We start from the raw sequence: 126039 nt of genomic DNA on the forward strand, positions 1-126039 counted from the left end.
CCAGGGAAGCCCCAGAATCTGGATATTTTTAACGAAGCATCTTGCTACTCAAAATGTGATCTCACGGCTACGTTAGAAATACAGACCCCAGGTCCCAGCCTCACCTACTGAATCTACATTTTAATAAAATCTCCAGCTGATTTGTATGTACATCTAAATGTGAAAAGCACCGGTTGAGCATGTCTTAAGATTTTCTTATTAAAAATTACATTGTCAAGATGTAAAGGGACACATTTCCATTAAACATTTTTTGGACATTTTTTCCTAACATTTTATTATGAAACATTTCAAACATACAGCAAAATGGAAAGAGTTCTGCAGTGAGCTCCCTAGACTGTCCACCTAGATTCTACCATTAACTGATTTTTTTTCTTTCCTTTTCTTCCCAATTAATTTCTATCAAGAATTTTATATAGAGGGACTTCGCTGGTGGTCCAGTGTTTAAGACTCCGAGCTCCCACTGCAAGGGGCCTGTGTTCAAATCCTGGTACAGGTACTAAGATCCCTCATGCCACACGGTGTGGCAAAAAAGCAAAAACAAAAACAGACTGCTCCTTTATTGACGAATTCCCTGGCGGTCCAGTGGTTAGGACTCAGCACTCTCACTGCCGAGGGCCCAGGTTCAATCCCTGGCCAGGGAACTAAGGTGCGGCCAAAAAGAAAGAAAAAGAATTTTATATAGAAATGCTAGTTTACAGCATGACTGTTAGAAAGAATCATGTCTTGGTAGTAAGGTAATAAGGGTCTCACCCTTTCTTCTAGGATCCCTGTGGGTTTTGACAAGGTCGCGCTTAGTTTGGGAATTTCTTGTGGATCAGAGAAGCACCGTGAGGCAGGAGGTGGGGTGCGCTGGGATTTCACAGAGTGCTGCGGTGCCGGTCCCTTTGCCCCTCCACCCGGAACACGGGGCCTCGGTATATGCTCCCTCTATACGGTGAGCGGGTTATGAGAGATCATCTCTACTGTTGCTTCCAACCCTGTAATTGTAGGTCTATTGCAAATATTAGCATCACTCTTTCTCCGGTGGAGAAAGCGATGAACCCGTTCAGTAGTCGAATAAGAAGGAGAACATCTGTCGGCATGGAAAAGTGATTATTTCCTAAGCTACTGAGTAAAACACAGCTGCACCGGCAGTTTCAACTCTGTTTTCTCGTCAATTTCTGTTCTTTCAGGAAACCTTACAGACACATGAAGCCTTCAACCATCTGGAACTCAGAAACTCGACTGGGACTGACTGTGGCTTCTAGACCGTCCAGGTGTTCTGCAGATGTGAAAACTTATCCCGCACTCGTCAGCTGGAGCCCCGAGTAGATGCAAGGCTTGAGCTCCGGCTCTCACACTCTGAGCACAGAGGGGTCACCTCCTAAGTGGCCAGGGAGCAGTCGTTGACACTGAGGTCTGATTGCTGCACACGACCCGTCACCTTACGGGGCTGCGCTGGAGAAAGTCAAGTTCAGGGTTGTGAGTTTCCCGACTCTCGTGAATTAGGATTCCAGACGCGGGCCTCATTTCTGTAGCGCCCACCATCCCTGTAGGCATCACCACCACCACCATCACCACCAGCATCTTCTTGGAAACTCCACCACTGCATCACTGCACACAGTTGGAAACCTCCCCTGATCGCCATGGCCTGCCCTTTCCTAAAGGTTTTGTTGGTGGGGGTGAGTTTCCTGGGATGTCTTTATCCTCTCGTGGATTTTAGCTTCAGTGGGGAAACAAGAGAACAGAAACCGAATTTCGTGATCATTTTGGCAGATGACATGGGGTGGGGTGACCTGGGAGCAAACTGGGCAGAAACGAAGGACACTGCCAACCTTGATAAGATGGCTGCAGAAGGAATGAGGTGAGTCTGAGACGTCAAGCCGGCATCTCTTTGGATATTTCATCCTGACTCTTTTGGGGGGAGGGGGCCGCATAGAGCACTTAAAGAGCAATTGATGGGTCCATGTTGATTTAATTAATTGATTGATGAATTTGGTTTGAAGCCAGTACAGCATCGTGCAGGAGTCCATCCATCCATGCATCCATCCATCCATCTGTCCATACGATAACTGTTCTTTTTTTGGCCATGCTGCACGGCTTGTTGGGATCTTAGTTCCCTGGTCAGGGATCGAACCTGGGACCCCGGCAGTGAGAGCGCTGAGTCCTAACTGCTGGACTGCCAGGGAATTCTGATAACGCTTGCTTATTGTGTGAGTGTCTCTGTGTGTGTGTGTGTGTGTGTGTGTGTGTGTGTGTATTAGGAGCTGGGAACACAAAGGTGAACAAATAACAATCCTTGCCCTCAAGCTCTCGTAGTGGAGACAGGTTGAAAGGAAAGTACAGATTACAATCGAGTCCGAGAGGCTGCATCAGGAATTTTTGGAGTCTGTGGGGAGGGCGTGGACCCCAGCCTGGGGGTTTAAGGGAGAAGGTGCCCTTGAAGAGTGACTGAAAGTCAGTGGGACACATGAAGGCCAAAGGACTTACTTATCTGTGAGCGGACAGGACTTACTGGTGCACTTAACACTAAGGGACCACAAAAGGGGAGGAGGTGTATATCTGAACTGGCCAAAATTTTATGAATATTTTAGATCGGTTTTCTTCTTGGGCTGACGTTGATCTGACTGGCCCGCTCAGATCCCACCTGCCTGGGTTAAACCCCTCCTGTTGGCTCCGTGGGAATCATCCCAACCGGCTGTTAGGACAACACATGGGGTGTCTCTGGAGTTTCAGCCACTTGCATCCTTAAGCCGGGAGCTTTCCCCTGAGATAGTGACCCTTGGTGTCCCTGCGTCCGGTCTCACCCTCTCCAATCCATCCTCCTCACCTCAGCCAAGGTGAACTTTCTAGAAGCACTTCTCTGCTTCCAATCCTTCAGAGGCATTTGGTGACCCTAAGAACAAAATCCAAACTCCGAAGAGCAGTGTTCAAGCCTGGCCCATCCTCTGCACCGGTCCTCTGCACGGCCCCTCCCGTCTGAACGCTTCTTCAGCGGTTGCCTCCCTCTGTTTGGGCCTCACCTATGTGATTAGTTCTTCTTCTTCTTCTTTTTTAAGTTTAGTTTTTATTTTATATTGGAGTAGAGTTGATTTACAATGTGGTGTTAGTTTCAGGTGTACAGCAAAGTGGTTCAGTTATACGTACAGCCATTCTTTTTCAGACTCTTTTCCTGCACAGGTTCTTACAGAATGTGAGCAGAGTTCCCTGTGCTGTACACTAGGTCCTTGTTGGTTAGCTATCGCCTTGATACGTATAGTGATTAGTTCTTCTTGATGCACTTTCCACTACTCCTGTTTTAGTTTCTACTCACCATCCGGTTCCTAATTCCACATGAGGTCCTCAGGAACCCTTTCTTGGATGCCTCAGGTCTACCTTTGCTGCTCTCCATGGTGACTGCTTAACCACCTGTGTTGGGTTCAGTAGCGTCACCCCCAAATTCATGTCTACGCAGAGCCTCAGAACATGACCTTATTTGGAAATAGGGTCCTTGCAAATGTCATTAGTTAAAGACCTCTGTGATATACTACCTGATTTAGAGTGGTCCTAAATCCAGCGACCGGTGTCCTTGTAAAAAGAGGAGGGGACATAGAGGGCCATGCAGCAGAGAAGGTGACGTGAAGATGGGGGCAGAGGATGGGGTGGTGTGCCTGCAAGCCAAAGACACCACCGGGAGCTGGAGGGAGGCCTGGAACGGACTCTTCCTCTGAGCCTCCGGAGGGAACCAACCCTGCTGCCATCTTGGTTTCAGACTTCTCGCCTCCTGAATTGTGAGAGAATACATTTCTATCATTGTTAAGCCACCAGCTTCTGGTAGTTTGTTATGGCAGCCACAGGAAATTATACACTGCCCTTCTAGCTCTGGGCTTCAGGAAGAAAAATGCCTTGTCTCTTCTTCCACCCTTGTATTCCTAACACGGTGCCCGGCACCTAGTGGGCCATTCAGAAGTATTTGTTCATCAGTAAATGGGCTTCAGGAGTTCAGGGTGCTTTGAAATGTCACCCCAAATTTTGCATGTCAGATTTTTTTTTTTCTCCCTCGGGTTGAGAGTTAATGCAGAGCATTTAACAGGTCCTCAAAAGGAACTGGGTTGCCAAGTGCTTAAGAACTTCTGCTTTTCGTGTCGAGGGTTTGTGGGGAAATATCTGGCCCATTATTTAAACCGAGATTTGTGAGCCTCGGGGTTCTTCTTATGAGCTGTCCCCGCCAGCACGCTGTCAGCCTGAGTGGAAGGGGCATCTCGGGGACCAGAGGCAAATACAGTTGGGTGGGCTCTGCTACTTTTTCCTCCCTTGGATGAAAATATTCTCTCCTTCGGAGCCTTGTGACAGTGGCCAGGCAGACAGCCCTCTGGCCCAAGGTTGACGGCTTTTCACTCTGTGCTTTGTTGACAGGAAAGCAAGCTTCCTGTGAGGCCAGGGGTTGATTCATCACGGGCTTTTCGCTGCCTACTCACCGCCAGTGGGGAACCATGACTTTCAGAAAGAACGCTTATTGCCAAACAGGGGCTAAGGGTGACTTGAGAAACTATCTTTTCTATTGTCTCCCTTTTATTAGTGTGCTTGGCTGCCGCAGCAAATTACTACAGATCAGGTGGCCTGCGTGAAAAAGAATGAAATATTGGGACTTCCCTAGCGGTCCAGTGGTTAAGATTCCGTGCTCCCACTGCAGGGGGTGCGGGTTCGATCCCTTGTCGGGGAACTAAGATCCCACATGCTGCACATGTGGGATCTTAGTTCCCACGTGTGGGGAAAAAAAAAAAAAAAAAGAATGAAATAGTGCCATTTGCAGCAACATGGATGGACCTAGAGATGATCATACTAAGCTAAGTAAGCCAGACAGAGAAAGACAAATACCATATGCTGTCACTTATACGTGGGATCGAAAATATGACACAAATGAACTTATGAACAGACTCACAGACGTAGAGAACAGACTTGTGGTTGCCAAGGGGGAGGGGAGGTGGGGGAGGGATGGATTTGGAGTTGGGATGAGCAGATGCGAACTATTATATATAGGATGGATAGACAGCAAGGTCCTACTGTAGAGCACAGGGAACTGTATTCAATATCCTGGGATAAACCATGATGGAAAAGAATATGAAAAAGAATATATATATGTATAACTGAATCATTCTGCATTACACCTGAAACTAGCACAACATAGTCAATCAACTAGACTTATAAGAAAAATGAGTGGCCTCAAATAGGCCCCTAGTCATATTTATCCTCTCAGAGTTGAGAGGCGGGAAGTGCTAAATCGAGGCACGGGCGGGGCTGGTCCTGCTGGAGGCTCCGGAGGGGAGTCGTCCCAGGCGTCTCTCCTGTTTCTGGTGACTCTGCCAGCAGCCCTTGGTTTGCAGCCTCAGCCCTGCACCGTCCACCTCCACAGTTCACATACCTCCCTGCGTGTGTGTCTAAACCTCCCTCTTCTTGTAAGGACACCAGTCATTGGCGTTAAGGCCCATCTTAATCCAGTATGACCTCATCTCAACTTGATTACGTCTGAAAAGACCCTATTTCCAAATAAAGTCACGTTCACGGGTTCTGGAATGACATGAAATCTGGGGGGACACGATTCAACCCAGAGACATTACTGCTACACATATAATTTGTACTATACCCATAATACTATAATTAGCCATTCTACTACACATATCTGTGCCTCTGCTCCTAGCGTAGTCTGAAACGCAGCACCTACTCGTGAGATGCTTGTTGCCTTGAAGATTAAGCATCCTGCCTAAGAGGGCAGGCTCTGGTGCCGCATGGCTTGGGTTCAAGTCCCAGCTCTACTATTTCCACCTGTATGGCCCGGGACGGGCCACCTCATTCCTCGGAGCTTTGCTGTCATCTTCTGCAGGGGGGCAATGGCAGCACCCACCTCATAGGATGTTGTGAGGGTTAAATGAAGAATTAGCTATGTAAGCATTAGCACAGAGCCTGGCACACCACAGACGCAGATAAATGTTAGCTCTGGTTATTTTTGTTACTGTTATGAGAAAGCACTATCCATCTGAATTGTCAGTGTGAATTTGCTACTCTGCCTACGGAAAGGTCTAAGTGATATAACTCACGGAATGAGGAACAGGGTCCAGGGACAAACCCCAGTAAACCTCTACGTGGCCGGTGCACGCCGGGCCAACAGCTGTATGTGAACCAACCCCACAGCTGTGACAGTAACTAAGCCTTACCAGTGCTTGCAAGGCACCAGGCTCTGGGCATCGCCCCGTTCACCTCGTGCCGCCACCTGACGCTTCTCTTCTTTCACAGGTGAGGAAATCAAGGTGTGACTCGCCCAGAGTTAGCGAGTGGCTGAATCAACGTGCTCTCACTCTAGAGCCTTATCGTTAAGGGCTGGGAAGTAGAGGTGAATTTGCCAAGAGTGTCCTTCAAGGCCTGGGCTGGCTTTGCCACGAAGAGGGAAGGAGGCGGTCGAAGGAGGTGCAGATTAGAGTCTCGATAGTTCTCGTCCCTCTGGAGCTGACAAAGGACCTCTGTGCCGTGAAGGTGGAAGAGGCAACCGAGAGATGTGGTCGAGGTGTCAGTCATCGATGCAGCTGTTGGACAGGAGGCTCCACCGGCCGAGAATGTGTGGTTGCCAAGGCTGCAGACGCCTGCGATCTCCCCCGTGCTGGCTCTGACTGCATCTCCAAGCCCCTCCCCACGTTCCGTCTGCCTCATGGCCTTTGCACTGGCTGTTCCTTCCCTCTTCCTGGCAAGCTCTCCCCTCAGGCTCTGAGTGGCCGGTCAGTCTCGGCTCCAATGTCACATCCTGGAGGAGGCCTCTCTGACCTCCCTAACCCTTCACCAAGCGGGTCTCTCACTTTTTCTCCTGATTTGTTTCCATGACCCGTATCTCCGCCGACATGATCGTTGTTTACTTCTTTATTGCCTGTCTCTCATCCTGGAATGTCAGCTCCCTAGAGGAGCTGTCTAATCTATCTTGTTCATGGCTCCAGTGCTTAAAACAATGCCTGGAGCATGGTAGCTGCTCAACAAAATCTGTGTGTCTGGGTTCGGACTTCTGGACAGGCAGAGGCAAGTTAACCGCAGCGGGACTTGGAACCAGGCTGCCGGACTCTGTCACTTACTAGCTCTGGGACACCAGGCTCGTGAGTAAACTTTGCCGGGCCTCAGTCTGACCATCTCCAAGATGGGACAGTAGTGGCATCATCGTGGGTCATTTTGAGGAGGAAATGGGTTAAGTCATGTAAGACAGCAGCAGGTCCCTGGTAGGCGTGAGCTCTTGTGTTTCCCCTGAACCTCTGGCTCTGCTGCCCTGCTCTCCTCCCATCCCCCTCCCTCGGCTGGAGGGTCAAGCATGTTGGCTCAGCTTTTGTTCCGGAAGCTCCTCCCTCTGTCTGTGCTGGACCCTCATCCTTCCCCAGGCTGGGCCGCGAGACTCGACTGTCCTCCCGGAATCTGCTCGATTCTACTCATTCCTCCACCAAGTCCCCAAGTCACTTCCCTTCCTTCCTCCCTGCCACGTGGCATGTGGGATCTTAGTTCCCGGACCAGGGATCGAACCCGGGGTCCCAGCAGTGAGAGCGCCGAGTCCTAACCACTGGACCACCAGGGAAGTCCCCATTCGTGTTTTTTTCCATCTGACTATGGTCGATGCAATTTGCCAATTTTGTGGTCAGAAGAGGCACCATTCACAACATAATTATGATGTCATCATGGTTTCAAGAAAAAGGAATCCTTGGGGAAAGAAAAGCAAAATTTGGGACTTCCTGGGCGGTCCTGTGGTTAGGACTCTGAGCTCTCACTGCTGGGGCCCCGGGTTCAATCCCTGATCCGGGAACTAAGATCCCACAAGGTGCCTGGTGCGGCCGGGGGAAAAAGAAGCAGCAACATTTTCAGAGCCTTGATTTTGGTGTCCCTTTTCAGACTTCCTAAACTCCAGTTCCATGGAGATAAAATAGGGATCGCGGCCTAAGACCCCATGGCCTTGAACTCATTTCCAGCAGCTCAGATCAAAGAGCGTCCACATCACATATTACGTGGGGGAAACTGGGGCCCAGAGAGACATGAAGTGTTTCTACTAGTACAGTCACAGCTCTCTGACATGCGGGTGCGGGTTATCCAGCTTGCAATTTATGATGATGATAAACAACTTTTTCTTGACCAGCATTTTTCGGGATCCACTTTAATGAGGTCTAGTTTACATATGATCAAATGCCCCCATTTTATTTTCTTTTAGAAAAAATTTTTTTTATTCTTGGCTGCGTTGGGTCTTAGTTGTGGCACATGGGATCTTTGTTGCGACGTGCGGGATCTTTCATTGTGGTGCTCGGGCTCTTCAGTGCGGCGTTCGGGCTTCTCTGTAGTCGAAGCGGGTGGGCTCGGTAGTTGTGGCACGGGCTTCATTGCCCTGCAGCATGTGGGATCTTAGTTCCCCGACCAGGGATCGAACCCGCGTCCCCTGCATTGCAAGGCGGATTCTTAACCACCGGACCACTGGGGAAGTCCCAAATGGCCCCATTTTAGAAGTACATTTTGGTGAGGTTTTTTTTTTTCTTTTTAATTTATTTTTTATTGAAGTATAGTTGATTTACAATGTCGTGCTAATTTCTGCTGTACAGCAAAGTGATTCACTTATACATATACAGACATTCTTTTTCATGTTCTTTTCCATTATGGCTTATCACAGGATACTGAATATAGTTCCCTGTGCTCTACAGTAGGACCTTTTTGTTTATCCATCCTGTATATAATAGTTTGCACCAGCTAATCCCAAACTCCCAATCCATCCCTCCCCCATCACCCCCCAGCCCCCCCGCCTTGGCAACCACCAGCCTATTCTCTATGTCCCTGATTCTGTTTCTGTTCCATAGATATGTTCATTTGTGTCATATTTTAGGTTCCATGTATAAGTGATATCATATGGTATTTGTCTTTCTCTTTCTGACTTCACTTAGTATGATAATCTCCAGTTGCATCCATGTTGCTGCAAATGGCATTATGTCGTTCTGTTTTTTGGCTGAGCGGTATTCCACTGTATACGTGTACCGCATCTTCTTTATCCATTCATCTTTCGATGGACATTTAGGTTGTTTCCGTGTCTTGGCTATTGTAAATAGTGCTGCAGTGAACACTGGGGTACATGTGTCTTTTTGAATTATGGTTTTCTCTGGATATATGCCCAGGAGTGGGATTGCTGGATCATATGGTAGTTCTATTTTTAGTTTTCTGAGGAACCTTCATACTGTTTTCCATAGTGGCTGCACCAACTTACATTCCCACCAAGAGAACGGTAAACAATTTATTTGTGAAAAACATGAAAGCTGCCGCATCTCTTTCTCAGGGGGCATCGCTGTTTGGGGCTCCCTATGTCCAGAGATGGCCCACATGTGCACTGCGGGGCAGCAAGCCCTCCTGCCCTTGTCAGTAGGTTCAACAGCCAGCATGTCTTGCCTTTGACATTGTGGGCTCCCGTTTTGCCAGTGTCCTGTGCAGATCTGAGCTGGGCAGTGCTGTTGAACATTTGCAAGTTTAAAAATGATATGAGGGCTTCCCTGGTGGCGCAGTAGTTGAGAGTCCGCCTGCCGATGCAGGGGACACGGGTTCGTGCCCTGGTGCGGGAAGGTCCCACATGCCGCAGAGCGGCTAGGCCCGTGAGCCGTGGCCGCTGGGCCTGCGCGTCCGGAGCCTGTGCTCCGCAACGGGAGAGGCCACAACAGTGAGAGGCCCACGTACCGCAAAAAAAAAAAAAAAAAAGATATGATAACCAGAAGAAAATCGAAATGTTGGAATTTCGGTGAAAATGCCAGGGACTTCGTAATCCACTAAAACCTAAACTTTTCAAGCACTTAGAAAACTTGCATCACAATAGGGGTTAGAGGAGTGAATTGCTCATACTTTTAAAAAGAGAAAAGGACAAATACCTTTCACGGGCATCTCAGCCAGCATTTCAAGTGGTCTGAACAATGTTTAAATCTCTACGAGAACCCAGTGGATGAGCTTGATAATGCAGCACTAGTTTGGGTCTTGCCCACAGAGCATCCAGGGAAAGGCTGGTGCTAGTTTTGAAATAGGAGGGAAGTGGGTAGGGCAAAACCTTTGAAAGAACGACATAGTCCGAGGACAGGACATAAACTGATTAGAACCAAATGGGTCCAAGATGGCAGACAAGTCGACTTCCACTAGACCTTGAGCCTCAGTATACACTCACTGTAACACATCAGCACGCTAAATGACACACCCCCAGGTGCCAGGACAGTTCCAAGGCTGACCATAAAGGTCAAAAAGTGGGCAGTGGCCCAATTCCTGGAAATCCCCACCCCTTCCCCAAAATAGCTGGAATTCTCCTCCCTCTCATTAGCCTATGAAATTACCCAGCCCTATAAAACCTGACAACCCCATACCCTGGGGCCGCTCTTGCCTTCTGAGATGGCCCACACTCTGTCTTTGGAGTGTGTTTCTCTCTGAATAAACCCACTTCTTACTTCTTACCTTGTCTCTCACTGAACTCGTTCTGCGATGAGACATCCAGAGCCTGAGCTTCATTAAGTCCTGAGACCAGGTGTGTGATCTCAGTTGAAAGAACGTGGGTCCAAGCCCCAATGTAGGTTGCCTGGTTTCAGTTTCACCTGTGATGAGCAAGCAACGTATTTCTTGAAAATTCTTGGGTTGAGAAGCAACTTGAATAAGTCTCCTGGCTGGGTGACTGGATTCAAGCAATGACTTAGGCTGTCCAGACTGGGGTTTGAGGACCTGAGGGGTTATGAGCCATAGGTGTCTTGGAGGGAAGAGGATGACCAGTGACAGTGAGACAGCAGTGACCCCACCAGCTAAGCCCAGATACTGTCCACTCACTTAAATTGTCTGCCAGCCTGGCTCAGAAATGAAGTTGGCAGTGTATCGTTTCTTTTTTAATTTTCTTTTTCTTTTTCCTTCCGGTATTATTGAGATACAGCACTGCACACGTTTAAGGCATACAGCATAACGATTTCACTTACACATCGTGAAATGACCACAGTAAGTTTAGTGAGCATCCAGCATCTCGCAGAGATACAACATGAAAAAAAATAGAAAAACATTTGTTTCTTTGTGACGAGAACTCAGGATTTTACTCTCTCAAAATACATGACGTATGTGACGCACAGCAGTGCTGATTATATTGATCACGTCGTACGTTATATTCCTGGCACTTATTTATCTTGTAGCTGGAATTTTGTGCCTTTTGACCCCCTCATTCAATCTTTGGCACACACTCCCTCCACCCTGTAACCACAAATCTGATCTCTTTCCTCTGAGTTTGTTTTCGAAGTACAATTGTTACCGAATGCAAGTTTGTGTGCCCGATGCCCGGTGAGGCCAAACCAACCAAAAAGTTCATATGCCTGAAACACAGGCCAAATCAACGGAAGAGTCAGAGTTTGGAGCGGAAAAAGGTTTGTTGCAGGGCCAAGCAAGGAGAACGGGTGGCTCGTGCTCAAAGAACCCGAATTCCCTGATGGTTCTGGGGGAGAAGTTTTCATAGGCAAAATTCGGGATGAGGGCTGCAGGTGTGTGGCTTTCTTCTGATTGGTTGGTGTTGAGGTAACAGGGCAGGGCTCCAGGGATCTGGTGCTCAGCCTGAAGTTGGCTGGGTGGGGGAGTTCCTACAGAAGAGCTCAAAGATACATTGTTATGTGTATCCTTTGAGGGGGAACCAGGACCTGCCCCAAGGCTGCACTACACTTTCTTGACTGCCCCTCCCTTGCTTCTGCATCCCCTCCCTTCCCTGATTAACAACTATTTGAATCTGACCTTTGGAACTCAGGGAAGGTCAGGGAGGCTGGATGAAGCCTATTTCCTACAAACAAGATATGGGGGACACGGAAAGGCTTTTGTGCCCAGGAGTGCCCCACAGGTTCCTGCTTGTTTTCGTAATTCACCTACAAGGCTATGTTATTTCCTGGTGCACAGCACAGCGATTTGCTCTTTCTGTATCAGAATGATCATCGTGATAAAGTCTATTTGTCATCTGTCAGCACACAAAGGTGTCACATAGCTAGTGATCATTCCTCACCCTGTACTTTCATACCTGTGACTCATTTATTTTGTAACTGGAAGTTTGTCCCTCTTCATTTTCCTCACCCATTTCACTCATCCCCTCTCCCCTTGGGCAACAGCCTGTTTGTTCTCTGTATCTATGACTCCATTTCCATTTTGTTACGCTTGTTCATTTGTTTTCCTTTTTACATTCCACATATAAGTAAAATCACACAGTAATTGTCTTTTTCTGTCTAACTTACTTCACTGAGTATAATATTGTCTAGGTCCATCCGTGTTGCTGCAAACGGCATTATTTCATTCTTTTTTATGGCTGAGTAATATTCCACGGCGTGTATGTACCGCATCTTCTTTATCCATTCATCTGTCGATGGACACTCAGATTGCTTCCATATCTTGGCTATCGTAAATAGTGCTGCGATGAACGTGGGGTGAAGGTGACAGTATATTGTACATACGTTTCCTTCTGTAAATTGATGTGTGATCTGTTAACTGTGTACCTTGATTTCTCTTCCTCCCTGCTTCACGCCTTCTCTGCCCTCATTTTAATTTTGAGTCAAGTCCCTGCAGCACTGAGAGTTCTAGGCAGTGGCTGAGCTTGGAATCAGAGATCAGTGTCCACCCCGGTAGGTCAGAGGCTCCAGGCGCTCAAGGCGGTTTCTGTAAAAGACCCCGGTGAGGAAGGAAGCGAGCTGTCAGTGCACTCAAAAGCCGGGTGTGACTTCTTTTTTCAGAATTGACTTTTTGCAGAAATTCACGTACTATGTTACCTCTCAGGACTTTCTCAGCCGTTCTGACGCCTTTGGGATTTTGCAGGAGCCGGGCTGGCGCTGGAAACTGCAGGGGAGTGAGGTCTGGTAGAGGCCCCGAGGGCGAGGGCAGAAAGAACTTTCTGAGAGGCCCTCCCCCCACCATGTCATCCCCTTACAGCTTTGTCCGCCCCACCCCCTGACCCCGTACAGTAATTCAGGTCTGGGGTGCAGGACCCTCACTGGGGAGAAATCCTCTTGTCTGTGATCCTCACCTCTGAGGAGCTGTTTGCTCTGGGACGTCCCGTCCTGTCTTCCCCTTGTAAACGCTCAGCATCACGGGACGGGCGGTTTTGCCTCTTGGTTCTTGGGTGAGTAGGTCAGATAGACATAAAAGTCACATGATGCCCACCTATCCACTGGGGCAAGGTGAGGACCGTGGGCTTTATCCTCGTGTAGCAGACGGGGACGTGCAGGAATGTGACGATCTAGGTCACAGCCGATCTCAGAGAAGAGGAGCTGAGATATTCGCCAGTGACACCTTGGCGCCAGCCTGCTTCGCAAGTGTCGGTGCAGAATGGCCTGTCCAGTGGCTGCCATTTGTTCTGTCTTTAAGCCTCCTAACTACAGTCATTCAACAACAGATCTCTACTAAGGGCAGGTCATGAGTCACACTGGGAGACCTCAGCCAGCTCTGCCCTTAAGAGGGTTACACCCTGGTGGCAGATAAAAAGACAGGAAAGCCATCCTTTAGAAGGCAGAGCAGGAACTCCTGACTGTCTCTCCCACCCCTGGGGCTTTTATAAGCTGAGTTGGACGTAATTGAATTGACATCCGGGGGGACAGAATTAGCACATTACGAACACATCGGTCACAGGCGCAAACGAGAAAGGTCCGTGCTGGGCTTCTCACGTTTTGGGCGATAAAGCTCGCAGCAAGAAGCATGTGAAAGATAGTGCTGTGGGACCATAGGAAAGAAAGGCCGCTTCTCCAGAGGGAAGCCGGGAGGGACTTCATAAAGCTTATTGGTTAGGACCTGAACGCTGAGCCCTTAAGGATGAGTAGGAATTAGCCAGAAGGGGGACGAGAGAGTCTTGTAGGCAGAGGGAAAAGAAGGGGCAAAGACCCAGCATTGAAAGGTGGCCATTCACTCCACAAATATTCCTAGAGGGACTCCACCCCGCAGGCACTGTCCTAGGCGCTGTGGATGCATCCAAACAGTAAACAACCCTCGCTCTGTGGGGTCTGGCTGGCATTCCAGTGGGAGAGGACGGCTGGGATGGGGCATTTTAAGGCTGGACCCGTGCACTGAGCAGCTGGCGAAGGGCATCCTGTGTGTCCTCAGACATCCGGGGGCCCTGAGCGCTGAATTCATCGACTGCATTTGGGATGGACTGCGCCACTCGCTAGGTGAGGCCCGTGCTGGTGGCTGGAAGGGCTCAGCTCAGGGTTGTGGCAGTGGGCAGAAGTGTCCCATCTAGGAGGCCCCGAGATGCCTGTGCGTCCATCTCGTTGTCACATCTCTTGTTGGTGTCCTTCCTTGAGAGTGAATGCACCCATGTCCACCGCAAGAGTGTGGAAAGGAAAGGGGAGACTTGCCAAGGATTATACCAAGCTCAGCTGGCAGGAACCCTTTTATTGAAAAGAACAAGAGTAGGAGTGGATGGATGGATGGATGGATGGATGGATGGATGGATGAATGAGTGAATGAGTCAGCAAATCACACCAAGTTGGCTATTTGCTGCCACATTTTCTTTCAGTTTTTTTTGTTTGTGTGTGTTTTTTTTTTTTTTGCGGTATGCGGGCCTCTCACTGCCGTGGCCTCTCCCGTAGCGGAGCACAGGCTCCGGACGCGCAGGCTCGGCGGCCATGGCTCACGGGCCCAGCCGCTCCACGGCATGTGGGCTCTTCCCGGACCGGGGCACGAACCCGCGTCCCCTGCATCGGCAGGCGGACTCTCAACCACTGCGCCACCAGGGAAGCCTGTTTGTGGGGTTCTTTTTTGTTTTTTTTGGACGTGCAGCTTGTGGGATCCTAGTTCCCCAACCAGGAATTGAACCCGGGCCCCCTGCAGTGGAAGCGTGGAGTTCCAACCACTGGACCACCAGGGAGGTCCCTGCTTGCAGTTTCAAAGGGCCTTCCTATTGGTTGTCTCAATGGTCTCACTTAACATCCTTCCCATTTAACAGAAGGCAACGTGGAGGCTGAGCTGAGCTGGTCCATCTAAGTCCTACTCCAGCCTTTGCCAGGTCTCACTACCCACCTGTGTCCCTCTGCATGCAAAGGCCTCAGCAGATGATTTTAAAAACCCATTTCCACCTCCAAGCCTTTAAATTATGAATGGAGCACAGACAGCTTTTATTCCAGTCACATAGCAATTTAGAGAGTGGCCACAGCAGGCCTCATCCTTTGTTTTAAATTCCTTATAAATGAAGGCTGGACACGCTTCACTCCGCGACGTTGTATCTCTCTGGGGCTTTCGGGGCGGCGTTTCCTGCACTTACGTTCCCGGATTCTAATATGCGTAATTGATGCAATGGCCAGTTGCTTTGGTTTCTGTCTGGCTGTGTCTTAATTTGCGTTGATTTTCCTGTTCACGGGCTGCTGTAATGTCTGGCTCTGTATTTCTAGCTTCGCTTTACAACGTCGTTTCAGACTTTAATTAGGACCCCTGTTGGTGAACTGGTCTGAGCCTACCCAGATAGATTTGGGGAAAAACAAAGGAAGCTTTCCAAAGAGCAAGACCATTTTATTGCTTATGAATTAGTCCCTGCCCAATGCAGGGAGGGGCTGGGAAGGGGGGAGGGTGACACGGAGGTCAGTGCATCGAGCTGCGTGGGGTGTCGGTCGGTGTTCTGGAGAAGGAGGTACAGCCAGGGCTCTCTAAAGACTTGGAAACAAAGGACATAGGATTGTTCCTGAGAGTTAAGCTATAAACTTTAACACACAGTGGGGAAGGAACTGAGCCCTAAAAGCATCAGCTTAAGCGATTATGTGGAAAATGGACTAATGTGTTTTTTCCAACCAAATGACGGGGGCCTCTCTCTTCACGTTTTGTTGGTTCATTCACCAGATTTTGCTGGGGTGGCCCTGTCCCACCAAAGCATTCTGTTTGGGGCCTGAGTTGCCCCTCGAAGCCCCATCCTCGTAGAACCTACAGTCTAGGGAGGAACTCAGAGTTACATCTTGCCATAGAAATATGCTATAGCTGTTCCAAAAGGATGGCATTAACATGTTCAAGGAGAGACCATGCTTAGCACAGGTGGTAAAAACAGGCAAGCGTGACGGTACCCAAGAAAGGTATTTTTGGCACTGCCCAGGTGTATCAGTCAGCTCGGGCTGCTGTAACAAATACAGCAGTCTGGGTGACTTAAACAACAGACATTTATTTCTCACAGTTCCGGAAGCCGGGAAGTCCAAGATCAGGGTGCCAGCTGGATCAGGTTCTGCTGAAGGCCCTCTTGCTGGCTGGCAGAGGGCCATCTTCTCCCTCCATCCTCACGTGGCAGATAGAAATCTCTGGTCTCTCTTCCTTTTCTTATAAGGACACTAATCTCATCATGGGGGCTCCAACCCTCAGGACTTCATATAAAGGGAATCACCTCCCCAAGGCCCCACCTCCAGATACCATGATACTGGGCAGAAGGGCTTCCACATATGTATGTTTTGGAGGACACAAGTGTTCAGTCAGTAGCACCAGGCAAGAAGAAGTGGTGGTCACAGCCTTTGAGCATCCCAGACCCACTGGCAAAGGTCAAGCTGCAGTGAACAGAAGTCCCCTAAGCTTAGCAAACAAAACCTTTTTCTATGACCCATTTGAACTCCCTTTGTGTTCATTAACTCCACACTCCCCAAGGCAGACTTTGGATTCTGATTTTGTCTGCAGGAAGAAGACACATTGACCTTGCTGACGCTCTGGTTCCTCTGTCTGCCCTTGGACGTCATCTGGGAAGCAGGCATTCCGGTGTCCCGCACGAGCTCACGTGGCTTGCGTGGATGTGAGTCAGGCTCTCAGGGTTGGCACCAGCAAGGATGAGTCTCAGAACTGTCCCAGCCCGAGACCAGTGACTAGTTTTAAGGTAGTTCCTTCTGTGGACCAGCCCGGCTGCAGCCAGCCTTCTCCCAGATGGAAAGGGACCTGGGAGGAACGTGGTATGTGGGGCGGGCTGGCCTGGGTTCAAGTTCTGGCGCTGTCATTTCCTACGCGTAGGGGTCCACGGTCTTTGATACTGAACAGGGGTCAGACAGAGTAAGATGCGTGCTCACGTCGGCTGCGTGGTCTCGGGAAAGCTACTTACGTCCTCTGCTTTACCTTCCTGATCTGTAAAACGGAATGCTGATGGTTTCAGATGATACCTGTAATATGATTAGGGTGGTAGCCACTTGGTAAGCGGTAGCTATTTTTAGTATCCTAAGACAAACACACATAAAGTTAAGGGATAGTTATACTGTATTTATTTATTTTTTTATTGAAGTATAGATGACTTACAATCACTTATACGTGGAATCTAAAATATGGCATAAATGAACCTATCTACAAAACAGAAACAGACTCACAGACGTAGAGAACAGACTGGATATTTATACTTCGTATATATCTATAGGTGTCAGCTGACACGTGACTTGTTTGAGGAGCACTTATTCCTAGAGGCCTCTCACATGCTGGGGACACCCACCTCTGACTCTGAACCATGTGCAGCTTGAGGGCAGAGACTGACCTTGTTCTGTTACCTGTTGCGTTCCAGGCCCCTATCCTGTTTCAGCTACAGTGAGATATAGCCAGGAGGCTGGTTGTAAACAACAGAAGCGCAGCTCTACCAGCCTAAGCGCAAAAGGGGCACAGCTTTGGCTCATGGACTAAACTCTGGAGAGACTCGGTCTTCTGTCTGGCCTTCTGAGCCCGTTGACCCATTCTTTCAGGCTCCTGGTTAGGGTGAGAGGTGAGGCCCTTGCCCTCCTGGGATTATATCATTTTAGCTTGAGATTCGAGGGGGGGAGAAAAAGCTATTCCTCTCTGCCTGGTTCAGAAAATGCCAGTTTTGGATTATTCTGAATAGCCCTGCTCAGGTCGTGGGCCCGATCATTGAGGAGAGGGCTGTGCTTTTGTGATGGGCCCACGTCGGGGTGCGTGGATGTGAGGGCAGGGGCTGCGTCAGCAGCCCCACGGAAACCCCTTTAGTCGGCGCCCGGATACTGTCAGATGAGTGTCTGCATTCAGGCTGCCAGGAGGGTTCAGGAGCTCCAGAGGTCAGAGTCAAGAGCCATCCTTCTGGGGAATAAGGGAAGACTTTGTGACAATGGGAGGCTTTGAAGGTTAGGTAGGGATTGGGAGGGGCGGGAAGAGAGGCCGGGCCTGCAGGCTGAGATACAGCCAAGTCGGGACATCGGGCTGGCGCACTGCACGTGGGGTGCGGGACGGCAGGGAGGGGATGGGAAGCGTTCCAGGAAGAAGAGTCCTGTCGGGTTGAACTTCGGGGATTTGTAGGCTGGTGTGTTCGTTTCCAGGAGCTGCCGTGACCGAGCACAAACGGAGGGCCTGAAACAGCAGAAATGTTCTGTCACACGGTTCTGGAGGCTGGCAGTTAGGGTCAAGGTGCTGGCTGAGTCACGCTCCCTCTGAGGCTCTAGAAGAAGCTCCTTCCCTCTCCGCCGCCTGGTAGCCCCAGGCATTCCGTCGCCTGTGGATCCAATGCTAGTCTTTGTCTCCTCAGTCACTTGGCCATCTGCCCTCCGAGAGACCTGCAGGTCTCCTGGCTGTGTCTCTCTCCTCTTTTCTTTTCTTTTTTTTTAAATTTTATTGACGTATAGTATAGTGATTCAGTTATACATATATATATAATATTCTTTTTCATATTCTTTTCCATTATGTTTTTTAAAATTATTTTATTTTATTTATTTATTTTTTAAATTTATTTTTGGCCGTGTTGGGTCTTCGTTGCCGCGCGTGGGCTTTCTCTAGTTGCGGCGAGCGGGGGCTTCTCTTCGTTGCGGTGCGCGGGCTTCTCATTGCGGTGGCTTCTCTTCTTGCAGAGCACGGGCTCTAGGCGTGTGAGCTTCAGTAGTTGTGGCTCGCGGGCTCAGTAGTTGTGGCTCGCGGGCTCTAGAGCGCAGGCTCAGTAGTTGTGGTGCACGGGCTTAGTTGCTCCGCGGCATGTGAGATCTTCCTGGACCAGGGATCGAACCTGTGTCCCCTGCACTGGCAGGCGGATTCTTAACCACTGCGCCACCAGGGAAGTCCCTCCATTACGGTTTGTCGCAGGATACTGAACATAGTTCCCTGTGCTCTACAGTAGGACCTTGTTTCTCTCCTCTTGTTTTAAGGACACCAGTTACATTGGGTTAAGGACTCACCCCACTCCAGTATAACCTTATCTTAGCTAATTACATCAGCAATGACCCTGTTTCTAAATAGGTCGCCTTCTGAGGTATGGGGGTTAGGATTTGAGCTTATCTTTTGGGGAGGACACAGTTCAACCCATAGCAGGCAGGCAGGCAGCAGTGGCTCAGGGGCTGGAGAGGGAGGTTGGACCTGTGCGTGGTGAGTTACCGTGGCCAAGCAGAAGGAATCACTGAAGGCCGGAAGTCACTGAAGACCGGGAGCCGGGGGCCGGCATGACCCACCCGCGGGCAAACCCGGGCTGGAGAGAGCGTACCTGGCTTCTTGGAAGGTCGCTGAAGTGATTCAGGTGCGGGGACAGCAGAGGGACTCAGAGGTGATGCCAGGTTGACTGGAGCGGGTGGACGCGGGCTCTCGCGGGGAGGATGCACGTTGGGGCCGGAGTGACCTGTGATGTACGGATTTGCGGAGCACATAGGATGCCCGAGTGGTCCCGACAGGAGCCAAGTGCCACCACCCCTAGGATCCCATCCGTTTATGCCTTGCTCCCCTCTCACACCTGAAATGCGCTCTTTCTCCCCATTTAGCTATGATAACAATCACGCAGACTACGATGAATTAAAGTCTCCTCTGACCCCGGCGCGCCGCTAAAGGGCTTGATGCGTATCGCGCCGTCAGGTCCCTCCGACGACCCGGTGAAGCCGCGGTTGTGCCCACTTTGCAGATGAGGGTACTGAGACCTGGCTGGAGTTACCGTCTTGTCTCACACTCGAGGGAGCCGGGGCCGGAGATGAACCCACGCCGGTTTGCCCGCACTTCTATCCCTCCTGCCGCTCCACCACCCATACCTCACTCACTGTGTCTCTCTGGCCGGGCTCATCTTATTTTGTCTGGTTACCCACATAGGTCTTGACCCTCTGCTGAAGTGTAAGCCTCTGATGGAGAGGGCTGTGGTCCCCTCCCTGCCGTCCTTCCGCCAGGTATGGCTGGTGGAACTAAGACCAGCAGCTCAGAGTGAAGGGTTTGGGCTGAGCGGTGATGCGCGTGCGTATCTGTCGAGAGGCACAGATGGGTGAGGGCAGGAATGAATGTCCACTGGGAGCGTCTCCAAGTCTGGATCCCACAGGGAACCCGGCCGAGGAAGCCCCAAGATGGGAAGAGCCATCTCACTGGTGGAGTGCAGGACTCCAGCTGCCCAAATCAGAGAACCCGGGGCGGGGGCGGCGGTGGGAGCGGGCAGACACACCCAGGCTCTCGGGGACTCCGTTCTAGAGGGGCAGCCGGGCAGCAAGCAAGGAGACCAGTCCATGAGCAAGGTGAGGTCCGAGTGGATAAAGGCTCAAGACAGAATAGAACAGTGATGCAGTGGGGAGGGGTCAGGTCAGGAAAGCCCTCCCTGAGTAGGTGAAATGAGAGCTGAGACCCGGATGAAGAGAAGGGGCCCGTCATGCGGAGACCAGAACACAGCCTCCCAGACGGAGGGGACATGAAAAGGGCCTGGGGCAGGGACAAGCTCGGGGTGATCTAGGTAGAGCCGCTCTGGGTGGTGTGGCTGCTGGGGGGCACCGGGGTGGGAATAGGGATGATGATGCCTGGGTCCAGATCCCCTGGGCGTGGAGTTGCCACCTTTCCGCACACTGTCAGGATCCTTGCACCCCGTTCCAAGGAGCTCCACCCAGGCTGCTGGTGGTTGGAGGTGGCCAGCGTGGGACTCTAACAAGGATGCCTGGCGCCACACCTGCAGGGCTCTCTCCGTTCTCTGCTCTAATGGGATTACTTCCCTGGGACTGTGCAGGGCACGGATGCCCAGGAACCTCCCGTTTCCCGGGGTCCCGCCTGGCTGCCCCTGGGGCTGGGAGGAGCTGGATCTCAGAAAACCTACTAGCTACCAATATTTGGCTGTATCTGTGTGCTCCAGCTCCCTGCTTGAGAAGCTCTGCTGGAGAGCCTGTAGACCACGACCGTGACTTTGGGTTTACCTAAATTGCAGTGAGGACTTATGTGTGGGTTTCCAGCCAGGAATAATGTTAGCTGGTAAACAGTTTTCAAGATGACTTTGGCCGCCCCGTGGAACACTGGGAGAGGAGGAACTGGGGGCGGCAAATGTAAATGGGGAGCAGGGCTGCCGCGTGCAGCTGGGCGGGTAGAGCGCTCTTCAGCTCCGCACCGCGGTGTGGATGGTGGCTTAATGCTCTGCTGTGGCCATCCTGAAGTGCTTGGTAGGTTCTGAATCAGGGCCTTTGCGTTTGCATTTTCCTCCGGGCCTGCAAACTGTGCAGCTGCTCCCACTGTTGTGGATAAAGAGGTTGTGGATAAGCCCGCACAGAACTACACCTGCAAGCCAGAGTGAGTCCAGGGACGGTGGGTGCTCATGACTTAGAGAAGTGCCTGGATTCTAGAAGCTTGAGCGTTAGCTGTGAGAGTAATAAAAGCTGCCGGGTGTGTAGTAACGTAGCAGTAATCTAGTCATAGTAATAGTCATTGTTATTATCTTAATTTATTTTTGGCTGCGTTGGGTCTTTGTTGCTGCCCGCTGGCCTTCTCTAGTTGCGGCGAGCGGGGACCACTCTTCATTGCAGTGCACAGGCTTCTCATTGAGGTGGCTTCTGTTGCTGTGGAGCACGGGCTCTATGGCACGTGGGCTTTAGTAGTTGTGGCGCACGGGCTTAGTTGCTCCGTGGCATGTAGGATCTTCCCGGACTAGGGCTCGAAGCCGTGTCCCCTGCATTAGCAGGCGGATTCTTAACCACTGCGCCACCAGGGAAGTCCCAGTAGTCATTATTATAAGGAACATTTAGGAGTGTGATCTAGGAGGATGTTTGTGCTTTAATCTTGGGAGGAAAAGAACAGAAGAGGCTGGGTACAAATGAACGTTTTCTTGGGAGAAAAGTATGAACATTGAAGTGGAGCTCAGTTTGGGATTCCAAGGGTAGCGGTTGCCAGCTACATGCAACATCCAGAATCCTGGATTTTGCCCCAGGAATTGAACTCCCTGAGGCCCCAGTATGTGGGCAGCTGGGGATGCTGTGAGAGAAGCCGGTGCCTGGGAAATTACCCAGGGGACCAGCAGCCGATGGACAGAAGGGAGGCTGCACGTGCTACTTCCAGCCCCAGGGGACGGAGGGACAGGAAGGAAGTGCTGGCAGGGGTGTGAAGCCAGAGTTGGGGGCCCTGGAGCTCCCCGAGGCTGGAGGGAGGCCTCGCCCAGCACCTGCAGACCCAGCATGAGCGTTGGAGCACCTCGCTCCCCTGCCCTCATTCTGTCAGATGGAGGCATCGCACGTCTGCTTGAAGAGCACAGCTTCAGGGCTGGGCCAGCGCTTTCAGACGGGCATTGCTGGGACCTCTCGGTGCGTGTCACCGCTCTGTGAATTCACCCATCCTCTGGGACTGAGGCCCAGGTCTCTTTAGCAGAGACTCACCATGTTGTACAAAAGCAGAGTACGGCGGCATCACCCTCTCCACATGCGCTGGGCGGTGCCCACCTCGTGCTGGGCTGAGGACTGAATGGTCAGGAGAGGATGGTCCAGTGGGAGACAGATGCTGCTCTGGTGGTGAACTGCTGAGTAACAAGCCGTCCCCAAAGTCAGCAGCTCAAAACAACAACCATTTTATCACGTCTCACGACGCCGAGGGTCAGGAATTCAGGCATCTCTCGGTTGGGTGATTCTTTACCTTGTTGTGTTGACCAAGGCGGCTCTGGTGAAATTCAGCAGGCAGATGGCTGCGCTGGGAGGTCCAGGGTGGCCTCACGCACACGTGTGACGTTTAGACGCAGTGGCCTCAGCTGGGGTCATTGGCCGGAGCACCTACAGATGGCCTGTCCAGCTGGGCCGTGCTGGGGGAGTCGATTTCTCACCCAGCGGCTCACAGAGTGTTTTCAGGGAGGAGGTGGAAGCTACCAGTCTCGTGAGGGCTGAGCCCAGAAACTGGTGCAGTGTCACCTTCACATCCTCTGGGGCTCAAAGCACTCACAGCGTCAAGGGCGGGGGGACCTCAGGCCCCGCCTGTCACTGGGAGGCCTATCCACGGATTCGTGGCCATCTGGAAGCTGCCCCAAACAGGAAAACAAAGAATTAGAGTTCAGTGTTGTAAAGGAGATGCCAAAGGCTATATAATCACGTAGAGAAGAGGGGGCCTTGATTCCACGTGGGGTGGGGAGGTGCAGATTGGGGGGTTGGGGGAGAGGCAGGGAGGGTGACCTGGGGGGGTAACATCTGAGTCTTTGAGCGGCGTCTTGAAGACGACTGGGACTGGTCAGTCAAGATAAGGTGGGACTCTAGGGGAAGGGTTTGGGGAGTGGGGGAAGAGCATGGGCAAAGGGACAGCGGACAGGAGTAAGTGGGGGCTTGGGAGGATGTGAGGAAGCAGCTCAGGGCAGGAGGGGGGCAGCGGCTGAGCTCCGGGAAGCAGGCAGAGAGAGATTGTGTTTTCCAGTAAGAGACTGGTGTGATCCGACTCCCACTGTGGAAGGACATTTGCATCAGTATGGAGGATGGTTTCGGAGGTGGGGAAGAATGGGTGAAGGTGGTGACGACTTCTGGGTGTAAGTCATGAGACGTAATGCACAGCATGGGGACGAGCGTCGACAATGCTGTCTTGTGTATTTGAAAGTCGCTAAGAGAGGAGATCTTAAAAGTTCTCATCACGGGGAAAAAAGTTTGTGACTGTGGGAGGTGACAGATGTTAACTAAACTTTACTGTGGTGATCATTTCATAATATGCACTTATATCAAATTATGATGTTGTACCCCTGAAACTAGTACAAGGTTATGTGTCAATTATATCTCACTAAAACCAGAAGGAAAAGAATAGAAACATTCTCCCACATGGCCATAATCCTGAAAATGAGCGATAATCCCCTAATATCATTTTATATCCAGTTCATATTAAATTTCCCTCCCTAATTGGCCCTCAGGTGTGTTGCCAGCTCTTTTGAACTGGGATCCAGTAAGACTCATGTATTGCACTTGGTTCTCTCTCTTTAGTCTTCCCTTTTGCACAGTATCGCCCCGTCCATCCCATTGTTCCCTCAGATGTTGACTGTTTGAAGAGATGGGACTGGTTGTCTTATCGAACGTCTAGAGAATGGTTTGGTAAAGTCTCTTCTTGTGGGGTCATTTAATTTGGTCTTGCATTAGCTTTTTTTCCCCTGTAACGTGGAGATTAGGTCTGACTAGATTCAGGTTAAACGTTTTCGGTAAGAATCCTTGGTGTTATGAATTCATGTTGCATCCCATCAGGAGACACATGAAGTCAGGTTGCCCCTTCATTAGTGACATTCAATTTACTCACGTTCCTTGAGGGTAAGAAAATGGCTAGACTTCTCTGTTTCTCCATAGTGTCTGAAAAAGGGCTGGGCTTACAGTAAGGAGGAATAGATAGTCAGCTCTTGTGTCGGCAGTGGTGATGTTCTATAACGTCCCTGTGGACACTGAATCTGTGAGAGCCCAAACAAGAAGGTCACCTTGTCCAACCTCAGCTGGAAATGTGCAAATTTTCACAGGTCTGCGTATATCCGTGAACTATCCCTTCAGAGCCACGAGTGTTGATTTCTGGGGTTACAGATGCATTAAGTGAGTAGGTGAATATAAAATGTGGAATCTGCAAATAAAGGGGATCCGTTCCATATGTTGGATTAAATCCCTTCGAATCAGCTGTGTGACCTTGGGTTAGTCACATAACGCGTCTCTGGGCTTCATTTTCTTTACCTGTCCCACGACTGGCTGATCCTGGAGCTTTTTCCCAGCGCTGGAACCCCAGCAATTGAACCTCTCTTGGCTCGGCTTTCTGTGGCCAGGCCGACCCCCATCGCTCTCCTCTCCGCGCAGGTTTGTGGACTTCCACGCGGCGGCGTCCACCTGCTCGCCCTCCCGGGCCGCCCTGCTCACCGGCCGGCTTGGCCTCCGCAATGGAGTCCCTCACAACTTTGCGGTCACCTCTGTGGGGGGCCTTCCACTCAACGAGACCACCTTGGCCGAAGTGCTACAGCGGGCTGGCTACGTCACCGGGTTGATTGGTAACGTGGACCCCGTCCCCCCTGCATTTTCTGTGCTGGCTGCTTTGTGTCTGCAGAGCCACCGCCTCTCCTGCCCGTGTCCGCTTTTCTGCTCACTTCTTGCTGTAGAAGTTGGGAATGCTTTCAGCTCTAAGCAACTGAAACGACCTGCCAGGGGACTAAACTATGTGTGGAACTCGTTTCCCCCGGTGCCCCCTACAGAGGCCAAGACAACCCAGCCTCCCGACGGCATCTTCAGGCTGCCTGTGCTTAGGGTCCTGGCTCTCCAAGAGCTGGGTCCAGCAGGGTTCCCTCCTCCCTCCACCACGTGAAGTGGCAACGAGGGTCCCTGTGGGGCTGTCCTCGGGGCCCCGGGCTCCCCGTTAACCTGCAGGAAGCTGGCATTTCTGGTGTGTCGTCCTGGCTCCTCCTCTGGGTCAAGGAGCCTGACATAACTTTGCAGAAGATCAGACTCTGCAGTGTGGCCTTCATTGTCCTGGGAGGACGAGACCATTAAGGTCCCAAGCGGCTCTCCTTTTCACCCCTTCCTCTCCATACTCGGAGGTGCTCTCACTATGGGCTGAGCATCCTCACCCGCCCTGTCCCCGCATCCGTGTCAGACTCCCAGCCCGGGGGGCGGGAGGGCTCTGGTCCCTGGGCTCTCTGACCCTAACACTTCATGCAGCATCAGGGGCACTGGATGCTTCTCGAGCTGGGTTCGATCTCACGTGCCCCTCCTTCTTCAGGCCTTTAAATCCCAGGAAGGCAACTGATCACAGGTCGACTGTTCACCTCTCACGACGCCTTTTGCTTTTCTGGGAGAGGGCACTAAAGCGTAGCTCCTTGTTGAGATCGTGAACCTCCTAGCAGCGCGCTTACAGGGCAGATGAGAAGCCCGCTGAGGGAACACCGAGTCCACTGACACCACTCACTGTTTGCTCCTCATCTTGCTCTGTGTTTGTCATCACTCGGCCCTACTTTTCTCCCCCTCCTATTATTTTCTATGTCCTGGTGATATAATTTTACACGCTTATTATAATTTTAGAAGCAATTTAAAAATTGTACTGTAATTTTATATTTCCACGTCATGCTGAATCTAAGCATTCCACTTAGCTTAATCCACTTCCCTCAACTTTTTATGACATTTGGTTTCAAACCTACAGACCAGTTGCAAGAAGGGACTCCTAGACCCCCATATACCCTTCACCTCGATTCACCGTTGCTCGTTTTGGCCACAGGCGTGTGTCTTGAAAAGATGGTTTGGAAGTATTGTACTGAGGCCACGTGAGACAACTTACTGAGTCAGACTCCTGTGGTTGCCTGTTTCTTTCCGTCCTTGGCGTTGTTTCACGCTGCCGCCGTCCTGGTCTTTGCCCCGCGTTTTTGATTCTTCCCCTTGCCTCGTGGGTGACTTCCCTGTGGGATCTTTACCCGGAGAGCAGAGAATGAGCCGGTCAGAGGGTCCCAGCCTCGCCTCGTGCCCCGCAGTGAACGCGTTTACAGCGCCAGGAGCAGCCCTGCGGCAGAGCTTCCTCGTTGCGGGCCTGGCTCGGGCGGCGCAGGGAGGCGGCGCCCCGCTCAGCTTCTGCAGAGCGCCATGATGAAAGCAGGCGGGAGCGGCATCTCTGGGACTGTCTGGGCCGTGCACTTGCTCCTTGGGTCCTTTGCAGGGCCCCAGGCAGGAGGGCCGAGCGGAAGGTGTGGTGAGCCCTGGCGGGGGGTGGGGTGGGTGGGGTGGGGGCGTTGCCGTGGGCGCTGCACCCTCTTTGGGGGGCAGGGGCTCAGCCTGCTAACTTCTCTGGGCTCCCGGTAATGGCTCGTCTTCCCGCCCTCTACCCCCCGCACGCTTTCCTGCCTGGGTCATGAGTCATCCTTGCTTGCTTTCTGTCTCCCTGGGGACTCCCTCTGGGTCCCAGAGAACGAGGCTTGGCTGTCACACAGCACGTGAGCCTCTCTTTGCTTGTGCTCAGGAAAGGGCAAAGCTGGTGGAGACCTGAGTGTGTGATCAGCTCCACCAAGGGGCTGGGAGCCCCCGTGGGGATTCCTCTCAAAGTCTCTCTCTGTCTCTCTCGTTTTCCTCCAGGCAAGTGGCATCTTGGACACCATGGCTCTTATCACCCCAACTTCCGTGGTAAGAATTCTTCGGAGGATTGGTTACCTGGGAAACAGAAAATAAAGGTCTCTGTGTAAAAGGACTCTATAAATGTTTAAGCCATCCTGCCCCTGAGGGACCTCTCTCCTGAGTCAGGACACCTTCGTTCACAGGCTCACTTGGGTGGGTTTGAGGTGCCAGGGTTGCCTCTGTTTGCACATCCCTCTTGCCCGGCACCTTTCCCGGCCCCCCTCTTTGGTGCCTGTCTACCCTTCGGGCTCCCCCGTCGTGAGGCTGTCAGTGTTCTCCTCGACCCAGTCCTTCACGTGTCTGGGAACACTTGGCCCCCGTGAGGCCCCGCGTGGTAAGAAGCAAAAATCGTTTGATGGGTTCACTGAAGCAGGGGCTCGGCGGGGAGTAGGGAATTCTGTGGGAAACTTCACATGGAAGCTTGTGCTGGAGAAGAGATGGGATATGAGAGGGTCTCAGAAAAAAGTCAACACAGGGTTTTCAGGTCTCAGTTTGACCCTCACATCCTCCCTCCAATACCCCTCCACCCTCTCAAGTCCAATCCTGCCAGCCCTCTGCGTCCAGCTGAAATGCCAACTCTTCTGAGAAGCATTTTGAGATTCCTGCCTCAACCACATCCCACCCCCAGCATCCAGGGGTAACTTCATCCTCTGATCCCTCTTGTGGGCTTAGAGCTAAATCTCTACTTCTTATCCTCCCCCTCTTGAGGGCAGAGTATATTCTTTTATCCCCCAGAGTGTCATGCAGGTAGTAGATTTTCACCAGGTATTTCCCAGCGGTGTCCATCATCGCACTGGGAACAGGAGGTGTTCAAGACATTCTCCCCACTTCCTTCCACGCAGGGTTAATGCTAATCACAAGATGTTTTGCAAATCTAGTCTTGCAGCCAGAACCCAGCAAAGTGTTTTCCTTGCACACTACAAAGGGCTATTAATCAAATCCTCTTTTAATTACATACACCATAACACTGCAGAATTAAATCATGGAAAATTAAATTTCTGTCCTGGGTGTAAGAATGCAGGCTCATAGCCTAACCCGTTCCTTCTCTTCCAGGGTTTGATTACTACTTTGGAATCCCGTACAGCCATGACATGGGCTGCACTGATACCCCCGGCTACAACCACCCCCCTTGCCCGGCATGTCCACGGGGCGGTAGACCGTCAAGGTAATCCTAGCCAAGGCGTCGGCTCTGGGCTCCAGAGCCAGGTGAAGTCCTGGGGGTGTGGTCCATCAGAAGGAAATGAGAGAGGCCCACGGGGAACAGTTAGGATAGCAAAAAGGGATCAAGTACCTGGGACTTCTCTGGCGGCGCAGTGGTTAAGAATCCGCCTGCCAATGCAGGGGACACGGGTTCGAGCCCTGGTCCGGGAAGATCCCACATGCCGCGGAGCAACTAAGCCCATGGGCCACAACTACTGAAGCCCCTGTGCTCTAGGGCCCTCGTGTCGCATCTGCTGAGCCCGCATGCCGCAACTACTGAAGCCTGCGCACCTGGAGCCCGTGCTCCACAACAAGAGAAGCCACCGCAATGAGAAGCCCACGCACCACAGCAAAGACTAGCCCCCGCTCGCCGCAACTAGAGAAAGCCCGTGTGCAGCAACGAAGACCCAAATGCAGCCAAAAAAAAAAAAAAAAAAAAAAGATCGAGTACCTTTAGTGCAAAAAATTTAAGTGCATTATTTGCATGGAGTGCAAGAACACTTTTCATGAAGATGAGGTGAACATTTTTTTAATTGGCATTTTCCAGGTTCCTTGGACTGTTTAGCTCAGCTGGGGAGAGGCTGGTGCGACCCAGGGTCTCACGCAGGTGGCCTCCCTCCTCTGCCTGCTGGCTTTGCTCCTGGGCCACTCACCTGGCCCTGACCCTGGACATAAGGAGGGAGCTAGACTGAGAAGAAGTCCACCGGGCTCTCTATAAGCCCTACCCCCGCCCTGAAATAAGCCAGCGTTTGGACATTGGAATGCCGTGCAGGCACTCAACAGGATGTTTTAAAAACGTATTCAGTGAAATGGGAAAATGCTCACAATAGAATAGTAAGTGAAAAAAGCAGGAAACAAATCATCAGCACTGTGACCTGAACTACCTCTGTATTTATGCCTCTAAGAGCCCTAAAGGAAATACACCAGAATGGTAACCATGGTTCATTCGCTCTGGTTGTGGCACTGAGGAGTTTTCAGTTTTTTCCTCTCTCGTATTTTCCAAATATTCTCTAATGAGCATGCAGTACGTTTATTATCAGGAAAAGGTAATCAACCTTATTCAGGTAGTAAAGCAGCCCAGACCAGGTGCCCTGCTGTTCAGACGGTGTACTGGGATTGTTTATAACGTTGCAGGTGTCTGAGCCGCCCGGGGAGAGCGTGTCTCGGGGGCTTATTAATAATAGTTAGTATCATAATGGCCATTTGTTGAGAAATTGTTACATCCTAAGCGCGCTCTGCATGCTTCTCCATGACCCACCAGACCTCTGAGTGAGGCAAGCATTTCTCCTGACTGTCCTGGGAAGGAAGCTTACCTGGTGGCCCAGGTCACAGTGGAGTCATGAGAGGGAAGGATGGAGAGTCCCGTCTGGGTCTCTGAGTCTAGAGCCCAGGTCCCCTCTCTCCTGACTACCCAGAGGGTGGTCGCTGGGCCAGAAGCGCAGGCATCATCTGGACGCTTGCTAGAAATGCAGGTGTTCAGACCCCTCCCAGAGGCCTGCCTTTTCACGAGATGCCCAGGAGATGCAAGAGCCTGTTGGCAGCGGGAGGAGTGACGTCACCACGTGAGAACCGGCCACTGCTCTCTCATCACCGCCGGGCGCCTGGGGCTCACACCTGTGGCACCCCTGCCATCTCGTGCGATGACCACAGCCTGGCCCCTTTTCCGTCTGTGTTAAATCAGACAGAAGAAAAGTGTTGGCTGAAGGAGGAAAAGGGGGAGAAGGTTAGGGATGATAGAGCCGCCACAAGACCATCCAAAGCTGGAAGATTGGACACGAATGATGAGGTTAGCGTTGTGACACCCGCGACAGCGCTCTCTTTCTCTTTGTAAAACTCTGTGGTCCTTGGCGATTACCCCAGTCTGACCGTGTCTCTCAAGCCTCCGGCACAAGTCTGTGTGCACATAGATGTGTGACGGGGGCTTTCCTTTCTTCCCAAATTCTTCCTTGCAGCAGGAGGACAGTTTCCCTGCCCAAGAGGCCCCCCGTGACCACCCTTTTCTCTCCATTGTCCTCAGCTCCTCTTCCAGTTCTCTGTGTCCCCCAGGACAGAGGGCTTGAGTTTTTATTGCATTCCTAGTGTGCCAAGCAGTGTGAATGCTAACCGTTCCTTATCCCTGTAAGGGGCCCGGGCAACCCCGCACTTCCCATAAGGAAAGTCAAGCTCTGAGAGCTTAGGTAACTCACCCGAGATCACAGCCGGGGTCAGGATTCTGGGTCATTCGTATGTCAGATTCATTTCCATCTGTAAGACCAAGGGCTGAGTTTGTTTTTTTCCAGGAGATACAATAGGTTTGACCCCCACTTTTTCCAATTGCTGAAGTTTCCCCAAATTCTCCAAACATGGTTTGAAATTCCAAAGTTGTTCCTAGCCATCTGTCCTCTCGTCAGACATCTTGTCACACAAAGTCCTGATTGTCGACTTGGGAAAATACCAAGCGTTGTACCCCACGGACGGAAGTCATGACTTAAGGGGACCGGTGGAAAAAACCAGGGCTACTGATTGCCTCTGGGACTCTGCTGTGTAATGTACTTTGTTTAACCTCAGTTTCTCTGCCAGCAAAATGGGTATAATCGTATCCATAGCTCAGAAAAGTCATGAGCTTTACAGAATGGCCAGGCTTGTCCAAGGAGCATACACATCTATTCAAAGGGCATAGAAGAAGGTGTTACATTGGTCTTGCACTTGGAGGAGATGGCAGACTGGAAAAATCACTTGAGGCCAGGCTATTAAGTGTTCTGTATTTATGGGCATCACTGCATCAAAGCGTTTTGTTTGACTCCGTGACTACTTAGGTCGTGGGAATGAACGCTCCACCGTCTGTGATTTCCACCCAGGAACCCTGAGAAGGACTGTCACTCTGACGTGGCCCTTCCTCTCTATGAGAACCTCAGCATCGTGGAGCAGCCCGTGAACCTGAGCGGCCTCACACAGAAGTATGCCGAGAAGGCCACCCAGTTCATCCAGCGGGCGAGGTGAGCGCCCCCCCCCCCCGTGTCCCCTGGCCCCAGCACGGCTCAGACCGCAGCGGAGCTCCATTACCTGACAAAGATGCGCGCGTGCATGTCTCCTGGAAATAAAGCTAGAAAGCTGTCTGTCCTGGGGTCTCCAGGCCTGGGTTACAAGTGCCTCAGGTACATTCCCAGGGACCCTGCTCAGACCACACTCCCGTCATTGTCAGGTGTCCTCTCCTGCTAGCGTATCACCTCCCTGAGGGCAGGGTCCATCCACTGTCTTCTGGGCATTCAAGGTGTTTGTCGAGTTCATTAGTTGACAGGCTATGTTCGTTTCTTATTGCTGCTGCTGTTACCAACTGACCACCAACTTATTGGCTAAAACAATAGCAATTTATTCTCCTACAGATCTGGAGGCTGGACGTCTGAAATGTGTCTGATGGGGCTAAAATCAAGGTTATCAGAAGGGCTGTTTCCTTCTTGAGGCTCCAGGGAGGATTGTTTCTTGCCTCTTCCAGCTTCTGGTGGCTGTTGGAATTCCTTGGCTATGGCTACATCATTCCTTTTTTTTTTTTTTTTTGGCGGCACCACTGGGCTTGCGGGATCTTAGTTCCCTGACCAGGGATGGAACGCGGACTCTGGGCAGTGGAAGCATGGAGTCCCAACCACTGGACCGCCAGGGAACTCCTGGCCACGTCGTTTGAATCTCCACTTCTGTGGTTCACTTGCCTTGTCCTCTTCTGTAGTCACATCTCCCCCGCCTCCTTTTTATAAGGACATTTGTGATTACGTTTAGGGTCTACTGGGAACGATCCAAGATAATCCCCCATCTCAAGATCCTCAACTTAATTGCATCTACAACGTCCGCTTTGGGGACACTCAGAGATTCCAGGGATTAGACCCTGAGTATCCTTGGGGGCCAGTATTCAGTATAACACACAGGGGTCCAGCATCTACAGGGCCCAGGTAACCTGAAGCGGGGAGCAGGCTGACTGTGAGGCAGTAGGGAGTGGTGGGGCCTGCGGTGAATTTTGAGCACCTGTCCCATCTAAGGCTGCCTGCTGCTGCTTTGTGGGAGCGGGGGCCTGGCTTGTCAGGCCTTTCCATTTCTCAAGAAAGACAGGCCACCTGGCCCTTGGTGGATCTCCTGATCTCTAACTGTTAGCAACCACTAATTGAAAATAACAAAAAGCAGAAACCCCAGAGCCATACCACAGTGGGTCTCTAGCAAGCTGTCTCTGTGTGAGAGCTGCTTGCTTCCAGCCTCTGTCAGATCAGAGATCAGCACAGAGAGTAGATTGTGCGAGACCACAGTCAGCTACTACTGCTGACCTTGGGGTGTATGTACGTAGGTGGCGGGGTGCAAGCTCAGACACACACGTGTGCACACACACGGTCACCCCACCCGCTGCCTCTCTCATGTGCACTGGTGCACCTTTCTCCTAAGATTGCAAACTCTCTCTCTCTCTCCTATTTTTAGGCCGCGCCATGCGGCATGCGGGGATCTTAGTTCCCCAACCAGGGATTGAACCTGTGTGTTGGGAGCGTGGAGTCTTAACCACTGGACCGCCAGGGAAGTCCCAAGACTGCAAACTCTTCAAGGGCCGGGGAAGGATTTCCAACAGGTCCTTTGGTATTTTCCACAGCCTTTGCCTAAGTGGGCAGGAGAACGTGTACGGCACACCCGTCTACTTGCACAGAATTAAAAATAGCCCCCACCTTGGGATAACGGATCTCATCATTTCCTTGAAAGTGCAAGAATTCCCCCAGCCCCTCGCTCCACCATGCTGGACTTTTCTAGACAGAAGGGCAGCTGGGAGGGTGGAGGTATAGCCATGTAGTAGATCCATTTCTGCTTGATCGCACGGCCTGCTAAAGGCCCACATTCTGAGAGCAGCCCCTTAGGGCTTAGAGACTGCATCTGACCAGTTTCTCAGGGCTTTCTGAGAAACACTGTTGGGTTGGTTTGTTCATTTTCGTTTTTTCAGATGGTTGATATGAAAAGCACAGAGCCCCTTCTCCCACCTGGGGGTTTGAGCACGTATATGCTCCCTGGATGGCTTCGGGCCCCGGTGCCCTACGACAGGTGGACGGTCTGTGGCTGGTGAGGAAGGTCTACCCCTGCTTTTGCAATGAGAGCACAGTGTTCTCAGGGGACGGTAGCGGGTGGCAGCCGGCTGGGCACTGATTAACTTTGAAGACGACATGGTGCTGTTCATCTACCACTTAATTAACCACTTGAAAGATTAACAAATCAGCGAACAAACTCTTTATCATAGTTAAGAGGGGAAGAGTTTGCTAATTTATTAATTAGTTATTAAGTGAAAAGTCACATGAATCCTGTTGGCTTTTTGCTTGACAGAGAATAATCCTCAGGCATGCTGATTTCCTTAGGACTGGCCTTGCCAGTTCATCCATGATTTTAGAAGTGTCAGCAGAAAAGCCCCCAGATCTGTGCTGTTTTCTCCGTCATGAGCCCTTACGCCACCTTGACTTGTTTGTCAAAACTACCGGGAGTCCCTGGAGCGTGGTTTCCTGCCCTGCTCGGCAAGAGGGTCTTCTTTGAATGTTTTTCCTTGGGGCTTCACTTGATTTTAGACCCCTGACCTAGCAGTGATGCTGAAGGCTAATACTTAAAAATTTTTTTTAATTGAAGTCGAGTTGATTTACAATGTTGTCTTAATTCTGCTGTACAGCACAGTGATTCCGTTATACATATATATACATTCTTTTTCATGCTCTTTTCCATTATGGCTTGTCCCAGGATATTGAATCTAGTTCCCTGTGCTCTGCAGTGGGACCTTGCTGTCTATCCATCCTGTATATACTAGTTTGCATCTGCGAATCCCAAACTCCCAGTCCCTCCCTCCCCCACCTCCCCTCCCCCTTGGCAACCACCAGTCTGTTCTCTGTGTCTGTTTCTGTTTCATAGACAGGTTCACTTGTGCCATATTTTAGATTCCACATACAAGTGGTATCAGGTGTTATTTGTCTTTCTCCTGAAAGCTCGTTCCTGATTCGAGTTTTTTAAACAGGAGGCAAAGCTCCGAATTGGCAAAAAAAAAAAAAAAAAAAAAGAAAAAGAAAGGAGGTAGCGGACGGCCTGGGCGTCTGGGCTTCTAGGTCATGGAGCTGGCTGGTCCTCTGCTCCCTACAGGGTCTAGGACGGCACATTGAACCTGAGTTGGGAATACAGGGCTTGATGGGCTGAGCGTATTGGGGTAGGTGTGAGGATGTTTGAAATCAGAGTGTATGGTCCACATTCCAGGGAATTGTGCACTTAGAACTAGGTCCTAGAGAGGCACAGAGGACAAAGAAGCCCCAGCCTTCCTGGGCTGGAGCCTGGGACCCACGTCAAGGGCTTGATTCCTTCTTCTCCTTGACTCAACCCCTCCGCCTGCATCGTTCTCCCCCTGCTGGTCTAAGCCTCCTTCCCCTTCTCATCTCCGTCCTCACCCGTCTCCCACCTAAAGCACACCACCTGCCACCCACATCAGGGCTCCGGGTTCAGCCTGAAGATCATTCTGTCCTCCTGACCCCTCCTCTCTTCTTTCTCCTGTTTGGGTGTTCTGACGAATAACGGGTGAGGACATGAGTGATTGCACGCACCGCTGGGCAGTGGGACGGCCGTCCTCCTCCTGCAGCCTCTCCCTCTGCTGTTCTGTCTGCCTTGAAGGGCGACCATGCACTGTGTCCCTGGACCCCCCCCGTCCTTCGGGCCACACTGTCTCAGAGATGTCTCCCCTCTCCCCCTCCCCCCCGCCCAGCTTGGGTCCCCTGTTATGCTCTTCCACAGCACCCTGTATTTCTCCTCCATCATCCCTACTACTATATATTTGTAATAATGATCTGATTCATTTCTTTTTTCTTTTTTTGCGGTACGCGGGCCTCTCACTGCTGTGGCCTCTCCCGTTGCGGAGCGCAGGATCAGCGGCCATGGCTCACGGGCCCAGCCACTCTGCGGCATGTGGGATCTTCCCAGACCGGGGCACGAACCCGTGTCCCCTGCATCGGCAGGCGGACTCTCAACCACTGTGCCACCAGGGAAGCCCTGATTCATTTCTTAGTTGCATCTTTCCCTCTGCTGTTTCCAATTGGATGTGAAGCTCCAAGAAGGTGGAAATCCTGCTTCTGTCTCTGCAGTGTCTGGGGCTTGGTTAGCCCTTAATAAGTATTCATTGAATGAGTGAATAAAGAGTGAGTTGCTTGATCTGGCCCCAAACGTGTGCCAGTGTCGTGTTGGGAATACACACGTGGATTAGATCTGTTTCGGTTTTCGAGCATCTCCCAGGCTAGTGGGGAAACAGATAGTGTTCAAAAGCTGGCTTTCGCATAGGCTGCATTGTCAATACTGATCGATTCTCTAAGGGAGGGGCAAAAGGGGCCAGGGAAGAGGAAGCCACCTATGAGCTGGGAGCAGAGAGGGATCTTGATGGCTTTGGAGTGGGATCTTAATGGATTAAGTGTTTGCAGGCAAGATACCAGGCAGGGTCCTGCCGGGAGAGGAGTGAACAGGCGCAGGAGGACGTGAGGTGGCCCCGGCGTCGGAAGGACGGCAAGGCTGGGAAGGCCACGGATGCCGGGCTAGGGCTTTGCACTGCCCGCAGGCTCATGGAGCCCCGGTAGGCTTCTGAACTGAGAACTGTCAGGTCCAGTCTGGATTCCAGAAGGTTCTCTGTAACGCTGAGGCCCAGAGGGTGACTGTGAGATTTGGGACGGGGCGGGGGCAAGTGGCTATTGCAGCGATGCCTCCTGGACCGGTCAGCCCCGGGGGCCGCTGCAGGGGCAGCCGAGGGAGCCCGGCTCGAGGGCAGCCCTGCCGCCACCTTCAGGCCTGGCTCTCCTGCCAGGAGCCCACTGGGGACATTTCCTGAGAGATGGGCATCCCTCACTTGCCATTCTCTATTTCAGATCAGGAGATTTTCTCCAGACTTGGCTTCCCCAGGTCTCAATCTTTGTGCATCTCCACACCACGCCCCACCCTCCCTCTGCTGGAATGTCCCCTCCAGCGTCTTAATTCCTCTGATATCTTAACCCCTTTTGTTAAATCTGAACATGTTCTTCTAGCCTCCTTCTGTGCTGGTGAATAAACACACACACACACACGCACACACACATGCATGTATCTATATTTAAATAAAGATGAAATCATACTGCCTTATAACTGGCCTTTTTTTTTTTTTTTTTTTTTTTCGGGTTCTCGGGCCTCTCACTGCTGTGGCCTCTCCCGTTGCGGAGCACAGGCTCCGGACGCGCAGGCTCAGCGGCCATGGCTCACGGGCCCAGCCGCTCCTTGGCATGTGGGATCTTCCCGGACCGGGGCACGAACCCGCGTTCCCTGCATCGGCAGGCGTACTCTCAACCACTGTGCCACCAGGGAAGCCTTTTTTTTTTTAAAGCACCAAGTCTCCTCCACTTTTTTTTTTTTTTTTTCTGGCTGGACCGCGTGACTTGTGGGATCTCAGTTCCCCAACCAGGGATTGAACCCGGGCCACGGAAGTGAAAGCCCAGAACCCTAACCACCAGGCCACCAGAGAACTGCCCATCCTCCACTCTGTATTTGCCATTCAGCACAGGGGTGGTTCAGGGGATAGATGCCCCCAGGGAGCTAGTTTGTGCGGTTCCTGCAACATGCCATCTTTACGAGTTCTAGCATGGTGTCAGGATGCAGGGAGAGAGGTGCTCCTCTGGGTACCATGGATGCTTACTACTGCAGGCTTGTATTATTCATACTTATTAATAAAAGGGTACCACTTATGAAAACCTTACTATGGCATTAAATACTCACAGCTGTATCAGGGAGGCACAGCTGTCCCCATTGTGGAGACGACAGAGGTTAAGTGAATTGCCCAGGGTCACACGACCACGAAATAAAATTCCAGGGATTCGGATGCGGGTCTCCAATGCCCGTCTTCCCTCATCTTCACAGCCCAGGGTGCTAACAGGATTTTGATAATGGGTGGGAGTTTGCAGGATAATGATGGGGGTGGGATGAGGGTGGGTGATGGGACCACGCCCCCAGCCCATAGGTAGCTATGAGCTGATAAATGTTTAACAACCAGCACTCAGAGAAAAAGCTCTGATTTGCCCATTTCTGTGGCGTAAATACTCTCACCGTGGCTGAATTCAAGATACCAATGAGATGTCGCTGACCGTAGGGTTGGAGAGATGTACAGTGTAGCACCTCATCATACGGTGTTCCCACCGCACAGATTCAGCGGCCGCAAAACAAAGTGCAGGGCACAGGTAATAGTAAAATGTGGTAGAATAATTAGGATGTGATAAATCGGGCAAGTTTATTACCTTTGGGTTTTTTTCCAGTTGATTTACAATGTTGTGTTAGTTTCTGTTGTACAGTAAAGTGAGTCAGTTATACACATACATATATCCACTCTTTTTTAGATTCTTTTCCCACATAGATTCTTTTACAGAGTATTGGGCAGAGTTCCCTGTGCTGTACAGTAGGTCCTTATTAGTTATCTATTTTATATATAGTAGTGTGTATATGTCAACCCCGGTCTCCCAATTTATTCCCCCCCCACCTTTGTTTTTAATATCATTTATTTAACGGTAAGTTGATTTCATTCAATTTTTAATGGCAGCCATGTTTAACAACTGGCTTGCAAAATTCCTGAAATCTGAGCCAGCTCCATCCAGCATGCTGCTGCCACGTGGTATCCACCTGCAGATTACGACAAGGCGTCCCCGCTGAGTGTATGCTGACCGGTGCCAGAGCGCCCAGCTCGGCCAGTGGATCGTGGGCTGGCATTAAACTCCCATTCGCTCTCTCAGCAGGATGTCCGCATGCCGGAATTGTGCACAACGTACACAACTGTACATGATCATCTTTGTCAGATCAGGCAACAGACGCCCTACATCAGCACCATGCAATAGCGCTCTCTGCAAGGAAGAACATGTTCTCTCTGTGCTGTCCGGGATGGTAGCCACTGGCCTGAGCATTGGAGACGTGGCTCAGGCAGCTGAGACACCAGATGGACGGATAGAGAAAGAGATAGACATAGAGAGAGAGAGAGAGAGAGATAGACAGATAGATAATAGATAGATGATAGATAGATGTAAACTATACATAGCATAAAATTTTCCTTTTCAATATATATATGTATAACTGAATCATTTTTCTGTACACCTGAAACTAACACAGCTTTGTAAATCAACTCTACTTCAATTAAAAAAACACTTTTTTTTAAACATCTTTACTGGAGTATAATTGCTTTACAATGGTGTGTTAGTTTCTGCTGTATAACAAAGTGAATCAGCTGTACACGTACCTATGTCCCCATATCTCTTCCCTCTTGCGTCTCCCTCCCTTCCCACCCTCCCTATTTTTTAAATTTACCTTTGTAAGTGTACAGTTCTGTGGTTTTAAGTACATTCATACTGTTCCGCAACCATCCCCACTATCCATCTCTAGAACTTTTTCATCTTCCCAAATGAAAGCTCTGTACCTGTTAAACACCAGTTCCCCGTTTTCCCTTCCCTGCAGCCCCGGGCCTCCACAGCGCTGCTTTCTGTCTGTATGAAGCAGACACTCCAAGTACGTCCTATAAGGGGAATCGCGCCATATTTGTCCTTTGGTGACTGGCTTATTTCACTGAGCATCGTGTCTTCAAGCCTCATCCATGGTATAGCATGTGAGACGCTGAATTCTTAGCTTTATTTCATGTTCGTGAATTGAAATCAGAATAGCCACCCATGACTTGTGGACATGGACGATACAGCTCGTGAAATGTTGCAGAGAAGTTGTGGACTAGAATGGGGAAGGAGAAGCTCCCGTCTGGGACGTGCATCTTCTGTCCTTCAAAGAGAGCTGAGGGCAGTAGAGTCCCAATCAGGGGACTTTGGGAGTTGGGATGCAGGGGCGTCTCCAGGGCGAGGTTTGGTGCAGAGCTGAGGCTGGGGGACTCAGAGAGCTTGATGTGGGGTGGTGTGAATCGGGGGCAGCCAAGAACGCTCAGGCCATTTTGAAAGTCAAGTGTCCAGGTGGCCTGGTGTGAAAGAGCCGCACTTCTGTCGCCAGCCTATGGACTTGCCTGAAGTTCCCCCCCGTGCCCTCCCTGTGTCCTCTGAAAGACCCCCCCACAGGGGTGGGCTGTGGGAAGGGGCTCCCCGAGGGTCCCTGCCGCTGCCCTTGACCCTGCCCCTGGCCTGGGGATGCAGGTGGGGGGCATGCAGGAAGCAGAGGCCTCCCAGGGGAACCTGCAGGATCAGAGTAGGGGCAGCCGGGAGCCTGGCCTCTACCAGGACCTTGATCTAGACGTTCCCAGCTATGGCCTTGGAATTCCCCGTGGTCCGTTTCAGTCATCCGTTCATCTCCTAGAAAGAGCCAAGGCTGGGAATGGAAACGATGGCCTGGATGCTGTGAGAGAGCAGCTGGAACTTAAAAATACGTTTGCACTGGACGTTAGAATGAAGCTGCTAAGAGCCAGGGCTCTGCTCTCAGCCAGACCTTAGTTCAAACCCAGACTTGGTCGCTTCCTAGCCTTGGGTGAGTCTCAGTCTCCCTGAGCCTCTGACGCTTCATCCGGAAAAGGGAACTTGGGGGTTTCACGAGGTTGAATTCAGGCAACGTGAGCCTCGTTCGATAAGCTCCCGGTAAATGTTAAAAGGGCAGAGGCGAGTATTACAGCTACTCTCAGTCTTTAACCAGCTTTATCCCCCCATTGCCTTTGCAGGCTGTAGACGGATGTGTACTTCCTGAGCACACCGGGTGGAAGGGGTTCTGGGCTCTTCTCTGAGGCCACGGGACCCTTCTGGAGCGTCACCTCGGCCTCTCTCGTTTCAGTGCCAGCGGAAGACCCTTCCTGCTCTACGTGGGCCTGGCCCACATGCACGTGCCCCTGTCCAGGACCCTGCCATCAGCAGAACCCGGGGGTCGAAGGCCGTACAGCGCGGCTCTCCGGGAGATGGACAGCCTCGTGGGCCAGATCAAGGACAAAGTTGACCTCACAGCTAAAAACAACACATTCCTTTGGTTTACAGGTGAAGTAGTAAAACCCAGCCAGCCTCACTGGGCTCTAATGGATAACCCCGCACACGCCCCACACAAGAGCAGAGTCTGGGCGAGTGACCCTCTTCAGCTGGGCAGGGGGCTCGCCTTGAACTGGGGGCCCTGCTCGCGTCCGTCGGCCTGCGTGCCGAGCACCTGTCCGTTGGGACCTCCAGGACTGTGCCCCTGGAAAGGCTTTGCACAGAGAGAGCGGGTACCCTGCCGGCCCCTTGGGTGTTGATCAGGGCCATCTGGGTATTGCTGTTAATTGTTAATGAGTGACTTTGACATTGTGGACCTCTGTAATCCTCGGGCAATTCCAAGAGTGCTTCTTTACCGTCTTCCCCCATCCCAAAGGTTGCCACCGGTCAGCAGGTCACATCTTCCGGCTGAGTGGCGCTGGACTAGTGAGCTGTTTAAAGGGCCCACACAGGCATCACTGGTCTCGGGGCCCTGTCTGGAGCGAGAGTGGTGGACACTTGGGTTTGAATCTCTACTCTTGGGAAAGTTACTTTATTTATTTTTTATAAATTTATTTATTTATTTTTGGCTGCGTTGGGTCTTCGTTGCTACCCGCAGACTTTCTCTAGTTGCGGCGAGCGGGGGCTACTCTTCGTTGCATGGGCTTCTCATCGCGGTGGCTTCTTTTGTTGCAGAGCACGGGCTCTAGGCACATGGGCTTCAGTAGTTGTGGCTCGTGGGCTCGGTAGTTGTGGCTCGCGGGCTTTAGAGCGCAGGCTCAGGAGTTGTGGCGCACGGGCTTAGTTGCTCCGCGGCATGTGGGATCTTCCCGGATCAAGGCTCGAACCCGTGTCCCCTGCATTGGCAGGCGGATTTTTAACCACTGTGCCACCTGGGGAGTGCCGGGAAAGTTCCTTTAACCTCTGTAAGCCTCTCCTTCCTCATCGGCAGAATCAAGCTAACAGTGAAATCTATTCCATGGCCCACTGGGGGATCAGGAGATAACGTATGTGTGCATCATAGGGGCTCAAGAGAGAGTTGCTGGGCACTTCCCTGGTGCTGCAGAGGTTAGGTCTCCGTGCTTCCACTGCAGGGGGCACGGGTTCTATGCCTGGTTGGGGAACTAAGATTCCACATGCCGTGAGGCCAAAAGAAACCCACAAAAAACAAAAGGAAAGAAAGGAAAAAGTTGCTGGGCTGAAGATAGTGGCAATGGAATTGCTGAGCCCAGATCCAAAGGCAGAAGCCTCAGCGTGGGGCGCGCTCGGGGCAGGAGAGCCCACCTCTCCGGAAAGCCCATCGGAGGCAGCCCCCTCTAAAAGGTCCTTCAAGGGTAGGGTTGCATTTGTTTTCACGGGTCCTTTTTCTTTCCAGTCCCCTGCTGTGCACAGGGATGTGGGACCTGAGAGAGAGAGAACCGGGCAGAAGCATCCTCCAGCCTGTTGACTGCTGCGTGTTGCTTTTTTTGGTTTCTAGGAGACAATGGCCCGTGGGCTCAGAAGTGTGAGCTGGCAGGGAGCGTGGGGCCCTTCACTGGATCGTGGCAAACTCGTCAAGGTAGAGGCTCACAGCTGGGGTTGGGGCATCTCCCCGCGGGTGCTGAGTCTGGGCTGGGGCATGAGATCCGGCCTCTGGGAGGACCAGTTTATAGCTGGGTCTTGGGACATCATTGTGAAATAGGGACAGATTACTCACAGCCACTAGCTCCCGGAAGAGAAACAATTTGGAGTGGAGCAAGTGCGTGTTCACCCCGGGGGGTTCCCTTTCCTTCCCTCCCAGGGCGTCGGCCCGCTGACAGGCAGCCCAGCAAGTATGCTTTGCCTCTACCCTCACCCTCATGTCCTCAATCTTCCTCCTTGCTTTCTTTTCTTTCTTTTTTTAAAAGTCATCCCTCCACCCATCCAAACACTAATTCATTTCATTCATTCAAGAGATATTTCGTGCACAACTGTGCAAGGTTTCTATATGCATTAGCTCTAAACCTTAGTGAAAGGCAGGTAGTAATCACTGCACTTACAGCTGAAGAGTGAGAGAGGCTAAGTAACTTGCCTAGAGTCACACAGTTTGGGAGGACGGGGCCAGGCGTGCTACCAAGTTAAAGCTGGGGATCTTCCCACTACACCGTACTGCCTCTCTTTATGTAAACGCCCTTCAGCCCCCAGCTCAGCGCCCATCTGCCGGGAAGGTTTCCCCAAAAGGACCTCACTCTCTGAAAGAGCAGTCCTGCTGGGGACAATTCGGCAGTATGGACCAAAGTCTTGAAAAATGTGCATGCTGGGCGATGCATTAATTCCTCTTTTAAAGAATTTGTCTTCAGGAAATAATAAGCCAAGTGCACCATGTTGTGTGTAAAAGAATGCTCGTTGCAGTGGGTTTTTCTTGAGAAAAATAGTTAGACGTAACCCAAGTGTCCGGCAAGAGAGGAGTGCGCAAAGAAATTATGATACGTGCATTTAAAGAAACACTAAGGAACCACTGAAAATGGCGCATATGATTGACCTGGAAACACTTACATTAAATACTTTTCAGTGAGTAAAGCAGGTCACAAAACCACATGTAAAGTATGGTTTTATTGTATAAAACTAAGTGCATGTATTCTCGGAAAAATCTTGAGAGAGGCAACAAAAGGTATTGATAACAAAAGATTAGCAGTGATTACCTCTGGGTAGGGGAGGAAGGGTTTAAGTGTAGTTATTCCCACTTTTTTTTTTTTTTTTTACCAATTAGAAAACTTGTTTTAATTAATTTTTTTAATGAAAAAATTAAAATAAAAATTTCAGAAGGTGCTTGTATCCGAGGGGTGCAGAGGTGGACTTGGCAAGATTACGCCCTGGGGCTGGCTTCTGACCTGCGGCCCCAGCTGTGTCCAAGTCGGAGAGACACGAATTCCCTTTCAGATGAGTCTGGCAGGGTAGTCGTAGTTACCTAGAAGCTAGAATTTTCGTGTGTCCCACGGCTAGCTGTGAGAAGGAAGTGCTTTACCCTGGCGTCCCTTGGATCAGATCCCTGAGAACTTTCCAGGTGAGCGGCTGCTCAGCTGTGACCACATCTCGTGCGTGGACATGTGTGGTGGAAGTCAGGGAAACTGGGTGCTGCCCAGTGACCAGACCACTTCATCCCTCTGGGCGGTGGCGTTCCTCTGTGCGTGGATCTCTTTGGCCCATCCAGTTCGTTCAAGAGCTCTGTGATTTAGTTCTGGTTCCTGGAGAGCTGGACCAGGAAAAGATGCTAGGACCACAAGTGGTGGAAATGTGTCTGGTAGCTGCAGCCACAGCCTAGAGAAATATGGTGCCAACTGGGGGTGGTTCTTCTGCATTCGCTGATGATAATTCCTCCTCTCTGTACCTGGGGCACCCTCGGGCCAGGCTGCCGTCTTCAATGCTCAGTTAGAAGAGCCTGGGGCACCCTCGGGCCAGGCTGCCGTCTTCAGTGCTCAGTTAGAAGAGCCTGGGGCACCCTCGGGCCAGGCTGCCGTCTTCAGTGCTCAGTTAGAAGAGCCTGGGGCACCCTCGGGCCAGGCTGCCGTCTTCAATGCTCAGTGAGAAGAGCCTGGGGCACCCTCGGGCCAGGCTGCCGTCTTCAGCGCTCAGTGAGAAGAGCCTGGGGCACCCTCGGGCCAGGCTGCCGTCTTCAATGCTCAGTTAGAAGAGCCTGGAATCATTTTTACTCTCAAGAGTAAAAGCCCTAAAGGCACAGAGACCAAGGTTGAGGGGATAAAAATCTGTCCGTAAGTGGCCCTTCTGTGGGGATCTTTCTGTTTCCTAAGAAGACGACCCCTGATCTCCTATCTGAGGACCTGCCTTATCTTTTTTTCTCTTCTCCCCCTTAGGAGGCAGTTTTAAAATAGTGAACCAGTTTACGGGTATGGACTGTAGCCCATTCTTTGAGGGAAGAACTTTATGAGAAACACATGTATCAGCAGGGCGTATCCTCCTTTCCTTCTACTTGTTGAGCACCTACTATGTGCCAGGAACTGTGCTCAGTGCTGGGGACACAAAGATCAACAAAGCCCCGGCTTTAAAGAATGACGGTCTAGAGCAGCGTTTCTCAGACTTTAACGTGTAGATGGTCCCCTGGGGATCCTGCACCCAGTCGGTCTGGGTTGGTGATGGAGATGTTGCATTTCTAACCAGCTCCTAGGTGATGCTGATGCAGCTGGTCCAGGGACCACTCTGAGAGCCAGCGATTTGGGATATCCACATCTAGCGCCCTTCGAGTCTAGAACTGTCAGATCTAGACCAGTGGGTTATCAGGTGAGGTCCCAGGACCAGCGGCATCAGTACCACCTGAGAACTTGTTAGCAATGCAGATTCTAGGGCCTCACCCCAGACCTACTGAATCCGAAGCAAAGTTGGGGAAGGTGTGGACAAAAAGGAGTGCAAGTTGGTGCAGCCACTGTGGGAAACGGTATGCGCGGTCCTCCAAAAATTAAAAGTAGCGCTACCACGCAATCCCACTGTTTATCTGAAGAAAATGAAAACAGGAATTCCAAAAGATCCACGCACCCCTATGCTCATTGCAGCATTATTCACAATAGCCAAGATATGGAGGTGACCTAAGTGTCCATGTATAGATGAATGGATAAAGAACACGTGGCGCATGTCTATATAGACGTCTCTGCTGAGTCAAAGATGATAAATAAAGGGGAGCGAGTGACAGGAACCCCCACGTTCAAACAGCCAGGGAGGCCCCAGCGAGCCCTACTCCAACTATCTTGTTGGCCAAAGAGGGATCTGAGGCTGAGCGCGGCAGAGGGCTTCCCTGGGGCCGGCCATCGACTGAGGGGCCACACGCTCTGACCACCACCCGGCTCATTCCTCAACCCACGTTTTCACTATCCTCACGCCCTGTTATACCCGACTGACTGCCCAGCTGTCTGCAACGTCCTGTCTTACTTCTCTGCCCCCTCCATGGTTGTCAGAGAGAACCTCACTAGCCCCTGTGACAGTCTGAGTCTTTCTAAATCTATGGGAGGCAGAGTGGAGAGATGGAGAGAGGGCTTTGGAAGCGTGATTCTCGACTCAGCTCAGGACCTGGTGCCCGGCGGCCCCTTCCAGCCCTGCGTCCTCCTCAGTAAGGGCAGTGGAGACCCGCCTCGCGGGACGGTGCAGGGCCAACTGGGACGCTGGCCGGGAGGTGCCTGGCCTTTACTACCCCCATACAACTCCATCTCTTCACTCCCAGCCGAAACAAACTCGGGGTGGGGGGAGGGTTCCCACAAAGAGAATAATTGGAAGAAATAACCCGAGAAGGATTTTCCTGCTGAAGCCCACGGGCACCTTAAGCGACACGAGGAGCACTTCCCAGGAGTTCTGGGCCTGTGGTTTGGAAAACTGCTCTGAGGCTGGACTTCCTTCATGTCGAGACGACACCCTCTGTGGGGGGCAGGGCCTTGCACAAACGCTGGTCTGGATGTGATATCTGTGGGACACAGCACCTGAATCCGTGGTGGGACTGGACCTGGTTACCTTGTTCTTTTCCCAGGAGATCCTGAAGACGCACTTTGCGGGGGGTAAACACTTCCCCTTCCTCAGTCTCCAAACTGGCTTCCCGTCAACCTCTCCTCACTGCCCAGGCCACTGCGGGGGGCTCTGGGAAGGCGGGCAGAGCCCTGGGTGGAAGGGCCATGGCCAGGGGACTCGGGTCACGGGGGAGGGGCTGGGGGTCCCTCTGGACCGCCTGCTCTTCTTCGAGCAGGTTCCTTGTCAGCGGGAGGCCTGTGTATCCTGCTGTAAACGGGGCCAGCCTCGGGAGCTGGTGAAAGAGAGAAGACAGTCAGTGTTTTCGCGATGGAGCAGGACAAACAGTGCCCAGAGCCCTGCTGCTTTCTCCCCGCAGCTGGCCCAGCGCATCAGACCACACGCTGCCTCCCCTGTTCCCAGGGCCCCCGGGCCGCCCCCCACCCCCCCTCCTGGCTGAGCCGCTCTGCTCAGCTGATGGGTGAGGCAGCGTCTCCTGCAGTCATCCCTTCATCCCGTGCTGGAGTGAGGGTGCTCCACCGGGCTTGGCCTGCGTCCTGTAGGGGTGAGGAGAGACCGAACCAGGGGCCAGGGGGCACAGCAGGGCCGCTGCCGACCCCTAGCCCGCGGCCCCCCTGGTTCCCAGCCGCCGGCCTCCCTTCCCTGCTCCAGACCTATTTCCTCTCCGGGACAGAACCAACACCTTGTTTGTGCCCTAACTGACGGCTCCTCTGTCTGGAAAATCTTTTCTTGTTTTATTTGAAGAGCAGAACTGTTCCTTCCTCCCCCCCTGGTGATGAGGAAACATGCTGTTGAACTTGGCATCCTTGGCTTCTAGGAGACCTTGGTTGTAACTTGATGCTATCAGGTGGTTACATAACCTTTCCCACTGGGAAGCGTGCTCTACATCCTGGGCCTTCTGTCCATTTGGGGCAGGGGGTGGGACAGAGAGGGGTCGGGGTTGGGGGGGACTGGGTGAGGGAGTGAGGGTCAAGGGAGGGGCTCTTGGCCCCGGCTGAGGGCAGGGCCAGCTACTGGGGACCCAGTGGAAGTCAAATGATGTCCCCTGCCGGGCTTGGAAGTCCCCATGCCCACACTCACGGCCGTCCCAGGGCAGCCAGGGTCCCTCGCCCCAACAGAGGCCTGGCTGCCCTGTGTTTCTAGAAAACTAGTGTGTGCGCTCCGGGCAGCCTTGGCAGAGGCATGTGTTTATATTTAGAAACGAAGCCTGCTTCTTTAGAAGGTTATAGAACGTGTGCTTCTCAGAACACGCGTGTTCCATCCGAGTCACAAATGTAAATGCCTTGAGGGGCCAGGCAGGTAGTATAAACGAACAACTGTTTGTTTGTGTCCGTTGTGGCCAGCATTAGGGACTCGGTAAATCAGATCGAGGGCTCTAACGACATTCAAATTTAGTTTAAAAAGAAATACGATTTGTGCCAAACCAAACTGTCAGGGGGCTGAATTCAGTGTGTGCTTTGCCGGGTTGCAGCTTCTGCTGTCTTCTATCTGTAGGTGATTTTGTTTTGTTTCTGTTTTGCTAGGGGTTTCTTTGGATGGCATTTAGTGGGCGCTTCCGTGGCAGGCACTACGCCAGAGGACCTGGCTTGGAACTTTATATACATTATCTTGCGTAACTTTTCCACCATCCCGTGAGATCAGTACAGTCATTTCCCCCTTCACGGCTGAGGAGATGGACGTGCAGTGACACTGAGAATTGGGAAGGCGTCCTCCCATTTACCTTACTAACACTTCTCAACTTCTGGTCCTCAGAGACTGGTGTCAGGATGACTTGGAATCAGACCCCACCCCAGACTTCCTAAATCAGCATCTCTGGGTGTCCTTCTGGCGGCTCCATGTACTGAGAAGTTTGCCAACCTCTGTATTAGCCACACTGCCTTTCTGACTCAGGCAGGCATCGCATTTGGGTCCTTTCTGGGAAGGACCCTGTTCCAAGCGTAGGTCGTGGTGAGCCTTCCTCGGCTGCCCTTTTCTCCCTGCATCGTGCAGTGGCGTTTTCTTCCGTAGCCAGGGGAGAGCGAGCAAAAGCAGTTCCATGAATCATCGTTCTGTTTATATTTTGGTTGCTGAGGCTAAATATTTATTGCTTTAAGTAAGAGGTTCTGCCTTAATTAGAGTCATAACTAACCGCAAGTGCGCTGAAATGCGTTTTCATGACCATCAGACTTGCGTTTCTCAACAGAAAGCCAAACGCAATGGACCCTTTTGATGTGCCAGGGCCTCTGATCAAAGTATGAAGGTTGCTCTCAACTAACGAGTAGCTTTTGAAATTAAAAAGTGCCTGTTTGACTTTGTGGACTTAGCTATTGTTCTCACTCACTATAACACGTAGGGTCACATTCACGCTCCGGTGGTGTAAAGTTATAAAGCTGTGGGCCGCATAAAGCCTGTCATTAAAAAGCACATAAGCTACAATTAGTTTCAAGATGCATCGTGTCCACTTTCTGACTCTGTTCCTTGCTCTCTTCACCCTCGGCCTGGAACGGGCGCGCTCTACATTAACTCACCAGGAGAACTTTACAAGATACTGGTATCCAGGCCCCACCCCCGGCCAATTTAAATCACAATTCTCTGGGAAAGGGACTTTGGCGTGGGTATTTCTTAAAAGCTAGTGATTCGAATATGCATTCGGGGATGGGAACCACTGTCCTAAAAAGTCCTAGAAGGTTTAATGGCTGAGGGTACTGGCTGTGTGGTTAGACTTGGATTCAAATCCTGACTCTAGTGTTTCTTTGCTGTGTGACCTTGGGCAAATTACTTAACCTCTCTGAGCCTCAACCTCCTCATCTGAAGAATGAGGATTACAGGGCTTAGCTCACAAAGTTGTCCTGAGGATTAAGGGAGATGATGCCGGGAAGCACTTAGCATTATAGGTAGGTGCACTTAGCTTGGTGCTTAGGAAGGGCTCAACCAATAGGAGAAATTATTGTTACTGTTACTACTGTGGTTAACGGAGGATGAGTTTCCATCGGTAGGAGCAGGTATCACTGGAGAACATCAGGGGACCAGGGCCAGCTGCTGTGGGCTTCAGTGTGTGCTGGCAGATAAGCCACAGCACACACTGTTAGACGTTTCTGATAATAGAGGCTTGGTTATCAGGCATCAACCCTGGGGACCCACAGGGAATGCTGGGCGGATCTTTTAAAGTTGGCCCACCCCTAGCAGTGCCCGTGAGATCCTGGAATTTGGAGTGAGAAGGAGTGAGAAGGTCCACGCTCTGGGGGATATATTTTTTATAATTGCTTACCCACACTCTGGACTCTTTTGAGTACAAGCCTTGTGGGCATGGCTGGAATATATAATTGTGTCTTTCTGGTAAAGCCAGAGCCCAAGGTACAGCCAGGTGCCAGCTGGCCAGTGTTGACAACACAGAGGAGGGGTTGCTCTCCGCACCCCAAGTGTCCACACCGAGCCGCTTCTCTCAGCCAGCATTTTCCTCTCTTTGTCCCAGTTCCTGATTCTCTGCAGGGCACTGTCCACTCTGTTGACGTATACATGTTTTATAACCAGCCGAATTCCTTCTAACCTCTCCAGCTTTCAACTCTCTGCTGAAATAAGGCAAACGCATTGACATATTTTTCTCTGAAAACGAATTAGGAAAGTTAATCGTCTGAAAAAAGAACGGTACAAAAAGATTATGGCAAATGAGCAGAACCCCTAGTGGTGAAGACCAATTAGCAGATTTATTAATCAGGGGCCAGTGTACCCTTCTGGAAACACCCTGGAGGCGGAAACGCAATCCTGGTGCCGACTCTGCACTCTGCCACCTGTAGCCCTAGCACAGTGCCAGCCCCCAGCTTGGGCCTTCTGGTCGACCCTCAGAACCATTGGCTTGTTTCTTCGAATTGAACCCTTCGCTTTTCCTTAGCATCTGGCCTCAAAGGCTAAGCAAGTTCGTCTGAATTTTGTGCTCCGTGGACTTGCAAATAAATGGGCTCCATATTTTCACCCACCTATTCCCCAAGCTTCCATAGAAACGCCCCTCGTGGGTGGTGGTGGGGATTATCTGCAGAGCTCCCGCACATGCAGTGTTAGATGCTCCCTCCCCGCTTTCAGCTGAAGCGTAAGTCATGCATTCCAAGGCCACGGGGGAGTGCGATTTATGCTCGCTGTAGCTCTGGAGTCTCTGTTCCATATGCGTGAATAATTGGGAGTGGGCTCTAGGTATTTACGGCCGGCGTGGCTCTGGACCGGAAGAAGGTATGTGAGACATCTTGGGCCAAGTCAGAGAGTTTCCCGTTCGGCACCCCCCACAACTCCACTTGGTTCCGAGAGCCCCACCCCTAAACATAAACGGTCCATAGACACGAGTTGTTTTGTGTATCGTTTCTGACTTCAACCCTTGGGGGGACTCCAAAGCTGGTTATGAGAAAATTCCAAGAATGCCGAGCATTTCTGGTGTCACGTGCTGGGCCAGGGACATCAAAGTTTCCGTTTGCTGCGGCAGCCTTGGTCTTCTCGCCCCCTCCCTCCCCATCGTTGTTTCCGCCAGCCAAACATAAGGATGTTGCATGACCATGGTATGTGTGAGACACACACAGCGTTTGCCTTGGAAAGGCTCTCTACACGCTAACCGTGCGGAATTCCTGGCTCAGCTGGGATGAGGTCGGGGTGTGTGTGGGAGGGATGGGCATGGTCATGGTTAATTCAACGCAACACGTACTCAGGATGTTTCCATAAAGCATGACCTCATCCCTTCCAGCCTGCTGGTCATCGTTACACTGGTGGTCACTTCTGACTTGGTGGTTACAAAAATAATTCCTTTAATTACCCAGTGGAAATTCGTAGATTGTTCTTACCGCCCCCTGAGAGGCAGGAGGTCGGAGCTACCACAACATCGGAAGAGCTCATTCATTCAAAAAAAAAAAAAAAAGGAAAACAAAAAAGGAAAGCAGAGTGATCGGTTGTTGGGCGGATCAAATAACTGTGGGAATTTCCGCCTTTATCTCATTTCAAATAGTTTTATGTTTGCATCCTAAACGCGATCTGCAGGAGACACATTCACTCATTTATTCCACAGATAGTTGTTGAGTGCCTACTATGTCTCGGGTGCACAGGACTGATGCCGGTCTGTAAACAAGCCAGACGGTCTGAAGTGGCCAAAGTGGCATGAAGAAATTAAGTGACGTGATTCCCTAGAGAGGGACGGACACAGCTAGTTACGCGTGTTGAATCCGGTAAAATAAAAGAACGTATTGAAAGAGATTCGCTACATGAATCAGAATAGCTCGTTGCTAAAGGAAGTCATTCCTCTGTTGGAATTATCAGAAGCTCTTAGAGAGTCCCCGTGGAGAAGGACTGTTTTCCCAGAGAACCAACTGTCTCCCCTCTTCTCACAGGGGGAAGTCCAGCCAAGCAGACCACCTGGGAAGGAGGACACCGTGTCCCAGCTCTGGCTTACTGGCCCAGCAGGGTCCCCGTCAACGTCACCAGCACTGCTTTGCTAAGGTACGAGACCCAAATTACCTTGAGATGTAGGAAAAAGTCATGGATGCTTGCGTGACTAGAGACCTCACACATCACCTGCCCTGGCCAGGTGTCCCCAGATACTTCCCGAGCTCAGACTGTAGCAGCGAGGAGCTGCCTGGAGCAACAGTGCAGTGGGACACTTTTCAAGCCGTCCTCTGGGGGGCTGTCTCTGGGAAGAGGGCACTGGGTGGCCGTCAGTGCTGGGTCGTGCTGCTGTGCACTGAGGAGACAGTGGCTGCAAAAAGGCCAGGGGCGTCCTCACCACTTGTGGCCTGGGCCAAGCTGATGGGGGTGCGGGAGCGGGTCTATTGGGCCCGAAGGATCCCTTCTCTGGGGGTAGGGCAGGTGTCCTGAGGATGGCTCTGTCAAGCATGTCACTGGTCATCAGATGGCGCAAGAAAGGGGTCTAGATGTTGACGTGCCCCTGAGGGGAGGGAGAAGGAAGCTGGATCCACCGGGCTGGGAAGGAAAGGATGAATCCTTGGGTGAGAATCTTCTTCCTACCTCTGGCAAAGAAGCTTCTACAAGGAAGGACGATTGTAAACGTGAGCACATCTCACGATTACTCTGATCTCCTTATGAAGGCAGGCCCAGGAGGCCATCTCCTCGGCACAGAACTTGGCTGTGGTGTGCCATCCCGAAAGCAACACCACGCAGCTCTGCAGCCGTGACTTATGACGAGGGCTTCTCACTCACCCGGAGGGCCCGTCCTCTGCGTGCTTCTGCCCTGAATCCATGGACGAGGGGCCCTCCGTAGATACAGGTGCTTGCTCACAGGCTCAGAGGCCTTATTCTGGTTAAAGACTAATTTCCTGTTTCCAAAGGTCCTTCACCGTTAACCAAGTGGGTTCTGGCCTAGGGAACACAGCCCAGTAGAGGAAAGCAGGCTTCACTGGTTTCCTCTAGCATCCCAGAGGGGAGGTGATGGAGAGGAGGCGGGGAGACTGAACCCCGGGGGGAAAGGAAGGGTGAACATAGGTGACAGCCGAAGTCGGGGGTGAGTAGGCACTGTCCCTGGCAGCCTCTGGGCCCCCGAGAACTCCCGGTCAGCCCCGTACAGTCGGGGGTGGGGATGGGGGCGGGGTGCTGCCGGCAGGCGTGACAACAACAGCTCCGGCTGGAGCCTGTGATGTCAGGCTGGCCGGGAAGAGGGCCAGGCGGGCTGCTTTTTATGGGCCCAACTTGCTGCAGTCAGGCCAAGGGTTCACGGGCTGGGCTGGACGTGCCGTCTCTCAAGTGACGTCACCGGAAACCAAGCTCGTGCTTCTCAGTTGAGAATGGCGTTCTCACCTTCAGTCAGCTACGGCTCCGTGATAAAATTGCGTCATTTTGCTGACAATTCCGGGCTTCAGAGGTGCCAGCTGACTCAGGGGATACTTTGGTGAGTGTCCAAAGGAAGCCAGCCTTGGTACGAGGTAACATTTGCTGGGAATTTTCCCGGGACACTCTACCGATGCAGCGGGTCAGCCCCTCTTAGGATGTTTTTGGTGTTAAATTAGTCCTGATTGCAGCAGGACGGTCTGTCTCCGTACGGTTCATCCTCTTGCCATTTTCTCACGTGAATCCATGGAGAGCAAACTTGGGTGGAGTGCCCTGACTGCCAGGACTCCCTCCGGGTTGGCCCTCGGGGGAAGGGTGGTACGACGCGTATTCAAGAAACTGAGGCTCTTATGCTTCATGTTCTTGGAAGCCCAGCCAGACACTCCCACGTATTAGGTACTTAATCACCTCTTCTATCACTTAGTCTCCTACTTTCTTCCCCAGAGGATATACATCTCCTTCCAGATCAGAGATAACTCCCTTCAGCCACTCTGAGCTGAGGCCAGGATCCCTTAAACCAAGGCCCAGTGCCTAAGGAATCACGGACACCAGAGAGTAGACAAGTTGATACACTCACGTGAATACGGAAAAAGTAGAAAAAGGTGTGTTAGGGGCTCGGGGAGAAGGGTCCACGCTAAGCCTATTGGTTACCTTTAGACGTAACTGGTGTGTTAATCATCAGGTGTGCACCGAGCTGACGTGATAAGATCAAAAGAAAGGGCTTACCGATGCCCTGACCCCAAAGCCCAGTGACACAACTGCAGAATGGGGGAAATTCATTTATTCAACGGAGATGAATTGTTGGGTCCAGTTATGGGTCAAGCATGGCTCCAGGGACTGTAAGAACGGGCACATCGGACAGAAGGCTTCTGTTGTTGAGGAGCTGACCTCCCTTCGGGAGGGCAGCACGTCTGAAAAGGGCCTGGTGATTTGATCCTAAAACTCTAAAGCGGGGTATCTCAACCTTGGCACTGCTGACATTTTGGGCTGGACCGTTCTTTGGGGTGGAGGGTGTCCTGGGCGTTTAAGGATGTTTGCTAGCACCCCTGGCCTCCACCCACTGGATGCCCATGGCTTCCCCAGCCCCAGTTGTGACAACCAGAATGTCCCCGGGCGGCTCCAAGTGTCCCCTGGGGAGGACAGACGCATGTTGGTTGAGAATCACAGCTCTCAAGTGATTTCTCTTGGTCATGTACAAAAAGCGGCGGTGGGGGGGAGTGTCTGCTCTGCATCTGAGCTGGGAGGCCCCCATATCTGTTCAGAACAGAGGAACGCTCTCTTGGAGATTCTTGGGGCAAGCCTACAGCGACTAGAAGGGGAGGGGAGGACTTGCAATAATCTCATCTGAAAAACAGCTAAAGGTCTGTTTCGCCCGGAGAGCGGATGACCCGCTGGGGGACCCCGAGGCTGTCTTCCCATATCCCAAAGGCAGGCAGTTATGTGCAGGGGGATTCGGCTGGTTCTGGGCTGTCTTGAGGCACAGAACTGAGTCCCGGAAGTAGGATCTGCAAAGAGGTGATGCTCACGTCGGTGTCCTGTGGGTTGGGTGTCACCGCCCCCCGGGCAAGGCCCAGCCACGCATCTGCTTTCAAGGCCCGCCCCCCACTGCTTCCCGTATCTGGCAGTGGGTTATGGGGGGGGATGGGCAGCGGACCCTCCCTCACCCGCACTGCTGCGGCGCTCTGCTGTGTAACGGACGTGCGCGCTGCGGTGTCGGGTCTTCTGGTGCTGTGGGCCCCCCATGCTCCCTGCAGAGTTGCTGCCGGCCCCTGCTGGTCTCCAAGGGGGACCTGCAGCCTCTCCAGTCTCCACCGAGGGACTTAGGCCAGGAAGGAGTGGGCACCTAGCTTTCCCCAGAGGTAATGCGAGTGAGTTTCCCGCAGGAAGGAACTTAACAGCCAGAGGCCAGAGAGCTCGCTCGCCACATCCAGGAGCGTTCCCACTCTTCCACGCTCTGGAGGGGTTCTGCTCTCCTCTCGCTTGCTCTAGGCCCGGAGTCCAGGCCCACGCACCCCAGCCTACACTCCAGCAGCCCTGGCCCTTCTCACTTCCCGTCTTCAGATCACACCAGCCACTTCCCAGATGTAATGTCCGCGCTTCTAGGAAACAGCCTCCCTTCCACCCCCGGCACCCCAGCAAGCGCCCCAGTGCCATCGACACGTGCCCTGAGATCCAGGCCAGCCCCCCGCAGCCCTGCAGCTCCCCGTATCCTCCTCGCAATTGCCCAGTCGCTGTCACACGCAGGTTCTGTTGGCAATTCCTCGGATAAAAACACAAATATGCACACTTTCTCTGAACAGTCTTCAGCGCCTTGGGCTGGCTGAAGCCGCATGAAGAAGATCTTCTCACATGGGCAACAGAACCTGCAGTGTGTGCCCCCTGGAGCCGACCCACTCAGGTGGCTCTCTTCTGGGTTGCCGTGCCTGTCCGTCCGCGAGCAGGCTCTCGACAGCCCGTCTCCTAACCCAGGCCTCCAGAACCCAAGGCCGATTTGCCCATCGGGGCTGGAGGCGCAGTGCTGGGGGCACACGACCTTTTCATTTTCTTTGAAACCAGAAGAAAAAACAAAAACTTTTAGGTTGAAGAAAAATGGCTTAGTATCTCCTCTTTATATATTTATATAATCTTTATGTCAACAGAATTGTAAAATATAATTTTGAGTATTTTATATGGAATAAGGAACCACAAAGGCAAACGGACTGAGGTTCCATGAAAGTCGGAATGCGCCTTCCCAGGTATTAGAATGAACTGTGGAAATTTGAAAATTAGGTTTGGGGTTTTTTGGTCTCTTTCCCCAAGGTTTCCAAGACTCCCGGGACCAATTTCTTAAGGAGGCGTTGGAGTAGCGGGGTCCCTTTGGTAGCCTTTGCAGGACTGATGCTTTCTCCAAGTTCACGCAGGGGCCCAGGGTCTGGGGCTCTGTGTCCCGGGAGGATCTCCCTCCTCCAGGGCTCCCCTCGGGGGCTTGTTTTCCTCCTTTACGTAAGGAAGGACTCTTTGGTAGCCTGAGCTTGGACTGGCAAGTCCTGGAGATGCAGAAGCTTTTGTCGCGGACCCGAGCTTTCCTCTGTGCTCTGGAGGTTCCTGCCCGATTCTGAGACACTAGGACTCCATGAACATTAGACTCTGTGCCGTATAATGAGGATGCTAAGCCTCACGACGACGGAGGGGGGAATAAGACGGGAAAAGAAAATGTACCGCACACCCCCAATCTAAGGCAGAGCCTGTTCTTCTGCCACTGACCTGACTCCTCTGGGAGGCACGCCTCTCTTACGGGTGCAACGGAGAGAAAACTCCAAACAGCAGCGCCGGCCACCCCGGCCTCTTCAGCCTGCACTGCAGTCCTCCGGGCTGCCTGATTTCTGGCAGGGACCTTGGACTCTGGACAGGTTTCTGGACCGTTCTGTACTCCGCAAGGGCTTACTGTGCACTTCTTGCACTTGCATGCACGTGGGGTGCCAGCTCCTGGAGCGTGCATTGCGAGAGATAAGCCACCGGCTCTGTGAACTGTGGAAGCCAGAGGCAGACCAGAGACGCTCTGTACCATAGTCGAGGGAGAGATCCTGCTTGGGGCTGTGGACGGAGCCCTGGAGCAGAGGGGAAGGGGAGGCGGGCACGCGGCAGTTCCCTTCCGCGGCCCATCTTGGGGGGAGAGCCTCCGCTCCGGGACTCTGGGCTGGGGAAGCAGCAGGTGGGGCCTGGAGGCCTCCCCATGAGCCCAGCCTCAGGTGGACCCCCTTTCCCGAGATGTCCAGCCTCATGCGGGCCTGGCCCTCCGGTTCTGTCGAGTCCCACCAACTCTCCGTTAGCCTGGCCCTCAGATAAACAGCTCTGTTCTTGCCGAAGAGTTTTTGTCTGACCTGAGCACAGCAGGCTGGAGGGAGATGTGCCCTAGAGCAGAGGGAAGTGGTACCACGTGACTTCAAAGAAAATCAAGTTCACAAAATCCACCAGCGTGTTCACAGTGGCTGCCTTCGGGCGGGGGGCTGTGTGTGTGCTGCTTCTTCGTATTTCTGGATGTCATCCTATTTTCCCACCCTGAACACTGACTATTTTGTAACAGGAATAACAGAGCTAAATGAAAGCGGATGGAACGTGTCACACATGACGGCATTCTAGACAAAGACTAGCTATTTGCGACACGGAGACCCAGGGTGGGAAAAATGAAGTAAATGTTCTCTTGCAGACACCTGTCACACACTGTTCCCTCTCAGCGGGTGGCGGTGGCCTAGGTGGTGACAGGTAGAGCCCCTTGGTTCTTCTTTTTTTTTAACTTTTATTTTTAAATGAATTTTATATTGGAGTAGAGTTGATTTACAATGTGTCAGTTTCAGGTGTACAGCAAAGTGAATCAATTATACATATACATATATCCACTCCTTTTTAGATTTTTTTCGCATTCAGGTCACCACAGAGCACTGAGTAGAGTCCCCTGTGCTCTACGGCAGGTTCTCGTTAGTCACCTGTTTTATACGTAGTAGCGTGTATATGTCAGTCTCACTCTCCCATTTCGTCCCACCCCCCCCTTTCCCCCCTCGGTAACCATAAGTTTGTTCTCTACATCTGTGACTTTATTTCTGCTTTGCCGATAAGTTCATCTGTACCATTTTTCTAGATTCCACATGTAAGCAGTATTGTACGACATTTGTTTTTCTCTTTCTGACTTACTTCATTCTGTATGACAGTCTCTAGGTCCATCCATGTCTCTGCAAATGGCACTATTTCATTCCTTTTTATTAGCGCCCCCTAGTCCTTCGGTAGGTCTGCAGGGGTATCCCTGTGAGTGACTATAACAGACATCCGGCGAGCACTCTGAGTGCCAGGCCCTCTACGTGCACCACCTGCGTCTTTCATCCACACTGCCACCCAGTGAGGCAGGTACTGTTATTATCATGCCCATTTTATTTTCAGTTTTTTGGCCACACTGCGAGGCTTGCTGGATCTTAGCTCCCTGACCAGGGATTGAACCCGTGCCCCCTGCAGTGGAAGTGCGGAGTCCTAACCACTGGACCGCCAGGGAAGTCCCCTATCATGCCCATTTTAGAGAACAGAAAACTGAGGGCTAGACAGGTAGATGGCCGAGCTGAGATTTGAGCCCAGGCAACACCTGGCTGCAGAGCCTGGGTGCTGCTCCTGTAGGAAATCCGGGTGGGGCTTGAAGGCAGGACAGGAGGCAGAGGGGGCGGGCTGTATGGGAGGCTGCCGGGGCTCGGTCTGGGCTGGGCTGGGCGGCTCTTGACCCCAGCACGGCCAGGGAGAGAGCCTGGGGACAGCTGGGGCCAACACTGTCTTGATCTTCCCGCAGCGTGCTGGACATCTTCCCCACCGTGGTGGCCCTGGCTGGGGCCAGCCTGCCGCAAGGCCGACACTTTGACGGTCTGGATGCCTCGGAGGTGCTGTTCGGCAGGGCGCAGGCTGGGCACAGGGTAAGTGGAGGTGGTACGTGTCCCACCTGGGCTTCTCCGGAGGTGGGACCCCTGCCCCTCATCGGGGCCTGGCTGCCTCTGCGCGAACAGACCCATCGTCAGAAGGCGCCTGCAAGTGGCCCCTGGAGATCCAGTCTGTCAGCCGCCGAGGCGTGATTCCTCTGAGATGAACCTGTCCTTCCTCTCCCCCTCTTCCTCCTGAGTCAGTCCAGTTCCTCAGTCCGGACTTCTGTGCAGCAGTTTTGGTGTAGGGTGGGCGTGCACTGGGGCCGATTCCCTGTACCGAATGACTTTTCCCCTCACCATCATTTCATTTTCTGACATGCCCTAGGCACGCGGCACACTTTGGGGGGATGGGGTGCATGACCTGTGTCTGTGAGTTGTGTATCGTGGGGTTCCCCGGCCAGAACGGAAGCTTCCCAAGGTCAGGGAGCTCACCATGGAATTCTCCGAACACCTAACACAGGGTCTGGCGTCCGGCCAGCCTGCAGTAAACGAGGACTGGATGAATAAACAAATGAAGGAAAGATGCCCTGGGTGGCAGGGCCGGTCCTCGAGGGCTCAGCACACACACGGCTCTCCAGCCCCCAGGGTCCCCTCTTCGGGGTGCTCTGAAGCACTCGGTGGCAGCGACAGCCAGGAAATGTCAGGCCGGATGGCCTTTCCCTGCCTTTCTGTGTGTTTTACTTTTGCCAAAAGGAAGAGGAAGGGGGAGGAGGAAGGAGGCCGGCGGAACCCGGAGCTCTTTCTGGAAGGCCCCGTGAGCCCGGCTCCTCAGTTAGGGACCCACACATCAAAAGGGTTTATTTCTGGCTTTACCGCGGGTCACATGGAAGTGAGTCAAATGTCCTGGGGCAGTTCCTGAAGCTGCCCTTCCCCACGGCCGGCACACTGGCCCTGAGCGGGCACCAGGGCTTCTTGACGATGCTCGGAGTGGCCTCTAGAGCAGGACGGCTGCTCCCGGCCTATCCGACCCCCTGGAGCTGCAGACCCTTCCAGGCCGAGCCCTGCTCCCGCAGGACAGCCAAGCAGGAAGGTGGCTTCCGCCTCTGGCTGGGAGTTCGCAGTATGTGACCCTGGGGGGTTATCGACGACGTCAGCGGAGAGATGCTCCCGCGTGTTTATGACCACGGCCGCGCACAGAATGATCGGGGTCACCAGGAAGCGCTTCAAGGACTGGGGGCGCCTTGACGCTGTCCGTCCACAGGGGGGAGGCGAGCTCCCGGGCGCGGAACTTCCGTTTCCAGACGGCGGAGGGCTCGCCGCCTTTCTCAAGCTGCCGCTCTCCGCGCACCCACGGGGGCCCCGCTTCAGGGCTTCGCGGTTGCTGGTCTGGGCTCCCAGGGGGCTGGGCCCAGGGACCGGCAGGAGAGGCAGATACGAGCCGCAACACCGGCTGGGGTTTTCGTGGGGACGTGTGATGTGTGTGGGCTACCCCGTGTCCCGGGAGGGGACAGCTGCCACTCGCCGTTCGCCCAGAGCTCTGGTGGCACCTTCCAGGGTAGAGGCACGCGGGCGCTGGCACCTGTGGGCCCGGCCCAGCGCCCCAGAGGGCTGGGCTCCTGCAGCGTTAGTCCAGACACCTTAGAGCTCAACGTAGGCCGCCGCTGGCCCCAGATTCAGCCGCTGCGGAGACCGGAGTACGTTGTCTCGAGTCTGCTGATGGAGGGCCAGGAGGGAAAAATGTATGAGTGACTGTAGAAATGTACATACCTATGCGCACATATACACGTGGGTACACACACACGTGCACGTATTCGCGAGCTTTTTGCCTTTGGGTTTTGGTGCAGTGTACAGGATCTTAGTTCCCCGACCAGGGATCAACCTGGCGCCCCCAGAGTTGAAGCATGCAGTCTTAACCACTGGACCGCCAGGGAAGTCCCTTGTTTTGGTTTTGGTATTCAGTAATCATTTACTGAGTAACTATCACGTGCAAGGCACCGTGTCATTCTGGGGCATCCAACTGTGTATAACAGCCTTAAAGGTTAGATTTAAACATCGCCACCTGTTTGGAACATTCCTTAATACTCAAATTAGAATATATCGATTAGTGCCCACAGCATACACATATATATGTTAATAAACACAGCTGTGTTCACCCTTAGGTATACGCTGGGCTTACAAGATTCGAGTATGGGGTTGGTTTAGAAAACCATTCCAGTTTCAAGGAGCTCAAAGTAACTCCTAGACCGTCATCTCAAAACAATATGCAAAAAGTCTCAGCGGTTGGGTTCTTCCCTATTTTGTAAGCGAGTAACGGAAAGTCGAAGAGCTGAAGCAACCTAGGGCCACGTAAGCCCTGGCACCCTCCCCAGGTCCTGCGTTGAGAGGTTTACAGGCAGATGCTGGGCTATAGGTCTTCCTGCTGTGAGCCGTCTCACCACCCACTTCATGGACAGCTAGGGTCGCTGATGCCATGCCGTGTATTCCTGCACCTGCAGACCCTTCTGCTTCTGATCTAGAGGGGTCTGTGTCCAGGCAACGAGGGCAACCACAAAGGGGGAGAGGGGAGCGGGCAGGAGAGGGTGCACGGCCTGGGGACAGGCGTCCCACTCCAGGCTCGCCTGCTTCCCGGATGGAATTTGGAGGTTGCAGCATCACTGCTGGTCAAGTCCTACCTCAGCCCCAGGTTGCCATGACCAAGTCCAGAAGTTGTCAGCCGAGGGAAGGCTTCTTAATGGCTCTGCATCCGTCCTGTCACGACCAGTCTGGGGCTGTGTAGTCATACAATGCTTGGTCCATCCCTGGAGACCATACATTGTAGAAACGGAAGTCGGGTCTTGGTCTCTGCACCGCGGATCACTTCTCTTAGGGATAAGGGAGGCCCCCTAGTGGCAAAAGATGCTGTCTGGAGCGGCTGGCGCGAGGCTGACGGCTTTTGGAGACCTGGGTCTGTGCACCCAGACCCGAAGGGGTGGGAGACCCCTCCTTCTGGGGAGGCTACCCAGGCACCAGCCTCCAGAGAGGTAAGGAGACGCTCCCTGGTTGAAAAAGCAAAACAAAAGAAAACAAAGCAAACAGGTAAGAAAGGCAACCAAGAAGATGCAACGTGTTTGCAGAAGATAAAGTTATCTTTGCAATTCGGACCGGGTGTCCTCTGGAGAGGAAATGTCTTCAGCTGTGATTCATGTGTAAATTTGCCAGCCTCCTTCCTATGTTGATATAAACAAGAACGCCATCATCAGTCTGCTCAGAGGGGAAAAGCAGGGCACATACGAGTTCTCCAAGATCCATCCGCCCTCCCGAGAGCGAGCCATTTTGCTTGCTCTTGGATTCTGGAAGTGGCGCCTGGTGACACCAAATGAATGTCCTGCACACGGCAGCCGCCGCTTACGGAATTTCTGTTTCTGTTATTGAGCCATAATGTCAATGGCTCGAACCTGCGGGCCTGGGCTCCCCTCTCCTGGATGTCTGAGTACATCCTAGATCTGTTGACAATAGATTTCCCAAGTCCCCCACTTCCTGCCCTCTCCAGAAGGAAACAAAACAGCCTCCTGTGGTGAGAGGCTTGGCTTCCTTCAGGGTTGGAAGAAGTGAGGGTTTTGAGTTACGACTTCTCTTCCTGTTTGGAAGGAGCCTGCTGTCATCACGCCGGCTGGGGACCTGGCAGGCCCTGTCACGAGAGCACGGAAGCAGCAGGTGTGGGAGGAGCCCCACCCTCGCTGGCATCCTTTCAGAGCCGGGAAACTTGGGGGGACAGCTGTTTACCGCTCCAACAGATGTTTCTCATTTTTTTTTTTTTTTTTTAGCTCCATGGAAACTTTGAATCACATAAGCGCCTTTCCAGTGATATATATCGGTCATGATTCATACCAAGGTGGTCTCACGTTTCCAGCCCAAAGCCACCAACTTGCCAAGGATGCTGCTCATTTATTTTCTATCAAACCTTGTCCTTGGGAACCCTGAACTAGGTGTTTCCATTCTGAAGGGTATTCTTTTTATTTTTGCCGGGGGGGGGGGGGCACGCCACTTGGCTTGCAGGACCTTAGTTCCCCGACCAGGGATCGAACTCGTGCCCCCTGCAGTGGAAGCGCGGAGTTGGAGGGTGATTCCATTCATTGATGACTTGCTCGGTCTGAGTGTGGTAGGATGGAGTCAAAGGTGGTCTGTGTTTGGAGGGAAGGCCGTGCACGGTTCTGGAGAAGTCACACGGAGACGCCCTCACGTGAGAGTTGGAGAGTTGACTGGATGCTGAAGAAGCTGTTTTTCTAAGAGATCCAAGGATCACCACCGATCTGTGTCAGGCTCCCTGGGAATATTTCTAAAACATGCAGTTCCCAGGCCCCGTCTTGACCCTGAGGGGTGGGGCTCAGGCAGGGGCCAGCCTCCTGGGTGGGTGACCCCTGCTGTCACAGAGGGACCCGCACTTAGAAGGACCCTGTGCTTGCTTTAAAGCACACGTGCTGTGGCCACCTTGAAATTCTTAATTTTTTGTGTGTGGGTGGGGGGGTAAGTAATTAAAAGAAAATAGCTTTTTAAGAAATTTATTTTGGGGCTTCCCCAGTGGCACAGTGGTTAAGAATCCTCCTGCCAAGGCAGGGGACGTGGGTTCGAGCCCTGGTCCGGGAAGATCTCACATGCCGTGGAGCAACTAAGCCCGTGCGCCACAACTACTGAGCCCGCGCTCTAGAGCCTGCGAGCCGCAACTACTGAGCCCGCGAGCTATGACTACTGAGCCCATGTGCCACAACTACTGAAACCCATGCACCTAGAGCCTGTGCTCCACAACAAGAGAAGCCACCGCCATGAGAAGCCCACGCACCGCAATGATGAGTAGCCCCCGCTCACCGCAACTAGAGAAAGCCCGCCCGCAGCAACAAAGACCCAACACAGCCAAAAATAAATGAAGAAAAATTTTTTTAGAAAAGGAAATTTATTTTGCTGAAGGATAGTTGATGTACAATGTTGGGTTAACTTCTGCACAGCACGGGGATTCGGTTACACACATATACGTTCTTTTTCATGTTCTTTTCCATTCTGGTTTATCACAGGATATTTATTATAATTCCTTGTGCTCTACAGTTGAAATTCTTACTTTTTGGACAAGGTTTCTCTCATTCTCATCTTGCACTGGACCCTGCAGATGACATGGCTAGTACTGGGCCTAGGAATCCAAGCAGAGCTGTAATCCACTCCGATTAGTTGACCAGCAAAAGAGCTCTCTCACACAGGCTCCCGGGAGTTGGATGGTGTAGACCACAGGCCTGTGTCTGTGTTTGGGGCTGGGCTGGGTGTCAGAGGGTGGGTTTGGTGGGTGATGGGGAACAGGGACCACGACAAAGAAAGTAATGCTGAGACTTCCCTGGCGGTCCAGTGGTTAAGACTCTGCGCTTCCAATGGAACTAAGATCCCACATGCCGCACAGCACAGCCAAAAAAAAAAGAAAAAAGGAAGGAATGCTTTCCAGGGAGCCTCTAGCATGGTTTTCTTGTTTGTAAGCCCTGCCCCCCTTTCCCAGGTGCTGTTTCACCCCAACAGTGGGGCGGCCGGAGAGGACGGAGCCCTTCAGACTGTCCGCGTGGAGCGGTACAAGGCCTTCTTCATCACCGGTGAGTTACTGAGGGGCCCTGTCCCACCCGGACTCTCGCTCAAGTTTCCAGGATGATGTGGGCTGCCCCCTCTCAGGGTGCTCTCAGCATCTCCGATGGTGCCGCCCCAAACCCGGGCCCAGGAGGAGGGCTTAACACGCGAGGGCCCTGCCCAGGCCCTCTGCACCTACAGGTACGCTAATAAGGCCTTTCTGCCGTTCGCCTAGATCTCCAGCCAGCTCAGAGCTGGTCCAGCACATCCACACTGTCCACTTTTTCACGTGAAAAACATTTCATCCCACGGTTATGCTTTCAATGCCAGTCTGGCTGAACATTCAGTGGGAGCTTGGAGATATTTTCAAGCAAGACACTGTTTCGGAAAATAGATGTTAGAGGTCTGTTTAGCAAAACCAAGCCTCTCTCCGACTTGGCTCACCCTGTGACCATCTTAAACGTATATTTTAGAAGGGTGATAGCATGGTTCTCGAAGTCTTGCAGTGGCTTTTTGCTTCCAAGTGAATTCGGACCCCCTCCACCCTGGGTCCCTGTACTTTCCTAGTCTTAGTTCTCCAAGAGCGACGGTCCTTCTCCTGGGCCTCCAGGTTAAACTCCCTCTCGGCTCTTAAGGCCACCTGGATTGAGAACTGCTTCTCATCCTCCCAGCTGGTAGGACTTGGAGAACTCCGGTACTTACCACATTCTGCCATACACGCCAGTTATTTAAGTGCATCTTTTCTTTCTTCTAGTAGCTTTAAGCTCTCTAAGCTCAGCCTCTGTAAGCTCTTTAATCGTTGTCGTCTTGACATGCTCGGCACAGAATCTTGCATCTGAGGAACCCTAACACTTTTTTTTAATGAATGAAAGACAAGCTCCCCCCCACGCGCCACCCCCCCAAAAAAAACCCTCACCCAAATCTGGGATCTGGTGTGGATTCCAATTTGATTCAGTTATTTTTTTTTAACTCAATTTCTTTTTTTAAAAATGAATTTATTTATTTATTTATTTTATTTATTTATTTTTGGCTGCGTTGGGTCTTCATTGCTACGCGCGGGCTTTCTCTAGTTGCGGCAAGCAGGCGTTACTCTTCGTTGCGGTGCGCGGGCTTCTCATAGGGGTGGCTTCTCTTGTTGCGGAGCAGGGGCTCTAAGCGCATGGGCTTCAGCAGTTGTGGCTCTCGGTCTCTAGAGCTCAGGCTCAGTAGTTGCGGCGCGCAGGCTTGGTTGCTCTGCGGCACGTGGGATCTTCCCGGACCAGGGCTCGAACCTGTGTCCCCTGCATTGGCAGGCGGATTCTTAACCACTGCGCCACCAGGGAAGTCCTGATTCAGTTATTTAAAGTTAGAGCTTTCCAAAGAATTAGATAATAAAGAACAAAAATTTATTTGCCCTGAGGATGAATAAGTGACCCCCAAAGAAAATGTGGCATAAAACCAAAACAAGTTCTTTGAGTTCATCACTTGAAAGATACTAAAAACGCCACAAGAATCTTCGACTTTCCAAGACCTAAAATGCAAACCAGTGAGATGTTTGTTATTCTTTCAGATGGAAAGTGTCCAGATGCCAGCCCTTACATTACCCTATCTCAGAGGTATGGTTTCTCCAGGCTGAGTTAATTTCAGAAGTCATAACCCAGCCAGAAAGCCCTTGTCATCGTGACGCTGGGATCATAAACGCTACTATGAAGTGATAGGACTGTTTGAAGGGATCACAGTCAGACAGGAATTGTGATACCCAGGGGAGGTCTGTTCTTCTGAGGCATCACCAAACTCCCAGGAAAGTTAGCAAGGGAAGAATGGAAATCTCAACAGATGGGATGAAGTAGGATGAAACAGGATGAAGCCCGGATGTGCTCTGATTCCTCCTTTTCCCCACCCCCGTCCCTGAAAATCTGCATGCTAATTACATAAAACTGCTTTGGGATAAGTGAGGTGAACTGACATCTACTGCATTAGATTGGAGAAAGAGGTGTTGTGTCCCTCTATGATGAGGCTGTGATTTCTGAGGTCGTGTCCTAGGAGGCGCTTTAAGAGGCAGCGAGTCTGTTTCGCTGTGTGGCCTCGAATGAAGTGATCTTATTGCTTTTTCCTTTTTCAAAAGAGTAATTGAGGGAAACTTTACACACAGTGAAAGCCACAGACCTAAACGGCACGATCTGATGAGTTCCTATAAATGTATATACTTGCATAAGGACCCTCTTAATGCTGTGAATTACATCGATTGGTTTTCAAATGTTAGGTCAACTTTACATTCCTGGATAAACTCAATTGTGATGTATTCTTCTTTTTATATATTGATGGATTTGATCTGCCAAGATTTTGTCTATAATTTTCCTTTCCTGCAATGTCTGTGCCGGGGTTAGGTATCAGTGTTTTGCTAACCTTGGGAAATGAGTTGGGAAGTGTTCCTTTCTCTGTTTTCTGGAAGGGGCTGTGGGAGATTGGTATTATTTCTTTCACGTCGATTGAATTCATCTGTGAAACTCTTTGGATCTGGAGGTTTCTTGATGGAAAAGTTCTTGGTTATCAATTTAATTTCTTTAATAGGTATAGGGCTATTCAGATTTTTAATTTCCTCTTGTATCAGCTTTGGTAAGTTGTTAAAATAATTTGTCCGTTTCATCTGAGTTGTCAAATTTACTGGCCTAAACTTGTTCATAATATTTCCTCATTATCCTTTTAATTAATCTTTAATGAAGCAACTTTTAGCTCTGTTAATTTCCTTTATCGTTTTCTATGTCATGATTCCTGCTTTTATTTCCATTCCTTCTTTACTTACTTTACTCTCCTTATTCTAGTTTACTAAAGAGGACATTTATATAATTAAGTTTAAACCTTTCTTATGTTCAAATATAAGCGTTTATAGCTACAGTTTTCCCTTTAAGCATTGCTTTATCTGTATCTCCCAAATTCTATGTTTTACTTTCATTATCTAGTTGGAAATATTTTCTAGTACCTTGTCTAATTTCTTCCTTGACTCATAGGTCATTTAGAAAGCTGTTGCTTAATTTCCAAATTTTGGGGGCCTTTTTTTAGCTCTCTTATCTTTGTCATTTCTAATTTAATTTTATTGTGATCAGAAAACATACTCTGAAAGTTTTCAATCTTTTGAAACTTATTGAGACTTATTTTATGGCCTTGCAGATGATCTATCTTGGTGAACACACCATGTGGAAGTGAAGCAAATGTGTATTCTGAAGTTCTTGTGTATAATGTTCCATAAATTTCAATCAGGTGGAGGTGTTGATAGCTGTCTAGATCACCTATATCCCTCCCGGCTTTTTGTCTAGTTGTTCTATCAATTATTGAGAGAAGCGTTTTAAAAATCTCCATTTAGGATGTAGATTGTCTATCTTTCCCTTTAGTTTTGTCTTCCTTAAAATCGGACTCTGGATCCTTGTGAAGTATCCCTCGTTATCTTGGTACTCCACATCGTGAAGTATCCCTCGTTATCTTGGTACTCCACATCGTGAAGTATCCCTCGTTATCTTGGTACTCCATATCGTGAAGTATCCCTCGTTATCTTGGTACTCCATATCGTGAAGTATCCCTCGTTATCTTGGTACTCCATATTGTGAAGTATCCCTCGTTATCTTGGTACTCCACATCGTGAAGTATCCCTCGTTATCTTGGTACTCCACATCGTGAAGTATCCCTCGTTATCTTGGTACTCCACATCGTGAAGTATCCCTCGTTATCTTGGTACTCCACATCGTGAAGTATCCCTCGTTATCTTGGTACTCCACATCGTGAAGTATCCCTCGTTATCTTGGTACTCCACATCGTGAAGTATCCCTCGTTATCTTGGTACTCCACATCGTGAAGTATCCCTCGTTATCTTGGTACTCCACATCGTGAAGTATCCCTCGTTATCTTGGTACTCCACATCGTGAAGTATCCCTCGTTATCTTGGTACTCCATATCGTGAAGTATCCCTCGTTATCTTGGTACTCCACATCGTGAAGTATCCCTCGTTATCTTGGTACTCCACATCGTGAAGTATCCCTCGTTATCTTGGTACTCCACATCGTGAAGTATCCCTCGTTATCTTGGTACTCCATATCGTGAAGTATCCCTCGTTATCTTGGTACTCCATATCGTGAAGTATCCCTCGTTATCTTGGTGCTCCACATTGTGAAGTATCCCTCGTTATCTTGGTACTCCATATCGTGAAGTATCCCTCGTTATCTTGGTACTCCACATCGTGAAGTATCCCTCGTTATCTTGGTACTCCATATCGTGAAGTATCCCTCGTTATCTTGGTACTCCATATCGTGAAGTATCCCTCGTTATCTTGGTACTCCATATCGTGAAGTATCCCTCGTTATCTTGGTGCTCCACATTGTGAAGTATCCCTCGTTATCTTGGTACTCCATATCGTGAAGTATCCCTCGTTATCTTGGTACTCCATATCGTGAAGTATCCCTCGTTATCTTGGTACTCCATATCGTGAAGTATCCCTCGTTATCTTGGTACTCCATATCGTGAAGTATCCCTCGTTATCTTGGTACTCCATATCGTGAAGTATCCCTCGTTATCTTGGTACTCCACATCGTGAAGTATCCCTCGTTATCTTGGTACTCCATATCGTGAAGTATCCCTCGTTATCTTGGTACTCCACATCGTGAAGTATCCCTCGTTATCTTGGTACTCCATATCGTGAAGTATCCCTCGTTATCTTGGTACTCCACATCGTGAAGTATCCCTCGTTATCTTGGTACTCCACATCGTGAAGTATCCCTCGTTATCTTGGTACTCCATATCGTGAAGTATCCCTCGTTATCTTGGTACTCCACATTGTGAAGTATCCCTCGTTATCTTGGTACTCCATATCGTGAAGTATCCCTCGTTATCTTGGTACTCCATATCGTGAAGTATCCCTCGTTATCTTGGTACTCCATATCGTGAAGTATCCCTCGTTATCTTGGTACTCCATATCGTGAAGTATCCCTCGTTATCTTGGTACTCCATATCGTGAAGTATCCCTCGTTATCTTGGTACTCCATATCGTGAAGTATCCCTCGTTATCTTGGTACTCCACATTGTGAAGTATCCCTCGTTATCTTGGTACTCCATATCGTGAAGTATCCCTCGTTATCTTGGTACTCCATATCGTGAAGTATCCCTCGTTATCTTGGTACTCCATATCGTGAAGTATCCCTCGTTATCTTGGTGCTCCACATTGTGAAGTATCCCTCGTTATCTTGGTACTCCATATCGTGAAGTATCCCTCGTTATCTTGGTACTCCATATCGTGAAGTATCCCTCGTTATCTTGGTACTCCATATCGTGAAGTATCCCTCGTTATCTTGGTACTCCACATCGTGAAGTGTGTTTTGTCTGATGTTACATAGCCACTCCGGTTTCCTGTGCTTACTGTTCGTGTGATATATCTATTTTGTTCCTTTCAACTCAACTGCTTTTATATTTAAAATGCGTCTCTGTAGGCAGGAAGGAAAGGAATCTTGCTTTTTCATCCAGTTTGATAAGGCTCTGCCTTTTAACTGGCGAGTTTTGACTATTTGCTTTTCTCTACATAAGATCATTTCATCAACAAATAGAGGTGGTTTTACTTTTTCCTCCCCAGTCTGGATGCCTCCTGTTTCTGGTTCTTGACTAATTTCTGTGGCTGGAACCTCCAGTACAATGTTGAATAGAAGTGGTGACAGTGGACATTCATGTCTTGTTCTTAATCTTAGGGGGAAAGCTTTCAGTCTTTCCTCACTAAGTGTGATGTTAGCTCTGGGTTTCTCACAGATAATCTTCATCAGGTTGAGGAAGTTCCTTTTTATTCCTAGTTTCTTGCGTGTTTATATCATGACAGAGTGTGGGATTTTGTCAAATGCTTTTTCTGCATCTACTGAGATGATCATTTTTTGGTCTTTTGTTCTATGAATATACATTGCTTTACACTGACTGATTCTCCTATGTTGAACCAACCTTGCATCCATGGGATAAATTCCACTTGGACATGGTGTGTAATCCTTTTTATAAGCTGCTGAAATCAGTTTGCTAGTACGTATCGAGGGTTTTTTGTATCTCTATTGTCTGCAAGCCAAGGAAGAGAACCCTCGCCAGAAACCACATTTTCAAGAACCTTGATCTTGGACTTCTAGCCTCCAGAGCTGTGAGAAGATAAATTTCTACGATTTAAGCCACCCGGTCTAGGGTACTTTGCTATGGCAGCCTAGGCTGTGACTAAAATACCACTTTAAGGCTCTTCTTTTCATGGCTTGAGCTTATTTGTTTTCAAAGCTGAATAATATTCGATTGCCTGGACGTACCACAGTTTATTTATCCATTCACCCACTGAAGAAAATCTTGCTTGCTTCCAAGTCTTCCCAATTAGGAGTAAATGTTTTGACAATTATGCTATAAACATCCGCATGGAGGTCTTTTTGTGGACATTCACTCATTTGAATAAATAACAAGAAGTGTGACTGCTAGATCGTACGGTTAGAGTGTATTTAATTCTGTAAGAAAACACCAAGGTGTCTTCCAAGGCAGCTGCACTGTTCAGCGTCCCCGCCGGCAGTGATGACAGTCCCTGCTGCATACCCTCACCGGCATTCGGCGTTGGCCACTCTGCTAGGTGTGTCGTGGGGTCTTGTGATTTAATTTGCAACTACTGATGACGTACAGCATTGAGCACCCTTTCGTATGCTTGTCTGCTAACTGTGTATCTTCTTTGCTGAGGTGTCTGTTCAGGTTCTCATTCTCATCATCCCGATCGTTGAGATTTAAGAGTTCTTTGTGCATTTCGGATAACAGCCCTTTATCAGATGTGCCTTGTGGGATATTTTCTTCGAGTCGTGGCTTGACTTCTTGTTCTCTCGACAGGGTCTTTCTCGGGGTCTCTGAGCTTCCTTGATCTGCGGTTTGGTGTCTGACATGAATTTGGAGGAAATCTCAGTCCTTATAGTTGCATAGATTTCTTCTATTCCTTTCACTCATTCTTCTCTTTCTAGTGTTCCCGTTACACTTTTTGTAGTTTCCTCACAGTTCTTGGATATTCTGCTCTGCATTTTGCAGATTTTTTTCCCTCTTTGCTTTTCAACTTTGGAAGCTTCTTTTGAGATATCCTCAAGCTCAGAGATTCTGTCCTCAGCCGTGGAATCTACGAACGAGCCCATCAAAGGCATTCTTATTCTTATTTCTGTCACAGTGCTTTTGATCACTGGCGTTTATTTTTTTCTTTTTTCTTAGGATTTTCATCTAAAAGAGGACTCCGACCCCCAGGGGGTTTTTAACTCTTAAACTCATCCACACTGAGCCTCCCGCCGTTCGTTCATCACAGTTCGGGTTTTCCTACCAGGGCACTGGTTCCCAGAGATGTCCACTTGTGGGTTTCTGCTCTGGTATGTTGTGCTTCTCTGTCTTCTCACCTGTCTGTCTCCAGTTCGGGGAGCAGAGGTTTGCCCTGTGACCTCACTTCTCTGGTGGATCTCAGAAGTCATTGACTTTGTAGTTTGTTCAGCTTTTTACTTGTTAGGATGGAGGGCTGACTTCCAGAGCTCCAAATGCTGGACCAGAGACTAGAAGTTTCCTACTGAGTAGTTTTTAAAAACTGGACCTTGTGTGTGATGCACTGTAGAGATTCTGACTTTCAGTCTGAGGAGTGTTGACTTCAGTTCTCACGGGCACTTAATTACTGCCTAATCCCCTTAGACTTGAGGAGGCTTGATTTTATGCTTTGTCAGAACTGGGCTCTGTTGGATTTTATCCTTAATCTTAGGTAAACGCCTTCATTCCGGGATACAGCCTTTACTCCTAGCATGAACCTTTTGGGACTTCAATGGAAAATATGAAGTGTTTATCAAGCCTTTCTAATTTAACAGAATTCACACTCTAAATTCTACCTTCCCTGCACTGGGTAGCACAGACATGCGTGCTGAGCTCTTCAGACTTGTAGCTGTTGCTAGAATCTGTGCATGCCCAGTTCAGGGGTCAGCCAAGGTTCTGAAGGGAGTTTATTTGCAGACTTTAAGCCTTCCCCTCTCCAGCTCTCTCCTTCCCAGGACTTTGCCCACCAGTTTGTATCTGTGGTGGCAGCTCTGAACTCTGTTCCCTGACACCTCAAGCCAAAGAGACCACAGCCCCCTCCTGGGGCTTTAGCTGCTCCACGCTGCTCTGAGTGGGTGGGTAGGGGGGTGTCCCCGGGGGAAAACGCTTAAACACAGACCCCACCCCGTGCGGCCTCCTGCTCTCAAAAATCAAATTCCTTTCTGCCTGCATGGATGATTTTCTGGTGCCTTCAATTGGTTGTTTTTTTTCTGTATGTTGCCTAGAACTGAAAATTGTCATCTATGGGAGGATGAGTTTTATGTGAGCTACTCCATTATTCCCTTAAGCGGAAGCCTTTAATTTTTATAAGAGGAGTCAGTCCCCACCTTCGCTTGACTGATTGCCAAAGCTCACGTCACCTCTGTTTATTGGCAAAGAAGAGCCAACTTCAACTCCAAACACTAGGCAACGACTCTTCCTTTTCGTTGGACAAACAAATCCATCCCAGGAGGAGCAGCGTCGACAGGGGGCTTCCGAGAGGCTGTGCGATCCGCGCATTCTTCCCTCTCAGTGGTTCACATTTTACGTTTCTGTTCAGATTGGCCCAGAACGAAAGCTGCGTCCTCCCGTGGTGTGACTGTGGCTCCTTCATGGAGATTTGCTTTTACTGAGTTGCCCTTGGGCTTCAGGCGCTCAGCTTGTAGCGGAGGGTGGGATAGAAAGTTGTCAGCTGGACCAGCCTCATCACACAGCTGTGCTTTTCATAAGGATGCTGTCGAGTGTTCCATCCTGTAGGAGGAGCCGGTGGAAAAAATTCTCTCACACCTCAGGGCTCTGCTTCCCCGAGTGGCTGGTAAATGGCTACCTTGTTCATGTTTCCCTGCTAAGGAGACCAGAGGCAAAGGAAGCGTTCAGGATTGCCTGTGTGTCCCAGGGCTGTCCTCTGCCTGAATTCCTTTTGTTGATATAATTATATTGTGTTCATTCCTGTCAGAAGCCCTAACTACTTTTTGTACGGAAAAGGGGGCAAAAAAAAAAAGTCATCTGAACCGTTAACAGCCAAGGAGGCTGCCATCGCTCCAAACGCTTTCGTCGCCCGTCTTCAGGCAGATTCTGACTCAGACAAGAAACTGAACTGCAGCCCGAAGTGAAACGACTTCCCTGGCCTCCCTGCCTAATTTGCCAAATTGAGTGTCCTGTGGACTCAAGAAATCAATTTTCAAAAGACACATCACATTTACTCCCAGAGGGTAGAGGGGAAGGAAACTTGAGTCAGTGTCTCAGTGGCAGGGAGAGCGGTCACTGGAACACTGGAGTCCTGATATGTTTGCACTCACTTGTAATCCGGTGCTGGGCTTGACGGGGTCTCTGTTGTCACCCCCTCCAGGTGGGGCCAGAGCCTGCGATGGCAGCGTCGGCCCCGAGTGGCACCACGAGCCTCCCCTCATCTTCAACCTGGATGACGATGCCGCAGAAGCTGCGCCTCTGGACCGGGGTAGTGCCGAGTACCAGAGGGTGCTGCCCGAGGTCAGAGCGGCTCTCTCGGAGGTCCTTGAAGACATTGCCGGCGACAACACCTCCCGAGCGGATTACAGTCAGGACCCTTCCGTGACCCCCTGCTGTAATCCCCACCAAACCGCCTGCCGCTGCCAGGCCGCGTGACGGAAACACCGGGAAGCGAGACGGGCGGGTTCACATGCCGACTGCGGTTTTGCCCACTTCGCAGTGACGTGTGCTTTAAAAATAAGGCTCAGAAGTTTGTTTTGAAGCCACCACTCCGCGTCCCCCGCTGTCCCTTCCACGTGCCGGCTTGAGGGCATGCCGAGCCCGAGCTGTAAGAAAAGGCACCTGGGCTGTGGAGTCAGGAGTCAGACCAGGTCCCAGCCCCAGCTTTGAACTTGGGCAGTTGTTTAACGTAACTCGCAAGCTGATCTTGAGGAGGAAACAGGTGATACGTGCAAGTGCCTGTCTGGCACGCGACGTGACACCAAGCAGGCACTCGATATGTTCTAGTTGCCTTTTTTTTTTAATGCACCCAGTTTTGCCCGTCATTTGAACAGAGGCTCATCCCGGCTGGCATCTAGAGCAGCACCTCCGTCTTTCACAGGCGCACAGATCACCTGGGAGCTTGTGACCATGCGGACTCTGACCAGGTGGGCTGGGGGGGGCCTGAGGCGCTCCGTGTCTGGGAAGCTCCCCAGGGGGCTGCAGACCTGCCAAGGTGAGAGCTGCTTCCAGGCCGCAGAAGCCCGCAGCCCTGCCCACCTGCCACCACCCCGTGCGACAGGTCAAACGGCTGTATTTTAAAGATTTTAGGGACGCTCCCTGCTTTCAGAAACCACAAAGAAGTAAAGTTTTAAAGCCTCAAAAGTGCATTGCCATGGTTTTATTATCAGTGTCCTAAATGGGACTGAAAGGTCATAAATGATTTATTCCAATCACTGCACAAACCTTTTGCCTGGCTAAAATAGCCTCTCTCTCTATGTCGCATATACAAGAAATACAGTTCAGAGAGATTCTCCTGTAAGTACATTTTTACGCAGCATACGCTTTCGAAAGGATGCTCTTTGTAATATAAAATTAGGGTTATATAGACCAAGATGGTTCGTCCATGTGGACGCTCTGGCTGGGACGCACTTTCAGCAACGGCAGGATGTGGATTCGCAGCAGCTCCCGCACCCACCGGCCACCGGGGCTGAGACGAGCCTGCTGGGCAGCAAACCACGTCCCGGGTTCCTGACCCCCATTCTGCTCACACAACCGCATGCCTTGCATCCACCTTCCTGGTCGTCTCCAAAACTGCCTGACAGAGGGGCGGTCCTGCTGTTCACCATGACTGCTTCGTCCTGCCCTTCTGATCACCGCGGCACAAGATTATCTACCGAAATCAAAACAGAACGGCCTTACTCCTTCCGGGAAGGGGCTGACGGGCCGGCTGCACGGTCAGCAGACCTGTGCGCACACGGGGTCGGCGGGGGCAGGCTGGGCCCGGCAGAGCTTTCCCACCTGTCTGTCCACAGGCCGACCCTCGCGTGTGGTCACGGAAGAGTCACCCGTCTTCTTTAGGTGTAGACGAGGTGGCAGTTTCAGAAAATACTTTTTGTAAAAATATATGTGTGTATTGATATGTATACGGGTTGCTTTTTTTTTTTTTTTTTAAGGCTCATCTTACTTGTAAACACAGACTGCTAAATCACCATGAAAAAGTCAGTAAACACCCTTGGTCCCAAGAGTAAGACGAATGTCAGAATATATGCAGACTTGTCAAGGCTGGCTTGTTACCGAAACCAAAGCTACTCTCTTCCTGAATACAGCATCTTTCTAAGGGACCAGAAATGATCAATTCTCTTTTCCCTCATTGTGCTTGGAGCAAAGTCAATCCCAAGGAGATGAGAGGGCTCATACCCAGGTTAGTGTCAGTATATTTAAAAAAGAAGACCAGCAGCGATGACCCAGCGAGCCCCTCGGGAGATTATCCGAGCAAACCTAGGCTCGTGTCCGGGAGAAGCTGAGACCCCAAGATCCGTCAGGATCCTGGAAGGTGTGAAGGCATGTGGGTAGAGAGGAGGATTCTGGACAGATGTTTGCAACAGGCATGACCGTTCAGAACAGAGACAGAGAGAGGAAGCTGTTTAGCATCTCCAGTGGACCATCACTGCCAATGAGGACATGACTAACATGGTCCCTCTTGCAAGAACATCCCAGGGGCACTCAGGCCCCGATCCTTGTGCACTGAGGTGCAGAAGCCCACCTGCTACCCCATTGCTCTGCCTGCAGGCATGAGGGCAGGGCTGGGGTCTGATGGTCTCCGAGACCCCTACCACCGGCTCCACACACGGGGGCTGCTCCGAAATTGCTAGGGCCTAGCGCCCGTTCTGGGGAAGCTCATTCAGTGATCGGCACTCTCACGGTCACGGGCAGGAAGCCGTCCTTCTACATAAATAAAAATCGGCGCAGTTTAAACCAACTTCCACGCGTTTGGTCCTTACGAGGGAGACAAGACGAATGGCTTGTACCAGGCTTCCTGGCACCGAATAAGCAAACAGGCCTTTCATTCTAGTGCTATAGTTCTTAAGCGTCTCCAATTTTTTTTTTTAACTCCAAATGATCTGCATGGTGTACGTATTATTTGATACAGGTTTTCTTTAGCAAGGGATCACCTTCTGAATGCCGATATCCAAATTCTGTAAATATAAGAGGTTTCGAGGTCTACTCTGATTTCAGTTAAGTATCTAACAATCTAATCTTTTATAGCAGTCACAGACTTTTACCAAAATTGCTGATTCCATTAGATTCCACATGTATGCCCACTGCATCTGACCTGCTCTGGTTCCCGGAAGATACGACTTCAGATAAATGACCACCAACTTTTGGGGGGCACAGAAAAGCTCCCGCTATAGCGAGTAGGGGCAGGAGAACCCAAAAGCAAAACAACTGGTCCCTTGGGAGGGGTCTACTGGGAGACGTTTTTAAACGTGTAATTGGTATTTTTAAGAATGACTGCTTTCCACCCCTAAGATGTAAACTTTACTGGTTGGCACTGTATTTGACAGTCTGTCTATTAAAAGCCAGAAAGGCCGATCCCAAGCTGCAACCCACAGAGCCTTTTGGGAAGTCAGGAACACGGCCCTGCAGTCCTGCACGAAGGGCCCCACAGCAGCTCTTGTTTTTGTTTTACTAGACTTACTAGATTGTCCTATGGATCTCTGCAAGAGAGACGCCAGACCCGCACTCCATCCTTTGGCAAATGAAATCCAACTGACCCAAAATCATGACCAAGAGAAAACAATGCAGCCCAAGATCTATGCCCAATGGCTACTTCTCTCTGCTTCCAGGAGGGACAGTCAGCTGACTCTCCAAGCCTTGGCCTAAACACTGCTTCCATCTTGAAACGACTTCAAGTGGACCGTCTGGGCTGTTTTCTGACTGAAGCTCACAAGAGGGGGTCTCTGTGTTGCTCTGAACGGAAGCTTGAAGAACCAGAACCAGGGGGACAAGCTTCTCTTCACCCCAGGATGCTGAGAGGAGCCATGCCCAGCGCCCAGCTAAGCCTGGGCCCTCGCTGCCAGGACAGCTGAAGCAGAATGCCGGGGAGGTGCCCGGCTAGAGGTGCCCGGGGGGCTTCCCACCGCCGCTCCGCTCTCCGAGTGGCTGTTAACGAACAGGGGTCAGTCCTGTCAGAGCCGGAGGAGGGTGAGGGCCCAGCCCTGTCAGAGCATCACCTTTAGCGTCACAAGGGCGGCAACGTTCTGCTCAGAGCATCTCAGGAGCCTCAGGAAAACAAGAGCTTAGACGGACCAGTTTCTCCCTGTGAGCAGCACAGAGGGTGCTAAGGAAGCAGAGTCAAGGGGCCCGGGCCTCCGAACGCGGGGAGGCCGCCACGGCTCCCTGGGCAAGTACGCGGTTATCCTGACACTGTCAGGTGGGCTAGTCTGTGGGGTCTGAGGCTTCCCGGGTGTTAGGGGAGGATTAGTTGTGACAGACGAGACAACAGGGAAAGGACTGCGCCTCGTGCACAGGTGAGGGTTCTGTCTAAGCACACGGATTGGATGCTCTTAAGGGTGCCCAGTGCTCACAGGGGGAAACTCATTCTCATCATCAAGACACACTGGTCCCGTCGCAAACTCGTGTTCGGGGATGACCTCTCCTCGGAGCGCCCCGCCATCCTCAGAATAACCTGGAAACCAACAGTGAGACGTGAGAGAAGCCATGGGGTCTGTTCCTAGGCCGCGACCCCGGGGCCGGGCCTCAGCAAAGCGAGCGTCCGGGGACCCACGGGACAGACTGTGCTCCCCACGAGTGCAAATCCTCAGCGTGTACGGCCCGAAGCCCCTGGGCGGCTGGTCTCCTCCACCCGCCCGCCCCCAGCTCCTCCAGCTTTCCACCTGATTACAAACCGTCCAGGAGGCAAAGCGTTCCCACTACTTGTTAGGGAGGCGGCCACTGGGGGCTCCGCCGGCCCCGCTCTGGGACCCGCGTTTAAGGCTACGCCCAGGGCCGCGTCTGGAGGAGACATGGTTCAGGGGGAGTGCTCTGTCCACAGGCAGTGGTGACGGGAGAAGAGGGTCGCTGTCACACAGGGCCCCCGTGCCCGCTCACCTGGCACCGTGGAGGCTGCAGAAGGGCTTGGTCTGGCCACAGTTGCTGCGTAAGACTGAGGTAATGAAGCTCTGAGGTCATTTTCTTTATTCTCATCGGCAGTTCCTGAGCCAAGCAAGCTAACGTGGGGGGAGGGAAGAGCCAAAAAGGTCACCTCACGCCCAGGGCACTTGCAAAAGGCAAAGCACCGGAAGCCCGTGCTGGGCCCCTGGGGTTCAAGGCCTGCCAGGTCAGCGTGGACCAGCGTGACCTTCACCTGCCGATCACTGGATTTCTCATCTCTGGCGTTTAGTAAACCGAGATCGGGCCTGTGCTCCTCCTGGCACGCGCGGGCAAGGGCACCCGGGAGCCCCAGGTGACGGGGCAGCGGCAGCTCGGGGCATCCTGTCCACAGCAGGAGGTTGCCCTGCCCTTGGCCGCAGAGGTCAGGAGAACGTCTCAATTCAGTTCGGTACACGGCTTGGAGCGCCTGTTATGCCTGAGGGACCCCGGGAAGAGGAGGGCCCAGCAGGGAGACCCCATTTTGCATGTCATTGAGCCCTACGTGAGCCCAGCGCCAAGCAGGGCCCCTCTGGCTCTGCCCCTGGGCCCGCACCTGAAGGAGGAAGGGAAGCGAGAGCGCTGAGGCTGGTCGCCGTCTGGGCTGAGGGGCACACGACACAGGCGGCTCCTGAAAGGCCGGCTTTCTGAACACCGGTCTCCTCACCTGTGGGTCTTGATTAAGACGCAGTCTCCTCCATCCTGAGGGTCCAAGTTGTAGATGTAAAGGTGTCCGCTGGATGATGCCACCAGGAGCCTCGGCAGCTTCTGGATCCTAAGGGCCAAGAAGACGTGTGCTGAGATGACAACGTACGTGGGCGGCAGATCCGCTTCCAGGGATGAAGCACCCCCCCCCCACCCCCACCCCCGGGGACATCACCAGCGTCTTGTCCCGACATCCATGAACCTGCAGCCCGCTGACCCCAGAGTCTGGGTTTCTGGTGATTTCCTTGCATGTGTCCTAGTGATCTACCTTGAGGATGACTTCTTGTCTTTGACCATATTGTGTGGGTGAGACAAAAGGATATGCATACACCCTGCTGCTCTGTGAGGTTCCCCTGCCAACAAAAGCGTCCGCCTACCTGCCTTATGTGTGTCTCTGCCTTTAACAGCGGAAGGAAGGAGGCAGGTGCAAAACTGGCCCCCATCTTTGCTGGCTAGTTTTACAAAATTTTTCAAATGTTCGGCTTTAATAAACACTTTTTAATGTCTTAGATAAAACACCTGTCGACCCCATAGGTATCTGGACCGAGACTTTGGAACTAGAGCCTTTTTACATAATTCCGTAAAAATGGGAACTGTCTTAAAGACAGTGTCACTGGAATGAGAGGGTTAAAATTCCCATGCCAGCTTCCAGCTCAGCTTCTCAGCCCCCGGAGAAAGGGTCCCGCCGGACGGACGGGAAAGCGGCTGGCCGGCCACGGGGTGCCGTGGGTCCTGACCCTACGTGCCCTTCTTGGCTCCCTTCTCTTGCCTTTCTTTTAAACCTGTGCGTGTGTGTCTGGGGCAAGTAAACCTGTGCTTTGGGGAAGCAAATCTGTAATGGTTTGTGCCTGGTGAGGGGTGGCGCTGCACGTACGTGGAGAGGGTGCAGATGTTCCTGTGCCCAGAGAAGCCCAGGCGCCCGGTGGCAAAGGCCCTGTCCTGGTTCATCATGTCGGACACCTGGGTGGGGAGGTAGTTGGTCGCAGCCATGAGCATCTTTCCCATGTAGCTGGTCCAGGTCGAGGGCTCCTCTGGCTGGCTGGGGAGCAAAAGGCACAGGCGAGGGTGAGGCCAAGCCGCCCCCTGGCAGCCGTCCAACATCCCCGGCCGACGCTGGGAGCTGTGCTCCCGGCAGTGGGAAGGGACTGTGCCCGGGCATGACGTTCCGCCCACCCGAACGCTCGGGACGTGCCATTCCGGCCGTACCCAGAGGGCGTCAAGGGCTCGTGTGTCCTTCGGAAGAGCCATTGCACGGCCGTTAAGAGGTTCCCAGTGCGACGGCCCTCCTGCATTAAGCAAGCTGAATCTGACCATCAGCCTGATTTCTAGGTTCCTGGAAGGGGGCTGGGCAGAGAGTGAGTTGGAATCAGTCCCTGGGCTCTGTAACCTAAGCCCAGGCCTGTTCTGGGCTCACCGAAGAAAAGAACAGGCCGATCTCAGCGTCAAGGCCTCCCAGCCAGACTGCGTGGGAAGCAAACCTCCGGGCAAGATGCTTGGACAGGTGTTTGGTTACAGCCCTCGAGCCACCCGGGTGGGTGCTGGCAACGCACAAAGGTCGGGGGAATTCAAAAGGACCTAGTGTGCCCCCCCCTGCAGTCCCCGCGACGCATCCTGGGGTCTCTGGCAGACAAGGGGGGGCGGCTGTGTGGTGAGACGCGGGTGGGCAGGGCGGACGCTCGCCTCTGCGCCGAGCAGCCCGGCGAGGACCAGGGTGGCCGCATGCGCCCCAGGCACCCCGGCCGAGAGGCCGCTCGTCCGGGGGATGCATCCCGGTGAGGGACACGGCCCGCGGCTCCGAAGCCCTGGGGTTTATTCCTCCCTGTCACCGCCTGGACAAACCTCCCTGGGTCTCGAGGTTCTCGTCTGGAGGCGACGGGCGCTTCCAGGCTCCCGCCGTCCCCCTAACAGCCTGAGCATCACGGGACGCACCTGCGCGGCTCGCCCTGGCGCGCTGCACTAAGGGTGGGGCGTCACCGAGAGGTAACCAACCACACCCCGGTCCTGCATCCGAGGCGGGGCGCAGCACACACGTAAAAGGGAGGACGCGTGAGCGCTCCAGACAGGGTGCCCGGGACAGGACCCAGGTCGGGGCGACTCCAAGACCACAGAGGAGGGAGGGGCGGAGGGCGTTCCTCCACCCCTCATATCCCACCGTCCTCTCCGGGGGCCACGGGGACAATCACGGTCCCCTGCCCGTGAGAACTAAAGCGGCGGCACGGCGCAGGGGCTGGCGCCCGGCGAGTGCTGTCTCATGAGAGGGCGTCTCCGGCGCTGGCGGGACTGAAGAGGCTTGGTTGCCGGGCTAGGCCCCGAGGCAGGTCTGTCTCTGAGCGGGGTAGGGGGGCAGGAGGGGGGCCCATCAGATGCTCTGGACAAGCATCTGAGAGTCAGGGCCACGCCGGGCCGGTCCAGGGGCAGAGGCAGGGAGGCCTCGGCTCAGGCAAGGTGCGGCGAGAAAAGCCTCGACGTCGTACAGCACTTGTTCTCTTTCTGACTCACTTCGCCTAGTCTGACAATCTGTAGGAATCGAAACTGCGACACAGATGAACTCATCTACAACACAGAAACAGACTCACAGACACAGAGCAGAGACTGGCGGTTGCCAAGGGCGGGGGAGGGCGCGGGATGGAGTGGGAGTGGGGGTGAGCAGATGCAGACTCTGTATACGGGATGGAGAAAGAGCAAGGCTGACTGTAGAGCACAGGGAACTGCCTTCCACATCCTGGGAGAAACCAGAAGGGAAAAGAGTATGAGAAAGTGTGTGTGTGTAACTGAATCACCGTGCTGTACAGCAGACACTAACACAGCATGGTAAGGCAACTCACTTCGGGACCTCCCCGGTGGTCCAGTGGTAAAGAATCTGCCTTCCAGTGCAGCGGACGCGGGTTCGATCCCGGGTCGGGCAACTAAGATCCCACATGCCGCGGGGCAACGAAGCCCACGCGCCGCAAATTACAGAGCCCGTGTGTTCTGGAGCCCACGCACCGCAACCAAAGATCCTGCGTGCCGCAACTAAGACCCGATGCAGCCAAAAATCGAAAAAACAAACAAAAAGACACTACGCTTCAACATGTATTTGATATCTCTACAGTGACTGAGAAAACAAGAATGCAGATTAAATCTTTAAGTGTGTTGTATCTGTAGCCATTATGTTGTGAATGCCAAAGACAAAGGAATATTCCTCTAGTTGTTTGGGAAAAGGGAGGGAGGGAGGGAGGGAAGGAAGGAAGGAAGGAAGGAAGGCCTCGAACGCCAGGCTGGAGAGATGATCTGGGACTTTACTCCTGAGGGCAAAGGGGAATAAAGGTGTCTGAGGACGGAGGGGCGTGTTCCAAGGGTTAGTCCAGCAAGAAGATGTATGATGGTCAGAAGAGGCTACAAGGAGTGAGACCAAGGAAGGGAGGCCCGGTTCAGGGCGGTGGCCAGAGAGGTGGGACGGAGGCAGAGGCAGAGTCATCTCGTGCTGTACGAGTTACCGCTTCACGGACGGGGTGGGCTGGGGGGATGTGGAGAGTGACGGGAAGGTGTGTTCCTGGTGACCTGAGACGGACAGAAGCAGGTGAGCCTGGAGGTGGAACTGAGCCCAAGTGGCCACTTCCCACCTTAAGCACCAAGGCAGCGGCGTGGGGTCCCCAGATCCCGGGACCTGGGGGTGGCGGGGTGCCCGGATGGTTCTGCTGCCCACGGGGGCCCGAACCCAGCGCGACTGACGATGGATTAAAGCTCCGGCAGAGAGCGGGTCCTACGGTATAGAGGCTGTCCGAGAAGGGATAGAAACATCCAGAAGACAGATGACATCTATTTAAAAGCTTAGAGGGCAAGCAGCGTGCTTTGGGGCCCACGGGGTCACGGGGTCGGGTGCTGGAAGGGTTCCAGGCATGTGAGCAGCGTGGAGGGGCAGCGTCTAGTGTTTCACAGCCCTGCGGGGCCAAGGTTCAGAGGGCGTGAGAGCAGCCCCTGGCCAGCGGCCGGAGCCAGGGCCCCACAGTCACTGGGTGCCCCGGGAGGGAGGGAGCTCCAGACGGTGTGGGACAGAGGCCGGCACCGTGTCACACACACACAGACACACATACACAGAGACACACACACACAGACACACACACACAGACTCAGAGACACACAGACTCAGAGACATACACACACAGGCACACACACAGAGAGACACACACACAGACACACATACACAGACACAGACACACACAGACACAGACACACACAGGCACAGACACACAGACACACACACTGACACACACAACAGGGGCCGGGTTCTGTATCTCCCTGAGCGGGTAGAAGGGGTCTTCCCGTGGAAGTCCCGCTCTGGGGGAGGAGCCTGTCTCTCCTGGTACCAGGCGAGGCCCAGCAGAGGACACCACGCTTGGGACACGGATTTGAGCTGTCGCTGGAGGTGCCGCCTGGCGGGTGTGAGACGCGGCGCTTTCACGTGGACCCTGGCTTTGGAGACGGAGGCCGGCTCCAGGCGAGACACTGAACTCCTCTGAACCCGTTCCCTCAGTCGTGAGGCTCCCAGCCCGCCGGCCTTCTGGAAGCGCGTGGGCAACCAGGGGCCGGAGAGTGTCGGGAGGCTCCGCGGACCGAGAAGCACGGGACCCGGACAAGCGGCCGTGCTGCCGAGGCCACCGCCGCTTTCTGGGTGTCTCTGAGCTAATCGCTAACACTTCATGTTTCCATTTCCTATAGCGACCCTAGGGGGAGGTGTCAGGAGACACGCGGTGTCTGAAGGCCCCCTAGGAAGGTGTGAGCCGTGTCCTGGGCTGTGCGGGGCAGGGTCTGGGCCCCAGGGGCAGGCTGGGTGACATGACACTGCCACGGCCGAGGCCTGCGTGGAGGAGACCCTTCACTGCTTTCCCGGGAGAAACAGGGGCTGCACACCTGTGCGCCTGCACTGGTGCCCACGCGACAGTGGGCGGAGTCCCTAGGAGGGGCCCCAGGGTGCCACGGCCTGGTCCCCGGAGCCTGTGCCAGGGAGGAGACCGCAGCCCCGTGACTGTGTCATGTCGTACGGCCCAGGTGGCTGTCGAGGGGGTATGATCCGGACGGCTTTAGCCAATCACACGGGCCTTAAGAGCAGGGGGCTTTGCCCAGCCAGAGGCAGGAGGGAGATTCAGAGAAATCAGGAGCTTGAGAAGGAATCGGCGCGACCTTGCTGGTTTGAAGGCCGCGTGAGGAGGGACGGGGATCTGGGGGCCATCGCGGGGGCAGGGGCTTCGCTGCTGCAGCGCGAGGGCCTGCATTCCCGCCAGCGACCGGGACGGGGGCAGCTCAGGCAGACAGCGGGCAGCGCCTGCAGTGCGGCCTCGCGACCCCGAGTGCAGACCGAGCCCTGCCACCCCGGGGCGGCCCAGCCTGACTGGCAGCGCCATGGGGCCGCGCGCGTGCGCTGCTTTACGATGCCCTATCGCAGCAGCGACAGGGAACATGCGCACACCCCTGGCTGCGGCCCAGCACACGCTTTACGCTGTCGACCCCGCTCCGCCCCTCTCACGGGCACGGCAGCGGCCCTGGAAGGACCCGCCAGGCCCTCAGTGCTGGGGGTGACGAATACACGCGGACCCCGGAGACGCTGCGGGGTCAGCTCCAGATCGCAGCGATAAGGCATGTCGCACACGTGCATGTAAAAGTGATGTTTACCCTACTCTGCAGTCTGGTAAGCACGCAGTGGCATGATGTCTAAAGAACAACGTGCGGGACTTCCCCGGTGGTCCGGTGGTGAGGACTCCGTGCTTCCATCGCAGGGGGCGTGGGCTCCTGCGTGCCTCACGGCACGGCCAGAAAACAAAGTACAGTACTCGGGGCCAGGTTACGGAGATTCGTATCTGAGCCCCGTCTCAAATAAACTCAATTTGATTAAAAAAAATGTGCATACCTTAATCCTGAAGCGAGCAAAGGCTCTGGGGAAAACGGCCCCGACGGACTTGCTCGAGGCAGGGCTGCCACAAAGCTTCAGTTTGTAAAAAGCGCAGTACCCTCGAAGCACAGCCAGGCTCGAAGCAACAGCACGAGGTTGGCCTGTGCATCGCGGTGTCTGCAGCGAGCTAGCAAACACTCTCGAGGGTTTACCCCGTGCCCGGCACTACACTGCGTGCTTTCAGTCCAGGCACTCACCACAGGCCCAAGATGCATACATGATCATCAATATTTTAGATTTGGCGGACGAGGAAACAGAAGTTCAGACAGATGAGATCACCTGCCCGAGGTCTCGCCGCTCACACGGGGCAGAGCCGGGCTGCAAACTCAGGAGGGCGACCCCAGCTCACATCACCTAGTCTTTGCTGGCACTCACTCCCCACTTGGTGGGGACAGAACAGGTAAAGCCAAGTCCGTGGCGTTGACAGAGAGAAGTCATGTGCGCCGAGCGGACAACCAGGATCTGACTCTTCTAGTGTAACGAGCATTTCGTGTCCTACCTGTTGGCGAGGTGCTCCAGCTTGAAGATGTGCACGGTCTCCGTGTTGCTCGAAGCACAGAGGAGTTGCGAGTCCATACTGAAAGCCAGAGAGCTGATCGTCACGTACCTGCAAACACAGCCACACAGGGACGGGTGAGCCCGGGGACTGAGGGTAACAGCCTGAGAGTACAGAAATCAGCTTCACATACATATGTAAGAACACCTAAAGGTACCCGAGGGGTCTGAGCACAGGCAGACCTCGTTTCACTGGGCTTCGCTTCATGATGCTTCGCAGATACTGTGATTTTTTTATAAGCTGAAGCTTTGTGGCAGCCCTGCCTCGAGCAAGTCCGTCGGGGCCGTTTTCCCCAGAGCCTTTGCTCGCTTCGCGCCCCTGGGTCACGTTCATCCCCAACATTTTTCAAGCTTTTTCATGATGATTCTGTTTGTCGTGGTGACCTGTGATCAGTGACCTTTGGTGTGATGACTGCAAACAGTTACGACTCGCTGAAGGCTCGGGTGATGGTCAGCATTGTTTAGCAATGAAGCATTTTTAAATTAAGGCGTGGGCATTTTTTTTTTAGACTCATGCCATCATTGCACACTTAACAGACTGCAGGATAGTGTAAAGGTCACTTTCAGAGGTACGAGGAAACCAGGAAATGTGCGTGACGCGCTTTATTGTGATACTGGCTTTACCGTGGTGGTCTGGGATGGAACCCACACTATCTCCGAGGTCTGCCTGTGTTTTCTAAAATCCCTTCAACACTGTATCATTCATACTTTGAAATTAACATCGGAAAGAGTCACACTGGGTCGCTTCTCAGGTGAGAAGAAACCAGGCATCGCCCCTTCCCGTCACACTGGAAGTCTTCCGTCTGTGAGCCCTACAGCGGATAGGACCCAGACCATCACACTTTTCTATTCCGCGGGAGGGTCAGCAGTTACTTTCGGGCCGCGACTCCCTCGCCTGTCTCATTTCTCCGCGACGGGCCGCCCTTGGGCGCGTCAAGAAAGGGCTCCCCAGGCTGGAGGCCCAGGTCACAAAGCCCTCTCAGCTCTCGGGTGTTCTGAGTGCTCAGCGGGCCTCTAGTCAGTCACCTGAGAAAGGACCATCATCCCTCCTCCTGGGCAGGGCGAGGGGCGCACGCAGCCCCTCTGTCCTCTCCCCGGACGGCTGCCAGCCGTCCACTGCAGGACCCCTGTGCGTACTCTACAGTGTCTTTTTACGATGAGCACAGACCTTTTCATGCCTCTCCGAAACTCATAGAGCTTTTGCCCATCGGGAACCGAGAACACCCGGATGACAGTGCCCTGGAAGAGAAAGCAGGTAGGCATTTCGTACCGTGAACAGCTTCAGGCAGACACGTCCCTTTCGAGACGAGCTTGTTTGATTGGTTTTGAGCATCTGTCTCAGGAGAGGAAGCACAGAGGGCTGTGCACAGAGGCTTTTCTGTATGTGTGCTGTATAAACCATTCTTGAAAGGTGAGTTGAACAGCCTCCGTCTCCCGGCCCCTCCCCCCCCAGCCCAAGGCGCTGGCGCGCTCGTCAGTCTGCTGTGGCCCCCTCAGACGTTCAATCTCTGCCCGTCAAAGATACACCTGTTTCTCGTGGCATCTGAAATTCAACTCGGTCACCTTCCCTGGTTTTTCCAGACAGGAGATGTCAGTCTCTCCTGCTGAACAGCCAAGCATTTTGTTTCTACTGTGTTTATGGAACGTGGCATCTCTCTGTATCTGTGATGATGGGCACGCACGTTTCTTAATCAGACCGCAAGGTTCTGGGCAAAGCGGCTTGTGTCCTGCACAGCAGAGGCCCTTGGTCGGCCGAGTTAATAAATGCAGCGCCTCACGCAGGGGCCGGAAGGCCTCCCTCCGGAGTGAGGTCTGAGCGCTGGGGTCACCGGGCCCCTTCTGCCAGCTCTTTGGGGCCCAGGGCCCTCGGAACCCCCCCCCCACCACCACCCCGGCAGGAGGCGAGCCCCTGAGGAACTCACTTTCTCGGAGGCGCTGGCCAGTCTGGAGCCCGAGGCGTTGAAGGCAATGGCGGCCAGCGCCCCCTCGTGGGCAGCAATGGTGCAGACTGTCTTCTGTTGGAGAAAGGGAAAACGGAGGTTGATGCTGGGGCAGAGGGAGGACGCGTTTCGTCTCCTCTCCCTCCTCTTTCCTTCCGAGACACCCTCACTCCTCTGCTGGGTTCCCTGTTTCCCTCTTTCCACCAGGCCGTATGCATAGAAGCTGCACGTCGCTTCCCGGTGTATCTAGACGCTGCTGCAAGGGCTGCTGTGTTTCTGTCCCTTTTCCTGCCCTCGGGGAGATGGGCGACCACCCGTGTGGCCAGTGCGGTGATGTGACTGTGTTCTCCGTGATGCGGCTCTAGGGCCCGGCTTCCTGCAGCAATCCTGCCCGCTCTGTGAAGCTCGGAGAGCAGAGGGCAGGACATGGGACACGGCTGCACGCTGTCGCAGGCTGCGCCACGGCCCGGCAGGACGCACTCAACCCCGCGATGGCCCCCAGCTGCCACGGCGTCTGTCCGGGCCTGGCAGGCTGCCTTGTGGCTACGTGGACGGATGGCGATGAGGGCAAAGGGCATGACCTTCCCGTCCACACCCCACAGCTGTGGCCGGAGCTGCTTGCGCCTCTGCACCTCGCCCCCCCGGCCACCGAGCCCGCCCCTCACCTGAAACTGACCACGCGGCCAGGCAGGGGGCTGGGCCGGCGGGGTCGCCGCCAACTTACCAGGGCGTGTCCGTCGTAGAGCACGATCTCGCCTGTCGTCCGGCTCCCAGGATAGGCCACGTAGGAATTGGAATGGTTGATGGACAGGGCACACAGACCTGGGGGACAGCAAACCGCACGTGAAAAGCCGGCGTCCACGCCCGGGAAGGGCATCTGGACACGGCACGACCACAGCGCCACCTGCTGGCGAGGGGAGGAGCGGCCCTGCAGACCTCGACTCTTGATTCTTCTAATCCAAGGACCCTGATCAAGTAAATTCCCGGGACGACCTAGTGATTGGACGCTGACCGTTTCCACGCCACAGCTGAGAGGTCAGAAGTTAGACTATTTTAAACGTTCTTCTTCGCACTGTGCCCCAGGGCCCTGAAGTAACATCTACTTCTCTTCCAATTCCGTTACCCTCTGGGCTACAAGCTCCTAACTGAAATAAAGGGCAGCTTGTGGTGGCCTTTCTGCAGGGGATTAAATGTCATTTCAAATTGGAGGGTGGGGAGTCTGGGTGGCTTGAGGGGAGGACCTATTTAGAAGTTGTTTCAGAGCCAAACGTCCTGCCTCGATAAGGGAAATCGGCGCCTCCAGAGGGGAAATTCACTTGAGGGCAGTGAAGACGGTGTGTCTGCCGTCGGGACAAACTAAAGAAATAGGACGTGTTGGATTTAAGAGGCTTCAACAATATTCTGGAAGAGTAAACACCAAGTCAAACCACTGAACCAAACCTAAAAGCCATTTTTATTTACACGGGCATTGGAGGGGCGGGGGAGGATCCTAATAGCATTTAAGAAAAGGATTTTCACAACAATGGCTTCCATTCATAGGGGTGTACGTGATAGAAGTGAATTCACGGAATTACCCGAACCAGAAGCATTACCAGAATAAGAACTTGGAGATCAGGCAAGAGAGGCCCTTTTTAAATAGAAAAGGTAGCTTTGTTACAAGTTAGTGTGTTAAATGGGTTTCTTGTAAAAGCATAAGAGAAACTTCAGATCAGGCTAAAATGGACCTGACCCTCATCTGCCGGGGGCAGAGCAGAGGTTAAAACAAAAGCAAACGTCGAGGATGGGAACCAAGGTCCGACCTCCTGCTCGGGCTTTGCCGAGGACCCACCAGGCTGTGCCCTTATCACCTGCCAGGCAGCTGTGGGAGGAGGGTGACAGCCCAGCGCCCTGTCCTGCAGGCTCCCTGCAGCCCTCTCGCCTGTACAGGGTCACCCAGCCTCAGAAGAGACCACTCATGCCTTCCCAGTTTTGCTGAATGTTATACCCCCATGACTTTTTTTTTTTTTTTTTTTGCGGTACGCGGGCCTCTCACTGCCGTGGCCTCTCCCGTTGCGGAGCACAGGCTCCAGACGCGCAGGCTCAGCGGCCATGGCTCACGGGCCCAGCCGCTCCGCAGCATGTGGGATCTTCCGAGACCGGGGCACGAACCCGCGTCCCCTGCATCGGCAGGCAGACTCTCAACCACTGCGCCACCAGGGAAGCCCCCCCCCATGACTTATTGTTTAACTGCAAGTTTGTACCTTTTGACCCCATTCAACCATTTCACACCTGTCTTCCCCCTGACCCCCAGCCTCTGATAACCACCAGTCTATCCTCTGCATCTGTGAGCTTGTTTGTTTTGTTTGAAGATTCCACATATAGGTGAGATCATATGGTACTTGTCTTTCTCTGCCTGACTGAATTCACGTAGTGTGATGCCCTCAAGGTCCATCCACGTCATTACAGTGGCAAGATTTCATCCTTTTTCATGGCTGAGTAGTATTCCATTACATCTATATGCCACACCTTCTTTATCCACTCATCCATCGATGGACACTTAGGTTGTTCCCATGTCTTGCCTGTTGTAAATATTGCTGCAATGAACATTGGGCTGCAGATATCTTTTTGAGTTAGTGTCTCCATTTTCTTTGGATAAATACCCAGAAGTGGGATTGCTTAATCATAAGGTAGCTCAGTTTTTAGTGTTTTGAGGATCCTCCACACTGTTCTCCACAGTGGCGGCACCAATTTACATCCCCACCGACAGTGCACGCAGGCTCCCTTTTCTCCACACCCTCGCCAACACTTGTCTCTTGTCTTTTTTTTTTTTTTTTTTGCGGTATGCGGGCCTCTCACTGCTGTGGCCCCTCCCATTGCAGAGCACAGGCTCCGGACGCGCAGGCTCAGCGGCCATGGCTCACGGGCCCAGCCGCTCCGCGGCATGTGGGATCTTCCCGGACCGGGGCACGAACCCGTGTCCCCTGCATCGGCAGGCGGACTCTCAACCACTGCGCCACCAGGGAAGCCCATCTCTTGTCTTTTTGATAAAAGCCATTCTAATAGGTGTGAGGTGACCTTCAGAGTTGTATGTTAAAATGTAAATGTTTCCAGGAAGGAAGGAAGCTTAAACTTCTTCGGCTAACATGGAACTTCCTGTAACACACAATGGAGAGTGAGTTGACACGAGAGTCTGACAAGAAGGGACCGAGGATGGTGGCGAGGGCAGGTACACCCTGCCACGTAACCACGTACCTGACAGCTCTGCCTCTGGCTCGCACCTCGGCCAGCCCACCTGAATGTAGCCAAGGGGCCGTGCGTACCAACCTTTGCAACTTAATGACGGTCCCCAGAAATGCTGAGCGTGAGCTCCTTTAGCTTCCTGTGGTCCAATTCTCAGACAAATCCACCCAGCTCTAAGAATGCACTTTATTTCTTGTGAAGCCCCCAAGGAAAGTAGGAAGACTTTGCTATAGGCTTAGATATTCCCGTTCTACTCGTCTTCTGTTTCTGTCACAAATGTCCCCTGAAACCCTGTATAGGAAGGGAAATGAGCCTTTTCTTTTTTTAAATAAATAAATAAATTTATTTATTTATTTATTTTTGGCTGCGTTGGGTCTTCATTGCTGCGTGCGGGCTTTCTCTAGTTGCAGTGAGCGGGGGCTACTCTTCGTTGCGGTGCACGGGCTTCTCATTGCAGTGGCTTCTCTTGTTGCGGAGCACGGGCTCTAGGTGTGCAGGCTTCAGTAGTTGTGGCACGCCGGCTCTAGAGCACAGGCTCAGTAGCTGTGGCACACGGGCTTAGTTGCTCCGCGGCATGTGGGATCTTCCTGGACCAGGGCTCGAACCCGTGTTCTCTGCATTGGCCGGTGGATTCTTAACCACTGTTCTACCAGGGAAGTCCCAGCCTTTTCTTTGATATTATTTTATAATATAAAAGTGATAGTATAAAGAATTTGTAGAGCCCAGAAAATATAAAGAAACAGAAAAAAAAAAGCACGCAGAATTCTAAAACCCAGAGCCTTTTCACTGTGCTCAATATTTGAGAATATTTTCTTCGGGCCTTTTTCTTTTTTTAAAATATAAGGAGTTAGGTTTTGATGTGGCTTTTGGACTTCAGACTGGACACACATTTTCATAAATCATGGTCAGCTATAATTCCACTGAAACGGTTTGGCTGTAATCCTTCTGCAGCTGGAGAAGAAAAATGCCTGATTTCCATTCAAGAACCAATGGCACCATCGGCTGGAATTAGAAGGAAGTCCTGTGATTCTAAATCATTCTTACCTCGGTATTTATAGTATTATGTGTCAAAATTAAAGCAAGTTAACAGTGATTTATAAAATGCAGTTCCCTCTGGGTTGATTAATGGAATATGCTTTCCAGTTTTTAAAAATAGAAAGGAGAGAAATCGTCTCTGTACTTACAGATGCTCTATGCTACCATTTACCCCACCTGAATTACATTTTCAGAAAGAGCGCTCGCTGGGGAATAAACGGCTACTCTGTCGCATTATATACATTGCTGTGTGGTGTAGACTGCTCCCCCAATGTTCCGTGAAAGCCTGCAAGACTGACAGCATCCCCAAGTTCTGCGGTTGGCGGATTTTTTTATGGAGATTTCCACCTTCAGCTGCTCAGGGTACAGACTGCTGTGCTAGCAGGAAATTAACTTCGAGCCCCGTCTGGCCAAACCCTTTAAAGGAAGCAGCCTGCAGTCTTTGACACAACAGGAATGGGCATGACACAAACAGACAGAAGGAAGGAAATTTACAGCCACGGCCGGTACTGAGCGTGAAGCAATGACAGGACTCTGTGTTTATCATGTGTTCGTAGTTCACAAAGTCAAAAGACATTCAGAATTTGTGTGGCTGAGCCTGTCAGCCAAGAGGCCCCGTCTCCCTGTGACCCATGAAGATGCATCACATCAGGGCCAGAGTTTCCATCTTACAGTTTGTTGTTCAGAAAATACATGAGAGGGTGGGAACAAATGAAGGAGACTCCTGGCCTCTGAGGATCTCATCTACGTGGTTTTGGACGTTCAGAGTCTGCTGGGGGTCCTTGAGCAAGGGGCGGGTCATGTCACTGCAGGGAAACCCTGACCTGTCCCGAGCCTGCCCTCCTGGCTGGGGTCATGTCACTGCAGGGAAGCCCTGACCTGTCCCGAACCTGCCCTCCTGGCTGCAGAGGGACAGGATGCGTGGAACCGGCCGGCAGGCGAGCCTGGCCGAGCCTTGTGTGCCCAGCAGATGGGACTTCGCTCTCACCCCCTCCCCGCCCTCGGGGAGTCCTCCCCATAAGAACTCTGGGGGGTAAAAAGGCTCACCCCCATTTTACTGACATAGGAAGGGCTCAGGGGAAGCTGAGAGGATGATTATAAATGTCAGCATTTGAGGCTGTCTTGGCCTCTCTCTCCAAAGAACGTCAAAGCTGTAATAAGACACACGTTTTGGACTTTCAACCCATCCCTGGTCTTTCAGAAGGAAAGGCTGAATCTCTCCCCCAGCCCACTGGTAATGTTTACCTGAGGACTCCTCCCATCATTTCTAAGTTGTCTTGAGATAAAATCATTCCCTCTGTGAGGCGCACACAACCTAACAGGGAGCACAGATGGCCCTACACCTGCAAACCGCCTTCCTCCCTGTTTAAAGTGCAAAACTGAGGCCATCCGTGCGTTTCCTGAGCTAAGACAAATGGCTGCATTTGCTCAAAAAAGAGACGGGCTTTTCGCAGGAGGAACAGGTTTGGCCCTGAAGGCGGGCAGCACCGTCCCCTGGGCTGAATGGCTGAGGTGTGGCCGCAGGAGTGAGGGGGCTGCCGGCTGCCCTAACCCGTGGGACGCCGGCTCGAAAGGCCGCTGACGGTGCCCGGCTCCCCGCCTTTCAAAGAAACGGAGAGTCACAGGCAGCTTGTGAACTTTCTGCCCACCTGGCATGTCCCCTGCCCCCCTGAGATGTCCTCTGTCCAAAGCTGCCAGGGTCCAGCCCAGGCCCGCGGCTCCAGTGGGCTCTGCTCAGACCCCACTCACCTCCCTCGCCCTGTCAGAAGAGCACATCTTCCTTTCAGCTGTCACCCCCTGGGTCCCAAACCTTCCAAAGACGCCAGGGCCCTTGTGCACCATGTCCCAAGGGTTTGGGGTTCCTGGCGTGTGGTCTGTACCTACAGTGCCTACTATGGTCCCGGGCACGTAGCATGTCTGCAATAAACACTTTTCCAGGTTAGTTCAACCTGTCATTCCTGAAAAACAGCACAAAACGAAACTAATCCCCCACCGCCGTCCCCGGCCATGGTTCCTTCACTTACCACCCTCCACTCGCAAAACAGGCTTTAAAGTCGTTCTCCCACAGAGCTTTCTAACGGCCTCAATGGCTGTGATCTTTTCAAATACAGTACCGTTTTGTCAGGGCTGAAATTTTAAAGCACTGAAGTCAACATCAAGGGCCATCTGTATAACTCAGATGGAGAGAAGGAAATGAGGCCAGAGGAGGAATTACTGCCCAGCAGGCCGTGAGCAGCTCACCGCCACAGACGCCACCCCTGTGAGACGGGGGTTACTATTCCATTTTACAGGTGAGGAAACTGAGGCTCAAAGAGTCTAGGTGACGGAGGTCGGGCCACAGGGATATTGAAATTCAGTGAAAGTCAATGAATTAGAAAACCGCAGTGAACTGAAGCAATCATTTAACGATACTAAGCTGGAGTGCGATTTACAAATACTGCCCTGAATCATTAGATCCGCACACTGTTCTGGTTTGGTGGCTCCTGTCCAACCACACAACTTCCTTCTGCCGCCAGGGATTCACGGAATGTCATCGTCTGCCTTTTCAACCTGACCAATCCCAGCTGCTCCCATTGTTAAATCAGGAAAATGTATTAAAGTGTTACATCTGAGAACTGAATACAGTCCAACCTCCTAGCATATCACCCACGTAGAGAGCATTGTCTGCAACGAAAGAAAACACGTTTCTTTTCGCTTTGGATTGTCTGTCTCCCAGTCAGGTAGAACCCACTTCTGATTATGACATCTGCTCTATACTGAACAACCAGCAAAGATAGCTAGGGGTGAGCACCCTGCAACGTCAGATGCAGGACATCTCCTATGTGTCTGCCTAAATGCTTTGACGCGGTTGCTGGGAATGGGTCCCAGGGGAAAGGAGTTTCTCCCAGGCTGCAGGGAAGGTCACACGGCCCTCCTGCAGGACGCATGGCCTAAGATAATCTGAATCTGCGGCCGTTAAGACAAAGCTTCAAGGCAAACACCACGAAGATTTATAAAGCAATGAAGGACAAACGCTGCTTCGGGTTTTCAATTTGGGTGGAAACACAGCTGGTGCAAAAGGAGCACCCAGACACGAGATTTGGGGGCACCTGGTCCGAGCTGGGGCGCTCACCTGTCGGGTTTGGAGGAATATCCAGGATGGTCTTCAGAAGCTTCATGTCTTTAATGTTGTGAATGTAAATGGACTCCTCCAGGCAAACGAGCAGCCTCTGAAATCACACAGACCCATCAACCCATCGGGGCTGATTCCTCGGAAAGGGGCCCGACCATCCCGAGATCACGCCTCTTTCCTGGGAACCCTAACTCTATTCTAAGCCAAAAGGGGGAGGAATTTTCATGATCAATTTGAAGCTTACGTTATGTGCGCACAGCCGCGTATACATCACCATCCACCTGGACAGAAGCACTCAATACAGGATCTTTGGAAATTCCATTTAGAAATTGAGATTTCCTTCTTGTTTTTGTTTTCGTTTTTGTACTTTTCCCTCTCCTCAGTCCAGGGAATCCTGGACACTTCCTGATCAGACTCCCTTTGCCAGTGAAGACACTTCCGGGTAAACTTCTCAGTTCCCCTTCCCATCAGACGCCGCCTCGGCTTCCTTCAGGCTGGCGCTTCTCAGACTCTGATGAGCACCTGGCATCCCTGGGCAAGGCCTGGGCTCTGCCTGGAGACCCTCGTTCAGGGGGGTTTCAACACGGACCCCAGACGTGAGGACCACTGCTCCCAGGCCAGATCCTTTCATCCCAGGGAACAACTCTTGGAAAGGAAGGAACCTAAAAATACCACTAAGAAGCGGTGGGTTCCCCTTCTGGGAAAAGCCTGCGATGCTGTTTTCCCAGCTCAGAATTTTTCGGGAGACTGTCACTTGAACCAAGCGGAAAGATAACACTGAAACACTTTTCTCAGGTTTATTTAAGGCTCTGTGGCCACAGCGCTGGGTGCAGAGGGCTGACAAAAAAGATTCTAACAGGGCCTCCAAATTGATGGCATGTATCAGTGCTTTTCCGTAAAGTAAAAAGTTGCTGATTCACTGCACCGCTTTGCCTTTCGCCTGCACTTACTACCGTTTGGACTAGAGTGCTCCATGCTTGTTGATGTTTGTGGGTTCGGGTTCGCTCCTGTGTCCCCACCCCCAGCCCCGCGTGCGACCCCAGAATACGGGGTCTTCACCATGCCCCTTCCTGCAGGGGCAGCCTCCACTCCTAGCTTCTCTGGCCTCATCCGCATCTTTCCCCACCAGCTCTTAGAGCACCACCTGCTCTGTGGTCCACTCGCCGGATTTCAGGTCCCCCCCCCCCCAGCCCAAGGGAAACACAGAGAGAACAGTGAGGGGCAAAGAGGAGGCACTTCGTCTGTGTTTCACATGAGGGCTCGTTCCTGGGATGAGCGCAACCCTGGCAATGGCTCCCTTTACTAATCAGTCTGCGGTCTCAGCAGAACCCTGGGCTGGCCTCCAGCTCAGCTCATTCCCTGTCACCCTGGCTCTCATCTACTTGTCTAGGTCCTAGAAGTAAAAACTCCTTTTGTCAACTAGAAAATTCTTTACGGCGTCTGCCCTTGGAGGCTTCCATCCAATCAATCTCCATCTGGGTAACGAGGGCCCTCGGAACAGATGGTCAAAGAACTGTGGACATTTACAAATCCAAATACATCTGGTTTATTGTCTTTATTCCACAGAATACCTTTCCTCTATTAGTAGAAGGGGATTAACAGCAACTAAAAATGAAACAGATCCCAATTACTGAATATTCTTCCTCTCTACAGATTCAGAGGATAATAGGGGTTTTCTTTCTTCTTAATTCCCCACACAAACCTTGGACTTTTTTCCTGTTTTTCAGAAAGGAACTGCACAGCCTGAGGACCTGATGAAATAGACAGAGCAGCCTCTATTCTCACATCCTCGGGGCAGGGAGCGGCAGGACCCTGGCCCCGGCAGGGAGGGCACACCAGCAGCCCCGTAAACCAAAAGTGAAGAGTCCCAAATCTGAATGTTTTTAAGAGAAGCAAACCCCGAAGACTTCCCAGACCTGTTTCAAATCATCTTCTTAGCAGAAGACATGCTAAAGGAAGAGAGCCCTGTTCGGCCGGGGGTCCAGCTGGCTTGGCCGTGAACAGCCGAGAAGTTCTAGGTGCCGTGATGTTCTTTAGGAAATGCGGCCGGGGAACTTTGAAGTGAATATGTGTTTTATTGAGGAGAGGGTGGCACCTAAAGGTTAACAGTCCCATTTGCTGATGAAAATATCCGAGAGCAAGCGAGGGACATTATACAAATAAATACCGTGGATACCATTTGAGGGTTCTGACCTTTACGGGACATTTGCCTAAACAGTCTTAATTTTTATACCCTGGCTATCAACGTATGCAAAGATAAAACGTCCTGCAAAGAAATTTAATGTGCAACCAAGACATTTCAGAGACAGCACTGGAGCCAAGAATTGTGCTTAAAAGCCTTCAAGTTGAAAACCCTCAAACTGCCTTTCCCTCTCTTGCCAAGAACTGGGCTTATCTTCTTTATCCCCTGCTACTCCTTGCTTCTAGAATACGCCGTATTCTATTTCTCAGGCCATTTTCTACCACCCTGCTTTATACAGACTTGAATGGTAGGCAGTCAGCATAGTGGATCAACCCAAAGAAACAATCTCTTCCTTCTCATAAACTTAAGACAGCACTTCGTCTCATTTGTTTAAAAAAAAAGTAAGCACTTAATAGTTTAGGTACAAAGGAGAAAACGATGTCCTCGGTGAAGGCAAGGACCTCCAGCACCCTGGGAATATTTAATTGAATACACAGATCTGCTCGGTCACAGAAAGAACCGATTTATTTGTTTTTGTATTTAATAGGCAGCCGGGAAACAGATATTCACTGAGCATTTTTCTACCGGGCACCGTCTTTTCTACCAGGCCTTACGGGAGCAAGTAAAACGGATACAGTCGCTGCCCTCATAGGATTTAAAATCTAATAATTCAAGGGAAACTCGGCTAGTACCCCCAAATGCTTATTTAACAGGAACTTAATAGTTTTCAAAAGAATGTATACTGCACGTTTGAGATAAGACTAACCCTTCCTCCAACAAAGAAAACACCACCAGAAACATCTTCACGGGTTAGCCGGAAGAAAGAAAAGCGGCCTGGGACTCGGTCCCAGCAAGAGGAGGGGCAGTTTCACCGGCTGGCTTCAGCACTAACCCAGGAGTACCACACTTTCTCTCCAGGAGCTTATTCTGACAGGCGTGACCACCAGCCGGCAAGGAATGCCACCATCTAGGGCCCAAAGCAGAAGGGCGCCCCTCTGGTTTAAGGTGCCCCTGCGGTGGCTCATGGGACAGATTCTGAGCCAGGGTTCCACCCAGCTTGGCTCCAGGGGGACAGCGTTCGCCTAGCCGGATGTTTGAGAAATCACGGCAGGCGGAAGGACCGGGGCCCGGGGGCGGTGCGGGCCGTCTCACCACCGAGACAAGTGTACGGCGTAGACTCAAACCATGTCCCCGTAATCCTCGGCCTGAGTTTCAAAACCCCCGACAGAGCTGGATGCTGGAGAGAGATGACCATCCCGAGAGATGCTCCTCTTTTTCCTTGGTCCCCAGCGGCGGGAGCCTTGTGACGCGGAGGGATGCGCCAGCCCCTTACCTGCCGGTTCAGCCTGATGGACAAGACGTTACTGGAGTAGCTGTAGCTGCAGATCTCCGTGCCCTTCTTGAAGTGGTAGACGTTCATCTGACGAGGCTTCGTGTGGCTCACCACCACCACCAGGCTGCTGGAGAAGAGGCGCTCCACGATGCAGACGTCGGGGATGTCATCTGCGGGCAGGGGGTGGGGAGGCGGCCGAGGGCAGGCCGAGGGCAGGCAGACGTCAGCCCGCCGGCCTCCTCGGGGTCCTCCCTCCCTTGCCGCCCGCTTGCAGAGATTCCCCGCCCCTTCCCTCGACAGTGAACTTTTACCCGTTTCCCAAGCTCCCAAGCCCTTTCCACGATGGACAGTCAGGCAGACCCCGGAGATCAGAACCTCAAGCCGGGCTTTCCAGAGCATCCCCTGATGCCCTCTGCGGCTGGAATCACAGCCCCGCCCCCGGGGCCGCTGTCCTCTCTGCAGAGCATATCTGGGAGGTTTGGATCAATCCACTCTTCCTCCATGGGAGGTTGCAAAGGGGTAACTACTCTGTCGGGAGGCTCTGCTTTCGGAATTCTTCTGGTCCCTGTTGCTAAAAGGTACAGGTGCCACCATGATGGGGGAGGGGAGGGGGCAGGAACAGTGAATTCTGTGCCTCCTGCCCGTCTTGCTGTGCTCCCTGACTCTCTCCGGAATCCCTTTCCTGTTGATAATACCCCGGACATCTGTTTTATGACCAGGGGAGTCCTTCTGTACCCAGGAAGAAGGTAAATCAGGAGGCCTCTCGAGCGCCTGTAGACAGGAGGCCTCCGTGTCGTTCTGGGAACAGTCTTTTCACATGTCTGCCTTTCTTGGGCTCCAGCAAGTCCCATAGGGAACAACGCAGGACAGATACAGAGCAGAATCTTCACAAAAATGTTATAATAAAAATAACATCTTACAAGTCAATTGGGAGCCTAAGATATTATTTGCCAAGCCACTTTCTTCCCAGGAAATCCGAAGAGTGTGTTTTCGTCAATATCATGGTGGCATAAACAACAACCTTCCCTGAGACAATGAGAGAGGCACATTTCTAAGCTGGACTTGTTTTTAATATTCACTAGAAGTACTTCAATGTCTTCGATATGGATTCTGTGACTGGGAGACTACTGCTTTATTAAAACAAGGAAAATACTCCCATGACTGAATGAATGTTACCAATATTCTACAGTGCCAATAAAAGGGCAAAAAAAAAAAAATCGTAAGTGAACTTTCAGTTTGACAATTATCAGAACTGATGACCGTGCATATGAGTATACGAAAAAGTGTCAACAATACAGTTTCAAAGGATTTCTTAATGTAAAAAGAGAATGTTACTTCAGCTATTGCCAAATCTTACTAGTGTTTCATGGTGGGTTTTTTTTTTAAAGCAAGTGGAAACGATGATTTATATTTAAATCTGAAAAAACACTGACTCTGTAAGTTTGCGGTTAATGGAGGGAAATGCAGACAGTTGAGCAGTACCCCGGCTTCGAGTCTAGAGGGAGGATTTGGTGCCCTGAGGTCCTCACACGCACACACTTACTGCTTCCGTGGACGGGGTCCAGCTGCTCCACGGAGCTCAAAGAAAACAGCTTATAACCAGATTTGGTTCCAATCGCGAGGGATCTGTGAAGGCAAGGACAGCCTGGGAATGACAACAGGTACTGGGTCCAACCACAGGTGTGTCTGAAGAGAGACACCCTCCGTCCCTCTAGCCTCAGATAAACACACAGCCTCAGGAGTCAAGACATTTGATCACTTTCTAGATGGAGAAGCAAGCATGCCTTGTCAGGTGGGCAGGTCCAGTTGAAAGGAAGTCAAAGACAGCTACATACAAACGTGAAATGGCGAAGAGACCTGAAACTGAATGGGCTCTATCGTCAAATGAAGTGTCAGACCCACCAGAGACCATGCTTTCCCAGCTGGGCAGAAATGGGAAAAATGGCATGTTTGACAATATTCATCACAGTGCTACCAAGAGGTAAATTATTTTTTTTTCTTTCCTCCCTCCCTCCCTCCCTCCCTCCCTCCCTCCCTCCCTTCCTTCCTTCCTTCTCTCCTTCCTTCACTTTCTTCCTTCCCTCCCTCCCTCCTTCCTTCCTCCTTTCTTTCCTTCTTTCTTGCTTAAAAAAGACATACGTGATCTTAGAAGACACAGTGGGTCATTAGCAGGCAAAATTTAATAGATGCTTCCTTCCATCGCTTTCCATGAAAGCATCTCAGATACTTTATACCAGTTGTTCTCATCCCTGCTGCACGTTAAACTCACCTGGGAAGCTTTAAGAAAAATACTGATGACTGTCTACCCTGCTCCCCCCGGCCCTGTGCTTTTTATTTAATTGGATTTCTTTCTTCTTTTTGTTTTTTTTCAGTTCAAGTACTTTCACGGGCAGCCATTCATGGGCAGCCATGGTTGAGAACTCTGCTTTATCCCCTGCTTCACAAAGCCAGCACTGCACCCTACCAACAGAGCAAAATCGAAACCTTATCTGGGACAACGGGGGCTAAAAGAATTTTGTCTTCTTCTTCTTCTTCTTCTTTTTTTTTTTTTTTTTAATTTTTTGGCCGCGCAGTGCAGCCTGTGGGATCTTAGTTTCCTGATCAGGGATCAAACCCACGTCCTCTGCATCGGAAGTGCAGAGCTTGAACCACTGGACCGCCAGGGAAGTCCAGAATCTTGTCTTCTTAATCTTTCACTCTTCAACCGATAGATACAGAGTGTGCACCCATGTTTCCTTGGCCCCAGGATGAAAGCAAGCGAGTCAGTTTTGTTTGGCAGCTGAGAATTCCTATCCAGCTCTCTCCGGCTTTGCCCTCAACACCTCAGTGATGACCAAAATCTTACCCAGAGCACCCTCAGAATAAGCCATCAGACCCTGACCCCTGGGAAATGGGATGCCAGGGCTGAAATGGACCTTAAAATGGTCCTACGTAGACCTAACAATTAGTCCAACTCCCTCATTCAAAATAAACATATGAAAAGGCGAGCTTCAGCTCTTCACAGGGAGACATAGACTAAAATAAACAGCTTACTGCTACAAGCCTGGCTGGCCAAGGCTCTTGCTTCACTAGCCTAAAAGAGAGACGGTCATATGATTCTCCCTGGAAGTTTGTTTTTTTTCTACCCTAACATTTGTTCTTCCCTGGAATGGCAGTTGACTTTTAATCAGGAAGGTGGCTGCTTCTGCTTCTTTACTCCCCACCCCCCCCCCCGCCCCCGCCCCCAACCGACCTGCTGAGCAGCTAACCTGGGGGATTAGACGTTTGCATCAAGCAACAGTGCGCTCAGAACTGGGGCTTGGCTTCTAATAACAACAAACTCGAAAGGCCAGCCAGCCGCATCTTAAAACTTCAACATATACATACTCCATAGTGATCACTGTTTCTAAACCTTCTTCCCATAAACTTTTTTCACATAAATATGTGTGCAGTTAGTTGCAAACCAAGGTTTCTAAAGCTTGCAAGTAAGGGAAAAAATGTTGTAATTAGAGTCTTATAATATTAACCAAAATATTAACTGGCAACTTAAAATAACTTTCAAACATACGCCCTTCTCCACAAGAATTTTAACTATGGGAAATGGCAGTGTGATCACTGTTGTGTTTTAAATGGTTGATCAATGACCACAAAAAACTCTGAATCAAGGAATTCAGACTAAAACCGTATTTCATTCATAAGGCCTTTCCGTAGGAAGAAAAAAAATTCTCATCACCTCTCATGAAAATGGGATTTGCGACAAATACATACCACGAATCAAGTGAAAAAAACACACCCAAATTGTCTGGCACGGGGCCAAGCATGAAGGATGAGTGAAGACTGCTAAAGGTTAGTTGTCTTCTAACTAACCTTCTCCAGAAAAACTGGACCCTAATTTTTTTTTTTTTTTTTTTTTACCGGTACGCGGGCTTCTCACTGTTGTGGCCTCTCCCGTTGTGGAGCACAGGCTCCGGACGCGCAGGCTCAGCGGCCATGGCTCACGGGCCCAGCCGCTCTGTGGCATGTGGGATCTTCCCGGACCGGGGCACGAACCCGCGTCCCCTGCGTCGGCAGGCGGACTCTCAACCACTGCGCCACCAGGGAAGCCTGGACCCTAAATTTGGCCTATACTTATAGAAAAAGACACGCTGACACTCCGAAATGTATTCGGCAAGGGGCTTGACTTATTTTAAAATCCAATGCCATACCCTCTGAGGCTCAAAGCAACTGACTGTGACAAAAACTTTTATTTATAGGTGCGACAGAGCTGCCCAGCAGAGCCAGGAAGACAGAACTGACAGTAGGGACTAAGGACAGTATCTTCCCGAGCACCCTACGGTTTTGAAAATAACATTCTTATCCAACCGCTATAGAAAGCTGGGACTTGCCTAGAGTAAAAATTAACATCCCTTTTAAAAAAATGTAATAAACAATGCTACAAAGCAGAATTGAGAACATTTCCTACTAAGAAGCAAACTAGCCCTAGCTCCCCTCGTTAACCTGCTCTCAGCTGGGAAGGCAAACACCCAGGCATTTCAACAGCCATCCTCTCTTGCAAAATGTTTCTTACAAAACATCAGAAGTGAATCTAGACCATCATTTTTGTAAACTGTGGCTGTCAACCCATGAGAAAATAATTTAGTAAGTCACGAATGGCTTAAAAAAAAAAAGAGGGCTTCCCTGGTGGCGCAGTGGTTGAGAGTCCGCCTGCCGATGCAGGGGACACGGGTTCGTGTCCCGGTCCGGGAAAATCCCACGTGCCGCGGAGCGGCTGGGCCCGTGAGCCATGGCCGCTGAGCCTGCGCGTCCGGAGCCTGTGCTCCGCGGCGGGAGAGGCCACAGCAGTGAGAGGCCCGCGTACCGCTAAAAAAAAAAAAAAAAAAAAAAAAAAAAGAAACACAAAATACCAGAGGGTATTCAACACATTACGAGCATGTTGTGAATTGCTTTTCAGTGATATTATACGTGTGTGTGTGTGCGTGTACAGACACACATCTATATCTGGATATTGGGTAATGTTGTAACATGTATTTCTTATTCTGGGCTGTGGTCAAGGCAAGCTTGAAAGTCCCGCTTCTAACCCAGTTGTCCAGCTACTGGATTACATGATTACACATACAGCTTTTTCGAACAAAGGTATATTGTTTGGCAGAGGGTGTTTTCAAACAGAAACACAAAGGGAATGGAAGCCAGGGCTGCTTATGGTACACGATGGCCTTAATTACACTACTGAATGTTCAATATTAGCACAGCCCAGGCACAGACGGCCAACACACACCTGAAGCCGACTCCAAACAGGGAGCACGACAGAGACTGGTACAGCAGGAAATGGGGAACTGGGAAGAGGTCATCACTGCCTAATGCTCTGGGTGCACATTCCAAAGAGATTATTCCATATGGTGCCCAGAGCTGGTGTCTAACAATCCCATGAGAAGAGGTAAGGGAGCAGCAGTTTGCTCCTAAGGGACACCCTCCAGCTGTCTGAAACGCAGTCCAGCAACTCCCGGCTCTCTGGTCAAAGTCCCAATGGGAACATCAAGGTGAAACGTTAAAAATCCAGTCAAAAGGCAACAGAGTGGAGTTCATGCTTCTCCCGGAAGGCAGCCTGGGCGGGGAAAGGGCGTCTGGACTCCCAGGAGGAGGCTCGGCCTCTCCAGTGGGCTACGGGAAGACACAGTGAGAGCAATGGAGAGGCTCCTGACACCCAGATCCGGCGGGCGAGGTGCCCTGCGCTGGGGCTGGGACCGGGGCTGGCCTGGCCGCAGGGATAGGCTGCCTCTGAGTCATTGGCCCTGCCCAGATGCCACGTTGAGATGCTCAAGGACAAATGGGAAAGTTTTTCCTGTACTCCCATCTTCCTGGGCTCCAACTACCTCGCCTTGGGTCAGCTTGCAACTTCCCCGTCCTCTCCCATCTCCTTTGCTTTGGCCTCTGCCCCTCCTTCCCCAGACCCCCAATTTGGTCACTACCCCGCCCCCCCGTCCCCCCACGTTCCTTGGTCTCCTTCAGCCCCAATCCCCTGGCTAACTCCGTCCTTCTCCCCCAGGCCGGGCCCTCCTGGCTCTCGGCCGGCAGCGGGCGACGGGGGTGCTCAGCCCCCTCCTGGAGGACGGGGAGGCCGACGGGGCGGCCCGGGGACCCTCACCAGTCCGAGCATCACCGGCCGTCCGCCGAGGCCTCTGGGGACGTAGGCCCGCGCCTCCTGCACAAGTTGCCAACTGGACTACACCCCCGATCGCGACTTTTCACCCCCACCTCCCGGCAGGGCAGGCGCCTCGGCTTACGTGCAGTCCTGGTTGAAAGAGAAGCAGCTGAGCGCCTCCTCGACCCCGCCCGAGGGGCCATCCGCGGCCCCGGCCTCCATTGGGGGCTCGACCCGGGAAGCCGCCGCTCCGAGCGAGCGACAGCCACCTCAGCAGCCCGCTGGCGCCGACCCCGCGGGCCGGGTTGCCCGCCCCCTCCGCCCCCGGCCCCGCCCCCGGCCCCGCCCGGGCCCCGCCCGGGCCGCGCGTCGCCCCGCCCCTCCTCGCTCAGCTCCGCCCCGCCCCGCCCCCTCCTGCGGGTCCCGCGGACCCAGACGCCGACAGGGTGGGGTTCCCACTGCCGGCCTCCATTGGTCGTGAGCCCACGCCCCGGCTCACCCTCGGCCAATTGGCGACGGCTGTAGGCGGTACCGCCCTGCTGGCGACCCGCCCCCAACTCCGAGACACGGCTTGCCATTGGGAGAAGGCGCGTGACGCGAAGGCTGCAGGCCACGTGGCGGTGTTTTCACTGCCAGTGCGGCCCGGCAGAGCGGGAAGAGGGAAGGGCCAGGCAGCTGGGCCCTGCCTGCAGGCTCCGGTCCGGCGTCTGCGTCGCGGCCGCGGCAAAGCACACAGGCGGGCGCGCTCGTTCCGACCCCACCCAGCCCCGTGTTCTGGGTAACACTCCGTCTACTAAACTTACAGTTTAGTAGAGAGCGTTGGACGCCAAAGCTCCACCCTCTCGTAGAGTCTTCAAGCTGCTTAGAAGACTGTTTCTAACAGGAGGATGCTGAGGCCAGATAGGTAGGACGTCCGCCTTATCCATTGTCCGTTGAGAACTCTTACCACAGGTCAAGCACCGTGTTAACAATGTGTATTATCTCGTTGAATTCTTACAAAACTTTGGGAGGAAAGCGTAATTATGCCCAATTTAAAGAAGCCGTAACTGAAGCACAGAACTGCTAGACAATTCTGCCTGAAGTAACACAATAAGTGGTAAAATGTGGTTTTGTCTGATTTCAAAACCCGTGCACCAACGACTCGGCGGCTAGACAGTTTTTGGCAAAACCTATCTGATCTGTAGCTGAAAAAATGAAAGAAAATGGGTAGAGGATGTTGTATTTTATGAAAAGGATGAAGTCTTGAAGACAGCACAGTAAAAACCTCATGTAATTCGAGGTGAATTCAAACGGTCTCTCTTCCCAAGTTGAATACATGTTGCCATGTAGAATTATCAACACAACTAATGAATCAGTAGCTCTGCTAGTTTTGGATGTATATAATTACTGACGAATTTTTAAGTCCTGCTTTTCAAATTTTGAGACGAAATGATATTTTATTGTTGTACCACTGCATTTCAGACTGGTATAATTCAAAGTTTCTATTTTGTGACAAAACTGTATATATGTATATAGGAAACTTGGACCTACAGTGGGTGAGTGAAGAGAACTGTTTCTCTTAAGCTTTTCTGGTTGACTCCTGGTTTTGGTTTTCTGAAATGCAAATATAACAGTTTCTTTTTTCAGTGCTATTATTCTTCCTCTCAACTGATGTAAAAATAGTTCAGCTAACACATCTACAGATGTCGATTGCTCTTTAGTTGATTGTGAGGTGTTGTAAAAATCATCGTAAGGGAAGGAGCCGCCACCTGGATGCTTTAACTGTGTTATCCTTGTAACGTCTCAGCTCAGAGGTGCTTTCTCTCTCCCCTCCCAGCTCAGGCAAATGCTGCAGTCCTTTTTGTTCTATTTAGAAAGCAAAAAGTCTGACATTCTAGGTGGTAGGTTGTTGGGAGAATTACATAATGTGCACAATAGGTTTTTAAAGTGGAAGCTGTTATTACCAAGAATTTGGACTTTATGGGGTAGAGATGGGAGCTGGTGTTAGTTTTTGAGCAGGAGAGTTTTGTGATAAAAGTAGTGTTTTAGGCAGATAAACTCGGCCAGGGTGTGCAGAGCAGATTAGAAGGGAGAAAAGCCTAGACTAATGTGAAATTTTAGGAGCAAAAAGCATGTGAGAAACTAGGCTATAGGTTGGCAGCAAGGTCAGAAAGGTTAGGACAAACCCAAGAGAGATTCTTTTTTCTTGAAATGTATTTGACATATAACTTTGTGTCAATTTAAGGTGTACAACGTGTTGATTTCATACATTTATATGTTTTAACATGACTGCCATTGTAGCGATAATTAGCACCTCATCATGTCATGCGAAGAGATGTTTTGAAGGGCGCTGTCCACTAGAAGGATGATGTGAACCCCAAATGTGATTAAAACTTTTCAAGACGTGTCATTTAGAATTTTCTAGGCCCCATGTTAAAAAGGGTAAAGAGAAATGGGCAAGTTAATTTTAATAATATTTAACTATTTAAATACTATTTAACATAACCCAGTACATCAAAAATATCATTTTAGTCGGTAATCCACGTAAAATTATCCATCAGCCAGTTTGGATTATCATTATTTTTTAGCATAAATATTTAAAATCCCGTGTGTCTTTTTCACTTACGGTATATATCTCAATTCGCACTGGCCACATTTTAGGTGCTCACGTGGTTGGTAGCTATCTTATTGCCCAGTGGACTTCTGAGAGCATAAGCCTCAGGGCATGGCGGCTGACGGGGAAAGAGGGGTGTCAGGGAAGAAGACCGGAAGACTTAAATAAAGCCGATTGCACGGTCAGAAGGCGCAATGTGCTGCTTTCAGAAACCAGATGTCTGGCAGGTATTTAGGAAGCTGCATTTAGTTTCAGACACATTGAGGTGGTAGAACTGAATGCTCATTGGAGTTAAGATTCAGACCTAGAGATGTAGATCTGGAGGAAAACAGGTCACCTTCCCAGCCCCACTTTTTCCTATGAATGATCTCCCTTGTATATTTCCTACTGGATTAATGGTTCACATCCCCCAAGGACCCACGTGGAAATAACATCCCAGGGCTGCCTCATCTGGTTTTATTTTTCCCAAGACAATACAGAAATCTGTATTTTATGTAAATGTGTATTTATAGAAATATTTATTTCATAGAAGCCTATATTTTTACGTACAAATGTTAAACGCTGACAACTAATTCTTCTTTTTAAAAAAACACTATGTGAGCCAAACTAAATACATCAGCTGGCTGGATGTGGTTTGTGGAGGGCCAGTGTATGACTTCTGTTAGAGGCAGAAGGAGCCACTTTGAGAGGTTCCACCCTCAAAAAAAAAAAAAAAAAAATCCCAGAAATCCGTTTGGATAAAAGGCCAAGGAAAAGGTTATAAATAAATTCAGAGGTGCTGAATTCATTTAATGCCAGGCTGGTTTTTCTTTTTTTTAAGTCCTAGCTCGTGTCTAGGTTCTATAGGAGTGGAAACTCCTGATTTGAACATCAGGCTTATGGCATCTTAATCCTTCCACATTCTTGGAACAGAGATTTCAAGGCTGAATATCAGAAGCAAAGGAATATTGGGGGAGGGGCAGAGAACACACAGTTTACTGAAATGGGAACAGGATTTTGACTCTTTCTCTTTTTCCCAATTGGAATTCCTACATGTCCATCTTTTCCCAGGCAAAATGTCCATTCTTTCTAGGGAAACAGTAAGTCAGCAAAATCTTGGGAGAATCAAGCCAGGGTCTGGGAATCAAACATCCTTTGTAAGATAAAATTGCAGGCCACAATTCAGCTAATGGGAAGACTTCCTATTTGTGTAACAATCAGGTTGTAATTTAAAGATGCTGACGAGGGCATACACAGGGGAAGTTGGAAGTGAGAAATCCTGTCTGATGCAAGCTTCCGGTCACTCAATATGCTTGCCTGTGACACCCAACCATCTATAATTAGAGTAACTACTAGGTGAGTGCATACCGCTCCTGGCTGCTGCTTCTTTTTATAAAATCCATTCTATTTTTATAAAATCAAGTCACAGGGAATCATCTCCTTTCTCTTCTTGTTGATGTGTTTCAACACTCTGAGTGTGAGCTGAGGAAGAGTAGAACCACAACGGAGAAGGGTGTATGGTGGTCCTTGCAGGACAGAGGAGAGGGGGAGAGGCAATAGAAAACAGGTAAGCCTTTGGGGCTGCGGAGAGGGAACGGCGATGGGTTATGATGTGAAGGGAGCTCAAGAAGTTAGCCCCACAGTTCTAAGTAGGAGAGGAGGGAACGGGCTGAAGGGTGATTTCTGGGAAAGGAGATGGTCCCATGGGATTGGCAATCAGGAAGTCCCCAGCCAAGGGCCTGGCTGAGCAAAAGCACAACTGGGCTTTCTTCTTACTCACCGTGGGCACCGTCTGGGTGGGAGAGCACGGCTGCAGTGAGTGAACAGCCCCTGGGATGTGCCTTTGTTCCCCAAACGGGTTTTTTGGTTGAAAAAAGGGAGGGCAGGGAGCAAAAACTAACAGCCTTTCTAATATTCCTTGACTTACGTATTTCCTCTCAAGGGTAAGAAACAATGATATTTCACTGAAGAACTGGTGTCTTTGTCTTCATCCCCCTCCCCAATCTGTCATATTTTGGCTTCCAGAATAATCTTCCTAAAACACCAAAGCAAATCACAAGTTCTCCATAGATAGTTGCTGGTCAACTGACATTTACAAAGACAGTAGCTTTCTATGCCTGCATTTGCAGACGTACCTTGAGCAAATGGTCTATTATTCAACACAATGTGGGGAGGTTCAACCATCGAGTTTCTGTTCCCTGGGACATGTGAAGACCAGCCGAGATTACAGACATGGGTTCATCAGATCAGCCAATCACCCTGGCTTCAGTGTTAGAGTATCTGGAAATGGAAAACAAAGCTTTATGGAAAACTTGGCTTGAAGCCTCACACAGCTTCATTTAATGCTCACCACCTCTGTTCTGTCCAGGACATTTTATCCCCATCGTGCGGCCGTGTAAACCCATCTTGAGAGACGTTGGATAAGTTTCTCAGGGTCCCAGGAGATGCTGTCTTCACTCAGTTCCCTCCACTAGATTCTCGGGTCACCATTTCATGCTGCCTCTCGCATTGCTGTAGTTCAAGGTTGGAAACAGAGCTGGAATCTTAAGCTCTACCTCATTGGCTAGAGAGGCAGGGCAGAGAGGAAAAGGCAGGATTGTGCCAAGAAGGCCATTGGTCAAGCTCAAAGGGGAGGCATGGAGTCCTGCAACTTTTCAAAAAGGTCCAAAGCTTTGCTTAACGTTTGCCAGGGTGCTACTCCAAGTAGAGTTGGCCCTCTGTATCAGTGGATTCCGCACGCGTGAATTCAACCAAACTTTGATCGAAAATATCCCCCCAAATTTAAATAAATAAGGAAATAAATGCCGGTTCCAAAAGGCAAAATTAGAATTTGCCACGTCAGTAACTATTTACATAGCACTTACTTTGTATTAGGTATTATAAGCAAGGTAGAGACGATTTGAAGTATTTAGGAGGGTGTGCCTAGGTTATGTGCAAATACTATGCCGTTTTACGTAAGGGATTTGATTTTGATATGGGGCAGGGGTCCTGGAACCAATCCCTGTGGGTACCCAGGGTCGACTGCACTAAAAACATCTTTTGCTCTCAAGCAAAGTGTTAACCTGTGCTCCTGGGTGGGAGTGGCTAGTTAATAAATGATGCTGTAGGACTCTGGGTTTCTTCCTGGTCTAGAGAGATGGCGTAGGGAGTGGTAACCATTCCCTGGAATACTTGTCCCTAGGAAAAATGTGATTTGCGAGGTCTTAGGACGGCAGGGCGACGGCTAAGAATCCAACGATGCGTGGTGAACAGCGCCATCTAGCGGTCCACAGTATTCGGTTCCAGGCTGGTGGGTGGATTTTGAAGGAAAGACTGACTTCAGGGGAAAGATCTGGGGATTTGATTCTAAAGCTTTGGAAGAAGAGTCCCCAGGGTCCCCATGTGTTCTTCCAAAGCCTCTTTTCTGTCTGTACATCGAAAACACAGAGGCCTCACTCCCCACTTCCTGTGCTGGAGGAGACGTTTGGAAGGCGTTTGCATATTCACTCATTTGAAAAATGTTTATCAGGTGCCTATTATGTGCTTGCCACGGTTCCAGGCCCTGGGGATGCACCACGGGACAAAATCCTTAAAAATCCTGCCCAGGACTTCCCTGGTGGCGCAGTGGTTGACAGTCGGCCTGCCGATGCAGGGGACGCGGGTTCGTGCCCCGGTCTGGGAAGATCCCACATGCCGCGGAGCGGCTGGGCCCGTGAGCCACTGAGCCAGCGGGTCTGGAGCCTGTGCTCCGCAACGGGAGAGGCCACAACAGTGAGAGGCCCACGTACCGTAAAAAAAAAAAATCCTGCCCAAAGATCTAAATAGACGTCTCTCCAGAGAAGACATACAGATGGCCAACAAGCACATGCAAATGTGCTCCACATCACTAATTATCAGAGAAATGCAAATCAAAACTACAATGAGGTATCACCTCACACCAGTCAGAATGGCCATCTACAAATAATAGATGCTGGAGCGGGTGTGGAGAAAAGGGAACCCTCCCACACTGCTGGTGGGGCTGTAAAGTGGTAGAGCCACTATGGAGAACAGTATGGAGGGTCCTTAAGAAACTAAAAATAGAACTACCATATGATCCAGCAATCCCACTCGTGGGCATATATCCTGAAAAACTATAATTTGAAAGGTTACATGCACCCCAATGTTCATTGCAACACTATTTACAATAGCCAAGACATGGAAGCAACCTAAATGTCCATCAACAGAGGAATGGATAAAGGTGTGGTACATATGTATTGATACAATGGCATATTACTCAGCCATTAAAAAAGGATGAAGTCATGCCATTTGCAGCAACATGGATGGACCTAGAGATGATCACACTAAATGAAGTAAGCCAGACAGAGAAAAACAAATATCATATGACATCACTTATATGTGGAATCTAAAAAGAATGATACAAATGAACTTATTTACAAAACAGAAACAGACTCACAGACTTTGAAAACAAGTTTATGGTCACCAAAGGGGAAAGGTGGGCGGGAGGAATAAATCAGGAGTTTGGGATTAACATACATACACACTACTGGATATAAAATAGATAACAAGGACCTACTGTACAGCCCAGGGAACTCTACTCAATATTCTGTGATAAGTTATATGGGAAGAGAATCTGAAAAAGAATGGATACATGTATATGTGTAACTGAATCACTTTGCTGTACACCTGAAACTAACACAACATTGTAAATCAACTCTACTCCAATATAAAAATTAAATTTTAAAAAATAATAAAATTTTAAAGATTTTTTTTAAAAATTAAAAAAGTTCAGCCCACATAGGCAGAAAGACCACAAAGAAAAAAATAAAGTGGAGAATACCTGAGATGGCATGAGTGCTGAGAAGAAAAATAAAACAGTGAAAGGGCGTCTGGAAGAGTTGAGGAGGGGGTTGATTTCACGGAGAGAAAGCAGGGAAGGCCTCCCTGGAAGATTCCCTTTGAACAAAGGCCTGAAGGAGAGGTGGGAACGGTTTCCGCAGGCCCCGTGGGGAAAAGCATTCCGGGCAGAGGGAAGGGAAGTGCTCACGAAACACGGTGGAGGCCAGGGTGGTTGGAACAGAGAGAGGAGGGGGCAGAATCCGTAGGCAAAGAGGTCAGAGTGGAAGTGCCCGGGGTGTGGGAGAAGTGCGAAAAACCACTGGACGCTCTGACGTACATCTGAACAGAATCAGGCATCTGTGTTGAGATAAACGGCCGGTATCTTGGGAGATTCGCAAGTCACCTCAGTGTGTTCAAAGCTCCCGAAAGCCCAGTATTGTGTTTATTTACCATTGTTTCACAGGCTTAGTTAGATCTCTCGTTTTCCAGGAACACTCACTAACTTGTGGGGCTTGAGAAAGTAAAAATCAGCCCCAATAAGCCAGCCCAGATGTTCCCGGTAGTCATAAACACGTCCAGTGCGAGGCCACAGCGCAGCTGCAAGGTGCCTGTGAGTGGCTCCTGTGTTCTTATCACCGCCTCCCCCAGCGGTGCTTTGTTCTTCTCACCCCCTGGGACAGAGACTTTGGAGATACCCAATGGTTAAAGCACGCCGCTTCAGGACCACCTCCAGCCCTGACCTGACTCCTGTTTCCCCTGCGCTTCCCACCTTAGAATCACTCAGCACAAACCCGGGTCCTACAGAAGCCCCTTCCCACGCAGCCTCTTACTGAGACACCCCAGCTGGTGTACACCCGCCCTTGCTGCAGTAAGTGAATAAAACCAACACTGGGCGAACCTGGAGGTCTTTACCTCGAACGGTTAGCAGACCCCAGTGTTTCGTAGAGTAAAGTTGGAGAAGAGCTGGACAGAACGATTACTTCCTACAGTGAAGTTCCTCGAATCTAAAGCTGAAGCATCGCATCCCACCTGAAATGTCCTGTGTACTCGTTGCAAAACAGTGCGCGGTCAATGAAAGGGTTGAGGACTGGCAAATATTTTAAAATTCTGTCAAATACTTTAGAAATAGTGAGTGGGTATTCTTTTCATTAGTTGTCTCTTGTCTGTCCGGTCCCTCCTGCTGCTAACATTTTTGGCTGAATATTTGTGCTACAGACCCTCTTGGCTTGACTGGGGGCTCTATACCCACCCCTCCTACCCGGGGCTTTTTTCAGACAACACTCGGATGTCCAGAGAAAGAGCAGAGTGGTTCTAGGCAAACACGTCCATGTCCACACCTGAGTCACAGGGAGAGTGTACGCAAAGGTGATTCGCAAAATCGGGCTTGCGCCTTAGAAAGCTCATTGCAGAAGTCGAGGATGGAGCAGAGGCAGAGATCAGGCTGGAGGCTGGTCCATCAATCCCAGCTTGAGGTGATGAGACCTGAACTCAGGTGACAGCTCAGGGTGTGGGGGTGGGGGGTGTAGAAGTTTCAGGACTCACTGGCCTATTAGACCAGATGCTGGTGTCCATTGTGACAGCCCCAAAGTTTCGTTGTTCTTTTCCCATACTTTTTCTGCTTTTAGTAAAATGGTCATTTATGTTTTCTCTGATCTTAGGTTAATGGGGTGAACTACATTGATTAATTTTTTTTAATTGAGGTGAAAGTCACATTCGGTTAAGCCTTTTGTTTGTTTGCAGCACAATTTATTATCTGGTCGTAGCGTTTGGGTGTGTTACTAGACATGGATTTAACACCGTTGTGACTTCTCTTGAGACAGAGCAACCCCAAAAGAAAAGTTCAAAATGTGCAAGAGCGATAAATACCAAACTTTCTGATCTACAAATGTGTGCATATAAAATGCCAGCCATTTCTGGAATCATCCAGCGACCACATGTTCACGGCTAGGTGTCTGGTGTTGGCAGTGCTAATTGTTGGAACGTGTCACATGCGTTGGCCCCAATTATTTTTATGTCATTTACCAAACATGTTTGCAGGGACGGGACAGCCTGGGGTCCCCGGGGGATGAAAGCCGTTCTTTTTACAAGCAGAAACCCCAAGCAGCTGGCTGCTCTGGTGAGCCTGAAGGTGTCACTGTCTTTATGCTTTGGTGAACAATCAAACGTCAATAGCCTCTGGCGACCAGGGCGGGACAAGACTGCAGTTTGGGTGGAATGTGTCTGGATCCATCCTGTTGACCCTAAACATGGAATAATTCTTCCATTTTCTCCATGTTGCAATAGTCTGGTCCCGCAGACTGCTCCGGCATGACCACATGGATAGCAGTAAATTCATCTTGTGTCCGTTTCCACAGGTTTCCGTTCCTCCTGCTGCATTAGATCTGCCAGCTGCAGCATGTGTGGCCAAGATCTCGTAATAAAACGGCACATCACAGCCCTTCAACGCTGGCGGCCGTGCAGTACTCAGTCAAGCAGCTGCTTTAAGGCCCTGTTTAGGGGAGGAGACTGAGTAGTGGAATTGATCGCATCCCTTTTATTGCGCTGATCTGCAGATACATTCAGCAAGGAGTTGTTCTGGTGTGGGCGAAAGCAGGACAAAGCAGTCCCATGAATCTGCTCGTGAATCTGCTCTCAGAGAGCGGGGTCCGGGGAGTGGGGGGCTTGGGGGTGCGGTTCCCGGCTCCCCTTGTAACCTCGGGCTAATTCTTGCTTCTTGAGTTGATCCTCAAAAACCACAAACTGCTCCCATTCGAGCTCCTGCTGGCGCATCTGAGCAGTTTGCTTCCTTTCTGTCTCTGTCAATCGCAGAGGTGTCAGTTTTTTTTGAAAATTTCAGCTATTTGTTTTGCTTTGCAAATATTCTTGATATTGCATGTTATAGTTCTTTAAAAGGTCCCTTTTCAATTCATCTGTCCTTGGGAATGCAATCTCCTTCAGTTTCTTCATAATATCCTGCTTTTCAGGTACTCCACCGTTGCTGGTAATCTTAATACCTGGGAAACCTTCCTACAAACAAGATAATAAATTGATTATAAAGAACAAAGGCATTTGCCAAGTTTCCTTCCTTCAAATACACAAATGCCATCCTCTCCATCTCTATTCCAGATATCAAGTAGTGCCCCCTCCCAACAGACATGGAAAACAAACTTAACGTTACCAAAGGGGAAGGAAGGGAGGGGATAAATTAGGAGATTGGGATTGACGTGTACACACTATATATAAAACAGATAACTAATAAGGACCTACTGTAGAGCACAGGGAACTATACTCAACATTTTGTAATAACCTATAATGGAAAAGAATCTGAAACAGGATCTATATATATGTATGTATGTATTACTGAATCACTTTGCTGTACACCTGAGACTAATACAATATTGTAAATCAACTATACTCCAATAAAAAAAATAATTACCAAAAAAAAGTAGTGGCCTGGAGTGATATTTTCTTTGATGGTAACATTACAACCGAGGTTACTCAGAACATGGACTCACTCTTCTGGGCTGAGGGAAACATCTTATTGTGAGGCATAGATAGCAGCTACTTTTTCCCCAGAATTCACAGAAAATTTCTGATCCATGTTGTCCTGTCTAAAAAATGAAGCTGTTCACTGTTTCTTCTCTATTACGTCATCATATTACTTCAATCTAATCAGAGATATAGTGGGCCATAAGAGTTAGGTCACCCATTTATTAGAAAAGGATGTAACTCAGGAACAGGCAGATGGAAGAGATGCTTCAGGCGAGGGATGTGGGAAGGGGCTCAGAGCTCCCCTACCCTTTCCACACGCTATGCTCCCAGCACCTCAACGTGTTCACCAACCTGGAAGCTCCAAAATTAACCTTTTTAAAGTGAACATTTCAGTGGCATTTAGTACATTCACATTACTGTGCAACCATCCCCTGTACCCAGTTCTGGAACATTCCACCTGCTCCAAAAGAGAGCTCTGGGCCCATTAGGCAGTTACTTCCTACCCTCCCTGCCCCCATCTCCTGGCCATTGCCAGCCTGTTTTCTGTTTCTATGGAATTACCAATTCTGAATATTTCACATAAATGGGGGTCCTACCATATGTGACCTTCTGTGTCTGACCTCTTTCACTGAGCATAATACTTTCAAGCCTCATCCATGTTGGAGCATGTACAGTATTTCATTTCTTTTAATGGCTGAATGATAGTCCATTGAATGTATATACCATAATTTGTTCATCCATTCATCAGCTGATGGACACTTGAGTTGTTTCCACCTCTTGGCTATTGTGAATAGTGCTACTCTGAATATGTGTGTACATGTAATTATTTGAGTACCTGTTTTGAATTCTCTTGGGTATAGACCTAGGAGTGGAGTTGCTGGGTTATATGATAATTCTATGTTTAAAATTTTGAGGAACTGCCAAACTATTTTCCACAGATGTGGAACCATTTGACAGTCCATAGCAATGTACGAGGGCTCCAATTTCTCCACGTCCTTGCCAACACTTGTTATTCTCCGTTTTTTGTTTTTTTTTTTATTACTGTAGCAGGCCCCGTGGATGTGAAAAACACTGAAGTTTTGTGCCATGTCTGCACAATTGCAAACACCTGAGACGTCCAAGTAGTGCTGGATCCCCCAGCTGAGCCAAAGCTGCGCTATATTCTCAAGTTTCCCACATCTATTCTGGGTCACACTCTGGGCAACCAAGCTTTGTGTCACATAGAAAGTCGTTCAGCCTCAACACATAAATTCAAATGTGAATCCACGGGGCCAAGTCAAGGGACCAATATCTGAAGCAGGTCCTGCGCTGCCGCCTCTGGCCTATTCTTTCCATTCTGATTTTTTATTCTCCAGGTAAACCCTCTTGATGCACCACTGATTCTCCAGATATGCTGGGATGCACTCCTCAGATAAGCTGGGGGGGTATGGTTGCACCCCGGCTTTGGTTCAGCCCGGGGATCTCTGCTCTGTAGGTTTCTTGTTAGGGTGGAAAGTAGTGCCAATCATAGCCGATACAGGAGGACAAATCGCTTTGGGAACAAGTGCCTTTGGTTCCTTTGGCTGTAAAGATGCTGCGTGACATCAAAGAAGGAACGTCTTAGAGGTAGCTACTACCTGTATCCCAGGCATAGGGTAGAAATATGGGATGGAGAGAGAGAGAGAGAGAGAGAGAGAGAGAGAGAGAGGGAGAGAGAGAGGGAACCAGATCATTGGTGAAGGGGTAGTGGCTGAAGCCATGAGATCAGGTAACGTGAAATGGAACATGTGTCAGTTGGTGAAGAACTGGAATGAAATGTCCTGGTTTGATGTTTGGAGTATTCCTTTAATTTTAGTTACGCTATCAGGAGGGAGGCTGGCTTGCGTGCTGAGCTGGTCAGGGCAGCTCTAAGTCACACATTGCTGATGAGTGAGAACCTCTGTTATAAATGGAAATGTGAACTGTCAAGCGCTCCTTGGCTGAAACTACGTGCCGCACAGGATCGCCTATTTTCCTTATGGATTGCAAATAGACGCAGGGAATAAAAAGCTGGTGTGTTTTCCAAAAACACGACTGAGTTTTTTTTAAAACTGAAGTGGGTGTGCTTTAGACGTTTCATGATTTCTCTGACACCAGAAACATCGTTTGGTGGGGTTCTAATTTCTTACGGAAGTTTGGTTCCAGAAGCTATTTAAGAGCCTAAAGGAAAGACATCAAGTGGATAAGATGTATCTTAAAATATTGAAAGTGGCAATTTCCTAGGTCCTCAGTTCTTCCCTTTCTGGTCTCTCCCCAGGGATCTGCTCCCACACTTGGCGGTTTAAGTCAGCCTCTATCTACAGTTGACCGTGGTCTGACCTCACTCTCTGGAATGCTCTGCCTGCCTCTGATTTTCACAGCATGTCAACATGCACTCCGATGGCATTCCTGACGATGGCATTCCTGACGGGGGATCTCTTTCTCCCGAGCTCTTGAAAGAATCCTGCTTCAGCGACTCCCAGGGAATGGTGGGAGAGGTGTTTTTTAAAAAGAGATTTGTCACACACCAAGGACAGCAGTCATTTACTTTGCACCCTTTTATGCATGGACTATTTGCATGGTAGGCTGTTCATTTCCATTCTCCTATTCTCCCAATCCATGAACATAGTATAGATTCTGAGGCCTTCTTGACCCAGGTCTGAAATTTCTCATGAACACATAGCCCAATGCCTTACACCCCCCAGGGATTCTTATCACATTAGCCTGTGTATTTCCTTCAGAGCAGTTGTCACAACCTGAAATTATCTTGTTTGTTTATTTGTTTACATGTTTACTATCTGCTCCATCTAGAAGGCAAGCTCCATGAGAGCAGGGTCTTCTCCCAGCATCTAGAGCAATGCTTGACCACATAGTAGGAGCTCATGAAATATTTGTTGAATGACTGACTTACAGAATCAATAATTTTAAAATCATATAAAACTTATTAATTAAATTTATAAATTTATAAATAAGTTAAACTTTCCATTAACTCATCATCAGTATCTTTTCTTGTCTCTCTTAAACAATGATATTGTCCAAATTTAATTGGTATTATGACCAAATGTCAAGTAACTATATTAGTGGCTCTCAAATTTTTAGATTCCCTTGACACTCAACAATTATTGAGGGCTCCAAAGGGCTATTGTTTGTGTGGGTTATATCTATCATTATTTGGTGCAATAGAAATGAAAACTGAGAAGAGTTCAAAATATTTATTAATTCATTCATTACAAAATAATAAACCCATCATATATTGACATTAGTACCATATTTTTTTCTGTTTCCAAAACAAACAAAAAATGGGGAAGAGGGGCTTTGTTCTACATTTTTACAAATCTCTTTAATGTCTGGTTTAATAGAAGACAGCTGGATTATCATAGCTGCTTCTACATTCAGCGTGTGGTGGCATCACATATCGTGTAGCCTTCAGCAAACCCCACTGTGCACTTATGAGAGAACAAGAGTGAAAAAGGTGAGTCATTCCTTGGTATTATTCTGAAAATAGTTTTGAGTTCACAGGTGCCTCAAGAGATTCTTGAGTGGTCCCAGGGATCCTTGAAGCACATTTTGAGAACAAATGAACAATATTAATGGAGAGGAATACTTTTCTTTGCCTCAAAACCCCTGAGTTTTCCTATTTGCTTAAATAAATAAATAAAACATTTAAAGTGTCTTTTTTAAAAAGTTACAAAATCCAAGTCAGATTTATTTCTATGGATTTCCATTTTCATGGAATATCTTTTTCCTTGCCCTCACTATCAGTCTGTATGTGTCCCTAGATCAGAAGTGGGCCATATACGGGTCTTGTTTTTGTATCCATTCAGCCAGTCTATCTGTGTCTTTTGGTTGGAGCATTTAATCCATTTACATTTAAGGTAATTATCGAAATGTATGTTCTTGGTGCCATGTGTTGATTGTTTGGGATTTGTTTTTGTAGGTTGGATTTATTTCTATAATGAAAGGATGGTTTCACATTCAAAGATCAGTGAATACACTTAATGCAATTTTAACGTATTAACGGACAGAGTAGGGGAACATAATCCTCTCGATAGATCTTCTGGTCGATTGATAATTTCCAATTCATTCAGGATATGAATTCTCAGCTAGCTAGGAATCGAAGGGAATTTCCTTAACCTAATAGAAAGTATCTACCAAAAACTTCCAACAAATAGCATACTTACAGTATAAACATGGCAAGAATTTCCTAGGAGTCAGGCCTGCATGCCCTGGGCATAGCATGAAACATTTCCTCTAAATTCTGCTTTAGCTTCAGCCCAGCCATTTCGATACGTATTCTTGTCATCCTGCTCGTGTCAAAACATGTTCTCATTTCCATTATGGTCATATATATGCATGTGTGTGTATACATGTACATAAATATTTAAAGGAATGCTAAAAATTTTACTTTTTTAGTATTTATATATGTACATATATATCTATTTTAGGAATACTAAAAAATTTCTAAGCATGTCCAGTTTTTATTTGTTGTTGCTATCTTTAAAGTGGATTTCAAATTTTACAGAGAATATGATAATGTCATGTTTATTTGGGGGTCGCTTGGTTTTCTTCTAGCTTAATGCATCTGTGTATGTGTGTGCGCACGTGTGTGTATGTGTGTGTGTGTGTGTGTGTGTGTGTGTGTGTGGCCTGGCCAATTCTGGTAAATGTTTTATAAAATTTAAAAATAATCTGAGTGCACTAATTGTTGGGTCCAGAGATCTCTCCGTATGTTCATCAGATCAATCTTTGAAATTGCTCAAACCTTGTATTTTCTTGCTAATATTTTGGGTTGCTTGATCCGACAAATACTAGGAGACAGGATGTGAAAAAATCACTTGCTATGGCTATAAATTGTCATCACATTCCATTTAGCATTACCAGGTATCTGTCACCCAAAGGACTTGTGGACATCTAGTCTGTCACATTGGGGAAAGTAGAAGTCTCTGTTTTCTCCCTTCTTGATTATAAGAGAGATTTTTGGGGGAGAATAGGTAATATATGCACATGGTTCCGAATTTAAAAGTACAGAAAGACATGTAGAACCCCAGTCTCTCTCCCTGGGGGCATCTAGTCTTACCCATTTCTTGTGAATCCTTCCAGAGATTGCCTGTCTGCCTTTCTCCATGTCTAACATAGTCATTACCACTTACAATATAGATGGTTCTCTCTTCTCTACCTTGTTTATATTTTTTATTACTTTAAAAATTTTTTTATTTTTTTATATTAATTTTATTCTATTTTATTTATTTATTTGGTTGCACCGGGTCTTAGTTGAGGCTCGGAGGCTCCTTAGTTGTGACATGCGAACTCTTAGTTGCAGTATGTGGGACCTAGTTCCCTGACCAGGGATCGAACCCGGGCCCCCTGCATTGAGAGTGTGCAATCTGAACCACTGCACCACCAGGGAAGTCCCTCTACCTTGTTTTTAATCCTTTAGAGATGTTCAGTGAAAAAAATCTCACTGTATTTGCCTCATCTTTTGAATGGCTGCTTTTTCCATTGTGAGAAAAAAATATATTTTTATATATTATATACGTTATTATATGTCTTGTATCTTATATGTTTTGTTTTTTTTTTTTTTTTTTTTTTTTTGCGGTACACAGGCCTCTCACTGTTGTGGCCTCTCCGGTTGCGGAGCACAGGCTCTAGATGCGCAGACTCAGCGGCCATGGCTCATGGGCCCAGCCGCTCCGCGGCATGTGGGATCTTCCCAGACCGGGACACAAACCCCTGTCCCCTGCATCAGCAGGCGGACTCTCAACCACTGTGCCACCAGGGAAGCCCCTTATATGTATTATTTAACTATCTCCCATTAACGGCTCTTTGTAGTGTTTCTAATGAATATTCTTGCACCTATGTCATTCCTGTGTGTGTCTGGAGAAAGCATTTCTATGATATGAGCATATCATCTTAAGGTTTTCTGGACGACTGGCCAATTGTCTCAACATCATTTATTGGGTAGTTCATTTTCCCCTCATCTATTTGAAATGCTGTCTTTATTGTAAGTGAAATTTCTATATGTTTGAGTCTATTTTGATATTTTTCTATTCTGAACCCCTGATATGTGTTTGTGTGTGGGTATCGATGGGCCGTGCTTGGTAATAAATTAATATCTGGAGTGGCAGTCCCCCCTCATTATTTGCTAGACTATTGTTAATTTTTCCAAATGAGCCTTAGAATTAGTTTGTTTACTTTTGCAAAACAAAATCAAAACATAAAACAAAACTGTAAAACTTTGTGGGTTTTATTAGTTAAATTTAGAAATTTATTTAAGGGTCATCAACACTGCTGTGATGTTGCAGAACAATGAGATGCTTTCCATTTGTTCAGAGCTGCTGTGGGGTCCTTCAGGGGTGTTTCTAGTTTTCTCCATGTGGATCTGTCATGCTTCTTGTTAAATTGATCTGCAGTTCCTTCATGTCTTTGTCACGCAGCTTCATACATTTTCAGGCCATGTGGTTAAGGATGTACCAGTACAGAATTATTACCTCTTCTCTTTTTTTTTGCTCTTTTATCATTATGTAATATATCTCTATTTCTAATACTATCTTTTTGTCTTAACTACTGTATTTTTCTCCAATATTAATAGAGCTGTATTAGTTTTTTTTGACTAGTATTTACCTAATATATCTTTTTCCCATTTTTGGCTTTCAACTTTTTAGTGTTATTTTTAGGTATACCTCTTTTTCTTATTGAGATGTAATTGAGATATAACATTATATATTTTTATTTATTTTACTTTTTTATCAACGTATAGTTGATTTACAATGTTGTGTTAATTTCTGCTGTACAGCAAAGTGACTCAGTTACACACACACACACACACACACACACACACTATATACTGATATATATATGTACATTCTTTTTCATGTTCTTTTCCATCATGGCTTATCCCAGGATACTGAATATAGTTCCCCGTGCTCTACAGTAGGCCCTTGTTGTTTATCCATCCTCTATATAATAGTTTAGCATCTGCTAATCCCAAACTCCCACTCTATCCCTCCCCCAACCCCCTCCCCCTTGGCAACCACAAGTCTGTTTCTCTCTGTCTGTGAGTCTGTTTCTGTTTTGCAGATACATTCATTTGTGTCATATTTTAGATTCCACATGTAAGTGGTATCATATGGTATTTGTCTTTCTCTGTCTGACTTACTTCACTTAGTATGATCATCTCTAGGTCTATATCCACATTATATTAGTTTCAAGTATACAGCATGATTTGGTATTTGTATATATTACAAAATGATCACCACAGTAGGTCTAGTTAACATCCGTCACCACACAGAGTCACAAAATTTTTTCTGTGTGTGATGAGAACTTTTAAGACCTGCTTTCTTAGCAACTTCCAAATGTGCACTAGAGCGCTGTTCACTATAATGGCCATGCTGGACAGTACACCCCGCATTTATCTTATAACTGGAAGTTTGTACCTCTTGATTCCCTCCATCCATTTTGCCTGGTTGGGCAACCACCAATCTGTGCTCGGTATCGATGAGTGTTTTGTTCTGGTTTTTTTCGATTCCACATATAGTGACATCATACAGCATTTATCTTTTTCTGTCTGACTTTTTTCACTCAGCATAATGGGTCCATCCATGTTGTAGCAAATGGAAAGATTTTCTTCTTTTTTATGGTTAAATAATATTCCTTGTTTTCCTCTTTTAAAAACATTTTAAATTGAAGTATAGTTGATGTGCAGTAATATTATATAAGTTACAGGTGCATGATACAGTGTTTCACAATTTTTAAAGGTTATACTCCATTTCTAGTTATTATAAAATATTGGCTCTATTCCCTGTGTTGTACAATATAGTCTCATAGCTTATTTTATACCTAATAGTTTGTACCTCTTTATCCCCTATCCCTATCTTGCCCCTCCCCCTTCAATCTCCCCACTGGTAACCACTAGTTTGTTCTCTATATCTGTGAGTCTGTTTCTTTTTTGTTATACTCACTAGTTTGCTGCGTTTTTTTAGATTCCACACATAAGTGGTATCATACAGTATTTGTCTTTCTCTGTTAATATTCCTTATTTTCTTTATCCACCTATCCATGGATAGATTCTTAGGTTGCTTCCATGTCTTGGCTATTGTAAATAATGCTGCAATGACCATGGGGGTGCAGATATCTCTTCAAGATAGTGTCCTCATTTCCTTTGGATATATACTCAGAAGCGGAATTGCTGGATCATAAGGTAGTTCTATTTTTGATTTTTTGAGGAAGCTCCATATTCTTTTCCGTAGTGGCTGCACCACTTCACCCCACAGATAACATGATTCTGGGACTATTTAAAAGGTTAATTGATCAGTCCAAGAGTTCCCAGACAACCCAGCTACTATACATTTGAGGCCCAAATCCACTTGAGGCTGGAGGTTTCAGGGGAAATTTTCCATTTTATCCAGAACTCAGGGAAGACAAGCATTGTCTTTCTGAGCTAATGGATAGTTTCACTCCCTTTTACAGTGCGGGTAGACCTTCAAAGACCTCGCTTTTATGCAGGGGTCTTAGTTTCAGTTCCCTGCCTCATGTAGGTCTGAGGCTTCACCTCCCATTTCTGTGTAGGCTATGCAGTCTAAGCCCGCTGTTTACCAGGTCTAAAAGCCTGTCTCTCCCTGCCAGTCATAGCATCAGCTCGCCCCCTTCCAGGTCTGCTCTTTCTGTTTGTACTTTTTTTTTTTCGGTATGCGGGCCTTTCACTGCTGTGGCCTCTCCCGTTGCGGAGCACAGGCTCCGGACGCGCAGGCTCAGCGGCCATAGCTCACGGGCCCAGCCGCTCCGCGGCATGTGGGATCTTCCCGGACCGGGGCACGAGCCCGTGTCCCCTGCATCGGCAGGCGGACTCTCAACCACTGCGCCACCAGGGAAGCCCTGTTTGTACTTTTTATTTGCCATGTTTGCCTGTGTCACGTTTTGGCTCCTGAGGTTTCCCTGTCCTTATTGAGAACTTAGTCATACATTAAAAACGTTGTTATATGGGATCCAAAATTTCCGGGTGATGATAATCAGAAACTTTCCCTTTTATCATAAACTTCCATCTCGATAGTTACTCATCCCTCCAGCCATTCATTCATTTATTCATGTGCCTAATACGTGCCAGGCACTGGCGGTACAAAGATGACAAGAATACATAAAACCCCAGGGGTTAAGAATCCGCCTGCCAAAGCAGGGGACACGGGTTCGAGCCCTGGTCCGGGAAGATCCCACATGCCGCGGAGCAACTAAGCGTATGCGCCACAACTACTGAAGCCCGCACACCTAGAGCCCGTGCTCCACAACAAGAGAAGCCACTGCAATGAGAAGCCCACGCACCACAACAAAGAGTAGCCCCTGCTCGCCTCAACTAGAGAAAACCCACGCGCAGTAAAACAAAGACCCAATGCAGCCAAAAAATAAATTTAAAAAACCCAGCGTCACCACACACACACACACACACACACACACACACACACACACACACACGGTCACTATATTAGTTGATGGCTGTGTTAATTAGCTTGATTGTTTAATCATTGTATAAGGCATACTTACAGCAAAACATCACAGTGTACACCTTAAATATATGCAATTTTTAAATTTGTAAATCATGCCTCAATGCAGCTGGGTAAAAAGAGACGAGAGAAGCTTGAGTTGATGAAGAAAACTTTTCGGAGGGGGCGGAACTTAAGGTGAATCGGGAAGATTAAGGGAAAAGAGACCGAGGTGTATTGGGTGCTCAGTGTGGCCGGCACTGTTCTAGGTGCCGAGGTACAAAATGCGAGAGAAGCTCTACCTTTAACGACTTTCTAAATGAGTGGACAGAGCCAGAGATGGTTGAGGAAATAGGTCCTGGCAGTGTGGCATGGGCCATTTGCTCCAGTGGGGAGGCATAGACTGCCAGGGGAGCAGAGAAGAGGTCTTCAAGGAGATGTTTAAGTTGAATTTTGAAAAATGAGTGGCCATTTGCAGGATGAAGCCATAATGAAAGAGACTAACGGTTTTGACTGCATACAATTGAAAATTTACATATGAAAATAATAATGGTTGATATTTATTGAGCATTTACTATGTGCCAGCTATAGGTTTTTCAGCACTGTGCTTTATCAGGTTGAGGATGCTCTACTTGGGTCAGTTTTAGAAGCTCATCAACTTAGATAGAAAGGGCTGATCATCCGAATAGTGTCCTCCAATAGAGAACAGACTTGTGGTTGCCAAGAGAGAGAGGGGGTGGGGGAGGGATGGATTTGGAGTTGGGATTAGCAGATGCAAACTATTATATATAGGATGGATAAACAACAAGGTTCTACTTGTTGTAGAGCACAGGAAACTAGATTCAATATCCTGAGATAAATCATAATGGAAAAGAATATGAAAAAGGACGTATGTATATTATAAGTGAATCACTTTGCTGTCCAGCAGAAATTAACCCAACATTGTAAATCAACTCTCTACTTCAATAAAATAAATTTTTAAAAAAAGAGAATAGTGTCCTTCACCAGAATGCAGCAAAGCACTAACAAATTAGTGGTCTAGTTTGTAAGAGACTGCTGAAATATATGAAGACATCACAGATACATCTGTTTTGCCAACGACTCAAACGTTTATGACTGAACTTTTATGATTTGCTGGATTCATGGGCAGATGATGGGCTGCCTTTCCGCTAATTAGATTCTTTTACCCACCAAATCGTCGTGGAGAAATCCTGGGAAGAGCAGTAGCTTATGCGCACAGTACTATTTGCCTAGAGGCAAAGGTAAGCTCAACAGAGAAGGAGAGTGGGAGACCATGACCAACTTCATTTCCACAAAGAGTTGGATGCCGGGTGACCTCTTAAACCAGCTATTGCCGTCTGCACCAGGATATCATCGTAGACCTCGGAGCGACTGCATATCCGTGGATTATGTTGTATTAATACAGCAGTGGGTTCGCTTTGTGAAAGAGGGGGGGCAGAGTAAAAGGGAGAAGACATCTGTTACTTCTAGTGAGTTAAGCCTTCTAAAAAATATTTCCTTTTTAGTGACCACTTGTTCTTTTGACCCTTTGATCTTTTACTCTGGATATAGGGCCTTTTCAACTCCCCCACTTTTTCCTCTCTGTGTTTGTAAGATGGTGATAATGCCTGAACCACAGAAAGAGAGACTTCACTTTGCATCCACATGCTTTTGGAGATGAGAGGTTGTGGGGATAAAGGAAGAAACCTTCTGATTCTTCTTGCAAAGACAGAAGAGCTTCATTCGTAAAAATTGTGTTTATTCCATTGATTCTCAGGAAACACTCTTGAAGCTCTGCGATCAAGTCCGACGTATTTAGTGATTCAGTGAACTGATCAGCCTGAGAGAAAAGATCCTCTCAGGAGCCAGCCAACTTTGCAATCAATTTCACCTTCGTCAGGCTGACGTTGGGACTGGGCAGA

General features: G+C 50.4%; 2 protein-coding genes, 1 non-coding gene and 1 pseudogene across 3 annotated transcripts; 2 read left to right on the plus strand and 2 right to left on the minus strand.

Annotated features, from left to right (window-relative positions):
• The first annotated feature begins 568 nt into the window (after positions 1-568).
• On the plus strand, positions 569-641 carry TRNAE-CUC (transfer RNA glutamic acid (anticodon CUC)). The gene has a single exon. It is a non-coding gene; the product is annotated as a tRNA-Glu (tRNA).
• A 528-nt stretch (positions 642-1169) lies between these two features.
• ARSG (arylsulfatase G) lies at positions 1170-73191 on the plus strand. The gene is made up of 11 exons (XM_065897028.1): positions 1170-1843; positions 24897-25084; positions 27147-27194; positions 28239-28350; positions 31223-31360; positions 40143-40339; positions 41784-41864; positions 51127-51235; positions 57882-58002; positions 63461-63551; positions 72917-73191. Exons 1-11 carry the CDS (start codon positions 1626-1628, stop codon positions 73189-73191), a joined length of 1578 nt encoding a protein of 525 aa, XP_065753100.1. The 5' UTR covers positions 1170-1625.
• A 1165-nt stretch (positions 73192-74356) lies between these two features.
• Positions 74357-104079, minus strand: WIPI1 (WD repeat domain, phosphoinositide interacting 1). Its single transcript, XM_065897012.1, has 13 exons — positions 103935-104079; positions 99218-99300; positions 97675-97844; positions 94160-94256; positions 87518-87615; positions 86776-86868; positions 86022-86092; positions 84798-84905; positions 79247-79411; positions 78335-78442; positions 77629-77747; positions 77106-77206; positions 74357-74407 (listed from the first exon to the last, which is right to left on the minus strand). Exons 1-13 carry the CDS (start codon positions 104012-104014, stop codon positions 74357-74359), a joined length of 1344 nt encoding a protein of 447 aa, XP_065753084.1. The 5' UTR covers positions 104015-104079.
• Positions 104080-113197: 9118 nt separating this feature from the next.
• LOC136138365 (AMSH-like protease pseudogene) lies at positions 113198-114759 on the minus strand (annotated as a pseudogene).
• Between the last annotated feature and the right edge of the window lie 11280 nt (positions 114760-126039).

This window comes from Phocoena phocoena, chromosome 19, assembly GCF_963924675.1.
Source record: "Phocoena phocoena chromosome 19, mPhoPho1.1, whole genome shotgun sequence".
In the NCBI taxonomy this organism is placed as follows: Eukaryota; Metazoa; Chordata; class Mammalia; order Artiodactyla; family Phocoenidae; genus Phocoena; species Phocoena phocoena.

Excerpts from the sequence above, each read along its gene's own strand:
- ARSG (XM_065897028.1), top strand. The coding sequence starts at position 1,626 with ATGGCCTGCCCTTTCCTAAAGGTTTTGTTGGTGGGGGTGAGTTTCCTG. Across the intron at positions 41,865-51,126 it reads ATCGTGGCAAACTCGTCAAG|GGGGAAGTCCAGCCAAGCAG; the intron begins GTAGAGGCTCAC and ends CTCTTCTCACAG. Across the intron at positions 63,552-72,916 it reads CAAGGCCTTCTTCATCACCG|GTGGGGCCAGAGCCTGCGAT; the intron begins GTGAGTTACTGA and ends CACCCCCTCCAG.
- WIPI1 (XM_065897012.1), bottom strand. The coding sequence starts at position 104,014 with ATGGAGGCCGGGGCCGCGGATGGCCCCTCGGGCGGGGTCGAGGAGGCG. Across the intron at positions 87,616-94,159 it reads TATTCCTCCAAACCCGACAG|GTCTGTGTGCCCTGTCCATC; the intron begins GTGAGCGCCCCA and ends GCTGTCCCCCAG. Across the intron at positions 86,093-86,775 it reads TGGCCAGCGCCTCCGAGAAA|GGCACTGTCATCCGGGTGTT; the intron begins GTGAGTTCCTCA and ends TTTCTCTTCCAG.